General features: G+C 43.3%; 1 protein-coding gene across 1 annotated transcript; it reads right to left on the bottom strand.

The window, feature by feature from the left end:
* Positions 1-6,520: 6,520 nt before the first annotated feature.
* On the bottom strand, positions 6,521-88,969 carry Ppp1r14c (protein phosphatase 1 regulatory inhibitor subunit 14C). The gene is made up of 4 exons (XM_076858136.1): positions 88,554-88,969; positions 28,182-28,265; positions 26,326-26,358; positions 6,521-8,067 (listed from the first exon to the last, which is right to left on the bottom strand). The coding sequence occupies exons 1-4, from the start codon at positions 88,854-88,856 to the stop codon at positions 7,993-7,995; spliced, it is 495 nt and encodes a 164-aa protein (XP_076714251.1). The 5' UTR covers positions 88,857-88,969; the 3' UTR covers positions 6,521-7,992.
* Between the last annotated feature and the right edge of the window lie 39,018 nt (positions 88,970-127,987).

The following is a 127,987-nucleotide window of genomic DNA, read 5'->3' as shown; positions in this document are numbered from 1 at the left end:
CTCATTTGCCTTAATCAGTTTGATAATCGAAACACAATGAGGATAATGGAAGGATCTGGGAGTAGGTTAGGGTGCTGGCTGTGGAGGCAGGCTGGAGGTGAATCTACACCAGGGGCCTGTGAGCACGAGAACCCCAAGGCAGAAGGCATCATGGGAAGCAGAAAAGGCAGGAGATACCTGGAACCCTTCTGAGCGGCCAGTGTGTGCTCCTGAGCCTGGGAGGGACCCAGGTATTTTAGTCAGATTTTTTTCTGCTGTGATTAAAAGACCGAATACGAAAAATTTTAGGGAAGGAAAAGTTAATTTGAGGGCACATGGATTCAGAGATCTCAGTCCATAGAGAGCCAGCTCCATTCCTTGGGATTCAGGGTAAGGCAAAACATCATGGCGGAAGAGTGTGGCAGAAAGAAGCAGCTCCCATGGTGATTGGCAAGCAGAGAAAGAGAGACTCCTCTGACCACATACAAATATACACCCCAAAGGCACGCTGCCAATGACCCACCTCCTCCAGCCACACCCTACCCACCATTTGTTACCACTCAGTTAATCTCATCAGGGGTTGATTCACAATTGGGGGAAGGCTTCCATAACCCAATCATTTCTCCTCTTAACCTTGTTGCATTGTGTCATACCTGAGCTTGTGGGGGATACTTCACCTCCAAACCATAACACCAGGCAAAGCTTCCCTGTAAAACAGGTGGTACTTGTTCCTCAGCCAGCATTAGGGGGAGATGTTGCCATCTTGGGAAGGGACTCAGCAGAGTGACCATCTGGGGAGGAGGCCTGCAGGAGAGTCCAGGAAATGCAATCAGGGTGGGGGCTGAAGTCGGAACAGGAGGTGTAGCTTGACACCAGCTATGCCCGGCACACCCAAGTGGGTGTGGGCTGTGGTTCTTCACCTGTTCTAGGTATGGACATCCTGAGGATCCATTGTCAGTGTGGGCCCTCTCCTCCTACAACATCCATGTCTCTCTGTCACTCTGTCACTCTTTCTGGCTCTCTGTCTTTGGCTCACGGTCTCAGTTGCTCTGTGTGGCTCTACCTCCATCTGTCTCCCCCTCACCCTCTGTGAATTCCATCTGACTACAGTGCTACCCACATGGTAGTAGAGGTTATGAGGACCCCACAGGCCCACATGAACTGTGGCTTTAGGAACTCCTAACATAAAAACACAGGGGGAGGGAGGCCCAGCTCTAAGAGGAACACAAATGTTTAAACAGAAATTAAGATTAAGGAAAAAGAATTTGTGCTAGGTTTTTGTTGTTGTTGTTGTTGTTGTTGTTGTTTTAATCCATTTGAGAGGTTTTCTTTGAATTCTTGCCCATTACCAATTAAGTGAAGAACCGATTTGCTAAGGTTTTGGTGCTGTATGTGGAGCAACAGTACAGGCTGACTGTACATATTATTACCATTTTGAGATTGCAGGCCAAAGGGCAAGGTACTGCCCTAAGTGCTATAAAAAAACACTTTAAAAAGGACAAATAATCTGTCTTGTCACTTCTCCATAAGTTACCAACAGAGAGGTTTAAGTCAGTGATATTCCTTCAAAATACCAAATCAGCACCAAAGGAAAAATTTCCTGCTACTAACAATGGAAAACAAAATAGCAAATCACTTACCTTCAAGCAACTAGTGATCCAGAGGGTGGGTTGGGTTATACTTTATAGACCACTTAGTGACCTCACAGAACCAATCTGGTAGAACCAGGTCTTCCCTAAGCTCAGTTTCTATTTTTGGTTTCAGTAATCACTGGGTGGACCATGACACTGCAAAACTGCTCCTAGAGTTGAGTTTGGGAACTTCAAAAGAGCAAGTGATGACACACTCTTCATATAGTTCAAACACATACCTATTTATTAACCTTTACTAACTGTACATATTAATGGGATTCAGTATGGTATTTGCATCCATGTAAAAGAGTGCCTCATCAAATCTAACCACCATCCGTGCCCTTCCCAATTCCTAGTAGAATCCGATTCTGCTTTTAGGTCAATATGTTTTAACATATGAGAGAGAACATGTGGTGTGTGTTTTTCTGTGTCTAGCCTACTTTATTAACATAATGCCTTCCAGTTCCATATACTTTGCTATAAATTACAAGATTTCATTTTTCTTTATGGTTAGATACTACAATACTCCATTGTGTATGCATATCACATTTTCTTTAACTCTTCATCTGTTGATGAGCATCTAGGCTGATTCCATTTCTTAGCTATGGTGAACAGTGATGCAATAAACATGGGTTTGTATGTGTTTCTTCACGTGGATTGCACCTGAAGAAACAATAGTTGGATCATAGGATAGATCTATTTTTTGTTTTTTATTTTAAAGAGGAAGATTTGAGGCAAGAACTCCTCTTAGCTTGTCTTCTCTACCTCATTGTAAAAGGTCCTTTTACTAAATTCCTCAGACATTGTCTCTTGTCTATTGGTGTCTCTTTCCCTGGTAGTGTTTACTTTGTGTTGCTAACAAGGAGGGAGAAAGAAGGTGCCTTTGTGAAAGTAAATTTTGACCCCAGGCCAACTAGTTCTAGGCATGAAATAACTTTAAAGGAAAACATATGATGCTGTGTAGTTGAAAATGATTAATCAAGCTAAGCAAGGTATCTATTAATTACAAGAATAATACACGTCATATTGAAAGAGACTTAGAAGACGGACCATTGTTAAGACTTGTTTAGGGTCTGAGATTTTACTGTACTATTAGCTCACAAGTTGGCATGCCACAGTTAATAGATGCTGGTAAAAGACCCAAAACCCCTGGATCCAAAGGAAGGACAGTTTATTACTCTCAGAAACAGCAGTAGCCAGAATAACAGCACTTTTGAGTATCAATTTTTATGCTTTTTTTTTTTTTTGTGTGTGTGTGTGTGTGTGTTACCAGGTATTAAACCCAGGGGTGTTTTATACACCCAACCATTTTTATTTTGAGACAGGGTCATTAGGTTGCCAAGGCTGTCCTTGAACTTGCAATCCTCTTGATTCAGTCTCCCAAGTAGCTGGAATTACAGAATGAACTGCCATTCTGAGCTTGGAGTCAATTTTTAATGTTAATTTCTTTGAAGTCCCAATTTCCATAAGTGTTGCAAAGAAGTACAGATGACACCTGCACATGTAGTGGGTTGTTTTCCAGCAGATGATACTCTGAATTTAGGGAACCCAAATCTTTTATAATGGGCAATAAGATACCTGCCCATTACTTTGATCTGGAGGGAAGCATTATTGCTAACTTCCAAGGCTATCTGCTGCACATACAAATATTCTTGAAAAGATGGTCTGATATAAAGCAGTCTGTGCTCAAAAAACATGCACAAGTATGGGGGGCCATATAAAATTGTCTTCTAATAACTGCAATTTGAAATTAAGAACTTTCATTTGAAGATGATCAAGGAATTCCCTTGAAATACAACCCCCCGCCCCGCCGACATTCTTGCTAGGACCACCTACTTCTAGAGTCCTCCAGAACAAGGAGAACCCAAAGAAGGCCACCCAGTCAGTTTCATTTAACACCCACCAAGGAGCTCAAACATGAAGGGAACACATACCAAAGACAAATGTGGCCTTATATGGTTGACCCAGTAGAATTAACAGAAAAGCAAGTGTCTAGGACCTAATTTGCAGATGTTTTAATATCAGTGCCCTTTTGAGAGGTCTGTCTGGTGTGGTGTAGTAGGGAATACAATACACACATATAGTAGGGAATACAATACGTTCTTGAAGAACCTTTGTCAGTCATCCCCAGGCAACTTATACCAGTCAACAAGTGAGGACTATTCAGTGTTCATGAAAGACCGAAACAAAATGCTTTTTTTAAACAAACAAACAAACAAAAAAAAAAAACCACAACTCTTCCAGCATTATTTCTGAGTGGGGGCTGGAGGGAATTCCATGGAGCCTGAACAGCTCTTTCTCACTTGTAGGAGGCTGGGAGAAGGTATTTAATTTTTTTCAAAGACAAGATACACACCATAAATTATTCTCCAAATCCCAAAGGAAACGAAGCTAGTTCTTAGTAATACCTCTCTAGGATCATCTGGGTTAAAATGAATTCAAGAGAAAATGGTGGGGAAAAATACAGCTATATCTGTCTGTGTCCAATTTTAAAACATCTTCCAGAGAGTTCCAGATGTTTTATTTTTTAGATGGACCACAGACAAAGACAGCACTTCCCACTGTGTCCTGTTAGGACATGCAGTACAATTAAAGGGTCCTGAGTCCAGTTCTCTAGGACAGGAATCAAAGGAGGAAGGTGACAGGGAGGTAGGGCACCCCTCCCAATGTGGCTGGATCCCAGGAAGGTTTCCAAGAAGCAGAGGGAATCCCCAGGTTCTTGAAGACTCAAATGTGAAAAAGGGGCTGTGACCCATGGCTGTGTGGCTGGTCCTTCTCTTGTTAAACAGTAGACGTGTTGAAAAGGGCTCATATTCCCAACTGCTGTGCCTTGTTAGAAAGATCCAGATATAGCCACAAGCTCATCTATTGTTGCTAAGCTGATTCTGCACAGCATGCAATACTTTATGGGGACTTTAGGTGACAAATAATAACCCAATATCAGTATGTTCCAGGAATTAAAAAGTACTTTACCCAGAGCTTCTCTTGCCCCCAAAGTTGCCTTCTCAGGAAATAGATGGACGGATACATCATTCTCAGCTACTGAGCCCAAGTCCAGGGCCTTCACATCAGGGAAAAGGCAAAACCTGGACACAGGCCAGCAGCCCAGAGAAGGGGAGGGGCAGGGAGCCCCCTGTTCTCAGGAGTGAGGAAGAGCGCTGCAGGTGTTCGAGGTCCTCCTTCATCCACAAAGCCTTCACCCGCATCCACCAGCTCAGGGCCTGGCTCAATTTAGAGGTAATTCCTGGGTTTCTCCTGTCAGTCAGAGAGTAGCTAGAGACAGAAAAGTCCAATGGTTATGGGGCTTTGGAGTCAAATAGGCTTGGGTTTGAATCTCAGCTCCGGAACTGTGTGACCTCAGGTAAGCCAATAAACCTCTCTTGAGTTTATTTTCTCATATGTAAATGAAAAGCTAATCTACCTCAGAAGACTAAGGTCAGGATTAAATGAGATAAGTCATGTAAGCACTTAGCGTTGTGCTTTTATTATGATTGTTATAATTGGAAGCCACTCCATAAAGCTTGAACAGTTTTCCCAATGCTCAAGTGAGCACTGATATAGAATTAGATACTTTTAGCCCATTTCCCCCAGTATGAGAAAGAACCAGTGTCTGACGTCATCACTGCCACCTACTGTAGTTAGTACAAACATGGAAGGCTGAGCTCAAACCGACACATTAGATGACATAAGCATGCCTCTATGGTCCTAGAGATTCTGATTTCATTGGTCAGAACTGACTGAAGCCTAGGCATCATTTTTTTTTCCTAAAGCTTTCCAGGTGATTCAGATGGAAATTCAGATCTAAGAACCATCACCCCCTAGCTAGGAAGGAAACTTCTTGAAGAACCTTTGTCACATTCACTCAATCAGCAAACATGCGTTGGTCTCTTTGATGGTCCAAGCACAGGACCAGATGCTGGGTTAAGTACCAGTCCCAACCTCCAGGATGTCGGAGGCTGACAGAAGGGGCCTTCAGGTGGGCAGGCAGAGTGGCACTGAGGTGCATGTTACGGGGGTGATGCTGGAGCTGTGAGGAAGGGAATCCAGCTCTGTGAACACTGCTGCTGGGGAGGGTATTCTGGGCCAAGGCAACAGATCTTACAGAGCCTCAGAGGAGGAAAGACATGGAATATTCCAGAAACCTCCAGGAATTCAGTGGGACTGGATATGGGCTATGAAGTGGGAGAGGTAGGAGCCAGCGCCTCTGAAGGCAGACACAGGAGTTGAGGTTTGAGCAGGGAGCAGGATGGTCATTCTGGCCACTGGTGGAGAATAGCAGAGAGAGAGAGAGAGAGAGAGAGAGAGGGAAGGAAGGACGTGGAGAAGCCAGTGAGAGGTATTGGCAGAGGACAAGACAGGTGAGTGGGGTGTGTGGGGAGGGTGGGGAGTGAGGGCAGAGGCTAGCTTCTAGCAGGGGCACTCTGGGGAGCCGTGATGCTGGTGGCCTGAACAAGTGAAGGGAGGAAGGCGGGGTGCATGGGGGCACCAGAGTCCATTCTTGCCTCACTGGAAGAGCATAACCTGTCAAGCTTATAGAAACCCTGCAATTTTTTTTATACCACCCATGGCATTATGACAATATTTGGCTTTTTTTTTTCAATTTGAAATCTTCTTGAGGATTTTTCTGAGATGACAAAGGGAAGTTTTCATAAAATGAACAGGGTCTGGCCTAGGTGAGTGCTGGAGTAGAAGCCTGCCAGACTAAGAGGGTGTCTGGGTCCTTTGTTTCCACCTCTGATCTGAAGAGGCCCCAGGAGGAGGCTAGGATGACCTGCCTGCAAATACCTCTCAAAAATTAAAGCTAGATATATAGACAGTAGGTGCCCTCATCTGCAGAGAGCCTGACAAAGTGAGTCACCCTGTTAATAAATTCTGCAAGACATAGGAGGTTTGTAAGCAGCTCCATTTATTTGAGTAAATAGCTTGTAAATAAATCATTGGTAAACATTACAAAATTAAATACATTTTCAAAAGCTTGCCAGTATACATAGAATTCACAAACATTGTTCTTTTTAAAAAATAAAATATGTTCAGAGCACCCTTGATATAAAATGCCTGGTCCCTGTCCTCAGACAGGGCTACCTGGAGACATCTTACGGCAGGTGGGGTTTCATGGGGAGGCCGCAGGGGCCTTCTGGAGGGAAGAGTTTCTACTGTCACCTTTTACCCCACCCACATCCCATATGAATTATAATTCTACTCCAAAGAGCTGGTAAGCAACTGAAGGGGCAGGGCAGGTGCTCGGGTCTAGCTCCAGGCTTGAGATCCAGGTCATACTTAGGGCCAGGAGTCTTCAGAGTCCTCGTCATGAGCCACCGAGTAAAGCCAAACATGGAACTGTCTTGAGCCAAGGTGAGGCCCTGCTGTCTCCACACTCCCTCAGCACTTCCTTAACCCACCTCTGGTCTGATGTTACAAGGCACAGAGGGACCCAGAGTTCATTTCTAGGGAGTTGGACAGCTCAATCTGCTAACTTCCTTTTGACCTGCTTTCCAGAAGAGGGAACAACACACAGTATTTGGTTGAAAGCAGAGAACTCATGGCTACACAGTGCTTCCTTTTTTCCATTGCAAAACACCACTCAGACAGCGTGGGCATTTCTCTAGGAATCAGGTTAGCTCTTCAAATCAAGGGTTCATAAAACTTTAAACAACCACAAATGAGGCAATAAGCATATGACCTGGCAAAGCGTCCTGACCAATGAAATCATATAAAGTCCACAAATTAAGCCCTTGACCAACTCAACGTCTTTGTAGTGTAGCACATTAGAATAATGGATACACTAGATTCTTCCACTTTGGTGCAGAAAGTGAATGTTGAAGGTCAACAGCACTCACATGAAGAATGCCCAGTGGCCTCTTGGAAATACATGTGCTGTGACCTCCCATGAAAGGATGACCACAAGTTTGCTCCATCCATGTGAAATAAAACTCACATCTACATTTTAACTCAGTCATGTGTAGATATATACAAGTACAGGAAATCTGACATCTGAGTCAAATGTACAACTTAAGAAAAAAACATTACCAAACTGGTTGTAAGAAAGCCACCTTCCCTGCATAGTAAGGTTCTAAACATCTGAGTCCTTGAAGAAAACACTGCCTGTCCTGGCCCACCCTTGGAAGTCCCCCTGCTTTGAGGATCCTCAGTAGGGCTGCTGTCAAGAGTCATGATATCTTTGCTATTAAAATATTACACTAATGAAAACCTTTAAAACAACAAGAACAAAAATGAACACTCTTGAATAAATGTCTAATAGATTCCCTCCCCACACACCAAAAAAGAAGTTGTTCATAAGGACAAATATTGTTTAATAAAAGTCTTCATGAAGTCCAAATCCCAGGACACTTTGTCTCTGAGACAGTTCTACCCTGTTCCAGAATCATATGCTCTTCTTCTGTGGAGGGCTAAGTTTCCTCATGCCTCTTATCCGGGAGAGCAGCTCTTTGATAAATTCCTAAAAGAGATCAAAGAAGTTCACATGAGAGGTCGCACTATTAAAAAGTGTGTTTAAAAATCTGCTGAACGTAATTGATGTTAACCGCAGTTCACTTAGTTGATCAATTTGGTGTTAACTCTAACTGGTAGAACACAGTTATATTTTTAAACAAAGGAAGAGCACTTGAACTTCATGGAAGCATTCTTTCTCCCTCTCTGCTCTCTTCCAGGAGGAAGGCAGGCTGTGTCCACTCACTGATGCTACCTGTGGCCTCGGGTAGCCTGCGCGGTTTTGGTGTTCCTCGACTTCACTGTGTGCGTATGCATCACCTGGGCGTCTTGTAGCTTTTGATTGAATAGGTGCAGGTCAGTGCCTCTGCATTTCTGACAAGCTCTCGAGTGATGCTGGCGCTGCTGGGCCTAGGAACACCCTGAGAGCAACTGGTCTAGATCATAGGAAGAGTCCACTTTTTTGAATGCAAATCATAGGCAAACAAAAAAAAATCACATCTTAGGGCTGGGGTTGTGGCTTAGCAGTAAAGCGTTTGGTGAGAGGCCCTGGATTCGATCCTCAGCACCACCTAGACATAAATAAATAAAATATAGGTATTGTGTCCAAATGAGGAGGAGGAGGAGGAGGAGGAGGAGAAGAAGAAAAAGAGGAGGAGGAGGAGGAGGAGGAGACCACCACTACCACCACCACCATGCAGTAACTACACATACCTGAGATTAAAATTTACGAAACTCATTATATGCAAGGCCTATTTTCTATTCTCTGATTTTTTTTCTATTTTATTCTAATTTTATTTACAAAGGAATGCTGGATGAGACCCACTAAGATGATTCCATAACCTACAAAGGGATCAGAGCCCAAAGACTGAAAAACCATCTAGAATGGTCCCACTTTATGACATCAGGAGTCTGTTACTGTTGCCTCATGTTTTAAATAAGCTATTAAATAAGTCACATGTATTAGGTACTGATTACCTTCTCTTCCTATTTTATATTTGTCAATGACAGAGTGACAGCCGGTCTGACTTTCTGATCAGCAAGTAACAGGTAGTGAACTGAGCACACAGGAGCCACCTGAAAGCAAAACCACTGAGAAACCCTGTGGTCCTTCCAGGCGCTCCAAACCCAGCTCTCAGCAATCTCCCTGCTCCAGTGCAGCCCGGCCATGAGCCCCGAGTCCAAATGAGCCCTGCACTGCTCTCCAGCTCCAAGCCCCCATAAATTTAAGTAGTTAACATTTGTCTGACACAATTTGTTTTTAATAGTGTTTTTGCCAATTATGAAAGTAATATGTGCTTTTTCTAAAAAATTTGGAAAATACAAATCAGCAATGATGTACTCCTTAGAGTTAACCACTAGGAACAAGTTTTCCTCCATGGATATTGTTTTTACTTAATTAAGATCATACTGTGTAACCACATCCTTTCTTCCCATTTAGTGTTATGTCAGAAGCTTTTCCCCACAACATTAAACAGGCTCTCTCAAGGTTAATGTTAGTAGTTATACAGTCTTTATTGTAGGGACGTGGTTCAGTCTGCTTAATTCCCCATCCCTGGAGTTCTGGATGGTTCCTGGCTTTTCATGAACAATGGCACAACTAACTTATGCGTGAGTCTTTGTCTGCAGGTGGACTTTCCTTTTGGAGAGCTATCCTTTAATCCCTACCATCTCCAACCTTGGATAGACCTATATATATATATATTTATATAGGATTATTTCAATTTTCTGAACACTGCTTATCTAATTTAAAGGATTTTCTTGGGTGAAATAATGTTATATTTTCCCATTTTTATTTGTTTATGATATGGAGTTACACTGGTGATGTATTCATATATGAACATAGGAAAGTTATGACATATTCATTCTACTGTCTTTCCTATTCCCATTCCTCTTCCTTCCCTTTCATTCCCATTTGCCTAATCCTACCCTTCCTTGCTATGGGTTTGCATCCACATATCAGAGAGAACATCTGGCCTTTGGTTTTTGGGAACTGTCTTACTTCACTTAGCATAACAGTCTCCAGCAAGTGCCACAATTTCATTTTTCCTTATGGTTGAGTAATATTCCATTGTGTAAATACACCACATTTTCTTTATCCATTCATCTCTTAAAGGGCACCTATGTTGATCCCATAGCTTGACTACTGTGATATTTTCCCATTTTTTAATATTTATTTTTTAGTTTTTTAGGTAGACACAATATCTTTATTTTTTATTTTTATTTTTATGTGGTGTTGAGGATCGAACCCAGCGCTCCGGCACATGCCAGGCGAGCACGCTACCACTTGAGCCACATCCCCAGCCCTATTTTTAATTTTCATTTTGAAAAGTTAAAGTCTTTACTATTGTTTCCTTTACTATGTGATTTAACCAACTGATATACAGTATCCTGAGTACATAATTTCATTTTTTTTGCTTTTAAAATGTGTTCTGCAAATGACTACTGCAAAGAGTTTCAGTAGCTGTTTTTTGTTTTTGTTTTTTTAAAGCCAAGGTCAGAATCACAAACCCTGTTATTTATTTTAGTAGCAACTCTGGTAATTTTTTGCACTTATCATAAAGTAAACACTAAAATCACATAAGGTATAATGTATTCAAACTGTAGACATTCTCTTCAAGACAAAAGTGATTTGGTAATTTAAATCAAATTCAAATTTTCTTAAAAATTTGTCATGATATGCATAAATCTCAGAGGTTAAAAAGTTTAAATAAATGACAAGATCTGTCTTGTGTTTATGATGTACTAATATTAATGGAAAACTTTCATTTTAATTTTATATCAATTAATTATATGTCTATATCTTAATATACTGCATTGTGCATGATGTGCATATTTAAACTGTTCATTAAATTTGCACATCTTGGTATTCAGCTGAATGAGGTAAAACATACAAGACCAATACTTAGTCTTCATATAGAAACGTAATAACACCCCTAGCAGACAAGGTTACAGATGGTTACAGATGATGCTCAAGGAAGATTCAAGGATCTCTAATCAAAAATGGTTCATATCACTTGGTTCATATCACTCAAAAGCACTCTCCATCACTGAAAAGCTGCAGGTGGCTTACAGCACACTGATGGAAATCACGGGCAGGCTCGGTCCATGTTGGAGGTGGAACCAATGTGCCTTGCTGCTGGATGGAATGTGGGGCATAGTGCAGTGGGGAAAGAGGACAGGAAAGAGAGAAATAAAGGTGATTGTTCTTCAGCAATGGGATGGGAAGAGGGTGCAGTTTGCTGAAACTGGAGAGACAAAAGCAACAGGTTTACAGATTTGTGCTGAGATGACAAGAAGACAGGTAAATAGGACTTAGAGTCTCAGCCCAGGGCCAAAACATAAATATGGACATCACCAGCATCCAAGTCAGTGGCTTTCAAGGTAAAAACAAACAAACAAACACACTACTTGTGATGCATGGAGATTCAAGACTGAAACAAGAGTTTCATGAAAAATTATAACTTTTCTTATTTTATTTTGGAAAAAAATACAGGTCAAGACCAGCTAATGAGTTGCCACCTAGAGATTGTGAACACACATTGATCTAGACCTGGACTGTTTGCTACACTAACCTCATGTGGCTTTGAAACTGAAATTAGTTAATTCAGTAAAAATTAAAATTCATTTTATTAGTCACACTAACCACATACCAAGCATGTCATAGCCACACATAGCCATGTTGAACAAGGCAGACATAGAATATTTCCATTATCACAGAAAATTCTATTGGCCAGCCCAGATGATGATGATGGTTTAAATAGCAGAGCTATGAGCAGCCTTGGAGATAAGTGTGAATGGAAAGGAAAAGAAGGCTGAAGACCAAGGCTCCAATGCCACCACCAATTGCCACTCGTCACAGGGCCACAAGAAACAGCAGGCAAAAACAAAAAGAGTACTGTTAAAGCGCAGGGAGAAGAAAGTGTTTCTGGAAGGAAGAGAAGATCAACAGAGTCAAGTGCTGATGAGAGGTCAGGTAAACCAAGGGCAGGGAAAGCCACGGGCTTGGGCCAGAAAGGGGCCACTGTGTCCTGGAGACAGAGGTTTTACTAGAAAGGATGGACACTACTAAAGTGTCTTAGTGACTCTTTCTTATAAACAGCTTTATTAAGGTATAAATGACATGCCATAAAGTTGAACACATTAAAGTATAAAACAAGCAAGCATGCTATAAATATAATATATATATATATATATATATATAATTGTGATATAAAGTATATCACAAGCATGCTACCTGCATGATCAACATAATGGAATATCCCATACTCTAGAAGTTTCTTTATGCTCCTGTGCAGTCTTCCCTCTTTCCATCTCCAGGGCAACTCTGACTCGTTTTCTGTTACCATGCATTAGTTTTGGCAGCACAAAATGGTTTAAGACACGAAGCCACAGAAATTCAAATCAGGAACACACTATTGTGACTACATTAAGAAAACACAGCCCACCTCGCCCCAGCCCCTGGGGGAGTTTGACAATGAAGGCAGATGAGAAGTGTGGTGTGTGACCCTCAGCGAGATCCTGGTGCTCAGGTCAGGGTGTGAACGTCGCGTTGTGAGTAGTATTTTTATTTTTTCCCAGAAGCCATGAGCGGTCCCCGCCAAGCAACTGTTTCTCCCTGTGTGTCTGCCAGTTTCCTGGGCTGCAGGCATGGAGGCCACCATTGCTAGGAAGCCACACCACCTCCTCTTCCTGCCTGGTGGAGGGCCACAGTCCCTCCCGCACCTTCCCCATTGCATTCCTGCCTTGGTCCTCCCCTTCTGCAGCCTGAACAAGAGCCGACTACCAAAACCAGCCACTTCAGAGCCACTTCAAGTGACAGTGTCACTTCCTCTCTTGAGGGGTTACAAATGAGTGTATTTGCTCTTCATATCGTGAAGTGTTAGAAATGGACTTGAAAACATTCCTTTAGAAGCATTTCCCCAGCACCCACCCCCCATACACACACACACACACACACACACACACACACACACACACCCCACACACTCAATCTTACTAGAAGTTAGAAAAAGGTATATTAGAGCAATAGAGCAATAAGATAGCATCAAATTGGCAAAATCTTTAATGTTTGGGAATACCAAGTTAAAAGGATGTTCTAAAATTCTGTGGGTGAGCCAGTATAAATATTAAGAGCAACACCATTTCCTGGTACATACCTTGGAGAAACTTGTACATGAGGCAACAGGTAAGTAATAATTATTTTATTACACCATCCTTTATAATAATATGAAACTGAGCATAGCCCAAGGGAGCATCAACAGAAGAATGGGAAACTCTATGATAGTATATTAAAACAAAGAAATGCTATGCAGTAATGAAAAGTAAATGAACTCTACGACAGCCCCCTGTGTTAACACAGATAAATTTCCAACCTCTAAAGCTGGACAAAAATAAGAAGCTGAAAAAGGACACTTATAAAATGTTATCTTCACTGTGACAAAAGCACACAAAATAATCCACATGCATACTTGTTTCTCCACTTGGTTGCAAGAGTCTTACTCACCTTTGTTTTCCTAGCACACCACTTAATATGTAAGAGGTGCTCAGCAAAGATTTGCCAAATAAAGAATTATATAAACGGACAAATTAATTCACACTGCTGTGGCATGGAAGGAAAGAAAGGGGGAGGGGAGCACTAGAATCGTTAATGTCCACTTAGTGATGGGGGGGGACATACAAATTTGGTCCCCACAAATATGAAGGCTGTAAAGTGATTCTGTGTGTGTGTGTGTGTGTGTGTGTGTGTGTGTACATGGTACTGGGGACCAAACTCAGGACCTGCACACTGAGCTAGATTCTCAGTCTTTTTACTTTTTATTTTGAGATGTGTTTTCACAAAGTTGCCCTCAAACTTGAGATCCTCCTGCCTCAACCCTATGAGTCTCCAGGACTACAGGTGTGTGATGATGCCACATTGACTAAAGGTACTTGTTTTTTGTGGGGAGGAGGTAACAGGGATTCAATTTAGGGGCACTCAACCACTGAGCCATATTCCCAGCCCTATTTTGAATTTTATTTAGAGACAGGGTCTTTCTTGCTGAGTTGCTTAGCACCTTGCTTTTGCTTAGGCTGGCTTTGAACTCATGATTCTCCTGCCTCAGCCTCACCAGTCGCTGGGATTACAGGTATGCACCACTGTGCCCAGCTAAAAGGTACTTCTCTTTAAGTACTGGTAAACTAACAAAGCCAGGGGAGTTAGGGAAGAGCTGAAAGAAGAGTGGAGCCTAGGGTGTTCTTCACAATCTCTCTTTCTCTCTCTCTCTCTCTCTCTCTCTCTCACACACACACACACACACACACACACACACACACACAAACACACACACACACAGGTGTATCAAAGAAGCAATAGAAAGAAGAGTAACATTTCTATGGAGTTTGAAAACGGACTCTTTGCAGCCTGATCTGTGAGTCTTCTAAGAAAGAAGTCCAGACAGATCTGCCAGATCTGAGGGCTCTGGCAGCAGCTGGGAGAACAGAAGGTCCTTTCTCGCTCTGAAGCCTCCGCATTTGTGTCATTCTTTCTGTCACAGGGGCACCGCAGTGGCATACTCTACTCTGAACCTTCCTCCTCCAGATCCCTCCTGGTCTCTGTGGCTTTCAACATCCATGGCCCCCTCCCTGTCACCAGCCTGCTCCAGCCTGTGCCAGAGGAGGCAGATGGACACACGATTTGTAATTATCACCAGAGCCAGGCATCTGGGAGCCCTCCTGGTCATTCAAAGTAATCTGTTACACTCCCTGATAAGAATCGGCTGCTCTAAAGAAGACAGACCATTGGAATAAAGGAAACGAAGGAACCACAATGTCACAAACCGCATTTGTGTCATTCTTTCAAACATTTTGAGCCATTTTAAAAGAAACAAGATAAACAGATATTATGCAACGTCCCTTTAATTACAAGTATTTGCCAACAATATAACTTTTAAAAAGAAATGCTCAGAATCTCTGTCCAGGGAATGGTGTCACCAACCACAATAACTGTGCCAGGCAATAAGGGGAGTCAAGAAGAACTCCAGATGCTCAACCCACTTTTCCAAAAATACCACTTACTCTTTACTTAGGGTTTGGTTACTCCTCAGAGAAACATGTATATGAGGCAACAGGTCAATGATAATTATTTTATTGCACCATCCTTCATAATTATATAGTGAGCGTAGCCCAAGGGAGTATCAACGGAAGACAGAGGGTGGGGGGAGGGAACGAGCAGGGGAGGATTCCAAAGGTGGGGATCACACAGGTCTCAGGACCCACCTGTGTACCATCTCCTCTTTCTCCCCAGACCAGTCACCACCTTAACCTTGCGTATTCCCAGAAGCCTCTGCCCTGCCCCCAGTCTCACTCCAACTTAGTGCAAATCTAGTCAACTTGAGTACAAATTCTAAGTAGCTGCCTTACACTTCTTCCAAAAAGTCTGACATTCAATAGCCGAGGTGGGAGTGTGCTGTTATGCTTTGGATATGAAATGCTCCCCAAAGGCTCATGTGTTGAAGGTGTGGTCCCCAAAGCAGCAACACTCAGAGGTGGGGCCTTTGGAAAGTGAATGGATCATAAGGGTTCTGATCTCAACAGTGGATTAATCCACTGATGGTTCATAATTAAATAGGAAGGTGGTGGAAACTGTAGGACTTGGGGTCTAGTTAGAGGAAGCAGGTCACGCTAGTGTACCCCAGAAGGGGATGTCTGGTCCCCAGCCCCTTCAATACTCTCTCCCTCCTGTCCACCAAGAGGTGAGCAGCTTTGTTCCACCACATTCTCCCCGGGTGATATTCTCCCTCATTTTGTGCCCAGAAGCAACAGAGCCAAGTGATCCTGGATTCTTTTGAAACCATGAGCCAAAATAAGTCGTTAATTCCTCTAATTTGATTTTATCAGGTATTTTGTCAAAAATTCTGACATACTTGGAAAGGTACGAATGGGATGGAAGCAGAGAAAACTTTCCAATCCACCAAAGTTTAGATGAGTGAAGAAAATTCCAGAAGGGTAGGATGTACCTCTTCAAAAAGATGAAGGTAACACCTGAAAACCATTCCAAATGGCAAAAGCTGTCACCCAGCGAACCAGGGAGGCACTGAAAATTCATGCTGTAAATTTTAGTCACCTTGACCACGCAGGTTGCCCACGGGGCCACACAGTGAATCAGAACAGACGAACCCTGCTTTGGGCGTGTAAGGACTGTGCCATAGCAAGCTCCACCCATGTCACTCACCCCTGAGACATTCAGTTTCCTCTCTTCTTGCGGGAGGAGAGGACTCTTTGTTTTTAGAGAGGCTCATTTGCTGACAGGGCACACCAGAACTGATTCTATTTTTTATTATCTGAAAAGAGGCTTATGATCCTGTTAGGATCATAATGTAATGGCCTTTGCCATCACCACTTCCTGAAGGCCTTGGCTTCATGCTGGCTTTTCCTTCCCTCCTTTAACTTAACGCCACTGATACTATATTATCCATTTATTTTCCTGACTATCTGCCTGTAAAGATGAATTTGTTCTGCTGTGAGAGCAGACACGTTACTCTATCTTAGACATGCAGCCCACCACTCTTAATTTATTTTTTACCTGAATTCCAACCTTTACTGGTGTGCCAGGGGTGGGGGGAGTCACCTGCAATCACCATTTTCAACCTTATGCTCTTAATTCTTTCCTTCCTTACTAACAGGTTTCTCAGAGTCTTTACATCTGCAATTCAGGCAACACAAAATAAAATTCCCCTAAGTAATCTTACCACAGAGAATAATCCATGGAGTAAATTCAGCAAAATTATAATCTCTCACTGAATCATTATAAGGAAACTAAAGTCATTTCACCTAGATTCCTATTATCTGTGAAGGAGAATATTATTTCCCATCACATCCAAGGAGCAAAAAAGCATTTATTTGAGGTCCTACAATTCCAACTTTGGAAGCACAGATTCCTGCAGAAACCAGAATGCACCCCATTAAGGAGGGATTCAGAGGGTGCTCTGAAAGAAAGAGAGGAAGTGGGTCACTCAGATGTTTATCACACAGGATTGGGGGGTCAATTAACTTCCAGCTCATTGACTGCATTTTTCTAGGAAAGAGTTTGATTTATACAATCCTCAGGAAGTTCCTTCTCAGCAAATAACTTTTCCTGTGGCATGTCAGCAAGTCCACAGAGGTCACCACAGCACAGGATAGGGTCTGGGTCACAAAATGGTGTCCCTGTTGTTAACGTTTTCTCACAACTTCAAATACCTGAATCTTGTCTAAAGAAAGACTTTTGGATTTGGTTTGATCCTGTCTTTGTCAAAAATATAGAAAACCAAATATTATGTGTTAAATAATCTTTAATTCATGTTTTCTTTTCTGTCCAGATAAGTCTAAATATAGGGAGGGGAGGTAGATCTGTTTTTAATATAGGTATGACCTCTCTGAATTTAGTGTCAAAGAAAAGATCCTAAAATCATAATTGATCATTGGAAAATGTCATCCAGGTTCAGCTCCATATAAAATCTGTGCTTTGTCCACCACGTCTTTTAAAAATCGACATCATTAATTATTGGGGGCAGGGCCACCAAAAGCAAGACACATGTGGCTTTCCCATAACAGTATGTTATCTTTCCTATGTCACTGTTATTATCACCATCGCCATAAGCAGGGTCATCCTGTATCTAAAAAGCACATGGTAAAGATCTTAGCCTTGTCAAAAAAGATAATCCGGTCTCTGCCCTCAGCTCCTGAGAAGTGAGCTTCAAACCCTTAGAACTCCTGCACTCTCCCCACCCCCAAAAAGTTTTTGTTTCCCTGGGGGGATTGAGTCACACCAGAGTGTCTAACAAGGTGATTCAGATTGGGTGCTTTGGGTCATGCCGTATCAGCTACAGACTGCGGCACACGTGGGCAGTCAACCATGTTAATGTGATCAAACTCCAGACACCCAGGCTCAGAGCTTCCTGGTAGTTACTCTGCATGTACATAACTGATGAGAAAATTAACTCTGTCACTCCATGGGGAGGAGACACCTGGGAGCTCCATTTGGGGGAATTTCCCTGACTTAAGCCTATGAGTCTCTTCCCTTGGCTGATTCTAATTTGTAACTTTTTACTGTAATCAACTGGGAATGTGATAATAACCAATCTCAATGAGTTCTGTGCGCTCCTCTAGTGAATTATCAAATCTGAGGTTGATCTTGGGAACCCTCAAACTTGCAATTGGTGTCAGACGTGAGGACAGTCTTGTGGACTATTCCCTAACTTTGCAAAAAGTGTTGAATAAAGATCAGGAAATAAGTGAAGAGTGTTTTTCAGGACTGCACGCCTAGGGTGAGCTTACTTAACAATTCCAGGTTGGCTTCCCTGATGGAGACAATCCTATTAGGTTTTATAAATATTCCTGAGTGAAGCTTGCGTTCCTCCATGTGAACTCAGAGAAAGGCAATGGGAAGTAGACAGAGCAGAGGATTCAGGCTAAAAGTGGATCCAAATCCCAGCTCCAGCATGCACTTGGCTTTTGATCTGAGCAGAAGAGACATGGGAAATGAAGAGTCCAAAAGAAAGTGTGTGAGCAACTGGCAGACGAGGCCCAAGATGCTTTTGGCTACCAGGAAAAACTGTATGTTTCTGGCTAATAAGTCCCACTGCTTTAACACCTAGCTGCCCAATTACACTAAGACATTGCAGGGCCTTCTCAGACAAGGGCCACACTGCTAGAGAGCAGTTTTCATCTGACTTTTGTCTTTTTGTTGGAAGCACTCAATTCTCTCTCTATTCAGAAACACTGTTCTGAAGGTCACAACTGCCCCTTCAAAAAAATATTCATATGTTTACTGTGACACTTTTTACCAGTTTTTTTTTTTAACCAGGGATATGCAAAAAATTATATGAGGTTTTTTGGAAGGGTGCCACCTTTTAAAAGGTGACATCTTTTTCACTCATTAATCTCTCACTCAAGCTCTTGTTCATCACCCCAGCCCAAGAGTGTAGTCTTTTTGGCAGGAGCTCCAGAAGGGGCCAGATGGAATGGGTCTGCCTTGAGGGAGGGGTACCCCTGCCTATGGACACTCAGACCCATTAAACTGAGTAACGTGGCTGCTCCTCCAGCAACAGCAGGTCCCTACAACCACATTCTGGCAAGCAATTTGGTTCTTGACTTAGAGGACCACTGAATGAGCTGAAAACCTGGCATTTTGGTCCTTTTATGCCTATCTTAATAGTCTTTGAGTGTTTAAATTCTCATTGAAGTTATGTGGCTTTCTAAGCCGTGGTTTTATATATGGATGCAGATAGTCACTTCCACGTCCTGGTCCTTAGATCAATCAGAGACCCATAGATATTCCATGAACATTTGCTGAGTAAATGAATGAAGGGAATGTAGTGAACTTGCTGGTTTATGTGTTGCAAATAACACATTTAGATATTCTCACTCTCATTAGCTCAGTGAAGGACTTCTTCCATATATACAAAAAAACAAACAATAATTTTAAGAGATAGATTAGGATGCTAAATGAATAGCCAACTGATGTAAACAAGATGAGTTGACCATGGCCCCTGGCAAAGTCCATCAGGGTAAAAGGCGGGTTTGCCTTCCTACTACCAACACAGGCAGAACAGAGCAGGCCTGTCTTTCGGAATACACTGGTCAATTTCTATTTATAAACCAGGATCACCCATGCCATAGCACAGCCATGACATTTCCATGACCTACCAGATCACTGGAACTTGAAATGCCTCTTGCCACCTACTCCCAGACTGAGTCATACTAGTGAACTCTGGGTGCATAGTTCAAAAAATGAAATAAATGCACACAAAGAAAAACCTTCAACTATAAACAGAGACTGTGTTTAAAAGTCCATTAATTGGCCTGACAACTCCACCAACAGATGACAAGACAGATGCCCTCCAGCCAAGAGCAAGAGTGCTTTCTGTTTGTCATCTTAGTACAAAGGAAGTACTCCTGTATGATCCCAAGAGTTGGAAACTATGCAAGTAAAGAGTGAGAAACAGGCAAAGAAGTTTCTCCCTGGCTTGGCAGTAGGTGCCCACCCCGACCCCTAATTTATACAATTAGGACATCACTACATATTATTCAAATCCATGTAATATCCTCAATACAATAACTTTTTTTCTTCCACATCATATAGAAACATCCAAAATTGCATTTACTTAAGGGGAAAGTAATAAAACAAATGTCCTTATTAATCAATCACTAACCCTTTACTATGGTGACCACAATTATATTGCTGGGTTTTAATGTATCCAACTCAGAAAAAATATTATATGTTAAGAGTCCACAGTTTGAACATGAATCAAATGGAAAAATAGATGACCTTCCCCTATTAGCCAGTGACCTACACAGGAGAAAACCATAGACCCAAACTATATGACAGAGTGACAAACCAAAAACAATATCACATCTAAGAAATTAGCAGATTCCTTAAAGTACAATCACCAAATTTAATAATTCAAGGATACCTTTTGGTGAATTGGGGCATTTTGTATCTTGAACATGTGGTAGAGAAGCATTACTTTAAACAGAATCAGGTTCAACTAACATGTTAAGGGCATACATGTTAGTTATGTTAGATATTTTCATATGTACCCTGACTTCTCCACTTACCAACTGTGTGACCTTGTGCAATTCTTCCATGCCCCAAATTATTTAACTGATAACAACACTGTCCATCTTATAGCTTTGACTTGAAGATTAAGTAAGACTTCCTCTTTCCACTCAGGCACGAAAGAAGCTTGGATAAAACCACTCCATCCTACCAAGCCGAACAAACTCAAAAATCAGCATTGTGGAGCTGGGGTTGTAGCTCAGCAGTGGACTGCTCACCTAGCACATGCGAGGCCCTGGGTTCGATCCTCAGCACCACATAAAAATAAGTAAATAGAATAAAGGCATTGAAAAAATAAATATTAAAAAAAATCAACAATGTTTTTTTAGATTCATAAGAGCAGTGAAGTCAGAGGGCACATAATGCTGTAGAGAGGCTGACAGGTGGATAGAGAATCCCAACTCACTGGAGCAGAAACCACAGGCAGCAACTTCTGTGGGAACCAGAGCCACGGCAGGAAATGTCAACTGCAATTGAGAAACTGCTAGAATCAGTGTGGACAAATCTGAGGGATTAAAACTCCAAGGAGACTCATTTACAAAGGCTCCCCATATTTTGTGATTTTTACCTCTAAGATCTTCACATTGAATATCAGAGAAAAATTCCTGTATGCTTCCAGCAGGAGGAAGGGGAAAAAACAATATGAATTACACTGGAGCATTTTATTCTTAACAAATACTGTACTTGGGGAAAACCAACCTGAGCCTACCAGAGCCTGACTTAGAAAAAGGGAAATACCAACTCCTGCTGGTTCTAGCCATCTGTCCCAACTAAAGGGAGTAGGGTGTACGGTGTAGGGAGAGATGAGAAGCACTTGTGAAGTTCACAGTCCAGGGACGCAGATTCAGTGAAGATTAGGTCCTAAGCACAGGACTACAGAATGCTTCCTTCCCCAAACCTTAACTCCACATTACTAAAGGACTATTTTCAGCAGTTCATTTTACCCGATTCATCCTGTCCAGATAGCAAGAAAAATTACAAAAGGAAAAGGCAACAATAATTGTTCAAAGAGAAAGAGCAATCATTACAACCAGACTCAGATACAGTGGGGATGTTGGAATTATCAACTTGGGAATCTAAAACAACTATGATTAATACTAAGGACTCCAATGAATAAAGGAGAGAGCTTGCAAAAACAGACAGCAATGCAAGCAAAGAAATGGATGTTCTAGAACCAAAATGCAATTACAAAGAACAAAAACAGTGTAATAGAAATGAAAAATGCCCTTGATGGACTCAATAGTAGATTGGATGAAGCTGGAGAACAAATCTAAGTTTGAGGCTATCTCAATAGAAATGGGTGGAGAGAAATTCCATGTTTGTGGACAGGAAGACTTAATATTATCAAGATGTGAGCACTTCTTAGCTTGACCTATAGATTAATGCAATCTCAGTCAAAATATTCTAATTCCAAAGTGCATATGGAGAGGTAAAAGATTCAAAATAACCAATACAATATTGGAGAAGAAGAATAAGTTCAGAGAACTGACACTAGCTAACTTCAAGACTTGCTATAAAGCTACAGTAATCAAAACAGTATGGAACTGATGAAAGAAAAAACAAATTGATCTATGGAACATAATAGGCCCACATGAATAAAATCAATTGATTTTTTTAAGAAGGATCAAGAATATATACAAGAAAGCCACCATCAACAAATGGTGCCGAGACAAGCAAATATCCACATGCATCATACATAGATCTAAAATGTAAAAGTAAGTCTATAAAACTCTTCAAAGATGTCAGTGGAAAAAATCCAGATGGTCTACTCTTTGGCAATTGGTTTTAGATATATCAAAGACAAGATTGATAAGAAATGATAAGCTGGATTGAATCAAAATAAATTTTTTCTGCTCTATGAAATACATTGTCAAGAGTATAAAAAGAGAAGCTACAGACTGGGAGAAAATATTTGCACGAGATAAATGAGATAAAGAGCTGTTAGCCAAATATACAAAGGAAGTTCTTGATGTGTGGTGCTGGAGATTAAATTCAGGGCCTTATACATGTTAGACTAGAGCCATACCACTGAGCTACACCCCCAGATTTTAATAATTCAATAATAAAAAATAACCTGGTTAAAAAATGAACCAGAGATATTAACAGACACCCCCCCACACCTAAAAAGACATACAGGTGAAAAACATGTAAATAGATACTCCAAATTATAGATCAGGGAAATGCAATTTAAAGCAATGATATTTCATTCTTATTGCTGATGAGGATAGGAAAATGGTACAACAATATCATTAGAGTCTGATGGTTTCTTACAAAACTAAACATACTCTTCCTATACAATACAGCAACCACAATTCCTTGAGATTTACACAAAGGACATTAAAACACTGCTACAAAAACCTACATAAGAATGCTCATAGCAACTTTATTTATAATTGCCAATACTTGGAAGCAACCAAGATGTGCTTCAGTAGATGAATAAATAAACTATGATACATTCAGACAATGAAATATTTTTCAGCACTAAAAAAGAAAAATGTGCTAACAAGCAATGAAAATACATGGAGCAAATTTAAATGCATATTATAAGGAAAATACACCAGTTTGGAAAGACTACATGCTATATGATTCGAATATGGCACTTTGAAAAATGTAAAACTATGGAGATAGTAAAAAGATCTGTGGTTATCCGAGGTGAGAGGAAAGAAAGGATGAACAGGCAGAGCACAGAATTTTTAGGGTAATGAGAATTGCTCTGATGGATACTGCAGTGGTGGATATGTGTGTCATTATATATTTGTTAAAACCCCATGGAATGCAAAACACCAAGAATGAGCCCTGATGTGAGCTATGCATTTTGGGTGATTATGATATGTCAGTGTGGGTTCATCAATAGTAACAAATTCACCACTCTGGTGGGAGATCTTGACAGTGTGGGTATGGCAGGGGTTGTACAGGTTGTATATAGAAAATCTCTACCTTCTGATCAAGTTCACCATGTACCTACAACTGCTCTAGAATCAAATCTACTAAAACATTTTTAAAGTTATGGATGATTGAGTAAATGTTTGAAACTTTCATGAAAAAAAAAGATTAAATGAGTTAATATAAGATTAGATCAGTGCCTGGCACATTAAATGCTTAATAATTATAGTTCTTACTAAATAGTTCTTACTAAATAGCATATAGTTCTTACTAAATACAATTGGTTTTAGATACATCAAAGACAAGATTGATGAAATCTCTGTTATGACTACCTCCATTTTACACATGAGGAAACTAGCTCAGAGAAGTTTAAAAAAAAATTGATTATAGTCACACAGCTAGTACTGGCTCTGCTGTGAATCTCTTGACTCGAAGTTTGGTGTTTTTTCTACCACCTACCCTACTTCCACAATGAGACTATAAATAAATATATCTGAGTCAGCAAAGACATCTTGCTTACCTTCCTAACTTGAAAGTGGTATACTAATTGTATGTAAATTAATTTTGATCAAATATCACACCTCCAGAGACAGCGATTTTTAAGGATATCATCAATTGTTAGGCATTTAGTTCAGATAGGACAAGGTCCTTTAAGGTCCTAAATCTCTTGCTGAGTTAAGTAGTTTAGGAAGACTGCACACAGACAAAGCACAGGATCAGGTGTCAGAAACTCGGTGGCGTCCTGGTTTGCTTGCTGGCTGCTCTGGCAGCCTGGGTAAGTTACTCAAACCCTCTTCACGTTAAGTGATCATTGTGAGTCCAAAATAAGATAAAGGACGTTGGTGCAAAGTGAACTACAGAACTCTGGAAAAGTAGAAGGTATCACTCTTATCTCACAATCCAGGTGCCAGAAAAACCTATTTCTTATGAACATTGTCTCAAAGGCAAAACTGCCCCCCGCCTTTCTGAAATGATCCTTTCACAAATACACAAAATTAAATGAAATTTCTCAGCATTTCCATTCCTAGAAACCATGAGCTAAAAAAAGAACACAGAGATATTCACTTGGAAGCTCCAGCTTATTTTCCTCCTTTCTTCTTTCAGAACTCTGAAGAATATTCAGATATTATATCCTTTCATCCTTAAGCCTCCACATCAAAACTAGTTGAGGGGCAAACCCACCATCTTCCTTTAATTGCATGACTGTTAACCACTGTAAATTTGTTGTTCCCTGGACACTGCAAAGACTGGGAGGTGGGGGAGGGAGAACAGGGCTCATTGAGAAACAGTGAGAAAATGGGGTGTCCACTGACGGGCACCTGTGGAGCCAATCAGAAGAAAAATCTGCAAGTCCAAACCTTCTCACCTAAATAAACAAAAAGGAACTTCTCACCTGGGTGAGTACTGAAGCAAAAGGGAACAAGCAAATGAGTAAACGCCATTTCTGTATCCAGTCCAGATGCCCTGAGCAGCAACGTCTCCACCCCCACATCACCTGGTTACTCTGCATAATCCATCACTGTCTTGTCTACAGTCCTACCTGTCTCGTCTAACTCACCACAAGAGTTTAAAACCACTCTCCAAATAACCAATTGTTTTAGCTCATATTAACTCCCCAAATAACTGTAAGTAAAGTTTTATTCCAGATTGTACAGATGCTCCAGAAAAAAAGTCTGGAGGTAGGAAGATGGCAATGAAGTGTTTAAGCACAGAGGAAATATATTACATGTTTGACAAAAACACTGGAGCAATAAAATAGCAATAGGTACTAGACAAAATAAAAGGCAAGGCGGTTATCAACTCCAGGAAAACAAAGAGCTATATAAGAGAGGAGTCAGGGTCGTATGATATTGTGGGCTCAGTAATGAAAAATATTTTTTAAATCATAATATTATTACTCTCAACTACTAATTTAACAAAATACTGTTATATAATTTTATTGTGGGATGGATGGAAAGAAATTGTGTGAAGGGTAAAAGTGCTATCATCTTTCCCCTTAAGTCAATAAACAAAGAAGAAATAGTAAATGCATGTTTAGGATAAAAGAGCAAATAACAGGGAAGCAAAGGTGTTATTATATTTATATATATATATATCAGACATATAAATATAATAACACCTTTATATATATATATATATGTATATATATATATATATAAAACACACATATATATATATACACATACACATAAATGTGTGGATAAATATATATATATTTGTAAATATATATGTGTGTGTGTGTGTGTGTTACTAACCTAAAGTACTTCTTTTGCTAATATTTTCAAATTAATCTCTACCATGTTCTTGCTTTCAGTCATCAGAATCTACATTAAATACCTCAATTTATTCCAATTAATACCAATTGTTTTTATACTAATATTTACATATACTATAAATACCTAAACAAAGCATAACATTTTTCTCTCAATAAAGATAATTCTTTTGAAAAAACAGAAAAACAGAATCAGCTTTAAGTTTTTAAAAAATATATGCCTATAAACTGAAAGGATATATTCTCCAGTAATAAATCTAAAATTTTACAATGATTACACACTGTTTCACAATTTTCTTTGAAGTCTGGCTTTTATCTAAAGCAAGCAACACACCCCATTCCATTAGTTTTAAGTCTTCCTGAACTAGACATTTTAAGCTTAGAAATAATGAAGTTGTACTGTGAAACATACGCATTCATAGATAATAACAGTCGATTAGCATTCATCTATTGTGATTTAGCATTAAAAACAGACAAATTGTTTTAATAAAAACCAATTCAAACATCACATTTAGGAAAAGTGATTTGTTTACCTCTGTTGGTTTGTAGCAGTCTACAAGAGCTTCCTAGAATTAAACACATGGAAAATCAGTTTTATTATTTTAAAATTCAATGCCACTTTTAAAATGCAATTAAAATCATTTTGTCTCTATACTATTGTTTTTACAATGATAAATCAAGACCTCAAATTGGTTATCCACAATCAAACTTTATTTCAACACCAGCTGGTCATTTGAACATATTAAAATATGCAAGGATGCACATACATGCATGCACACCTTTACTTTAGAAAGTTTTAGAATAGAAAAAGACAGGGTTTTTATGCTCTTATAGCATTGAAAACAAACCCAACCATTGACTAGACTATGAGCACCACTGAGGAGAAGGACTTACTTTAAAAAATCAGGGGGAAATGAAAGTGACCATCAGGTTCTAGTCTGCAGAGAGATGCATACTGACTCTGAAGCTCAACCCAGGATGGCCCTTAACAGGAAGTGAATGCCCCACTGCATTGTTCTTGCATTAACTGAACCAGAGGGATCCTCTAACCCACCTACCTGGTGCATGTCCACCTTTCCTTTGGGCTGTATACTTTGTTAATATTAAATTGTATAAACTTGAAGTTGAGATCACCTGTGCAAGAGGATGGTGATCACAGTGGACCTGGAGAGGGAGCTTGGTCATAGTTCAGCCACAGGTCAGCTTAGGACCCAATCTCCTCAGGTTCCATGTCTCAGCTGGGAATCAAGGTGGGGGAATGACAGCTAAGAAAGCCCCTTTCAAGTTCTTGGTTTTAAAACAACCTTTTAATGTCACTCTACTTCCTACATAACTGGTATCTACCTTATCTTTTTTTTTTTTTAACTTTTATAACTAGGATGCTATTGTCTTCCAACTCAATCTATCCACAAGAAATAATCATTACAACTGAGGCTGTCCACCATTTGAGGGACACTAGTAATTACTAATATATTAAACATATCAATGCATTAAAATGTGCCCTTTGATTTGCTTTATGACCATTCATCATTGGTGATAACCATTAACAGTAATTATCCGTGGACATTAAGAACAATGGCAGGTTAAAGGTTAATTAGTTTTAGAAACTTCCAAATGCAATTTTTAAATGATAGATTTGGCCTCCTGTGGGAAAGACTGCACCTATTTTATTGCTTTCCATTAGGAAAACAGACGTTGGCACCCCGATCAATTTGCTAGAATGCTGTCAGGTGAGATCTGTTAAAAGGTATCTTACTAAATAGAGTTATGCCATAAGCAAACTAATCCAGAAATTAATGTCAAGCATGATACAGTCCACCTCTGGGCTTGGACAGTCCCAGTCCCACTCAGCTCATCTCCCTCTTTTATGCTTGTGGGCACCACTATCCTCCCTGAAAAATGATCTTTGGAGGTGAAACCAGCCCTCTTCCAATAAAATGAAACTGGAGAAGGTCACACCCAAAAGTTGTTAGAGAGCAGACTACAGTCAAGAGTTGATTTATCATCAGAGATGCAGCTTATGAGGGTGAAGACCCAGCAGTGAAGACCCTGGGCTTCCCTCTCTGCAAAATGGCCCCACCCAAGCCCTGGTACCAATGCCCCCACGGGGCAGATTCAGCTCTGGCAAAGCCTTGGAGACCAAATGGATTCAAACATCTGAGGCTAGAAATATCTTGAATATCTTGAGAGCGGCTTACCTGTAGTTTTTTTTTTTTTTTTTTTTTTTTAAGAGAGAGAGAGGTAGAGAGAGAGAATTTTAATATTTATTTTTTTTTTAGTTATCGGTGGGCACAACATCTTTGTTTGTATGTGGTGCTGAGGATCGAACCCGGGCTGCACGCATGCCAGGCGAGCGCGCCATCGCTGAGCCACATCCCCAGCCCCTTACCTGTAGTTTTAATGCTCTCTCTTCCTCACTGTCTGCATCAAGAAGGTCGTCGATGTCGATTTCCACGTCTGGCATTTCTTCTTCCTGTGGGCAAAAAGGAAGGCATTTTATTTATGGGAAAATGTATATTGTGCCAAATCAATTTAGTTAAGTTAAATAAATGACTATGTTATCTATGGAAAGGGGATGAGGGGTAAGAAAGGGAAGGAGATACTTCAGGGAAGAGGAGGGGAATGGGAGAGGATAAAAAAAGGGAAGAGGGGATGGGGGAGGAGGGGAAAGAGAAAAGGGGGAAAGGAGGGAAGGGAGAAAACCACAGAGGGACGGAGGAAGGGAGGGAGTCAAGAGCTTTAAGAGTCACAAAACAAAAAAGTGCTATTCAGAAATGACAGTTTTCTACTTGCTAACAGATCACACCTGTGTGTACAATGGCTGGGCAGGCAGACCACAGACCGGGTGGGAAGAGCTGCAGTTTCCCACCCAGCATCTACCCCTCTCTGCCTACTCAGTCTTTATGAACTGACCCACATGTCCTTCAAAGCTCGGGGTCTGGGAATACCCCGAGACCCTGTGATACCAGCACAGGTTCTGGGGCATTAGCAATGCCCCAGCCATTTCTGATTTGAAGAGGATGGTGATCCAACTGAGACCCAGGGAGACTCTGGGAAAGATGCTCTTCCTCCAAGAGCACACCCCCCCACACACAAACACACACCCTCCCTGTGAACTGAGCATGGGTTGAGGAGCACATAGCCCTGGAAACCACGAAGAGAGGCTGGTTCAGGATGAGGCGGATTCCAGGCTGGAAAAAGAAGGGAGCAACAACACACAAAAAAGCAGGTTCTGGATAAAATTACCAAGACATCAGGTCAAACGATGTCTGAGTAGGTGAACAAACCCTGCATGTGGCTCTAGCCATATGGGTTGAGCAACCAAAGACATCCAGTCCAGAAAACAGGGCTTTAGAAAGGTGAAAGACTTGGCTAACTTGGAATCTGAACTTATTTTTTTTTCTCTTTTTAAATTGTTCTAATTAGTTATACATGATGTAAAATTCATTTTGACACATCATACATAAATGGAGTATAACTTCTCATTCTCTGTTGTGCACGATGTACGATCACACTGGTTGTGTAGTCAGACATGCACCTAGGGTAATAATGTTTGATTCATTCTACTGTCCTTCTGTTAATGGTTTGGATGTGAGGTGTCCCCTCAAAAGTTTACATGTGGAACAATTCAAGAAAGTTTGGAGGAGAATGATTGGATCATGGCCTTAACCTAATCAGTGAATTGATCCCTAATGAGATTAACTGAGTGGTAACCTGGAGGCAGGTGGGGTGTGGCTGGAGGAATTGGTTCATTGGGGGTGTGGCTGGAGGAATTGGTTCATTGGGGGTGTGGCTATGAGGTATATATTTTGTATTCGGAGAATAGAGTCAGTCAGTCTCAGTCCCCCACCCCCCTCTCCCCGCTAATCTCTATATTAGCTGCTTCCATTTGCCACACTCTTCCACCATGTTGTTCAGCCTCACTTCAAGCCCCAAGGAATTGATGATCCAGCCTTCTCTGAAACCTTGAGCCCTCAAACTTTTCCTCCTCTACAGTTATGCTGGTCGGGTCATTTAGTCACAGTGGTGAAAAAACTAACTAAAACACGTTCCTACCCCCTTACCCCCTTCCGTCCTTTCACTCCACTCTGCTAATCCAAAATACCTCTATTAGAATCTGAACTTCTAACACAAATAGACCTGGGCTCCTTCCCATCTCTTCTGTTACCTAAACCACTTCTATACCTCCCAGATCTTAAAATGTCAAAATAAAGTAGCATGTAAGAGAGACCTGTAATTTTGCATTTCATTTTCTATGTGCAGTCACCTGCAGCCCAACTCCTCCCAGCCACTGGGATGGCGGAGCACTATCCTCAGGAGCAGGAGAGAAAGCTGCACACTAGGACACCTGGGAGGCCCCCCACCTGGCTTAGCTACTCTGTGTAAGCTATCTCATCTTGACTTCTGGGGCAAGGCTGACTTTCTGAACACTTCTTTTCTAGGAAAATGAACTTAGTACTCGACCTGTTATGTGTTTGGTTCCAGTACAAAACAAGGACCCAAGTACATTGGAGAAACAGGAATATGACCCCCTACCTCTAGTAACACTAGATTCCAAGGGCAGACCCTTAATGGGCAGGAAAATTCCAGAAACAATCCTTCATTTGAGCCACTAGTGACTTATCCCTGGTCCCATGGAGAATTTCTTTTGAGAGACTTTGTTCGGATATTAAGAATTAACCCACTTGGACACAGTATTTATTATGGATGTGAACATTTCAGGTCTCATCTGCAAGGCTTTACCTGGTGGAAGAAAGATTTTGTATTTTCATATCTGCACTTAATGATAATTTACCTATTAGTGGAAACTGGTGATCTAGCAGTAGGAAATTTCAATGTTTTGACAAGAGTCAGCCTGCAAGGTGACCTTTCTCTTGCTAGGACATGGATTCTGGGAATCTGGCAGCTGGGTCAAGGCCAGTTGTGACTCCAGGGCAAGTTATTCTGTATATAAATGATAATTAGTGATATATAAATGATATATTAAATGCCAACTAACTTTGATGCATGGATTAAATTAGTTAATTGATATCAAGCCATCAGAATAGTACCTGACACACAGATAAGACAACCAGAGCACTGGTGATTATTTCTAAGTTTATTATAAAATAAACTTAAAACATAATCACCTGGTTTCCCAGGATACCAAGGTGAGGGGTATGAATATGACTTTGAGAACAGCTGAGGGTACCTTCCTTGTCCTGGGAACTTCATCTGTATGAGCCAATGTACACAGGCATCCCTGGCCTCTGAATGGATGCTGCTGGGCTGCTGTGACTTTTCCGTCCTTCCCTGGATCCAGCCATCTCATACTTACATCCAGCCAGTCAGCCTCTCAGACGAATACAAAGCAGCTGTTTCTAATGAGACATCATTTTTTAACCGCTCCTCAGGGGCGGGTCAGGAAAGTGGGTGCTAGTGTGCCTCCATTAGGGAAGAGGATGCTGGAAGGATCTCAAAGCTACACTTTGTTGCCAGAACACTGGAAACCCCACCCAGGACTTTGGTATTGCTTTGCTATACAGGTGCAAGCCTCCCTGGCCACCACCATTGACCCTCCACCATGTTGTTGTTCTCTTGTCCAGGTGTTCTTGTGTCCAGCCATCTAATTTTGTGTATATTTGGAATCATGTTTGAAAGGAACACTGGTAGGAGAAGAAGAGGAACTATTAGGAGGACCCCAAAAAGAGAGCAGTCCATATAACTTGAAAGTACAGCTTGATAAAAGCAGCAGAGCTTTCAAAGGTTGGCCAGAATTTCCAGGGAAAGGACCACTGGGGACACAAACACCAACAAAGAAACTCACTAGATTACAGAAGAACTGACAACCCAGAAACAGGAACACAGATCGCTGGTGGCAGGCCCCAGCACAGATGAATCACCCTCAGAACGGCCCAGTCCAGTGGAGGGCAAAGGCCATCATGAATCAGACCCTGAAGAAGAGCTGAGCAAATGCTGCATTGGTGTTTTGGAAAGTGCAGCTCAAGATGAGTTCACTTACGTCCACGATGCCAGGTAGCTTTAGTAACTACCATACAAGGCCAGAACAGCCCAGCCGGTCTCAGCCAGCTCCATTCAGGAAAAGCCAAACAAAAGAGATGGATCGGCAAGTCCCAATCTGTGTGACAGTCTAAGAGCCTCCTCCTACCTTCTCCTGCTCTTCCCCTCAGCCAGTCCCTTGGTTCCTATTTATATTCTGTAGACACAAAGCATACCTTATGTCATGGCTTAATGAAATCAAGCAAAGGAAGCTGGATGTAAAACCTGTTGAAGGGACTGCAGCCAAGAGGAGCTTGGTGTCTACTATTCTTAAAGGGAGTGAAAGAATAGTACGTTCCCAATGCTCTCCTCAGAACAGCACAGCCACACGGTTCCTGCAAACTTTACTGAAACACTTTTGATGACACTTGGTCAAATGGCTTTCACTGTGAGTCAGCCAGGTGTCCCTTCATTAGGACTGCACAGGGCTCTCTGTTAGGTACTGTGTTTGACCTATCTCCCCAGCCCTGGAGATCTGGGCTGTCCCTATGGCAACCACATGTGGTACTCAAACTTAAATTCATAACAATGATGACTTCCATTCTCACTCACACCAGCTACATGCACCAAACAGCGACTGCACTAAAAAGCACAGATTTAGAACACTTTTTGTCATCATAGAAGGTTCCATTGGACAGTCCTGACCTACAGTCCACTAGCTCTCTGGCCTAGAATTAGGAAGCAAAGCCCCTTTCCCCTCTCTAAAGGACCTGGCAGAAGGCAAGGAACCTGGTATCTCAAGGTCACTCCTACCACCCCAGGGCGTGTGTGTGGCTGGGAAACCCTGGGCAAGCTGAAGCAAGCTGAGTGCACATGGAGTAATCATGGCCCTCATTAGGCATCAACACTTTCCACCCATCTGTGAGTCTCTCCTTTCCCAATCAGATTCTTCAGGCCTGGGAGGAGAAAGAGCTCAGCGTGCTTGCCAGGAGCACAGGGCAGGGTGTTCCCGATGCTGGAGAGTCTGCATTCAGGGAGCGTCTCCTCAGCCCTGTGTTCCACATATTAATGCTAGAGCAGAGGACTGAGAGACCTTAGTGACAGGCCAAACCCTTACAAGGGAGTGAAGACACCCACAGCCACCCACCACAGCGCACCAGGGTTTGGTTGCATGTGGATATTTGCCTCACATTGAAGATGTCTCCCCAGACAATGGCTGTGCTGACAAGAAGCGAAACAATGGTCTTCAGAGTCACTACGGAAGGTTACCAGCTAACACAGTTCCTCGTTAGTCAGGGGCCCTCCTGGTGATACTGATGAATCCCCATTGAGAAGCAGCGGCAGAGTGGCGGCCTGCGCAAGCTGGAGCGTGGGCTGTAGGCACCAGCGTCGGGCGTGGGCCTGAAGCCTGGTAAGCCAGAGCCGAGGTGAACCAGCGGGGCCCCCACCCTGACTGGTGAGTGGTGAGGAGACGGAAGTGAGGGCAGATCCTGACAGAGATTGAAGGGAAGTTCAGACTGGGCTGACCAAAACCACTGGCACTTTCTGAGTCCTGGTGAGCATAAATTTGAACCCACAGCATGCTGGTACTTCTCCAGAACCTGATTAGAAAATATGAACAATAGCATTGACCCAAGAGCAATATAAATCCCTAAACTTACACATTCAAGTGGCAACCCTTATAAGGTCCTTTATGTGAGAACTCTCTTTTCTTCTCACTTGAATAAATTCTACTCTTTTACACTCACTCTTCCTGGTCTGTGAATTTCATTCTCCAAATTCAGGAGATAAGAACCTGGAAAGAAGAAGTGGGCAGTTCTGAGCTGCTGGGGTCTGCTGTGACCCTGGAGGACACGGCCTGCCATTGAGAGCTGTGAGGACCCTCAGAGCTGAGGCTGGCAGGCTGTGATCAGCTGCTATCACTAGAACGGGTTTTCTCTGCGGCAAAAGCCTGTAACTTATGCAGACCCCATTTGGCAGCAGAAGTGGAGAGCCAAGTTTCATGTCAGCTCCAGTCTCACTGCAACACGAGGCCTGTGATCATCTCCATCATCTATCTGGTCCTGCTCCCTTGAGAACCGGCTCTGCCCCAGGCATCAGGTGTGAGACACTGTGAGGCCCTGGGTCTGGGGTACAGGCAGTAGAAGCACAAACTCCAATAAACAAAATAACAAACAATGGCACCAAAAGCCACTGAGCTTTAGTGATTCAGGGAGAGAGAAGACTTCCACCTGGGGCAGGCAGGGAGGTTTCATGGGGGAAGCGGGGAGGGGGGTCAGCTTGAGGAATGACAGAGGGGGAGGGAGCATATACACAAGAGGCAAATGGTGCTCAGGCAGCCAAAATACAAGGTTTATTCTGAGTATTGAGTGTAGAAAGGTCCACAAGCTAATATTAATGTATGGAGTCCAGACAGATGACACAAATGGGCCACATGGGGGTGATATAAGGAGTGGTGGAGAGTGTGGCATGCTGGAGGAACATGGCCCAAGGAAAGGCAGTGGGGAACACTTCACTCCCACCTTCTGTTGCCTTTTGGGAGTGTGTGCTCAGTACTGCCAGATTTTCCAAGCTCTCAGGGAAGGCCTGAAATAGATATTTTTAGTATTAAAAAAAAAATCTCCATTTTTAAAAACTGGCTAACAATTCCTTAAAAGATTGTGTAGGACAAACAAAATGCATCAGCTTACAGGCTGCCAGTTTCCCCATCCTGTAGGGATTGTAGTCATTGAGCTCCGGAAGGAAAGAACAGAGCAAAGAGCTGGCCTTGATGCAGGCCCAAGGTGAGAGGCAGAGGGGGCCGAGACGCAGCCACCAGGCCACAGCACGAGCCATGAAAAGAATGAGCAGAAGATTATAAAACAGCAATAAACAGGGAGGGAAAAACAGGTGCAAAGTGGGTATAACCTGGATGTTGGATGAAGAGAAGGAAAAAGTAAAGAGAAGATGCAGGTTCTGAGCCTGAGAGGTGTTGGAGAAAATGGCAATGACAAGGACACGGGACCTGGTGGACACTCACAAGCCAACCAACAGTTCAGAAGTCAGCCACTTCCAGCCCTACCCCAACTCCTAGGCAGAAGCAGGGTGTCCACACTGCCCTGCACAGGGACACACTACAGCGTTGAGTGCCAGGTGCACAGCCTGGGCAGGCAGAGCAGATCAGGCCCCGGAACTGAGGCTGAGTTCCCAACACAGCTGGCCTGCAGTGGAGACGCACATCTGCACACACACCACCATACATGACTCCCACCACACCATGCACACGCTCACACACACACACACTCTCTTCTCTCTCTCTCTCTCTCACACACACACACACACTTCCAACTAACCAGAAGATCAACGTTGAGCCCTGGCAGGTGTCATGTGAGCTTTTACAAAATGAGACACTGAGCCTGGTCTCACGGTGAGCGGTGGGCAGGACTACTCAGGCTGAAACTCAGCTCGAAAATGGATCATGTCTTTCAAGCCCCATCAACACAGCTTAACAGCAGTTCTCAACAGTGGTTTCAAACTAGGGATGGTAGAGCACCGTGGGATTCCACCGCTGTGCAAGGTGGCAGCTGGCAAACGGGCAGCAGGAGGAGGAGACGATAGGGAGTGGCATGCACCGGCTCCTATGGCCTGTCCAAACATTCTCCAAGAATAGCCAAAGCCTCTGCTGGCTCACCTTTCTCTAAGCCTTCCAGGAGAAAGCAGGCAGAGGAAGCCTGAAATAAGAACTGAACCCTTATATGAGCTCACTATGATAATATTGACACTTTGTGTTTTCATTTTAATGACAATTCCAAAAAATTCCTGTACACAAACATATTCTCAGAATGCTCTGTGTGGGCATCCTATGACCAACTCTGGCTGGGCCCACTCTGTGTCTGCACATTCACATGAAGTAGGATTATGTCAGTTGTCATGAGCTATTGAGAAAAAGGCCACAGGGCAGATTTAATATATAAATTTAATATATAAGTGACTCATTCATACCATCGAAGCCAGAAGTTGTCCTTCAAAAGACACTGAGCTGCAAGCAATCTGTACCTAATCCCTGTTACAAAAGGAATAAAGTCAGCTATCACAGTAAATTAATGGTGTGCATTTCAGTCTCATGGATTGTATTTTGCATTTAATTTGCAATCCTGATGTGATTTTATAGTTGGAAGAACCATAAACAAAAGGTTTATACCTGGCTTTAAGTGATACATATTCAAATAATATTATAATATTAAACATAGAAATCAGCCCTGGAATCTGCAATAAATTATCTCCACTTAAAAAGAGGCCGAACCTACTTATGGCACACCATGGCAGAATATCAGAACATCAGGGGTGGAGGCAAGATCATGGAAGCTCTCAGGAGAAAAGCAGGTCACACACAGAATGATAGAATTCAGGACAGAATTGAGCCCCAAGGCTTCCCAACAGCAACATTAAGTGCTCAAAGCCAGGAACAATGTCTTAGTCTGTTTTCTGTTGCTATGACAAACTGTATGAGGCTAAATGGTTTGAAAAGAAAAGAGGTGTATTTAGCTCACAGTTCTGAAGGTATAAGAGCATGGCACCAGCAGGCCCTGGTAAGGATCCTATTGAGGCCTCATTGTGATGGCATCCCATGGTGAGATGTGTGTGAGAGGTCTCATTGCAAGATAGAAAGCAAGAGGCCAGGGAGGGATCAGGCTCCCTCTTTTGTAGCAAGTTGTTCTCTCAGGAACTGATCCACTCCTGTGAGACTCGACCCACTTTGCAAGCCTGATATTAATCTGTTCATGAGGGTGGAACCCCAGTGACATAATTATATTCCACCCATTAAAGGTTCTACCACCTCAACAGTGACACGCTGGGGACCCAGCTGCCAGCTCATAAACCTTGAGGGATAAGTGACATCCAATCCATACCAAGCAATGATTCCAGAATCCTAAAGAGAAATGGTTTCCAGCCCTGATATCTACTTCCTCCTGAACTGTCAATCAAAAGAATGAAAATGGCCAAATTTTGTGTTGTGTATGTGTGCATAAATCATAATGAATCCCACTATTATGTAGAACTAAATGCAACAATTTACAAAAGTAAGAAGAAAAAACATAGACATTTTGGCACACTGGGTCTTCTGTCTTCATAATTTATCTCCAATTTTGGGAAGAAGCACTCCAGCAAAACAAAGAAACTAAGGCACTCACCTGGACTGTGGCTCATGAGGAACAGAGGGTGCTTAATGAAATCAAGACTGAGGCTTGGAGAGCCAGCAGCTAAACAGGAGGGGTGTGGAGGAGCCTGATGTGGGCACAGAGGCCAGCGCCTGGCGGGCACACATCTGCACAGGCAGCCCAGCCACCTAGGGCCCAGGGCAGGAAGGCCTAACAGAACTAACCTGGGTGAACAAGTGTACACTGTCTCAGTTTGAAGCCACGTGACCAGTATTTCCCTTATACATGCTTGTTTTAAAATTAAATAACCCACAATGGCTGAAACTTGCTCTGAGCCAAAGAGCAAAATCCTCCAACTCCTCCTTTGAAAATATCAAAACAGCCCAACTGAACTTGACTCTGTAGTAAAGCAAAAGGATGTTTTCAATAATATTCCAGGAATTGCAGTTCTTGCTACTCAGGAGACAGGTCTTGGCCCACCTTCATCCCCTGCACCCCACAGCTCAGGGTCACTGCCAGAGCATTCGAGGCATACACAAGTGACCACTGCAGCAGAAAGGAGAAGCAGCATGGGCACATGCCATCCAGCACCTGGTGTAGAACGCCTCCCTTCCCTCCTGCCCGAGACACAGTAGGACACAGTGAGCAAGAGCAGGCTTATTGTTCAAATGCACTGAAACGTGTTCTAAGTTTCTGATGGTTCACAGGCTTTATTTAGCACTTCCAGTATTATGAACCAATGACTTGTGACACACCCGCATGTCACCCATGGTCTCAAATGGCTCATGAGGCCACTTCATTGTGGGGTAGAAGGACCCCAGAGAGTCCACCTGAACAAAGCACAGCATGAGTGCCAACTGACCAAACCTCAGTCTTCCCTCCTCTGCACAGGCTGCCCTGCTTCCAGCAGAAGTGAGACCCCTCCGGTCAGGGCCAGGTAGGATGTGCCCCGAGCATGGGGTATGGAGAGAGCCAGGCCCAGGTATCTGCCACCTCCAACCTGTGTGAGCTGGGGTGAGCTCTCCTGTTCATCCCATGCTCAGGGCTGGAAGAGGAGCTGGCATGATCCTGCCCACACACAGTGCAAATGTAACACATGCCAATATGACCTTAGCAGGTACCAAGTTGAATGGACACCTCTGATTAGCTGATTCTTCTTATAAAAAAATAAATAAAGGGGATTTGGTTTGTGGCTCAGTGGCAGAGCATTTGTCTCACACATGTGAGACAATGGTTTCCATCCTCAGTGCCACATTAAAATAAATAAACAAAATAAAGATATTGTGTCCATGTATAATTAATTTTTTTAAATTTTTTTAAATAAAATAAAGGAAGATAATTAATGTCAACACAAGTGTCTCTTCCAGAGAATCTTTCACTGCTGATGTCTGGAAATTGCAAGTAAAGACCTACGACATTTCCAACTTATTCAAAACCACAGGATTAAAAGGAAAAAATGTAAGCAAAAATCCCCAGGTGCAGAGCTTTCTGGAAACAATAACACTTGTCTTTGCCTAGGAACACTAAATGTGCACAGCTGGTCGTCATTAACAGTGCCAAAGTGACAAGAACCTCAGGAAGTTGTTCCATATAAGGTCTTTAGCTAAGACTAAAGAATAAGTTTTAGCTAAGACAGTTTGGCAAGGACAATGAGAGCATCCAATGGCTCTGGATACAGGGGACAGAAGGCCATCATCCTCATGCCCACTGTGCCTGCCCTCAGGACCCCAGCTCTCCACGGCAGCACTTCATGGGAATACCCAAGGGACATAGGCAGCTCAGGGACACAGATATCAAGACACACATCCTGAAAAGACAGCACCCTCCCCCTCACTCAGGAGGTGCTGGGCAGCTCACAAAAATGGACAAAGACAAGCCACCAGTAGCTTAAACTGGTGTAGGGCCACAGTCAATGGCAAAGGACATGGGGGAAATAAAGACATTTTCCAAACCAAGGGCTGGTGTCAGCCAAGGAGAGAATGGGGCAGCGACAGCCTTTCCTGTCCCTAGGAAGGCACATCTCCTGCACTGGAAGCTCTGTCCCACTTCCCAGTGATTTAGGGACGGGGCCTGAACTGAAAGAAGATGACCCCTAACCACTTCTTAGTGATACTGCATAAGGGCAGGCCAGGATTCTCTTAGGCTAGGAACCCTCAAATGACCCCACTGTGACACAAAGACAAGGGGAAGAAGCCTGTTACAGCCCACTCCTTAGAGAGAGAAGATGGCTTCTTATACTACCAAACCTAGGCCACAAGGGTGCCAGGGCCAATATATACTCTGATCCTGGTGGTCCCGGCACCAAGCATGATCCCCTCTTTCTCCTCTCTCTCATGTGGTATGAGGGAGCTAAAGAAAGGAACTTTCCAGCAATTCCTCATGCTCATGCAGAACATCCCAAGGCTGTGGAACAGAGAGAACTAAGCCATCCAACGGCGCTTCGGCAGTGTTGGGTTTCCTAACACCAAACACTAAATCCAGTGATTGGCAGGTGCGCAGAGGAGTTAAGGCTGAGAAGATTATGGGGGGAAGCCATTTGGAGGAGACTGAAAGGAAACTGAACCCCATCCAGAGGCCTGTGTCCCTTGGGTATTCCCATGAAAGTGCAAGGAGACACCCTGCACTTTCCAGTTTTAAATGACTATTGTCAAAATGAACTTTCAAGCTGCAAAAAACCACAGAGGAACCTCGAATGCAAATCCGGAAAGGCTCCTCTGTCTGGTGGCAACTACAAGTCCTTCTGGAAAGGGAAAGGCTGTGGAAGTCATCAAAAGACCATCACAGTGGTTGCCAGGGGCTGGTGGGCAGGAGAGCATGGGATGTATGCTGGGTGATCTTGTAGGGAGACGCTAGTCATCATACACCTGTCAAACCCAACCAGAGGGTCTCACACGCACTCAGAGAATGTATAAGACCAATGGTGGACCCAAGGGAAACCTTACACTTCAGCTGATAATATGGATCAAGATTGGCTCCTCCATGCAACAAGTGCCCCTAATGCAAGGTATTCAGAAACAGGGTCACTGGAGGGGCGTGGAGTGGGAATAGATGAGAATTCTCTGTACTTCCTGCTCGATGTTTCTGTAAACTTAAAACACCTAAAAAAATCAAGTTTGTTAATTGGAAAAAAAAACAAACCCATGACTTCAGGGATGGTGACAGCACATGGGAACAGGGGATGCCAATTCTGCTGGGCAGCTTGTTATAAGATCTGAATGTATAAAAGGTCTCAGGTGATTCGGACAATGACATTCAGCCAAGAAGCCAACCTAGCCCGCCTCACCATGTTCAGCTGTACCTCCAAACCAGAGCAAGTTGTGGGAGGTGCCATGGGGCACTGCACTAGTGAGGAAGGATCGCTGAGCCACCCAGAGTCTGCTCTGCCGAAAGGGGGACCCCACTCCATGCTGAGAGGAGTCAGGGTCACAGCCAGCAAGACAAGAGCCTGGCCAAACCTCAGAACAGAGGGGGTTTTGAATGAGACAGCCAAGGCCAAGTCAGGAGAGCATGGAGCAGGGAGCTGGGCTCCAACTGAGAAGAGTTACCAGGGTCAGGCTCTGCTCTTCTGTGCCTGTGTGGCAGTCGGGCCTAGGGAGGGACAGAGGGAGGAACGCAGACTTCAGGCTGGCAAGCCTTAGGCTGTTCTGCATGAGCATGCAGAACTGATGGAAAGTTCCTCTCTTTACCGCCCTCACACCACATGGCAGGGAGGGAAAAAGGACTCATGCTTGGTGCCAGAACCACCAGGAACAGAGTACAGGTCCCTGGCCCTTTAGCCCACTGCTTTGGGTCAAATTCCATTGTTAAAGTGAGAGGGTGACACCTAGATGTGAATGAGCAGATGGAGGGGCGCACTCATTGTAAATAACTGGCATGGCCATTTCAAGGTCACAAGCGTGCCCTACACAGGCAGTGTGACTCTTCATACTGCCCCGACCCCTTCCACCATCTGACCAAGACCATCAGTTCTGAATCTCAGTGTCCCCAAGTCTGTGCTTTTTACCACCTCCCCTGTCCCCTGGCTGAAGACAAATCACCCCCTGCCTAAGCTACTGCAGGGACCTCCTGACCAGCTCCTGTGCGTCCACTCCCATTCCTCCTCCAACCCCATTTTCACTCTGTAACCAAAGTAGCACCTTCAAGAACACAAATCTGTCATTCTGCTGAGAACATTTGGATGGCCTCCCAGTGCTCCTAAGACCAAAATTCTAACCATCCTGTGCAAGGCCTAGGGTGTTGGGTTTCCGGGCTCCTTTCCATTCAGTGCCACTCCTTCCTATCCCATGACACAGCCCCCACCTAGGCCTCCACATACCACTTGGCAGGCAGGGGAAAGAGGGGCTCATGCTTGGCACAAGGGTGGAATGCTGTTCTCATCATCCACATCAGCTATCACGTCCTACGGCAAAACGTCCCTGGTCATCCTGGTGACAAGGTCAACCTCCCACCCCTTGACGCTTGCTCCATAGCACTGTGTCCCTCGTTGCACTTACTGCGCGGTTACAATTTGACATTGTCCTGTCCCCTCTCTGTACTGTTAGCCCACAGAGCAGCGCTCTGCACGGTGCCAGGCACACAGCCAGCCCTTGGTAGCCATTTTTTGAATGAAAGGACAAGCAGCTCCCTGAGGTGGACACTGCCATCATCTCTATTCAAGACAGAAGTTCTAAATGTGTTGTCCCCTGGGGCTGACAGCTTGGTTTCACACCTAGACAACCTGACCCCAAAATGGATAGCCCCGACGGCTCGTGCCATGACCATTCAGGGCGCAGCGCAGCTGAGGAAAAGCATTCTCCTGTGTGATTTCAGGGACCTTCGAAGCAGCAAGAGAAAACAGCAGAGCCTTCCCGCAGTGCAGCCGGCAGCCCGAGAGGCCTCCCAGGCCACGCTGCGGCTCCAGCCCCTGTGTGTGGGAAGTGGGGAGACACCCTCAGACACCTAGAACCTGGGGCCTCCATGGAGACCTGGAGGATGACAACCCTTTTGAGACATTCAAGGTTCCACAGCCCCTTGTAAGACAGACATGAACACACGCAGGGTCAGGGGAGACCTGGGGGAAGCGCGAGTGAGGAAGGGCTAACCATCTCTGGAACACGTGAACCCGCAGCTGAAGGCCCAGGCTTAGCCTGTTACAAATACAGTAGAGGTGGTGGCTCTGGATGTTGCTGTGCTCTGGGCCTGTCACAGGGGAGGCCACATCTGCACCTGAGAGGAGTGTTCAAAGGGAAGGGCAGCCAGAGGCTGGGCTGAGAGACGAGTCAGAGGGTGACCCCACTATCTCGGCTCAGCAGAGGAAAGGGAGCACTCCCAGAGTGCCAACGGGGCCTGGGGAGGTTGACTGAGTGAAAAGAGTGACCCTCAGTCTGCAGACTTGGTGACAGCGTTCAGTTAAGATTATCGGGAAGGAAGAGGCAATGGCCCCATAGAGGCAAGTAACTAAGGCCCTGGCACCACAGGGGTAGCTATGACAGCTGCCAGCCTCTGGGAGACAAGATAGTTAATTTAAGATCACAGGATCTTAAATTAAATACTTAATGTTAAATACTTAAATACTTTAGAAACTTAATTGGTTTTTAATTGTTTATCTGTAGTAATATTTATTTATTTATTTATTTATTTATTTATTTATTTTTAAAGAGAGAGAGAGAGAGAAAGAATTTTAATATTTATTTTTTAGTTTTCGGCGGACACAACATCTTTGTTTGTATGTGGTGCTGAGGATCGAACCCGGGCCACACACAGGCCAGGGGAGCGCGCTACCACTTGAGCCACATCCCCAGCCCGTAATATTTATTTATATGTTTGTTTCTTTGTTTGTTTTGGTTCTCCTGCAAAAGTACTCAACTGGTATTTACCATGCTGCTGAAAGTTTGAAATTGACCTCAAGATAATTGTACAGTGTACCTGGCGGACTAAATAAAGCAGCACAAAAGAAATCAAAGTGTGGAAAATCTCAAGTCAAAGATAAAAGAGGTGAAAATGAGCCACTTGAAAAATATCTTCCCGGAGCACATCTGTCTTTGTCCATTTGTGCCGTTATAATGCAATACCACAGACTAATTGATAAAGAATTTGTTCTCACGGTTCTGGAGGCTGACAAGTCCAAGGCACTAAGGTGCTAGCAGGTTCAGCATCTGGTGAGGGCACCATCACACTGCCAAGGTGGACCCTGTGACAGTGCCCACCCCAGGGGAGGAATGATGCATGTTCACATGGCAGAAGGCAGAAGGGAAAGCAGGCCAAACACTGCTCACTGCATGAAGCCCCTTTTATAAGAGCCTTGATCCCTTTCATGATGGAGGAGCCCCCGAGGCCCAAGCTCCTCTTAAAAATCTGCCTCTTAATCATATCTCATTGGCCATCCAGTCTCAACACCTGAATTTTAGAGAAACACATGAGAACCATACCAACACCTCAGCCGAGAGCCTGCAGTACTCTTTTTCAAGTCATGGCTTATGGAAAACCTGTCTCAGAATCCCCCTATGAATGTTTAGAAATGCAGATTTCTGGGAACCCATCTCAAAGTCAATGAAACCTAAGATCTGAGGCAACCAGGAGAAGCCACCATGAAGATTGGTGTTTGAGAACAAGACGCTTTCAGTTCCTTTTAAATAAGAGAAACCATTCCATTGCAGATGATAACAAGGAAAAAAAGGAGGGAAAGCCACCACTCCTGAATGGTCACTGATCTCCATACCCCTTTTAGAGGAAATACTCATTTGTGCTATGCCAGTCTGCTCACTTCAGGCTGGGCACCGCGTAGGAGCTGGGGATTCAAAGATCAGCAAGGTGCAAGACCCATGCCTACAGTTTGTGCAGGGTGGGGGCAAAAACACACTGAAAGCAAAGAGAGAGGCAGATGGCGGCTGCCTGAGGAAACCCTGCCCCTTGGCCAGGAAGCGAAGCTCAGTAGTGTGAGGGGCAGCAGGGCTGCCTGGTCTCCATGAGGGACATGCCACTCTGCCACTGCTAGTCTTGGCTTCTCCCGAGACCCTCTGTGAACAGATGGCATTGCTGAGGCTCCCTTAGTGTTTCTCAGCCCCCGTTGGCACCTCCATTTGGAAAATGAGTCAAGAAGAGTATCTTCCACAATTTTTTCAACCACGTAGGCCTTCACCCCAGCACGAGGCAGGCTGGGTGAAATGTTGGCAAGAGGCTGTTCCAGCAGGGGGCCCACCCGTTCACACCCACATCCAGCAGGGTGCTCTCCTCTCCTCTCCTCTCCTCTCCGTGGGCAGGGATCACCTGATAACCATGCAGCCAGGGCAGGGGCATACAGGGTCAGGCCTCCTGGTCCTCCTCCTCCCTGACTGTGGCAGGTGGGGACAGATGTCACACCAGATTGCCTCCACACTGGAAACATAAGCATCTTCTTTCACCTGCTTCAGCCACCTGCGTGCCCACCACCAGGCATCCTCTGACGGTATGGAAATCAGCAATTTTCCAGCCTCAAACTCAGCCCATTAGCTTGTAGGCCTAATTCACGGACCCCAGGCAGGCAGTGAACATTCAGTTCAAATCATGTAAGACAAGGCCCCCTGGAGACAGCAGTTTGGGGCTATCTTCTGGGAGTGACTGTTGGAGGTTAGAGCCCCATGGTTTAACTTCTAGACACACAACAGAAGCTAGAAAGTCAGGCTGCTCCTGTGCCCTGGGTCTGTGTCAGGTAGTCTAGACTCATCAGGCTGAGGCTGAGCCTCTCACACAGGGCTCCTCACCAGCTCTTTCCTCCCCCACAAGACTCCTTTACCTTCCACCTCTCGAAGCCAGAGGAAGACAAGGGCAGCTGACAATCCTGGGACCCTTCCACAGCCCTCCAGTCATCCCCTGAGGTAGCTGAAGGGATGAAGCAAGCGGCAGAAGGTCAAGCCTAAGCAGGTGAAGGGCAGAAGGTGACGTCTATGGGGGAAAGTGGGAGCGTGAGGCCCTTCTTCAACCTTGGGACACTCTCGTCTTTCTTCCACAGGTGCTGCAGGAGCTGATGAGACAGTTTCACCTTTGCAGCTTAGACTACAGGCAACCAACCAACAATCACACTCCAGTAATTTCAGGAACCACATTGTGTCCTTTGGATTCAGTCACCAAGTAAGTTTCGACTACAGAGGCAGCGAGTTTTCATCTCCCCCACATCTGCTCCTTTTGCTACCAAAACAGACACCCCAAACAGACACGAGTAAAGGCAGATGGAAAGGGAGAAAGGGATGCCGTGCTTTAATTTTAATAAACCAATGGACTCTGTGTTTATTTTACAAAGGAAAAAATGGTGGTAAAACTTAGGGGACAAAGTCTATGCTGATCTATATTTTGATTCAGAGAAAGAGGGAGTGACATGGTGAAATCTTTCCCTGGAGCTTTGTTTATTTTTCTCCTGGGCAGGGAACACTTTGGATTAAAGATGACAAGTTCAAAACAACCTTGATGATTAAAAAAAAAAAAAAAAAAAAAGGCTTGGAACAAAAATTAGATTCAAAAATCTGATGCTTTGCTGCTCCCACTCCTGCCAAATATTGACACAAATGAAAGGAGAAAACAAATGTCCCACGCCTGGTGGGTGCTCCATAATGATCTGTGGAGTGACTGACTGATTTACTTTGAGTCCCGTGGCTCTTCACGCTAGCAAGCTTGCTCCATTGTCTCAAAGCAAGCGGTGCTCAAGACTTATGGCTGCCCAGTTGCCCCCAGTGACCATAAATCCTGGCTTGCTTCTAGGCTGTTCCAGGCGGCCCAGCTAGTAAAGGAACAGGCGTACCCAGGGTCTACTGTCATGAGTCCTTCTAAGGAGAGTGTGCGTTCCTGCTTAGAAAGGGGAGGGGTCAATGAGGACCACAGTTCTCCCTGTCACAGGAAAGGAGTACCCTAGTTCTGTACTCTCTGAGACACGCTCGTCAGCCTATATATAGAGGGGCCAGGCTGAAGAGCCTTGGATCTTTGATCCTTGGGTCCTTCCTGAGGACTACCAGAGGCTATTCACCATCGGGAGATGCAGTGAAGGCCATTCAGGATGGTCACTGCCCATGACCATGACCTGACACTATGTCAACACCAGGAATTTCTGTTCCTATAGTCTCCACAGCTCTGGGGTCATTTGCATGTTCAAACGCATCTTAAATGGGGGGGATGAGAAAGTTCTGGGGATAGATGATGGGGATGGTTGCACTAAAACGTGAATGTGCTGAGCACATATTTTAAATGATATGAATACTTAAAAATGGCTAACATGGTGGCTATGGTGTGCACACTTGTGATCCCTGTGACTCCGGAGCGTTGCAAGATGGAGGCCAGCCTCTACAACTTAGCAAGATCCTCCTATCTCAAAATAAAAAAATAAAAGAGGTGGTAGAATTGTAGCTCAGTGGCAAAGCAACCCTGGGTTCAATCCCCACTATACAAGCATACACACAAAAAGACTAAAACAGTACATTTTATGTTGTGTGTATTTTAGAACAATAAAAATAAAAACAAAACTACAAGATATATGAAAATTGTCTCAATCAGCAATAAGAACAGTCTTCAAGGGCAGGGAGTGTTTTATCTATTTTTGAAACTCTCACACCTAGCACAGTAGCCAGGCCCCTCCCTAGCATAATTTTTGTTCTGATTAAAAAAAAATAAAGCTCTCTCTCAAGTAAGATGCTTAGGCCTGAAAATTCCATTGAACATCTTTTCTGGAATGTTCAAGTTAAGAAAGAGAGTGACCCATAGAATTACATGGGTACTTCACTTCTTCTAGAAATTGGCCCAGAATTGGAGACAAGCTGATCATACAGTTGATAAAAGGGGCGGGGAGAAGGTAATAACTAGTAACCAATCTAAATATGTAAGTAAAGAAAGTATAATAGGAAAGTGGACATACCTTGTTTTTATCACTCCTGGCTTTTTAATGGATTCACCCAGACAGAGAGACTTCAGGATTAACTGTCATATTTATGAGCTGGCTCCATCTGACCTTTAAAATGTGTCAATAACTATATCTAACATGTGTATATTAAAGAAGCAGTCTTCCTCTGCACTCTCTGAGATGCCAGACAAATAGCAAACATCCACCACCAGGCAATTCAAATAAACAAGACAGAAGCTTTAACTATGTAACAAATTTTAAGAGCCTCTTACTTTTACAGCAGGCCAAGGAGGCATTTTATCAGGTTCATGAAGGACAGAGTTGCTTGTGCCAAAGACAAGAGGAAGGTAGCAGGAGGCCAAGGTGGTGCGGAAAATTGTAAAATATTTTAAATGAAATACTATTTCATCATTGTAAAGGGACATTTTGAAAACATCCTAGGATCATAAATGTTTGGTTAGTAAACAATCAAAGAGTTCTTCCTTTAATTAATGGAAAAGAACAACTTATAATTGACCCACAAATCATAGCAGAACATAATTTGGTTCTCTCCACTAAATTACACACACCACTTGAAGCCCATCTTGCTTACAGTGTCATTTTGAATGCACTCTCCAGAGAGAAACAGGAGTTTGCTCTACGAAGAGAATTCTTGGCTCAAACTGTTTCCAAGTCCTCAAAATGGTCTTGAATTAGTTGAATAGTCATTTCTAAGGGGGATGTAATAGAAAAGGGAGATGGATTTTGAGATTAAAAAAAGATTAATTTAAAAAAAAAAAAAAAAAAAAAAAAAAGCCCTCATCAGGCATTCGGTAATGTCTTCTGAAGAAACAGATGAGAGCCAGGGGCAGGAGGCTGCTCTGGAGCCTCATCCCATGAACGGCAGTGAAAGGAAATGGGGAAGGAGGTGTTGCCAGGAACAGCTGTTCAAAATCCAGAGGGAGGGCCTGGCAAGGACATCCCAGATGCTGTGAGCACCCCTGCAAAGGCGGTGGAGCGCCGCTGCCCCAGATGCACATCGCTCTCATCCTCCCTCCCGAGCCCTCCTGACAGCACGTGAGTCCTTCTGACCTTTTCACCTCCTACCTCTCGACCTTGATTCTCTGCATTCTTCATCTTCCTAACCTCCCACCTGTACCTGAAAATCCTTTTGAAAATGTAGACTTTGTTAAGACAGCTTCCCCAATTCTAGCAAAACAAGGGTACTTTTTTCTTTCTTTTTTGTTTTCATACTTTTCTGAACAGCTCGGCATTTGGAGACCCCTGACATAGCCAGCCTTCTGCCCGGAACAGTCATCTCTGAGATTTCCCTACGTTCTGAGACACTTTTCCTTTGTAAACACGGATGCTTGGGTCCACTCTCTGGAGATGAGGATAAAAGCCTGGAGAACCTCTAAAGATTCCTGGACCATTCCCATCAGCAGCAGCTTTGGGGACACTAGACCTGGTACCCCTGAGTTGCTTCTTTCTGTGAATCACAGCCTGGCCCATATCTGCCAGGGGAACACTATAGAAATGGTTTTTGCTTTGTAACCAAACAAGAGATTAAGATGAAAACTGAAAAGAAAAAAGAAAAAAAAAAAAGAGGGCTGATCACTCAGAATATTCTAGGGTCAATCTCCCTTCAAGCAGCTGATGACCAGTGTATAAACTGTGCTCTGGTTATTCATCCTCAAGTACAGTAGAGTCATCTGGCCAGGACTAGGAGATGAGGAATATCTGCTTGAACTACCAGCAGCAGGTCAAGTCCACAAATCTGCAGCAGCCAAACCTCTACTATGGAATTTCTATGCTTTGTGAAGACCCCCAGAGGCTATCCAATAGCACACTTCTAGGGAGATTCTGTACTTCAAGGACAGAAGACTTGGAAACAAACAAAACCAAGGTGTTCATTCCCCACACTGAGTCTGAAGGCTCCAGTCTCCGGGTACCTGATCATCTCTGCATGTGGTCTTCCCCAACCCTCTGCACCTCAAAGCTCAGCTCAGAGACCTCCCTGGTGCCTAAGTCCATTTCTTTCCTGAATAGTCAACAGGGCAATGTTTCTTTTAGTGTCTCACCTTTCTGTGTCAATAACTACACACAATGTGCATGAGCACTCAAACAGACTCCCCTCTATATCAGTGAGATGCTAAAAAGGGCAAACAAGTATCAACAAGTAGTTCAAATAAATGAAACAGGGTCTATGACACTGAAATAATGATTCTGAAGTAGGGATCATGCACTCATCTTTGCTCTCCACTGTGAACTCTCAGAGCATTATATGTGGCTGGTTTACTTTTGTGTCTCTCCCAATTCTGAGCACTGTTCTTTATACACAGTGAATAAATAAGCATTTGGGGGATACACTCATTCCTCAGACATTTACCATGCGTCCATAATGTGCCATGAATTGCTCTAGGGCTAGGAATAAAGACCAAAATAGACATGATCCTTGCCCACCTGATATTCAGATATGCAAACTCTCCTATGAGGATAAGTGCCACAGGGAAAAGGAAAGCAGGAAAGGGACACAGGCAGTGTAGAGGGGGGACAATTTCAAAATCAACTGATCCTAGAAGGGTCACAGGAAGTTGACCTATGAGAAAAGCCCTAGGGAGAGAGCCACACAGAAATCCAGCAAGCTGCAAAGCCCTTAGAAGGAACACTTGTGGCATGTTCCAGAAAAGAGGGGGACAATGTGGTGGGGGCGGGGAGTAGGGGTGGTCAGAGAGAGCAAAAGGTAAAGAGTAGAATATCAAAGAGGTAACAGGCAGCAGGGGTGGGGACTTGGACTGCACAGGCTGCACAGATCAGCATGAAGACAGGTATGTAAGGGGACTGACATCAATAGGGTGGCTATAGTATCTGTGTTGAGACTAGAGTCAAGGGTAAGGAGAAGAGAGGAAGCAGTGGCAGCAGGTAGAAGGTACAAGATTACTCAAGCAAGAGAAGTTGCAAAGGGCCCGGGTTGGAGGAGGTCAGATTTGGTGTGTATTTTAAAGGCAGAGTGAATGGGATTGCCTACCATGGGATAGATAAGGGGAAAGTGAGGGTGGTCTGCCTTGAGCAACTGCTAGACAGAGTCACCATTCTCACAATGGGCAGGAAAAGTGGCTAAGAGCTGCTAAGGGAGGGACAGGGATCCAGGCTCAGGAGCTCGACTTAGAACATAAGCAGGTTGAGCTTCCCACTAAACTGAAGACTTCAACGATATAGCAGATGTAACAGAATGAAGTTTGGTGGAGGGGTCCAGGCTAGAGAGATAAATGTCGGATTCACCTGTATACAGATGTCACTGTAGGACGCCTGACTAAGTAACTAAGTAAGAACTCCAGAAGACAATACAGAAAGATCAGAGAAGAGGGCTCAGGCCTCCTGTGTGTGACATTGGAAAGCTGTAGGAGAACCAGCAAAAGGATTGGGAAGAGTCTGGAAGAGTCTGGTGCCTGGGAAGCCAGATGAAACAGCACATGTCTTAGGAAGAAGCCTGATCAGCCACCAAACCCTGCAATGAGATGCAGACTGAGGATGACGGGAAATTAGGTTGAGCAACCTGGAAGTGACCAATTCCCTAACAAGAAGAGCTTTGGTATCATGTTGAGGTAAAACTCAGAGCCAGTTCAAGACACAAAGGATCACAGAAAACTTTCTCAAGAAGTTTTGTTTTGAAGAAGAGGAAAGAAAGTGCTAACTAGGGAGAAGGGTCAAGAAAATATTTTTCTTGATTCATCAGTCATCATGAATTTAAAGTGAACCATGGCTAAATAGTAAAAATGAATGAGTACAGGGACATATCTTTTGGAAGAGATGAACAAACCAAAACCTGCAAACAAAAGGAAATTTGGCTCAGTCTCTTTTCCCCTCCAAACAAGTAACAGCAGCGTTGGGGATGTTAGGCAACGGAACATGTTGAAATGGAATCTTGTTTTTAGTAGACCACACATGATCTTGTGCACTCCTGACACTCAATTAAATATCTGCTCCCAGAGGAACATTTTTTCAAAAGCAACGCCAAGCAGTAATGATAATTAAAGTAGGACTAATGATTTAAGAGCACAGAATTTAGAGTCGCAAGATCAGGACTAGCTGTGTGTTTAACTTCTCTGCATCTCAGCTTCCTCATCCAGAAAATGGGAATATCTAACAACAGTAACAACAGTACCTGCCCACTGTGCTGATTCAAAGATTAAACAATATGTTCTTTGCTTGACACTGTGCTTGTCTTATAACCAGTGTGACCTTTTTTTTCTTTTCTTTTTTTTTTTTTTTTTTTGTTACTGGGGATTGAATCTCAGACGTGGTGGGGCTTAATCACTAAGCTACATCCCAGTCCTTCTAATTTTTTATTTTGAGACAAGAACTTGCTAAGTTGCTTAGGGCCTCATAAAATACTAAGGCTGGCCCCAAACTTGCAATCTCCCTGCCTTGGCCTCCAAGTCACTGGGATTATAGGTATGTCTCATGATGCCTAGATGCTCATTGGGTAGTTTCTGAGAGTTTCTGGCCTCTGTCCAGAACACTCCTTAACAATGATTTGTACCTTCTAAGGAGCAGTAAAGTCTTCAAGACTATCATGTTCATTGATTAACAATAAAAGGCAAATTCTTAAACCATAAGTCTGTGGCTTAGAGTCTACATGTTTATTTTCTTTGGAAACGTGTATGAGATGTAAACTATCACAAAACAATGTCCTGGGTCTTGTCACAAGGTGCAAAACTGAATAAGGCAGACCCTTGTTTTCAGAACAAAAATAGCCAAGCACTGTGTAATAACTTTTACAAATGAGTTTGATTACTTCTCACATGAACTCTGGTAGTGGCTACTATTGCTACACATAAAGAAGACTTACAGACCTGATGTGATTTGCCCTGGGTCAGCAGCTTGAAGGGGTGTGACCAAAACCATTATTTTCTTCCTGCAAATGGGAGTCAAGTCTCAGCTAAGAGTCTGGAAAGCTTTGCCAATAATTAATTGATAACTAAAGTAGGACTAATGATTTCAGAGCACAGAATTTAGAGTCCAGGACACAGGGTGTCCTGGACTTCACCTTCCTGTAGATTCCTGGGTGTTCTGTGTTTGTAGAGGGTGGGGCAGGGGTTGTTACAACCCAGGTCAGATCTGTGCTATTCCATTCAAAAGAACAGGAAGAAGGAGCAGAAGATGCTGATTTCTTGCTAGAACTAGCCACGGTCGGTCAGGATTCCCAAGCATGGCAGTTGGCCTCAAGGTATCTACAGCTTGCAAACTTCATCCAGAGGCATGCTGGACAACAAGGCATTTTGTATCAGTCTGAGGAGAGGTTTGAAGAGCTCCAAATGGGGGTGGCCCTAAAATACAAGGTCAAAAAATGTTCCTGCTGAAAGAAAAGCTAAAATAATCACTACTGAAATGATGAGATTCACCATCACCAGAAATTCCTCCAACAGGAAAGATGGTTTGATTATGCATTGCACATGAGAGAAGAATATATTCCCAACCATCCACCAGGAGATCAGAATGTTTCCAAACCCAGCCAAGGATGCCCAACTGTTTCCTCATCCAATCAAGAGACCAGAGTGACCTGAAATCCCTTAACAGTCACCATGAGGAATGGGACCAGCATGTAAACTCAGTCACCAAAGACCACTGAAGTCTGCTCTACTGCAAGTGACTTCTCTCTGAAGTAGCACTGTGTCAACAGAAAGAAATAATAAAGAAATGCATGAAGTGGGGTGGGGTAGTACCAAAGGCTCAATGTGTATCACTGTCACTTGGCACTTCTAGAAAAGGGGTTGCACTGATCCTCAAGGATTGACCTCGGGGATGTACAGGAAAAAAAGAACTTATAAGACGTAAATGAGTGAACATGGGTTAATTAAAATGTCCCATAAGAAGGTAGCCCTTTGTTCTGTCCCCCACCAGACAACCTTCTGAGTTTCCATCTCAATTTCCAAGTGGACCTGCCCCCCAGGCCAGTGTGCTCTGAGCAAACAGCCACTGCCTGCAGAGCACCTGCATCTACCTGTCACTCCCTGTCCCTGTGGCCAATGTGACCACCTTTCACTCTCCCGTGAGGCCACCCAGCTCTGTCCTGACCTGCAGAACTGCCCGTTTCAGGCTATTCTCCACCGGGCAGCAGGGTCTTTTTAGAATTCTAATCTGCCTGTGATCACTTAAGAACAAAATTTATGGTTTTAGAATGTGTGGCAAAAACGTGTCTGGCCATTTAATTAAGCTATTAGCAAAAGAAGAAAGATTCAAATACATAGATTATCCCACCGAAAACCAATAAACCCAGAAGTAGATTAATCTACTTAAATTAGGAACTCTCAAGGCCTTCAGTACATAAACACAAAGTTCAATTTTGAAAAAAAACAACTGACAACAAACAATAGCAATCACCTAATGAAATAAGAAACCATCATAAGAAGCAGATCTTTCTCATAAGTGATGAAAACTGATAGAACATAATATTTCACTCCTTTTTTATATTGTTGAACTTTCTGTATGAGTGAAAAATATTGAAAAGAATCACCTTTAAATGTGTTGTTGTTACTTAGTGTAAAATATACCTTTAGGGTTAACATCAATACTGCAGAAAGGAATTAGCTGTGGGAATATAAATCATTCGAAAAAGTAAAGCACAGAAAAGTAAAAATCAAATAAATATGATTTAAAATATTCAAACCTGACCACCTCACTCCCTGTGTTGATGGTTCTCATTTGGACTTCCTCCCGTGGCCCACAAGGTTTTTATGGTCTGACCCCATCAACTTCCCCAGCTTCATCTCATGCAGTGAAGCTCAGCCAATGTCCATAAAATAATTAACTGAAAGGTTTTTCCCGTAAAATGCTCCCCCTTTGAGGCCTAGCTCTGGATTATGCAGGACATTTGCTGTTTGGGTAGTAGAATTGTACCCTCCAAATAGATGGGAAATGGCTCCTGAAGGCTTTAAAGACCTTCTCAAAAAAGCAAAGCCTTTGTTAAGCTTCCTGTGATATCTTCTCTCCTTGACTCCATAAAGTAACTAGTTAAGATGAGGGTGGAGTGTGGCAAGAACAATCCCCGGCGGGAGTGCTACCAATAATGAGGGAGCCCTCTGCCTATCAGCAGAGTCTCCCTCTGGTCACAGCAGCCACTAGGGCTACACCCAAATATTCTGGTGGCCTCCTTCCTGGCACAGGGTAGGTCGGTGCTCTGAAGTTAGGCTCCAAGGGTTGTGTGATTTGCTTTGGCTGATGAACTCCAAGGCAGAAGCAATGTGTGCACTTCCTGCTGGGAACCGTAGGAGCAGCTGGGTGCTTTGCATGACCACTGTGAAACTGGTCAGAATAAAAATGAGGTTACTTATGTCAAACCCCAGTAAAACAGAGTCAGGAGGCCTTGAGGGGAAGTTCCTCATGCACACTTTGCCCAATATCAGGAACTTGTGCAAGAGATCCCATCAAACATCCGCATACAGGAAGCCAGACCCTTGCACAAAGGTCACCTCTACAAGGATATCTGCTCAGGAATTGCCTGTTAAACCCCGGACTGGTACCACCCTTGTTACTAATCCTTGTAGCCCAGCACAATTGTTTCAAAACAATTTATATAATCCTCCTCATTTTACCTTTGTAAACCCATCTTCCCTTCGTACCCCAGATCTGCCTATAACCAATCCATCACAGCGACATATCCTGCATATGCAAATTCCCAGCTCGTTCCTGAATAAATTCAGTTTCCTTCACCTTGCTCTCTCTTCAAGTCTAGATGGAGCGCCACCAGCTTGGGTCGCTGAGTGGCAGTGGCGGCAGATCCCACACCAGCCAGCATGAGCTGCTCAGCATGAGTGAGAAAAGCAACTTGGTTGTTAAGCCACTAAAACTTGGGGTGGCTCTGGACTGTGACACAATCTAGCCTATGCTAACTGACACACTGAGTGGACTTGTCACTGACTGGATTATCAGTGATCACTGGGTTCTCACTGCAGACGAGGAGGCTGCAGAACTATTGTGCAGTTATAGCCGTCACAATGCAAAGCCCTGAGCCCCATGCCCAGCAGCAGAGTTGGGCAGGCAACCCCAAAACCTTCCAATCAATAATTACTTATTGATGCACTGTTTGCCAGATGTTAGACTAGAAGCCAGGGGCATCAGGGGACTATGCTGGACATTCTGTGGTTAGAGTATGGAGGGTCCTTGGCAAGATGAGCAAAGTTGGCCAGGGTAAAGAGGTGGCAGGGTCTCAGGAGGAGCCGCTGTGTGTGTGTGGAGACCCCACATACGGTCGGAGCTGACAGCATCACCCCCTCATCCCCCCAGCCATCCTGTAAGACAGGCAGCCTCAGTGAGATAAGGAAAGGGAAATCAAAAGAAGTTGAACACTTGCCCAAAGCAACCCAGCCAAGCTGAAATGCATGGACTCAGGAACACTACAGCAGAAATTGGGTATGACTAAGGTTAAAATGGAATCAAAAAAGACCCTGCTGTGCTTTGGACAGACCCCAGCTTGGCCCTCAGTGAGGTCTTGTAGGAAGTGATTGATCCTTTTAAGCCGTGGAGCTGGGTGCAGGTAATTAGGTCACTGGGACCGCGGCCCTCAGAAGGGGTTGACGGTTTTCCTGAGATCCCAGCTAGTTCCCACGGAGTGAGTCAGTCCCCTGAATCTCTGGCTTCCTATCGTTCCATGCCATCTCTACTCTCTTCACCTCGTGTTCCTGCCACCGTGATCTCATCCACTACCATGTGGCCCTCACCAGAGGCTGAGCACATGCAGCCACCCAATCTTGGCCTTTCATCCTCTGAAACTAAGTTAAATAAACCTATTTTCCCTGTCACACATTATGATAGCCAAGAGTCCACAACAGATGCTATTTTGGGCTAAGAAGAGATCCTGGCTGCAACCACTGGCACGAAGGGTATGGAAGGGGAATTAGTTGATCCCACCCTCAATGGATGTAGAAAGACTAGGCCCAATGGTCAAGAATATCTCAGCCAGGCTGTGTGGCTACCCATGTGTGCCCAGTTTGCTCCAAGACATAAAACCAATCACCTGTTAACTCATTCACAGATTGGGGGAGGGGGACACCTGCTATGTGCAAGGTACTGTCTTACACTCTGGGATGCAACCGAAAACAACCTGGTGGAGTGGCTGCTCCTGAGGGGCCTTTACTTAGCGCAGAAAAAAGACATAAACTGGGGGTGAGGGCCCAGAGGGGGCAAAACACAGTTCACTTATCCTCACCTCTGGCAGAAAGAAGTTCAAAATATGCTCAAAGTACACTCTTTCCCAAACGTGATTAATGGCAAAACCCATCTGTGGCCATAAAAAGATGGGGTAGGGGAGAAGGCAAAGGGATTGGCAGACATGTTTCCCAGAATGGCTGGATGTGTCAGCTCAGGGACATCAGGCTTGCCTGGAAGCAGGGCAGGAGACAGCCCTCTACTGCATTTGAGAACCACCTCAGGGGCTGGGCTGTGGCTCAGCGGTAAAAGCATTCACCCAGCATTTGCCAGGCCCTGGGTTTGATCCTCAGCACCACATAAGAGTGAATAAAATAAAGGTATTGTGTTCAACTACCACTAAAAAATAAAAGGACCACCTCGGCCCAAAGACATGATCAGCCACAGCTGAGTCCTCCAGGTTCACATTATGTACTACCCAGAATGCCTGCCCAGCAGGTACATGAGGACAAATGGCCATTCCCACCAATGAGTTACTAAGCTGTCCACATATTAACTTCGAGGTGACATCTGACCTGCTCCAGTTAGCTCACCAGGTGTCCATATCTAACTAATCCTTCTTCAAAAGCCAAAAGAGCCACTTAAATGTCTTCAAAAGGGACAACTCAAAGCTTGGGAAACGTACGAACTATCAAAAGTAGGCATCACACCCTAGCAAGTCACTGCTGTTTTTCTTAGATGCTGAAAATAAATATGCTTATAAATGTGCCACCACAAGATTATGCATATATCACTGAAACTTTTCTGGGGCACTTACTTACTTTAAGAGATATCACAGTTTGGTGACTCAGATAGAACCCACATTCAGAGATAAGCAGTAGATCCATCATAACTCTCCATGAACCACGACATTTGAAAGACTTTTTCTCAACACTAAATTTCCCTGAATTTCTAAGAGAACATATATCTATTTTTTATTATACTTCTTTTCCATAGTGGTAGAGAGATAGAGTTTAATTTATAAATACATCTTAAACAACTCATTTTCTTTTAATCCAGTGCTAACTGTACTACAGAAAGTTCAAGTAAAGTTCAAGGCTAACATCAGCCAGAATTGCTTGCTAATAGTCCAAGATAACTCATTAAAATAATAAAAAAAATCACTCCCTTTCAAGTGCAAAAAATCTAATGCACCATGGTAATCATGAAATGATAATCTGCAACCTTGTGGAACATTTGTATTTTAAATGAGTGCTTATGGATTTCTATCATACGTGGTGCTTACTTAGTGACAGGCACCTTACATATATTATCTCATGGAGCCCTCAGAATGACACTCTAAAATGGGTTTATGCCTTTATTATCCTCATTTTATAGTTGAGCAAAAAGGATGCTATGAACTAAATGCCTTCATCCTCCAAAACTCATGCTGAAGCCCTAATGGCCAACATAACATGATGCTATCTGGAGGAAGGGTTTTGGGGAGGTAATTAGGTCATGAGGGTGGAGCCCATGTAAACGGGGTTAGTGCCTAATAAGAGAAGGAAAGAGACGATCTCACTCCATCATGTGAGGACACAATGAGAAGACAGCCATCTGCAAACTAGGAAACAGGTCCTCACAAGACACCAAAACCTACTGGCACCTTGGTATGGACTTTTGGGCTCCCAGAACCATAAGAAATAAATGAATGCTACTTAAGCTATCCAGTCTGTAGTATCTTGTTATTCATTGCCTGGGCAGATAAAAACAGAGAGGTTGAATAATTTACCCCAAAATATACAACTTGGAACACAGCAGGTCCATATGTACAGTATGCCCTTAGACATTATGCTAACCAAAACTGTTACATTGCTGACCATAAACTGAAGATCTACATATACACACAACAATTTGATGAAGATGCCTGAATTTAGTCAAATGATAAGACTGGGTTTTAAGTTTCTTTAATATCTTTGACACCCAAGCTAGTTAACTATGTAGCCAATTTGACACCCAGCATTTCCAGAAAAAACTCATTCTTATTCCACCCCTGAATCCTATTTCCCACTTCAACTGGCAACTGCTATGGAAGAAGAAGGAGAAAATAAACATACTGCAAACCATTTACTGCAGAAAGCAATTCTATTTCAAGTCAAATTAGAGAAGCAATGAAAAGGAAAGTCTGTCACAGCCCCAAATCACAAATAAATCAAGCCACAGTTAATGAAAGATTTTAACAAAGATACATGAAAGGTATGCTCTGTTTGTCAGAAAGATGGCTCACACAGACCCAAAATGAATCTGGCTCAGCTCTCCAGCAAGGGACAAGCAGCAAAGGGACAAATCATCTTTCTGTACTTGGAAATAAGGCTAGACTCACAAGTGACATGTTTCCTAATTAAGACATAAGATGCACACATGCATGCACGCGCGCGCGCGCGCACACACACACACACACACACACACACACACACACTCCCCTCATAAAAATGGGCAAGGAGCCATGTTTTGATTGAGGAAGTGGATCACCTGGGGGACAAGAAATACAGTAAAAGGCCAGGCACTGGAGCACATGCCTGTACTTCCAGCAGCTCGGGAGGCTGAGGCAGGAGCTCAAGTTCAAAGCCAGCCTCAGCAACTTAGCGAGGCCCTAGGCAACTCAGTGAGACCCTGTCTCTAAATAAAATATAAAAAGGGGCTGGGGATGTGGCTCAGTAGTTAAGCACCCCTGGGGTTCAATCCCCAGTACCAAAAAAAAAAAAAAGAAATATAGTAAAAGTGGAGAGATAAGAGAACTGAAAAGAACATCAGGAACTAACAGTTAAATATGTTTTACTACATTACTAAAATGTCTTCTCTAAAGCCAATCTGAATTCAAAAGTAGGAAGGGGGAAATACCCACCAGGGCCCCACTTCCTGAAAAGCATTTATGAGTAATAATAACTTCCAGGGTGGAGCCAGAGCAGGCAATCCCATCAATTTCACATCTTCACACACCTCAAGTGGTCAGCTACTGCCCTTCCAAACAAAGAGCTGCTGAATTTCACTCCTCAAAAAATATATCAACCAGCTATTAAATGTAAATGTGAACTTTAGTCCCAAGAGAGGAACTAGTGTCTCTTGCTCTCCCCTAGCAAACCTCAACTTTGACATTCTGTCCCTATTTTGGATGCACCGGTCAAGCAAACAAGGATGCATTTTTCTAGTGATGCAGACTCACATCCAGAGTCCTTCTTAGAACCCCTGATCTAGTCCTTGTTGGGCATTAAAAATACAGCACTCCAAACAGCTCAGCAGACTGCTTCCTTCATTTTGTAGGCACAGCTGCGGCTCAGACAAGGAGGTTTAGGTATTTGCTCACTGTTACACAGCTAGAGGCCAAGACTTGTGCCAATCTGTGCTATTCTGTCTCAATTGCAACAATCACTGGTACTCAGTGACCACTTCTATCTACTAGATACTGTGCTAAAGTCTTCATGACGTGAATCATATGTCAGCTAAGCCTCACAGCTTCCCTTTTATTACCACCTCCCAAACACACACACCAAGTTGACAGATGAGGGAACCAAAGAACAAGGAGGCTGAGAGACTTCAGCAAGGTCACGCTGTCATATGGTGTGACTTAAGTTGGGACTGACGCCCTGGTCTTTCTTACATATTATGTTTGTATTTTATTCTTCAGCTTTGCCACAGCCACACTTTGATGAAAAAGTTGCTTCATCTCACAATGGATATCACCAATGATTTTAATAGCCCACGAAACCAATGGCAGAGATTCAGCATGAGCTAGAATGTTGGGCATGGAGATCCTGATGAAGGGCAAATCTGCAATTAGTTTCCTTTTCAGAAGACCCTGTGGCCAAGTCAAGGGATGAGACGCCATCTGGCTCTCTGACGTGGGCCATCCTCTGTGGCCCTCCCTGTGAGGACACAGGCTCCGCAGGCAGGCCCCTCCCTCCCCACAGGTTCTCATGCAGGACCAGTGGACGCCACAGGCCTCCCTTCCTTCCAGGAGAAAGTAGGTTGTGGGGCATCTGGTCAAGTAGAACCGAGCTTTGAAAAGTACTTCTCTGCTGCAGGTGACAGCTTTAACCCCGACCGCACAGCTGCCTGGCTCCGCCTCCTCAGCGCACTCACCTTGATGCCTGCTCACTCAGGGGCTCACCCAAGGGGTGCACGCATGCACCTCCTTCCCTTTCCTATGGATGAAGAAATTTGCACCTGGGAGATTTGAAAATTTGAATGTTGGAGAGTCACCTAGATGCTTCCTGGTCAGGTACCATTCCAGGAAAGCCCAATCAATCAATCAATCAATCAATCAATCAACCTCTCCCCCTCTGTCTTTCTCTCCCCTACATCATCACAGCTATTCACAGTAATGACTAAACAGTGGCCTACAGACCCTGTTAGTGTTCTGAGACAGTGTTTTGTATCCTTTGACAACTCTGAAAGCTAAGACTGATTTTATTCCTAATGATCCCACAAAATCTCAGCAAAACAGCTGGAAGATAGCAGACATCCCCCACTGAGACTCTCACAGTAGGTCTGCAAGCCAGCTGTGTCGACTTTGCCCAGGTGAAAGAACTGAGCTCTGGGTTCAGCAGAGCAGCACAACCAATCCTTCCCTGCACCACCGTCTCCCCTCCAGTCTATCCCCAGAGACTCTCCTCAGTCGTCCCACACAGGCAGCTTCCACTGTCCCCGCTGTCCTTTGAGGTGCCCCTCTGCCTGCACTTGTCCAGCCTCCAACACAAGCCAGACCAGCTGGACCTGCATCTAGAACTCCCTCCACAGCTCTCAAGTGGGCCCAGGAAATGTGGCAGTGGGCTCACTGTGACCACAGGATGCAGATTTACCAGGAGGATGCAAATGGCACGAGTGAGCCTCTGTACAACAACCCACTGTGTCTGGTGGGGTACAGGGGCCAGAGGCTGCATCTGGAACCAGGGGACACTCACACAAGCCCCCTAAGAAACTGCAGTCCCATACATCTGAGAAAAGGACATCTGAGAAAAGCCCTTTCACAGGTAAGAAAGGACACTAGCCAATGGGCAGTATACCATGAACAGGGCAACGGCACCTTAACGAGGAAAAACAGATGAAACAAACCAAGTTTATTTAAACAACCCAGAGTTGTTTAAGAATATGGCACCTTGGTGATGAGTCTGTCCCTAGCCTACTGGTTGAGAGAGTCATTGTGCAGATTTGGTCCCTGGGGTTCGGTTACCGGTCCAATTAATCCAGTTAAAATAACTCCCCCACCCACTTTCTACCTCTCCATCACAGGGTGCCAGGACAAACTGGAATCCAAGAAGCACACATAATTGGGAATCTGGGGGCGGCAAGGAGGGACAGGTGCTCATGTATGTGCACCCCACACATTGTGTAGGCCCAACCCTGCTGGGCAGAGAAAGATGGGGAAGGGCAGGCAAGGCATGGCTAATAGTGACATCAACATGTTCTCACAGAAGCTCCAGGGCCCCCAAGGCCAGTCCTAGGACTGCACACACACCCCTGCTTATTCCCTGTGTGTTGACAGACAGGTTCCAGGCCTCGGGCACACTCCGAAGAATTTCCACTTGTCTACCAAAATAGTTCTCTTCCCAATATAGACCTGGCCCTGATGCTCACTCCATGAAGCAAGACCCATATATGGGCCCAAACTATCACTTCATTTTCCCTCTTTTCCCCAGACCCTTTCCCACAAGCAGCCACTGCAGGTAGAGAAGCAGTGTGTCTCAGTTCCTGTGGAATCCAGAGTGCATCTCTCCTGTCACACGGATGTGCAGTTAGGAGGACCCGGGCCCTTTCTGCTGACTGTGAAGATGGCTCAGCCGTGCTTGGAGGGCTGCTCAGAGTCAAGATCTTCTGCACAGCTGCCCAGCAGGACATCCTTGAGAGTGAGGGTCAGGTTTGCAGGCTGGGAAACATGGACATGAGGATTTCTGATAAAAGGGAGGCAGCAAACAGGACATGGGTCAGGAGCACAGGAAACAGGAGGAGAGAGAGTGAAGGCCAAGTCAGAACATAGGGGAAGGTGGGATCACTCGTCCGTACAGAACTGGCTTTTCCTAGTGGCCTCTCATCCTACTTTCCTGAGTGGCCTCTCTGAAGCAAACCCACCTCCCTGTCTCAGCCTCCTCACACAACAAACAGGATTCTCCTATTGAAGACACTCCTTCAAGTCCTCTGCCAAACTCAGGCCCATGTAGCAAAGCAGGGCTCTGCCCCTACTCAGACCTCACTCCTGAGAGCTTAAAGAAAATCCCTGCCTCTGTGAGTTGCCAGGGATTTGCTGGAATGTGGACTGTTTGAAGATGATGAGAAAACTCCACTGACCCAGAAACACCAAGTACTTATCTTCCCAAATATCAGTAGAAAGATGCAGAACATTAATTAGGCTAAACAATTCCTTCAGATAAACTGAGGACAGTCTCGCATTTCTTGAGCCCTGAACTTAGGTGGTATCTTGGATGAGACACCATAGATGGAAACAGGATGCTGTTCTTGTGGTGCTAAGACAGTCAATCAAGGGGAAAGTTCAGCATAATCGGAAGGATAGTAAAGCCAAGAAGCAGGAAACGAGGCGAGGGGCGGCTTCCAAGGAAGCCAGACACTCTGCACCATGGCATCCTGTCCAGAGTTTTGTTTTTAGAAGCCATTCCAAGCCAGAGAGCGCAAAGAGGCCATGGGCACCCTTGTGGAAAGGGAGGAGCCTGGCCAGTAGGGTGTGTCAAGGGGGCCAACCCACATCCCTCACCTCGGGGTGCCAACAAGGTCCCTCCCTTTCACCCCAATCCTAAGAACCCAGAACCCCTAAGAAACAGGTAACTAAGGAATCACCCCACAGGACAGGGAGTCTTAAGAACACAAGACCATGTCAGGCCAGGGTTCTCAATAGCCCCTGTGGAGTTTTGAACCCTTCCTGGGTAGAGTAGCTTCTAACTAAGGAATGGCAGGTGTAGAGAGCCTACCACCAGAGAATCTCAGAAATCCTGGGCCTGCTGTAACAAATAGGGCTGCCCAGCCACGCAGGACTTTGAAACACCACAGGTCTGCTGCGTTGGCAGTTTAAACCACATGTTCCAAAACAGACCAGGAAATGCATCCTGGTTTTATTTTAACTGATTCTGCTGAGGAAAACATCAGCCCTAAATCCAGCACAGTCAAAAGCCATGGGTTAGCCGAGAGCATGGTGGTCCACGCCTGTAATCCCAGCAGCTCAAGAGGCAAAGGCAGGAGGATCACAAGTTCAAAGCCAGCCTCAGCAAAAGCAAGGGACTAAGCAACTCAGTGAGACCCTGTCTCTAAATCAAATACAAAATAGGGCTGGGGATGTGGCTCAGTGGTCAAGTGCCCTGAGTTTGATCCCCAGTCCCCCCCCCACCTCCCCAAAAAAAAGCTATGTGTTATGTACCCAATACCACCCAGGTAGGTGCTGTGAAACAATTACTCATTGGCTCAGGAAAAACAGACAAAGCAAGACCTTCTGGAGGTTACCAACCTCCCACACATGGGCTGACCAGGCCACTGCTAGGGAAATGTCGAAGGAACTTTTTTGCATTTAGAAAGGAGTCCTCAGGAGCTTGCTAGTACTTTTTATTGATGAAAGAATATTTTGCAAAGGAAATTACTAGCCAGTCATAAGTAGCAAAGTTCAATATGTATAAAGGCTCACAATATTAAAAAGACTCACTTTCCCAAAAATGTATTTGACATATCAAAGCTTTGTATCCTCAGTACACGACCACTGTGACTTTCCAAAAACAAACAAACAAAAAGGCACATTCTAGGTCCTTCTGAAACCTCTGTGGGCAAAGACTCCACCAAGGAAGATCAGAAGACAAAGCCCATAGTGGAAACTTCGGCTCTACCACCAACTCGGCAGCTCTCAGAAAGTTACTGAACATCCATCTTCAAAATGAGGCTAGTAACACAGAAGACAGAGGACAAGTTCTGAGACTCAGTGGATTCCTGAAATGGCCGATAGTCCCAAACCCTACATATTTTGTGTTTTTCCCTTTGTGCCTCTTCATCTTTGCCACAGGGCACCAGAGTTAATCTTTCCATGTCTTCTGCCTGGTGCCTCCTTTGCATCACCACTCTTCTGCTTTGGAGTCATTCAGTAAAACAAGGGTTCCCTGAAAATAGTACTGTACTACTGTGACAATCAACCCGATAACCATGACAGCTACAAAGTGACTAACAATATGGCTCAATGGGTAACAGGTAGCAAATACAGTATGGATATGCTGGACAAGGGACAATTCACCTCCCAGGTGGGACAGAGCAAGATTTCATGACACTACTCAGAAAGACACACACTTTAAACTGTCTGAGTTATTTCTGGGATTTTCCATTTACTATTTTTGGACCACAACTGACCGCAGGTAACTCAAACTGTGGGAGGTGAAACCAAGGGTAGGGAAGATTTCTGTAGCCTCCGCTTCACAGGTTGATGACATAAGTGGACACAGAAAGACCTTGCAGAACAGAGCCCCACACATCACAAATGCTGAGCTATTAGTGTTATTGTTGTTTTAGGTTTTATTATTTGCTCAACAACTTAATCCATGCTGAAACCAATGTTTCAAAAAGAATAAAACCAAAAAAGAAACATTCTTGTCACCATGAATTGTCAAATGGTCTTCCAGGGAATCATACCTATTTAAAACATATATACTGAACACTGAATATTTGCCAGGCTTTGGGAGGACATACTATATTATTAAACAAAGTTCCTACTCTGTAAGAACTTACAGTCAGATTGAGAAGATCAGCGACACAGATGTAAGAAGCTGCACCACAGGCTGCAGACGGCAAGTGCCAGCCCAATGGACCTGTGGCATTTCTTTATAAATATCACCATTTCTTTATAAATATTAAGATAGTAAGTGTTCTCACCACAAAACAGTAAGTCTGTAAGGTGATGGATGTTGCTAGTTACCTTGATTGCATCATTTTACACCATATGTAGATGGATGAAAGCATCCCATTGTGCACTGTGAATACATATAATTTCTATTTGTCCATTATGCATTAAGGAAGCTGTGGTGGGAAGAGAAATTCTAAATAAGCAAACTAATTCCAGTCTATTATGAAAGAACCGTGGCAATGGAGTGTGAATTCAGAGAACAGGCAGGATTCTGAGAGAAAGGAAGGTTTGAGGAAGGGGGATTCTGGAAATGGTGTGAGTGGATATTATGAGACTATTTCAAATTTGCAATGAGATACTGGGGTGCTGAGAGCTTGAGGTCTGAGGTCAGAAATACTCCAATCCTTAACCTCCTGCTAGCTGGCGACTGTGAGCCAGTTACTAACCCTCCCTCAGGTCCCCAGCTGCTGTCCCTCATGGGTACTAAAGACTAAAGGAGACAAAATACGTGAGGAGCTCATGCTAAGAACAGGGCATGTTAGGAACTGAGCAGTGTCAAGGAGATCCACCTTCCGCAGAAGAGGGCTGGAGTCCGGAGTGGTGCAGGATGTGGTTGGAAGTTTGTTCAGGGATAGTTTGAGCCACCTAAGAAGAGCTCTTCTGTGCAGGTTCACCTAGCGCTCTGGGAAGCTCACAGTGGGAGAATCTGGAGACAGGAGCCCAGAGACAATGTGCAGGAGTGTACGTGTGGGTGGTAAGGGGGTGGGCCCAGGCACTAGACAAGAAGGGTGGGAACAAGGGACCAGACCAGGAGGTTCAAAGGTGAGTAGAACATGGGAGGAAGACACACAAAACCCACGAAATGCAATGTGCTGCCTGGAAGAGAAATGGGACGGTAGAGGAAAAACCCAGGGAGTCTGAATAAAGACTACAGCTTAGCTGCACTGGACCACTGCTGATTTCTCAGTTTGGACAAATGTACAAAGTTATAGAAAATGTTAACATTGGAGGAAGCTGGGCGAAGTGCACCTAGGGAAATTATGCACCACCTTTGCAAATTTTCTTTAAATCTGAAATTATTTCAAAGCACAAAACCCTGCAATCTTTTTGTGTGATCCATGAAGCCAGCCCCACCAGCTTGGAATCCAGGTGATGAGTTGACTGATGGGCATACAAAGCAACACGGCAGATGGGAAGGCCCAGGAGACACCAGAGCTTGACTGTGAGCCTGACCTTGTAACCTGCATGCAGCCGGCCATGGGACTAATCCCTCCAGTTAAATCTGGCCTCAGGGATGTGGAGCGGCTGACTGTCCTCTCAGGTTACTGGGCTTACATTCTGTTCTTTGTCACAAGCTATCTCCCCACCCATTAAGACACCCCCACACTATGCTTCCTGGTACAGCAACTGCCCACCAGGAGCGGGGTCAGATAGCATTTTTAAAGAACTTTGTCTTCAGGAGAAGAAGCTTCTATTTTAGGGCCCATAATAAACCAAATCTTCATTAAAGTGTGTGTGTGTGTGTGTTTGTGTGTTTGTGTGTGTGTGTGTGTGTGTGTGTGTGTGTGTATATATGCATGACATCAGTTCTCAAGAGTCTAAATGAAGAATAATCGCCCACCTAGTGAGCAGCAGACCTGCAGTCTGGACTTGGCCCTGCTTTCTGGGTGTGCTTCCAGGGTACCCCAGAACCTCACACAGCAGGCTATGAAGGGTGTAGGGCAGAAACACATGTATACAAAAATGCAGCTCTATAGAGGAACTTCATCTTGTCACAAAAGTACCAAAACCTAAGGGTAAAGAGATCTAATATAAAGCTGCCTGGTCCCATCAGCCCCAGGGAATCAAATATTTCCTATGTATAATAACTTGAATCCTTAGTCCTTTAATAAATAAATAAATAAATGTGTCACATATATTATATATACTTTATATATATATACAATATAATCATATATGCATAAATATAGATTTAGTTAGCATAGATATGTTATAATATATAATATGTTAGACAACATATATAATGAATTCCTTTATAGATGGTTGTTGAATGAACAAAATAAATTCTTCACTGGAGAAGAAGAGAGAAATCCTGACCACCTACCACCTAAGAAGCATGAATATTACTTAATTGATATTACTTAATATTACTTAATTGATATTACTTAATTAAATTCATCCCTACGTAAATATATCTTGTTCTACATAATGAAATTGGGAATATGGTTGTTTTCATGAGAATAAAATTAGAGAGGAACAAGAGGAAGGAATTAAATTCCAGCCTTGGTTCATGGCCTGAAGAAGGTCCCCTAACTTTCAAATGCGTATGTCAATCATGAATTCTGCGTGCGGATATGTGAAATCTGAGCAGCGGTAGCCTGGGAGATCCTTTTACCAGACTGTGGATGGAATCTATGTGTCAGCCAGAAAGGTCAGAAGTGACCATTGCAAGGGTCTCTTATAACTCTGAGCTCCTGGGATTCTCTTATAGAGTTTCGATTGTTGAGCTCAAATAAAATCACAAAGCCTCCCTCAGCTATTGGATATTACACATGTGCCGTGGTGTGCAGGGGCCGAGAAATGGTGTGTGGTGGAGGCAAATGTTAAATTTTTAGAAAGTTTATAATTTGACAGATAAATGCGGTAATCAGAGAATCTATCGGGCAGTGAAGCTATCCTGTACAATATAGCATAATGGTGGATACATGTCATTTTACATTTGTCCAAAGCCACATTTATACAATGCCAAGAGTAAACCCTAATGTAAAATATGAATGTGGGTGATAACAGTTTATCAATATAGGTTCATTGATTATATCAAATGTACTGTTCTGTCAGGGATTGGGGTGTTGCTAGTGGGGGAGCATGGGGGGTAGAAGGCGAATGGGAAATTTACCTTCCCTTCAACTTTCTTGTGTATCTAAAACTGCTCGAAAAAGAAAATTTCAAAAATATTTAAATGTACTTTGAAAAAAATATACTAAATAAAAGTGAACTATATAGCAATAAAAAATAATAAGTTCATAACACTTCCTTGCAGAAAAAGACATCATACTTACACACCAAATTCAAATTCCCTAGCATGAAAAAAAAAATCCTTTCCATGACCTCAAGGCTCTGTCTTTCTAACCTCATTCTTCCCACTCATTTCACTAGAAAGTAAAACCCATAGGAAGGAAACTGACTGTTTCTTGTCTCATTTTGCTCACTTTGGTGTCACAGGAGCTTCAAAAGGTATCCAGCACATGGCAAAAGTGCAAAGAATATTTGTTGAATTCAGTTCTCATCACCCATATTTTATTTCTTCTCAGTGGCAGATTATATTTCCCAGATTGGCTTCAACACTATTTCCCATTCCACTTCCCTTTCCCACTGCCAGGGACTCCACCTTCCTCCCATCAGAAGGTGAGCTGCAAAGTCTCTTTTCCTTGAACTGTGGACAGAGCTGGATAGAACCTAAGGGACACCACATGACCTCCAAGGCCAAGTTATTGTAAATGATACAACAAATTCTCCCTGATTTTCTTAAGTGTTCACTTAGAACCCAGTCACTTACTGCAATGAAACTGAAGTTGCACATGGAAAAGCCTGTACGTCGAAGAACTGGCACGGTGGCCACTGCCCCAAGTTCCCTGAGCATGTGAGTGAGGCATCTGGACAGTGGACACCCAGCCTCAGTTGGCCACCTGGCTGATTCCTCATGAGTCACCCCCGACTAAATGCAACCCAAAGTGCGCACTTGTACACTAGGATTTGAGAATGTCTGATATGTAGAATTAGCAATTTATAACTTACAAGGAATTCTACTTTCAATTTCTTCCCAAACAAGTTTCTGCACTTTTGCTTTTGTCTACCTAGAATTTTCTCCACTCAGAACACATTTGTCCTGTGCCCTCACCATATGCAGGAGTCTGGTCACAGGACATCTTCTCTGTCAGGGATGGGTTTACTGTGGCTAACAGTAACACTTTCTCCATTTCACCACACGATCTCTGACCCCAGGTTAACTGTATTCAAAAGTATTCCACGTATCCTAACCTTGCACCAAGGACACTTTAGTAGTAAATGGTTGTTAGTAATACTGGCACAATTTTTTAAAAAATCTTCACATAATGGTCACACCCCACTTTTTTGTTAAAAAAAAAAATGGCATAAAATCTGGTGGAATATAGTTTTTTTTTTTTTTTAGAGAGACAGAGAGAGAAAAAAATTTTTTTAATATTTATTTTTTAGTTTTCGGTGGATACAACATCTTTATTTTATTTGTATGTGGTACTGAGGATTGAACCCAGCACTCTGCGCATGCCAGGCGAGCACGCTACCGCTTGAGCCATATCCCCAGCCCGGAATATATTTCTTAACAGCTGTTACAGAACCAAATATGGCTTTTTGCTTCCATATGTGGAGAAGTCCAAGGGAGATGGATATTGGCATTTGTTCAACAGTTCAAAGATGCCACAGATGAATCTTTTTAGTTGTTTTTGTTTTTAACTGTCCTGTCCCCTTCTACTTACATATCAGGAAGTCAGGGCAAGGACTAAAGTTCCCATGTCAAAAAGAATCAGCTACCATTAAATTTTTATGCAGAAGCTCCATAAAATGAATTCCATTTTCATCTCATTGGTCCAGATGTGTCACAATATCACCCCTAACTACCATGGAAGATTGTGTTGCTTGAAAAGAGCATAAAGTCTTGTTAACGATTTTATGTTGATTGCATATTAAAATGGTAATGCTTGGATATATTGAGTTAAATAAGGTGTAATATTAAAAATGTGAACATTAAACCACATAAACATACAAGGCAATTAATTATATTTAAAAACAAAGTTGTTAAGTACTCAAAAACCCATCACTTTCTAATTATTTTGTTCCATTTGACCACAATCTGGGATATTGAGGTTACTCTGATCCATCGTGTCTGTGGAGGAAATATCTGCTCCCCAGCCACATTCAGCAGCTTCACAGCGGGAGCCTGAAATCAACCCTGGAGAGAGCTCTTACATGAGGAGATCTGTACAAGCTGTGAATCGGGGGCCTTTTCTTCCTGAGAGCCAGTGGTTAAACATTCACCCGCAACCCACTGACGGCATGTGAACTTCAAAGACAAGGAAAAATGGGAAACCGTATTGTGTTGGGGAAGGGCAGGAGCCAGGTGGAGGGGCAGAGAGAAAGTGAAAGGGAGAAGAAAAGCTGTAGGGGAGACAGCTATGCGGGGAGAGGATGAAGGAGAGAGAAGAGAGCCATCAGGGACAGAAGAAGGAGGGAAAGGAAGGGAGACAAAGGAAACAGGAAGAATGATTTTATTTATTTAGTACCTGAGGCAAAGAGTGGTCCCACAAAAGAAAAGTATCTCATATACCCAACAAGGAAACTCTATCTCTGAGAATCTCTACAAATGGTTAGAAGAGACCCACGAGGTTGGGGTGTCCTTAATGACTTGACCCCATGATCAGGCACCCACTGTGCCGCATGGCAGGGAGACCCTGCCACACAGGGAACTCTTTATATAAAATGGCTCCAGTCTCGGTGAGCTTTTTATAGATTCTGTTTCCTCCCTTGCTGACAGGCTGTCAGCTGTCACTTCTAGATGTTCTCCCAGGGCTTACATCTAGGAGCCTCGTGTTTCCAAACCCCAGCAAATGGAGAAACCAGAAAACCACACTTGTTAGGATCTGTCTAAAGAAAGCGCAAACAAGTGACAGCCCACAGCTCCGTCCAATAAATAAGGAGCCCAGCTCTAGGATCCCACTGCGTCCCCAAAGTTCCTCCTGCTTCCTTTCAGGTTCTCCATCTGTGCCAGATAACTGAGGATACAGAATTAGTGGCTTTGGGATAGGTGAGGTTTCCCTAACTACATAAAATATTCAATGGAAAGAAACTAAAAATTAAAGAAAACTGAGATGTCATTAACTGAATAAGAAAGAGAATCCAAGTCCTATCAAGCAGGACATAGTCCATAGCATCTGACACCCTGTTCCCTTAGTAATCTATCTCCTTTTCCAGGGGCAGACCCAGCTCCATGGCATCCTTTCCCGTGTCCACAAAAGGCTCTGGAGCTGCCGACACTGGCAACCAGCAACAGGCAGAGGGAGGTGAGAAGTGCTGGTGGAGGCGACCCCCGCTTCCAACAATTGAGGCCTGGGGATGGCACCAGCCAGGGCCTCTGCCCACTCCCTGCCACTCCTAGTTCACAGTCCTCTAAGGAGCAAGGAGCAGAGAGACCCTATGACACGAACCAGGCCCTGGAAGAACCCAGCAAGATGGCAGCCACAGGAGCAGCCTCCTTGCCCTTTGCCCCAGACAGTTCACCAGGAGCAAGAGCAACACTTTCCATCCAATCTGAAATAAGGACACGCTGGCATATCCCAAGTCCATGCTAACGGTGCCTACAAATGCTCCTCCCTCCGCCCCCCTCTCAACTTTGTCAAGGGTCTGGCATTAAGTTCTGAAAGGGAGAAGAGTATTAAGCTGCTTAATGAATTTGCTATATGAAATACCATACTTTTAAAAACAAATCTCTTTTCTTTTGCAGGGTGTTTGTTTTAAAATAGTTTGATAGCAACATAAAAGCTCTAATTACTAGGCTCGTTGCCTATTTACCCAGACTATCATACACACAAAAAAATTTTTAAATAACTATAATAGAACAAAGCTATCCCAGAAATAAAACTCCCAAAATTCTCCCTGTGCTGAGTGTTTAATTTATAAAGGAAGAAATAACAAATATTCTAAAATTAAAAATAGAAACTCAAGAAAGAATTTCACTATTTCAGTTCTACCTTTGGCTTGGCACATAGGAGACCCATAATACATATTTATCAGGTGACTAGACAGTTAAATAAACACAGTACAACCAACTGGATATTCTGGTCTTCCCTAGGACTTTGGCCAACAGGACAGGTCCAAAACCATATTTGGACCTGTTGAAGAAATAAAATTAACTAACCAAGTAAATTATTCTCAAAATGAAATCTGAGTATCTTTTCTGAGCCTAGTCCTCTGGCAAAGGGCTCACATGCTACAGGCAATTTCAAACCTATCAACCAGCTGATTCTATGGACCATCTATAGAACCCGGGCCAGGGCGCCACAGGGAAGGAGTCTACTGAGCGAGACAGGAAGGCCCCACTCAGCATTGAAACCCACTCACTGGAATCCAACTGGACACACACATGAAAGGTCTCATACCTCAGTTCAGACTGCTCTAACAAGTACCATTGACCAGGGGGCTTAAACAATAGAACGTATAACTGACCAGCAGCAGAGTGCAAGATCAAGGTGCCAGCAGATCCCATGTTGGTGAGGCCAGCTTCCTGGTTCTTAGGGTGCCCACTTGTATCCTCACATGGCAGAGAACCGAGAGGGAAAAGACTTTCTGTGTCTTTTATAAAGACACTGATGCCACTCATGAGTGCTCCACCCTCATGACCTAATCGTCTTCCCAAGGTCCCATCCTAGCACCATCACACTGGGAGTGTCATTCAAACACATGAATTTGGGGGAGACACAAACATTTGGTATCCCCCAAATTCATACATTGAATAGCATCCATAGCACGATGTGACTACAGTGAATGGGAGAGGGTGGTCTTTTCAATGGAAGGTGCTGGATCAACTGGATAGGCAAGTGGGAAAAATGAACTTTAATCCATAGCATGCCTCTAATCCTAGCCACCTGGGAGACTAAGGCAAGGGGATCCCAAGTTCAAGGCCAGCCTGGGCAACTTAGGGAGACCCTGCTTCAAAATAAAAAGAGTTGGGGATGTAGCTGAGTGGTAGAGCACCCCTTGGTTCAATCCCTAGTATGGGGGTGGAGGGAACATAGGAGAAAATTGTCATGACCTTGGAGAAGACAAGGGTTTTTTAAACAAGATACAAAATGAGTCAACCAACTATGCAGGAAAAATGGACAATATTCAGATTAAGAACTTCTGATCACCAAAAGACACCATTAAGAGAGTGAAAGAGGCAACTCACAAAGCAGAAGAAAATACCTACAGCACATGTTTCTGACAAAGGATTTGTACCCAGGTGTACAGGATCAGTCCAGGATATAGGTCAGACAACCAAACTGAAAATTGCTTTGCTCTCCCTTTCTTTCCCTTTCCTTTCTTTCTTTTTTTTTTTTTTTTTTTTTCCTTTTTGTGGGCATTTCACAAAGAGGATACTCAAAGGGCCAAAACACACACAAAGGGGCTGAGCTCTAAGGCAGAAAAAAGCCCCTGTGAGCAGGTGGAAGGGGCCAGGCCCCTAGTGAAGGGCAGGGGTGACCTGACCTCCTAACTTTCCTTCTGTCCAGGGATGGGGACACCAACCCTTACCAAAAATAGTCTTTTTACCCCCCTCCCCAAAATGAAAAGGTCTTAACTTCCCAAATTGGCACAATTGCTTATTCTGAAAATGTAAAGAAGTGAATGTGAACAAATGCTGGCTTCTTTTTTTCCATTGCTTCTTTCAATTTTTAAAAGTGTGAATGCCAGCCTTCCTCAGAAGGAGAAAACGGCGAGACTCCATAGGAGCTGCTGTCAACACTGGAAAGCCCAGTGCAGGACAGGACCTACACCCCGCAATCACCCCAGGGCCCCTCCACAACTCATGAAATTTCTCTGCCACAGTAAGCACGCAGCAGGCCTTGAAGAGGTGCAGAAGTCGGGCAGAGCCCTTGTGGACAGATGGAGGCCATCACAGAGGAGTGGGTCAGTGACAGGGAGTGGGCTTCTCTCGACAAGGACTAACTAGGTCTGACTGCTTAACTTCGGAGATAAGACTGAGCTGTTTGGGGGGCTATGGCTGCAGAAGTTGGGAGTTTGGCCCAATTCTTTGCCTCCATCCTGGGCAGGCTCATTTGCTCTTCCACCAAGTCAGGACACAGCACATAGGCTCTTTCAAGGTGCCAGCACCTGGTCTTGGATGTCCCAGTCCAGAACTGTGAGCCAAATAAACTTCTATTGCTTAGAAAGTACCCAGTTCACACGGTATCTGTCACAGTAGCACAAAAAAATGTCCTACTCTTACCCATGACTGTAAGAAGAGTGGGATATTCATGCCCACCTCTTTGTAAAAATAACTTCAGGGTTCTTCTCTTATAAAAGAGATGCATATTTATTGCATGCAACATAAATAAAATAAAAATATCCATAATGACACTAAAAAAACACTGTTAATATTTATTATGAATTGTCCCTTATCTTTTCTGGCGCACATAAAAGATACCCTAGGAAAAAGAAGATTTTACCCAGAATGTATGTTTTCCATTGTTATTTACTTAACTCAAATATGATATATAGATGGTGTTGCAAGAAGGTAATTCTCTTGAAGCAAACCAAAAGATTTTTTTTTTCATTCTGAGACTCTCATTAGATTATCTTATATTCCTAAAACGTGGTATGTAACCAACACTTGAAATGAAGGCAGAAACTTTACCCAAAAATTTAGAAACAAAAACAAAAACATAGGCTTCCCCCCCCCTTTCTGGTTGTAGAACACACCTTTAATTTGAATATATGTATTAACAAGGTAGAATTAATTTTGATAAAAGGATACCAGTTATGACTAATGTTGCTTTCAGAAATATCCTGGGCTCATCTTGGAGTGATTTTCAAGACTATTAATTCTTAGACCATCTCTGAGAGGCCTAGATCATTTAAAGGGGGAAATTAAAGCTAGCTAAGGACAGCATATGACAACTATTCTAGGAAGAGAAGTGGATGGGGGTAGGTGGCCACTCCATCCTTCTGGGCAGACCCAATTCCCCCAAGGAATCTTACAAGGTAATGACCTCTCACTGGGTGTAAAGAACTGTTGTGGTAACCAAGAGGAACCTCTGAAACCAGACCAGTGGTTCATACCGCCCATGAGAAACCACACGTAGGAACTTTCCAGTTGTGATTTTGTAAAGTAGGCCAGAGGGTGGAGGATACAGCCCTGTTTCTGAAGAGGAAGCTGATTCCTGCCTTCTACCCCTGGACTCCAGGTGGGGGCATTAGCCTTATTCAGAATGACCAGCATGACAATTTCAATTCCACTATATCAAATGTTTTATCTGGTATCTCTGTCTTGAGCTTTTCCCTCCTTTGCAGCTTATAGTAAGGTGTCAGGGATAAACTAGCTCCTCATTTTCTTCTTCTTTAGAGTTGCTAGGTAATTCAACTTCGGGATGGTTCACTCGTTGGATACAGCCCACCATCCATTCTCCCAAACAGGGGGACCCCTCAGACCTTTGAGGCATGGCAAGCAGCTAAATGCGTTCTGAGTCTCAGGGTAGAGTAGATGATGGCTTATTTATCTACATGCAGACAGGTGTTAATTAGTTAAGCATATATCCATCTAATCTGGTATAAGATTACTAAATGCTGAACCTTCCGGGGTTTGATGAAGAAATGGAAAATTTTAGCTTAACAAAAGGCACTTGTCTTCCAGAGACAGTCCGTGTTGTTGTTTTTTTTTTTTTTAGTTTTAATATTTGGAGGGTGTTTTCATTATAGCAAGCATAATCATGTTTTAGCACCAAATCAATGAGTCATTTGCTTTCGACTTGTTGGGCAGCTGCCACACCCCACTGCACACATGAGAAAAGCCAGTTGACTAATGTATTGGGAGAGTCTGAGCTCCCAAGAACGAGGCAGAGAAGCAGCCATCTTTGCCAATCTGAAAACTCAACACCTTCCCTCCTGAGCCTGAAACAGATTTGAGTCTATTAGAATTAGTAAAAAGGACTGAAGTAGTTCTGGCAGCTGCACTACCAACACGTAAAATAAAAGAGAGAGAGATTAACAGATCATCAACCACTGTGCTGAGGGCTAGAGCAAAAGCCTCTGTTAGCATAACCCAAACAAGTTGTTCAGGGGTTTTCACAACATATTTACTTGTTTCATGTCAAAAGTAATATCTGCTCTTTTTAAATACACACACTGTATCCCGTGATTTTTTTTTTTTTAAGTGACCTTCTAAGGTCTGGGGGGTAGCTCAGTGGTAGAGAGTGAGCTTAGCATCCACAAGACACTGGGTTCCACCTGCCACATCACAGAAAAATAAACAAACAGAGCATCTAACTTTTAACCTCAAAAGAGATTGAGCATGGAGCCAATTCCACCTAAATGGATAGCCAGAGAACATAAGGACCCCTTACTAACCGCTTGTGCAACTTGGCAATCAAAGAAATAAACAACACACTCATAGAGATGTATACTTGAAAGCTAATGGATTTGAATTTTTTCTAAAGAAATGGTTGCAATGGTTTGTCTAAGAAAGAACAAAATCCTGTAAATGGTTCAGCTAAGATGAAGCCTATTGGAAAATGTATCAAATCAATTATAAAAGACTTGCCCAGAGGATGGGGTCAAACATGCTCGAATACATGGAACTGATCAGGGCCTAAGGTGAAACTGGTGCTCACAGTTTGGGGGGACGGCTTCCCGTCTCCTGCTCTTGTCTCTGGCAGTTTAAACCCAGGCATGTTAGGCAAAGTTCCTCTGAGCTTCCGTTTTCTCATTTGAAAATGGGATAACTAGTTAGTTACATCACCAAGCTTTTGTGGGGGTTGAATGGGATTATCTGATGGTGCTTCACGATTCTATCATTCTACAAAATAAACAAATATTATAAAGAGTAATAAATTTTGCTTTCCATTTCCTTCCAGGACTGCCCACGAGAAATCTCAATTTCTTTTTGTTATCCTGTCGTTTGGGTTCTAAAACTAACTAGAACATGACATTCCGGTGAAAATTAATTTGCTTAATATGGATTTATTCAGACTCTTAGTCAGACTGATTTGTAATTTCACCTTTTTAAATTTTATCCCTTAAAACTGCTGTGGTTTTCCCTCTCTGGTACTCATTTTATATCTCAACTCAAACCTCCCCAAGTTAAAATAAACACCACCATTAGCTCATTAGGAGCTGCCAAGACAAAGAACAAATAATGAGAACAGAGAACCAATGTTATTAGTTATACGCCTAAAACTGTTATGTCAAATATGCCAGCTCCTCCTAAAGGTTAACCCAATTAAAGGCAAAAGAAATAAAAAGCAGACAAGGTGACTCTAAGCAACTATACTCTTAGATTTCAAATTTAACCCAAAAGCTGATAGTTAGGGGGAAGGGAAAAAGTAAGTTCTGAAAATGAATCTGATCCTTGCCTTCCTGGTCCCTACTCGAGTCCCATCACAAGAGAGTCACATCCAGTGAAGCATGACGTCACCCCCACCCCAGCCAGGAGTCAGCCATGCCAGTTAGACTGTCCTGCGGAGAACTAGTCTAACTCTGGCCTCAGGTTTGCCTGGAAGGGGAAAGACATTTCCATTTCTTCTGCTCTCAGTATCACCCTCCCTTTAATAAAATTCCCTTTCTGCAATACACAGCCAGTTGTATCACAGAATCTCTGAAGGTTAGAGCTGTAAAGCCCCAAGCGCCCCCCCCCCCATTTTTTTTTTTCACACGAGGAGAGAAAACCTGAAAATAAAGCACTATGGGGATGCTGACTTGCCAAGGCCACCCAGCGGGGAAACAGCAGCCAGGAGAGAGCAGAGCTGAGCAGGCCAGGGCCCCTCCCGAAGGATCTGATTTCACAGATGCCAATAGGGCTCTCGAAGCCCACAAATAATAATCCTGCCTTGGCTTACTCGCTGCTGAACTTCAGCAGGGGAGATCGCTTTCTCTTCTTAAGCCCTCACTCTTCCTGTTAAAATGAAAGATAATTAAATCGGTTTTAGTCCCTTCCTTTAAAATGTCAACTCATTTGTCACATCCTCTCCTGGAAGCAGGCTTTGAGTTAAGGAAGTGCATGCACGGCCATCACACTCAAATGTACATGTAAAGATACACAAGTGGCAACAGGACACAGTTCCCCTCAAAGTCTTTCAGAAAAGAAAGGCTCTATTTGGATCATTTTTTTCCTCAATCATAAAATGATGCTTTAGAAACTCATCCACACTCCGGTCTCTTCCTTTTTCCAAGCTTTTACTCAGTGGAACAGATTTCCAAAATGCCAGTGCTGACTAAGAAAAACTTGGTGAGGATTTATTGGCCTGAACTTTCTACAGAGGCAGGAACCTGGGCTTTTTCATTCCTTGTTCTATGGAGACTTGTGCGAACCTGTCACTCTGAATCTTATCTGCGGATGGAGAAGCACTCAGCTCTTCTTAGTACAAGCAGCACTTCCACTCCCAGAGAAATGAACGATTCCTTGCAATAAAACAGTGTTCTTGTGCATGCTGAAATCTGAAAATTACAGAGAAGAAAGGCAGTAGCCTGTGATTGCTTCCTTTGAAGACTCGTATCACCCCTGCATCTGGGCTTTATATCATGACAACTTCCTTTTAACTCCCAGGTTCAAAGGACTGTATCGTTATAATTCATAACCACGACAAAGGACTGTTAACTTCAAGTTGACAATGAAAGAGCGGGTTTCGAGGCAGGCAGAGCCAAATTACATTAGTGCACTTAATGTGGGGTGTGTATTTCTGGAATGCACAGTAAACTGCCCTAAAGGACCAGTTTCTGTCTTACTCACTCGACAGTCAGATACGGGACAGTCTTGGTCTGCCTGGGCTGCTATGACAGAATTCCTCAGACCAAGCGGAAACAGCATTTGTTTCTCACAGTACCAGAGGCTAAACCCAAGATTAGGGTGTGGGTGTGGCTGGGTTCTGGGTGAGGGCCCTCTTCTGGGCTGGATGGGGCTGCCTTCTTGCCATGTCCTCCCGTGGGACGGAGAGTGCTCTAGTCCCTTCAGCTCCTTATAAGGGCACTAAGCCCCTGTTGATGACAGGGTCTCTACTCTTAGCACCTCATCTGGCACTAATCACCTCCCCAAAGCCTCACCTCCAAATACCATCACAGTGGGGGTTATTTCAACCTATGAATTTTGAGGCAACATAGTCCACAGCAGTGACACCCAAGAGTAGTCAGAAGCATAAGAGTCACCGGGGCTACAAGGAGGTGAGATTCCGCCTCCAGGAAAGTGCAGTGAGGTGGGAGATGGGATTGCAGAAAGGGGTCCTAGAAAGGCCTGTCAGCCAGCCTGCAGTGGGGCAGAGCGGAGGGGCTTCCCGGAGGAGACACCAGCCAGTGGCAGCCTGAAACCCAGGCAGGAGGCAGGTGCTGAGGTGGAGGGTGGGGGCAGATGATTCTGGCCGAGGAGTGCCTGCTGACACATGCTGGTGTCTGAATTGAGAGCTGAAGAGGCAGGCGGGGGATTGAGCAGCGGCACAGGTGACTCTAGAGAAGACCCCTGATCCCTGGTAGTAAGCCAAGGGGCTCATGCTCTGCCTAAAGGCTGGGAGAACAGATCCTACCTGGATCTTAGGAAGTTCTCGGGCAGCAGCGTGCGGTGGTGGCTACTCTGAACACCGCAGCAAGGCTAAGCGGAGGCTGGGCCCAGGAGGCCCACCCAGCCTCCCACCAGGGCCTGCAGCTCAAGCCCTCTGTGCCTCTGCTCCTTCACCTGGTCTGCAGAGTTGCCATGAGGAAGGATGAGAGCTCTTGAAGGGCAGAGCACGCTCTAAGAACTGAACGCTGTAGCTGTCTGAAGCCAGAGCGGCATCGTGGCCAAGTGACTTTGGCGTCACTGTGACCTTAGACAAGGACAAGCAACAACCTCTCTGATCTCAGTCTCTTTAAGCTAGAAAATAAGAGAATACCACTCACTTCACAGAATTATCTCCAGGATTGATGGCAAGAGAGGAAATGCACGGCCCTCACCTGGGAGCTGAATTAGCAGCAGAAGTCGTAGCAGTCGCGGTGACAGCAGTAGAGGGTTACTAGTAGTACTCGTAACCTGAAGGAAACTAGACTCAAGTGGCCATTCCTATGATACCAGTGAGAAACTACAAGGTGCTAGACTAAAGCAGTGATCGGGAGAAGTCAAGAAATTAGTTTCCAAGAATAGAAGTTCACTGGACTAGACAAAAGGAATGATGGGAGAGGAGGAGATGGGAAATAGGAAAGACAGTAGAATGATCAGACAGAACCTTCCTGTGTTCATGTATGAATACACGACCAGGGTAACTCCACATCATGTACAACCACAACAACGGGAAGGTATACTCCGTGCATGTGTGATATGTCAAAATATACTCTTCTGCCATGTATATCCAAAAAGAACAAATAAATGTTTTTTAAAGAAATTAGTTTCTAGAGCTCTAAGGACAAGCATCAACAGGACTTCGTGAGTTGGATGTGACCAGCAGGGAGGGCAAGGGATAAGGATGCCACATGATATTTTACTGGGACAGCAGCACTACCCTGCATGGAGGGAATAAGGAAGAGAAGCAGGTGTGCAGAGGAAGATATCAAACTCCTCTCACAGGTTCCCCTGGGGCACCCAGGGAGTTGTCCATTTCAAAGAACTCTGCATATGCCTGGCACTCGGAAAACAGATCAAGGACAAAAACACAGATTTGGAAGTTGTCAGCAGATGGACAGCAACTGATCGGGAATTCACTTGCACCACCCAGGGAGAGCGTGAGGGAGCGAAGGAAGCAGAGAAGACAGTGAACTTGGGGCCCAGAGACCAGCCCAGGAAAGAAAACCCCCAGAAAGGGGGCCGGGGCTGGGAGAGTAAGAATGAGACCTGGGAGACAGGCTTAGGAAGGAATGTGAGCAGCTCACCAGGTGGAAGGTCAAGTCAGAGAAGGACCCAACGAAACTCACTGGGTTGAGAAACAAGAAGGTTCTAGGGTGGCCATGGTGGGAGCTGACATCAGATCATGGTAGACAGAGGAGGTGCATGTCTTGGGTGGGGACAGAGCTTCTAGAAAACTGAACAGTCAGGGAAGGAGCAGGGCAAGGCAGCAGCAGGGCTGTGAGACAGAGGAAGGGAAGCCGTTCCTGTGTACGGCGGGTGGTGAGTCCAAGGGGCTGGTGGAAATGGAAGATGACCAGAGGGCTGAGAAGAGCATGGTCATGGAAGGAAGTGCCTGAAGGACAGCAGGGCGAGCCTGGACAAGAAGAGGTTGCCAGGACACCAGCTGAGAGAAGGGGCCATAACCAAAGTTACCTTGAAAAGACAGGTGAAGATTGAAAGAGTAGAGTGCAGGACCCAACCTAGGTGCCCTTCAACAGATAAATGGATAAAGAACAGGTGGCATCTATACACAATGGACTATTACTCGGCCATAAAGAAGAATAAAACCATGACATTTGCCAGTAAATGGATGGAACTGGAGACTATCATGCTTAGTGAAATAAGCCAGTCCCAAAACTCCAAAGGCTGAATGTTCTCTCTGATACGTGGATGCTAACCCACAAAAACAGGGAAGAATAGAAGTTCACTGTATTAGACAACGGGAAATGAAGGGAAGAGAGGGGAAATGGGCATAGAAAAGACAGTAGAATGAATCAGATATAACTTTCCTATGTTCACATATGAACACACAACCAGTACAACTCCACATCATGTACAACCACAAAAATGGAATCCTAATTAGAATAATTTCTGCTCCATATAGGTATAATATGTTAAAGTACCCTCTACTGCATATATATATATATACACTGTGTTTTTTATATATGTACATATATATATACTCTATATCTATATATATATATATATTAAATAAATTTTTAAAAATACAGAAGAAACTACAAAATAAAATCACACGAACAAAGCACAGCTAGAAGCACAATTCAGACCACATTCCTCCCACCAGGTAGGAAGAGAAGACTTCATGGAGCAGAGCTAGAGGGCGGGCAAGGTTGTGTCCAGGCTGGGAGGAAAACAGAACACACTAGACGTGCACATGCAGCTGAGATGGTGGGCAGAACATGTGTGTGCCTGCTGGAGCCTCAGAGCAAGGAAAAGAGCAGTCAGAGACTCAGGAAAGAAACAGTGAAATTTCCAAAGGCATTTTCTCAGTCTAAATTTAAAAGCAAATGGCTACCATCACCACCTTTAAGTTCATGTTTAGGGCAAGTAAAACACTGAAAATGGGTATATTTTCCAGCAATGCTGAAATAAAACAGTAATGATGCAAGAGTATGGTGTGGGTTCTAGTAACAAAAGAATACATTGATTTTTTTCACCTCTCTGATTAAAAAATACCAACTGGAATGATGGGAAGGGAGCAGGAATGGGAAGAGGAAAGACAGTGGAATGAATCAGACAGAACTTTCCTATGTTCATAATATGATTACACGACTAGTGAAACCCCACATCATATACAGCCAAAAGAATGGGAAGTTAAACTCCATGTATGTATAATATGTCAAAATAATTCTACTGTCATCTATATGTAAAAAAAATTTAAAAATTTAAAGAAACACCACCAACTAATTTCAATAAAAAACATCAATGACTTTGAAAACATCTTGTGAAAATTCCTCTTTCATTCATTCAAACAAATGCTGCAAGATTGAAGAACTACACACTACGAGGGATATATATAATGACAGTTAAAATGGCTCCTGCCTTCAAATTCTTAAATCCACCAAAACATTTAGGATGAGAAAGGCTTAAGAAAAGGAGGGAATAATTTCAAGTATATTTGCCAAGTTCAAGTTCAAGCACACGGTGACACCTCTGACTACAAAGTACCCACACATCATTTTCCCCAAAAGTCTAGCACCCAATCTATGTGAATACCTTTCCCTGCCCCTGCTCCCACTCTCCCTTCCCCACATCACAGAGAATATCCAACAGCTAGTGGCCAATTATGGCCCCAATAACAACCCCAAGCCCACACCCACTGTGTTCCAGGTACTGTACTTGGTGTTTTTCTATCCAGTCCTCACCACAAGATGATCCCCTTAAACACATGAGAAAGGGGGCTCCAAAGGGTTGAGAAAACTGCCTGACCTCATACACTCAGGTTGGTCTAGCATACAGCATGAACTCCTACCCCACTGCCCGACACTAAAATCCCCTGCCCATTGCTTCAAAGGGAATTAAAAGTGCAGTTTTCTTCCTTTGCAATTTAGACTTCTTTTATCAACTGATTCTTTACATTTAAGATACTCCTTAGTACTTCATAGGTTGAGGTTATGAAGATCTTTTCTTCAAGCAGTTTTATTGAAAAGTCTGTTCCCAAATACTAAATCAGTGGGGATGCACCAAATAATCTACAAGCTGAGTTCTAAGCACCAGTTTTACCTCCCAGCAGACATGCTAACAAAGCAGCAAAGCAGGCTGATCTGATGCTGTAGAGTGGGAAACTACAAAGGAGGGACTTGAACTTAAAATGAGAGGCCTCATCCAGGCAGAAGAACAACCCAGTGACACTGGTGTCCCTGAGGGCACCACCCAGCATATCAGAAATTACCATAGCAGCAATGGGAGGACAGGCAATTAGGGGTGCACAGAGGGGCCAGCTCTCATTTCCTGGCCACCTCCCTGCTCTGCCACGACCCATCTGATGGCCCTGGGATAACTTCACTGCCCTGTTCCTTAGTTTCCACATCCATAAAAGGGAGGCGTAAGAGGTTGTTAGCAGGATAACATGAGCCTTGCATACACAGAGAAAGTATCCATCGATGTCAGCCAATTCTATCACTTGTGAATATGCCTTTCCATTTCTCAAGTAACATTTTTTTAAATTTTTCTTTGCTCTTTTTCTTATTTATTTATTTATTTTAATTAGGTATATATGACAGCAAAATGGATTTTAATTCATTGGACACAATTGCAGCACAACTTTTCATTTCTCTGGTTGTACATGATGTAGCGTCACACCCTACGTACAGTCTTACATGTACTTAGGATAACGATGTCCATCTCATTCCACCATCTTTCCTGCCCCCAGGCCCCCTGACCACCTTGTCCCCCCTTTGCCCAAAGTTCCTCCATTTTTCCCATGCCTCCCCCTTCCCCATTATGGATCAGCATCCACTTCTCAGAGAAAAATTCTGCCTTTGGTTTTTTTGGGATTGGCTAATTTAGCATGAATTCTCCAACTCCATCCATTTACCTGCAAATGCCATGATTTTATTCTCTTTTATCACTGAGTAATATTCCATCGTTTCTTTATCCATTCATCTATTGAAGGGTACCTAGGTCAGTACCACAGTTTAGCCATTGTGAATTGGGCTGCTATGAACATTGATGTGGCTGCATTACTACAGTATGCTGATTTTAAGTCCTTTGGGTATAGACCAAGGAGTGGGTCAAATGGTGGTTCCATTTTAAGTTTTCTAAGGAATCTCCATACTGCTTTCCAGATTGGTTGCACCAATTTACAGTCCCACCAGCAATGTATGAGTGTGCCTTTCCCCCCATATCCTCACCAACATTTATTGTTGTCTGTATTCTTGATAACTACCATTCTGACTGGCTTGAGATGAAATCTTAGAGTAGTTTTGATTTGCATTTCTCTAATTACTCGAGATGTTGAACTTTTTTCATATACTTGTTGATCAATTGTATGTTTTCTTCTGAGAAGTGTCTGTTCAGCTCCTTAGTCCATTTACTGATTGGGTTATTTGGTTTTTTGGTGTTAATGTTTTTGAGTTCTTTATATATATCCTGGAGATTAGTGTTTTGATGTGTGTGTGTGTGTGTGTGGCAAAAATTTGTTCCCAAAATGTAGGCTCTCTGTTCACCTCATTGATTGTTTTCAAGTAAGATTTTTTTAAATTGCAGGTCACAACTCACAACTGTGTTAGGAAATCAATTGGGGGTCTCAACCAGCACTTGCAGAAAATAAAACAGAATAGAAAGTTGCATTTTTTTTTGTAAATATAGGGGGTTTTGTAGAATGATGTATTTAAACATTAACAAAATCATGGTTTAAATGACTCATAATTTTTTCTTTAGTACATGGAGTAAGATTAACTGGTGCCTAGTGAAACTCTTTTTCTATATATCCATGCGTCTGTGTATGTATCTGGCAGCAAGCTACAGGGTATTTCTTTCTGTGTCACCATTGAAAACTCAAAAAACACTCTTTTATAGGATGAGGATTTTAGAGTCAGGGAAGATGAAAAAATGTAATAAGCCAGAGGCCCCTTTTAAAAAGGCAGATGCCTGAAGCAAAAGGAAGACCCCAAATGGACAGTCAGAATAGCACAGCAATTACCCCAGCACACAAATTGTTCATGGCTAGGCAGCTACTAGCATTTCAATAATTTGAGCTTAGCAACTTACTCTCTTTTCCAAAGCAGACCAAACTGCAAAACTGGAAGTACAGATGTTATCTTGACTGAAAAAAAAAAAATCGATGACTTATCCAGTAATTCATCTTGCAACACTTGTCAGAGTAGACAGTATGCCAGATTTCAAATGCTCTTAAAAACAGTCAGGGTTTGGAAGAGATATGAAAATGTCTTAAAATAGACAACCTTACATATGGGTGTAGATTTAACCTAGCAGTTCCATTACAACCAAATTTCTAACTAAAAAAATTTAACTCTCTGTATAAGCTTTCCCACAAGAAGATGAAATGAAAAGGAACTATAAACACATAGCTAATCATTTTAGAATTTAATAAAAACATCCATCTATGTATGCAAACTGTATGATTCCTTTCCATGAATGCTGTCGGACAATGTAGCCCTCAGACTGGGTAGGAGGGGCCACAGCCCTGGGCTCTACTCCTGCCACACCCCACCTTCCTGGAGATATCCAAGGACCAAGCAGACCCACCTATCTGAAACCTGATTTTAAGCTGAACTTCGGGTCCCCAGAATTCTCTCATGTAATACCAAACAGCTTCCAGGGTATGCAGGGTGTCCTACCAGATCTGGGGTAGGACAAGGTCAAGGGTGGCCAAAAATGCATACAAAGATTGGTCATGCAAGTGGACACAAAGGCCTCACCAGGGCGGACTGTACCAGAGTGGGAACCAAAAGGGAACACACCCAGGCCAGGGGTTGATTGCCCCAACTGCATTCCTGCTCAGAGCTCGGAGAAGCGCAAGAAATCAAAATTCAAACCTAGCCGTCTAGGACATTCTGAAGATTACAAGTGTCAAGGTAGGGGAATAGAACAGATTTATATAAACATCTATGAGCTTTTTTCATTAAGGTTTAAGTACTGGGAAACATGCTATGTGGATTTCCTTGTGCTCATGCAAAGAACCTTGTAAAGTTATAGGCTGGCCTGACAGGTGTGGGTGGCTCAGAGTCACAATGCCTGGCTTCCTGCTCCTCATCCCCATTCCATTTCCCAGCTATGTGAGCTTTGGAAAGCTTCTCAGCCTCACTCAAATCTCAGTTTCCTCATTTGTAAAACACTGTTAGTAAAAGCACCCTCATCAAAGGGGTTGCTGTGAAGACCAAATAAATTGGTTCATATGAAGGGCCTAGAACAGTACCCGATACTTCAGTACACAATAAATACTGTTTGTTTCATTTTTCTCCAAATAAAACTGATTGGCCACTATAAACTTCTAGGTAAAACCACAGTCAGGTCTGTGTACTTCTTTCCCATTTCTTTCTAATTTTAAATATCTGGCTTTATGCCACTCTAAAAGAAAATGATTTTCTATCCTGAAAAGGACAAGGACAAGTCATCTAACTGCTATCCTGTCTGATACCAAAGTTCTGAACTTAAACATCTATTTACCCTCTACCCCAACTCAGCAGTTAACTCAGACCTTGGCTATAGTGAAGTTTGAAATCAGGCAATTTGGCCTTCTGTGTCAATTTCATGCAATAAACATTTGAAAATATTATCAGTTTTAAATGTAAGAAGGCTACTTCCTAATCTTCATAGTCAAGAGGATTCAGAGCTATAAGTTAGGGTAGGTGCTTCTAGATCCAAAAACCAGAGGCTGAAATGCTTGCAATCAGCACAGAAAGGCAATCAGAGAAGAGAACCTAGAGCTAAAAATAGAGTCCCACCAGTGGAGAAATAGATGGGAAGTCATAATCCTTGATTTGGCTACTTTTTAGTCCACAGTGTTTCTTTATTATCAAATGAAGGTCTGCCACCATCATAGTAATGACAAATGACCAACTAGCCTTCTCAATGATATTTATCCCTTTGTCCTTTAATGACTGCACAAACAATTTGCAAAGAAATACTTGCCACATTTTAATGACATATACAGCATCTTGTATTGTAGTACTATAAAAGCCTCTCTTTCAAATATTAAGCTGTTTGCTACAAATTGAAGCTCTAAAACCTGAGAAGAAAAGTATAAGGAAGAGATTCAAGGTCATATTTACTCTTTAAAATGCATACCTCACCAATATGGTCAATACAAAGTACATTTAGCCCCCATACCCCCCAATAATAAATAATAAAATATATAGTTTGTCAACCTACATAGAAAGTAGAACTCTTTCTAGTTTCCCAAACTACATCTATTGAAACATTGTTAATTTTAACAATAGTTTTATTATTATTATTATTAACTCAAGCCTCCTTAAATCTACTCCAAACCCAAAATGGAGTATAAAGATAGTAGGGAGTAAATGAAAATTAGATTCTACAGAGGCAAGACTGAGCACATCTATTCGTCCAATTGGAATTCCACCTAAATCAAACATAGTTTCTTTAAAGAGTTCCACCAACTTCCAATAAAAAAAAAAAAAATCCCATGAACACTTCTTAATTTGGCCAGTTTTTATTTAGGCAATTAAATTGGCTTTTTTAAGAGCTGGGATGGAGAAACAATATATTTTTACGAGCTCATTATACAGTCAAGCTTCATTATATCATAATCATTCATCAGTAGTCAGCAATGAGAATGCTGTTTCTTTGTGCAATAAGAATGTGAAAGAAAATATGTATTTGCAATAGGCCATAAAACATGTGAAATACAGAATGCCCCCAAAACAATGGTAAAGCCAGTGAGTTCATCTGGCTTTCATTTTTGCTGAAGAGTGTAACAGTTTTATGGACACAAATCTAGCTTTAACTTAGAAGCCATATCCTTAATTATTAATCCCCTTCATGCTTCCACCTTTCAATACTCCACTCCTGTGAGAGAGGTAAAATGCTTCATCTCTGTTATTAAAGGACTCTCTTGGGAGATCATTTAGGCTTCTGTCATTTTTCTAGCATATGTTTGTTGGCATTTATTTTAAATATTTCTCCCCATATCAAATGTGTCCGTCAGACCCGTAGATAACCTTAGCTCCTGAACTGTGGGCAGCCACAATGTGATGTGGAGGGAAGCTGAGCGCCCCAACTGGCAGATTCTGGGCATCCCGCACATCACCCGTTTAGGTGGGCCCAAGGGTCTCCTTCTGCCCCCATCTGTGGGAATGAATAACTGAGCTTGAATAGCCCCCCAAAAGCTTCTTCAACAAAGGCCAACGTCTGCAGCTTTGGAAATGCAAGAACGAATGATGGGGAAAAGCACGGGGTCTGGCTGGAAAAGGGAAAGCATTCATCTCATGGTTTTGATATCGAATCTCTGAGACCCCCAGAATCTTTCCTCTCGGTTACCCAGCTTAAGATTTCTTCCCTGTTCCCTCTCCATCAAAATCTGGGCTGCCCAGCTCCGGGGTAGTGGGTGCTGTTCTCTCCTGCTGCGGTTTCCCCAACCGCTGCTTAGGCACAGCTGGGATGAGTCTCGAGCCCCACTTCGGGTAGCTACTGTTGTAGCCCAGAAGCATCCGGATCTCGGAGAAAGACAAAAAAAAAAAAAAAAAAAAAAGCGCGCTTCCCAAGACCCAGCACATAGACCTCCTCTACCGCCCCGCGCCATCAAGGGAGCCCGCTGGCTCTCCAGGCACCCAGCAGCTAAACTCGGCAGCGGCGTCCCAGCCGCAGCGTCCCGGCGCCAGAGGGCACCCGGGGGAGAGAGATCGCGCAGCTCCTGGGTCCCAGAGCTCAGTGCCGGGAGCCAGGACTGTGCGCACCTGGGAGCTGGAGCCGAAGGGAATTCCTGCGCAAGCACAGACCGAGGTCCCAACCCTCCCGTCCCCTTGCCCAGGTACCTCGCAACCGTACAGCTGACCCAGCTGCTCCACGATCCACTCCTCCAGCACCAGCCGCTTCCGAAGCTCCTTTCTGTCGTATTTCACTGTCACTTTTCCTTGCTGGTGGCGCCGCTGCTGCTGTTGCTGCTGCTGCTGCTGAACCTGCCCGGCAGTGGCCGCCGTGGCCACCGGAGCTGAGTCCTCCCGGGAGGAGCCCGAGCTGCCGCTGGCACCGCCGCGGGGGCTCTGGAAGAAAACCCGCGCCCCACCGCCAGCGGCCCCGCCGGCGGCCGCCTCGCTGCTGCCCGTCACCACCGACATTTCCTCGCGCGCCGGAGTCCGAGTGCGGCCCCGAGGAGGGGCGGGCGGAGCCCCCGGCGCGGCTACCACTGTCAGTCGGGCAACCTCATGCGAGGGGCTCGCCCGCACCTGCTCCGCGCGCTGCGCAGCGCACGCCCGGCTCCTCGGGGAGGGCGGGAGGAGCCGCGGCGCGAGCCAGGAGGCGGGCGGGAGGGCGGGGACCGGAGGGCAGGGACCGCAGCCTTAAAGACACGGCCGCAGACCCTCTGGGTCCAGTCGCTGGAGGTGGGGTCTGTCGCCCGCGGAGGAGAGGGCCCCAGGCGTGGGAGTCGCCCGCGGGGGCGGGGATTTGTGAGCGTTGACACCGCGATTAGCGGTGTGTGGGCAGCGGAGGGCCCTGGCGCGGGTCTGGGTGGCAGCGGTGCAGAGCTCTCTCGAATTGGAGGCGGAAATTGCCCTTCTCCCGCTGTCCCGAAGCTCACCAGACCCGTCACCTACGGCGGCCTTTGGCCCAGGCTGGCCGGACAGGGCCCCCCCACTGAAGGGACAGGGAAGGGAAGACGCAGAAGGGTCCTCGTGGGAGGTTCTACTCGCCGCTGTGATTCCTCCGAGGGCGGAGTGTGTCCCCCCCTCTCGGCCCCACCCAGAGACTCCAAACACGCATTCCTATTCAGGCCACGACGGATGCCGCTTCCTCTCTGGGATTGTGAGAAAAATTGATGAGGCGATGTTTGTGCAATCAGACAATTACCGCGCCTGAGCAATTATTTCCAGACCAGTTCTTCTTTCCTTACCCAGCATCTGCTTAACCATAGGCAGGGCACTAGGATAACTTTATATCTAAAGGGCCAGAAGGCTTGATCAGCGCTGGGGCGGAGGGGCTAGGGGCATCCAGACACTAAGAATTTCTCTAAGAGAGTCGTCCGTTGGGGCTTGCTGGGCTCACAGATTTTTAGTATTGCAATCCCTACTCAGCCAGCTTTCCTCTCTCTCAATGCCTTTCCAAACAACCTCTTTTTACCCAGGAAAACAGATGCATTGACTAACTCTATTTGAAAAACATCATGCAACTGAATAGAATTACGAATGAATGAGCTTATTATAAGGTTTAGTGCAAGGATGTGGGGAGGGAAGTTACAAACCAAAGACTGCACGCGCATGTGAGTAAAATTACAGGGAGACACACTAACATATTTCTGCTGTACATAACAATCCATTTCTGTTTCAGCAACTGAAAGAAACCACAGATATTCCAATACAAGTGAATAGAGTGAGTAGCTTTTATGAATCAAGAAAAGTTGGTAAGGGTTACTTGTAGCTGTTCAAAGAAGCTTCCCTGAGGTAAAAGAGGCCACCGCATTGCATGGAACACTGGTCTATGGTGGAAACCATTCGGTGTGGGATTCTAGATTGACAGCGGGAAACTGACACCAGAAATAAAAATAACTAGCTGGTGGGACTCTGATGTACAGAGTTGCTCTACTCAGATTCATGATCACCTTTGTTCCCTCAGTTTGGAACAAACAACAGTTTGAGCAAGAGACCAAATAGGGATTTTCCCAGTGTTCCATGACTGCAGTACATCATAAGGACACATCAGGCCTTGAAGAGTGATAGGGAAGGATCTAAGCTTGAAGTATTAGAGGGTCAAAGCTAAAAGATCAGATCTCCTCCCCCCAAAGAGACCAGCTGTCCTGTAGAAGATGAGGTTTTGTGCCAATCTATCAGAGACAGGGACAGGAATTACCATAATTGGCCCATAGAGACTGATGACCCTTCTCCATGTCACCCACCCCCATCTGCCTCGTAGGGTAAGTCATCCTCAGTGCTGAACCCATAGGCAAGAGGGGGAGCAGTACCATAAAATGGAATTCTGTCCACAAGGAGGAAAAAGAGGGAGAGCAGCAATCCACAAGGGTGTCTCCCACATAGAGGAAGCTTGTCTCTCTCCAGACATCGGGCACCTTGCCAAGTTGACTAGCACCAGCTTTAACCAACCCACTAACCCAGAGAATTTAAATCAAAACAAAAACAGCTACATTTTTAAATAATAAGAAGAAACTACGTGAAATCTCTGCCCTGTTCCGGAGCTGAGATTTCTGGTAACGCCAATTATTTTAAAAATTGTAACTGTGATCCTGCAGTATGGCAAAGAGTGGGAAATTCCAACTCCTTAGTCTGAGTCTTTGGACAATGAAGTCAGTCATTTAAGAATAACTTCAAAGAATTTATGGAAATTCACGAAGTTCTTTCTGAGGAAAATTCTTGTGCCCATTTTTTTTTTCCCTCACAGCATAGGATGCTTTTCCCTCTGTGCTTAAAACTCAGCTTTTGTTTGTTTACAACTTCAAAAATGACAGTATTAAAAGACATAGTTGTAGGTATCTGAACTTGTAGAAGAATTGTGAGTAGTCAGTTTCTTTCCATGGGCATATTGGCCTTCAAAGGCCCGAATAAGTCACCTTGACTAACAACTTGAGGTTGAGCTAACATGGAGAGCTCCTTTTTCTATAATTCTTCTTGCTCCACCCAGGACACAACTTATACTGGAAGTGAACTGGATGTCCCTGTCCCCCAAACACACATGCTTTATTTCATGTTTGAAAAAGTAAAACTCAGTTTTCAGATCTTGACAGAGAGTAGAAATAAATAATGCTTTTGCAGATTTCTAAAATGGAAGACAAAATATTTGGGAATAAAAAAGAAATTATGCCCAGGCTTTTACCTGGATGACTTTTTGAGGTGTAGCTCACTGGTAAAGCATTTGCCCAGCAAGCCCAAGGCTCCTGTTTCTTTTTCCAGCACCATAAGAAAATAAAAATTATTAAGAATATAATAAGTCGAGCACAACCAACCACATTGCACATCTACCACACTCACACACACACAACACACACACACACACACACACAACAACAACAACACACACACACACACAAAATGCAAGTTTTGTTTTAAATCTGGCTAATGAAAACAATGAATAGTTTTTAGTGAATGGAAAGGTCTGGAGATTTTTAAGAATGAAAGGGAAGTACTTTTACCTTAAGGCAGTCACTCCCTCCTGTGAAATGCCTACCTAAGGAAGCATCACCTGTCCATCATAACTTTGCATTTTCCTAACTTGGCCATTTGTTTTCCTCATTCCTTAATTTTGAGAAAGTTTTTTTGGGGGGGTGGGGATTATATAGAGACTTTTATCTCTGAATAAGATCTTTGTGTCCAAAAGGTATTAGATAAGATGACTTATACAGGGATTCCAGAGCTTTCCTCAGGTCCCCCCCCAAAAAACCCCAGGGAAATAATTAAGTACTGTACAAATGTTTATACTCAGATGCAAATTTTCTTACTCCTTAAAGACTAGATGTCACAATAATTATGCAACACCTGGTAATCTACCTTGAATATGGTATAATTACCACCTAAGGCTCCAAACCTGAACATAATATTCCAGTCTTGAGTAATGATGCCTATATCCAGATTCTCTCAGAAGTTTGGTAAAACAAAAAGACCAAAAGAAAGCTAATTTTAAGTTTGATCATCACCATAAACATGGAAGAAATTAAATCTGTCCTTTGGGATTTTATCAGTTACCCAGAGAATTTTGTTTTCAGAATATCTCATTGTTCTTTATGGAACAATGTTGTTTACAGGGTATGGATGCGATTTTTGGAAGAGCTACTGTTTCATCCTTTTTTGTCCCTTCTCATTTCTGCCTCCTCCTGGACCTTGGTTCTATGATTTGGAATCATAATTTAAAAATAGATTTCTCTATTTACTCGCATAAATAAGAACAGCCATTGTCACGAGGCTAAATTCTGTCTCAGCAATTAACAAAAATTCTTCTCTGGTGTTCAGACGTGATGAAAAGTAGAGAAAGAATTCACAGCTTCATCTCATCCCCTTTAACCAAGACGGAATACCCCTGCCCATTCCAGGAACCTAGCTTGTAGAATATTTTGTCTCTTCCTGTAAAACTAGGTTCAAGTTTGTTCCTAGTGGACCAATTATCCCCCTTCAAGCCAAGGGCCTCTTGCTGTCCTCACTTTCCCTGCAAAACATTTGGGAAGGGTTGTCCCTACCCCTACATCTCTGTCTTCCACTTTGGGCCCTTCACAGTCCAGCTGCCATCTCTAGACCCGAGGTACCTCCCCAAGGTCACCAGCCCACTCTGTGTTGCTCAAGTCCATGAGCATGCTCACGTTTCAGCTCACAATCACAGTTGACAATCTTGAACTTCTTTCCCTTCAAAACGCTCTCCTCTCTTGGCTTCTGATGCCAGGCCCTTCCTGGATCTCATCTGCCGCTTGTCTGCATGATAGTGGTTTCTGTGAGCAGCTTCTCCCACATCCCTGTCTTAGAGTGACAGTAAATGTAAGTTTTGTTTTGTTTTGTTTTTTTAATCTGACTAATGAAAACAATGAATAGTTTTTAGTGAATGGAAGGGTCTGGAGATTTTCAAGAGATTGGTGGTTCCCAGCTCTGCTCATGACCCCATTCCTTGCTCTTTGGCAGGCATCTGCTATTTATGTCAACCTGTGCAACAAACAGAGAATCTCCAAAGATAACGAGTGCATTCTGGAGTAGCAGCGCAGTGTCCCAAGAACACATGTGGGAATATCAAAGAGATTTGAGATAAGGGGCAATTTTAAAGGTGAGACCAGGAGAATTGCACAAGATGTTTTGCAATCACCCTCTTGGCTACAGGAATCAATAACAAGAGTGGCGTCATCTTCCACAACTGAACATGTTTCACTCCTGTATTCCTTTGGCCAGAAATGTTTAATACCATTTATTTTCTTGCCCGGTCTGGAAAACTGAGAATCATCCACCTCTCTTACCAGTAAGCACATTCTAATGATTCCATGTTTTCTGGATTCTATGTCTTTCCCCTCTCTCCTGGATTTCTCCTTTGGCCTCCCAATCTGTCTGCAGGTCCTTCAGTACTGATTGCCTCCTTCCATTATCTCTATTGCTCCTTCAGAGAGATTGCTAAATGCAAATGTGATCATGCCATGCTGGCTGAAATGAGGCTTAAAACACCTCCATTTTCCCCTTTCCCCCAGGCTGCAGTCCAAAACCTCTTGGCCTGGCACACAGGCTCATCTTCAGCTAAGCCTCACTTTCTGCTCTGTTCACAAGCTCCCCACCCCACCCCACCCCCTCACTCTGCCTATCCAATACCCTACCCAACCTGAGGCTCCCAAACGGAAACTCCTTCTGTCTACTTCTGCCTGTGCCTACAACCACTCCTCCTCCACGTTCCCCTGGCTCCAGGGTAGTCTCTCTCTCCCCTGCAGGACCAGCTTGGGTGTCACCTCCCCGGCGAAGCTCTTCCTGACTTCCCTAATCTTAGCAAAATGTCACTTTTGCACTAGCTCATGGCCACCATCCCTGTCTCTATCACACCATCCATGAAACCTTTGCATGAAGTCTCTGATCCATGTCACCTCCCCAGAGGGACCTTCTCTCTGCACACTCTCTCACTTGTCCTTTATATTTCTCTTTCATTGTGACTGCTTGAAAATTACATATGTATTGGTTCATTGCCTTACTCTTCCACCAAAATGCACATTCACAACAATAGGGACATTGGTGTTCACCTCCATGTCTCCACTTCTTAGAACCAGTGAGACAAACAGTAGCACTGTCCACCTCATTGATGACAGAAAGGGTTTGTTGGGTCATCTGTCCCTCCCAGTACATTGCAAGCTCCTGAAGACAAGGACATGGCTAAATGTGTGTGTACTGTCAGGACCAAGAATGGTGCTTAGCGCATGGTTGGTGTCCCAGACAAGTGAATGAGAAGGCTACTCCACTTTCAGCTGTGCAGATTATTTTTCTTGATTCCTTGATGCAAATATCTTAAAGTGTAGGTTTTAGGTATTTGTATCTTTCATCCCTCGTCAGCATAGGCCCAGTTGGGTACTGTTAGTTTTACATCCTAGGAAGTCACAATTGTCCCTCTAGAGAGACATTCCTGTGGGTTTACTGTGTTTCCATAATGAACAAAGGAACAACTGTCATCCACTTCTTCCAAGGTTCTACCCATGAGTGGAATCCCTGGTCACCTTTTCCTCCACCTCTACCTCAGCTTTTCATGCCTTGTTAGTTGAAGCCACCATTGTGAGACTGTGGCTGAGGAAGCAGGGGTAACATCAAGTTGTAATTCCAGTTCTAATCCTACCTGGCTGTGCCAGCAGCGCATCACACTCCCCGACCCTAGTGGTTGTTTTCCCATCTACAAAGTAGGATGATTCTGAGGGTCATCCTCTGAGGCCATCTATTGGGAGGACCAATTTCATTTCAATGTGTGTTTCTACCATGTGCAACTAATATGGAGCTTGTGCCACATGACTCATTATGTGAGTCTGACACTCCGAGGGTCGGAACCCTGTTCTATGAGACCCATTCATACCACTGGTCTTGTGACATGGTCAAATTACCTGAAAACTTTCTAGACATCTATTCTCCTTTTCCTCTCTCCATTTCTGTGCTCATCTCACCATGGACCAACAGCAAACAGCTCACCAGCGGGCACTGGTTCAGAGACTATACCCCAAAAAGCACTGTGCCTTATAAAGGTCTCATTTTGTAATTATGAATGGCTTGTAAACGTTAATAACTATAATAATAGAAAAAATAATTGGGCATTCTTGATAGAATGAGAGACTGATTTTAATTTCCTCTTCTGGAAATTTTTCATTAAAATGCAGATGATCCTAGTGACCTGGAAAGATGTGACCCTTCTATCTGAAGCCACACAGTCTTTGCCTTGTTCTCTTACCACATTGTACCATGGAGGATGGTGCAAGAATCCTTGTTTGAGAAATCAATTTCCTGGTTCTATATGGGTCTCTATGGCTGTTGGAATCCTTGCATGCTTCTGAATGCCACAGCAGGCCCCACCCCAGCAGGCAAGTGGCTGAGTATCTGTGAAGGGCCTCTTATTCCCCAGTGTCAATCATCTGGTCAACTGAGAGCTCCTTCTAGTAGCCAGAATTCCAAAAGACCTGCTGATGGGGTGGGTGAAGCCATTTTACTGTGACCTTGCGGTTAGAGTCAGAGGAGATTTCTAGATCTCACTACACTTGTGGGTTTCCACCATCAGCAAAGGACCAATATGCAAGGTAGACAGGTCCTAAGCTAATCCTATCTACAAACAGATGACCCTGGCTTATAATAGTTTAGGTCTAATAATACCCAAAGCTAACCATCACTGACACCCATTAAATTTCAGGCACTTTATTATAAAATGCTATCTCATAAAATTTTCCCACAACCTTGCAAAGTTCCCACAACCATGCCCTTCCCATAACCTCTTAGTCCATTTCCTGTTACTGTAACAAAACACCTAAGACTGGGTAATTTATAAAGAATAGAAAGTTATTTGGCTCACAGTTCTGGAGGTTGGGAAGTACAAGAACATGGCTCCAATATCTGCTCAGCATCTAATGGGGGCCTTCCTGCTGAATTTCAACGTGGCAGGAGGCATCACATGGCTAGACAGGTCAAGCTACCAGAGAGAGGTTGCTTTTATATGCTTTTATAACAAAGCTATTTCTGTAGTAACCCATTAATATGTGAATCCATGAGTGGATTAATCCAATTATGAGAGTAGAGAGAGACCTCATGACCAATCTCTTCTCAAAGGTTCCACTTCTCAACACTTCTGTATTGGGGACCAGGTTTCTAACACATAAAATTGGATACACATTCAAATGATAGCAATAATCTTCTTGCAAGGTTGATGATTATGTTCTTCAGAAAGATAAAGAAACCAAGTTACTAGGTCTGTAAGGCGAGGCTGTGTGTTTGAGGTCTCAAGGTTATGGGTGTGCAGCACCCCTTCTTCCCACCCTAGCTTGCCTTGGTGGAGCCTGGGACCCATGGGAGAGCATCAGTTCAGCCACACCTCAGAAAGACTACTGAAGTAGCCAAGTTCTGTTTTGATAAATGAAGGCATTTTTTTCTGTCTCTTTCTCTGCTTTTGAGAATTGAGATCTTCTAGAATTAATTGGTAATTATATTATGGTATCTGCTAGATCCCAGCTCCACATTCCCTGACACATGGGATGCTGGGCCCACCCCAGACCCTCCAAGACAAAATCTGTTGGAGTCAAGCCTGGCACTCATGTTGCTAAAAAGTTTCCACATGATTCCATTATGCAACCAGGGCTGAAGAACAGTGTCCCAGATCATTTAGAGACAGTGTTGTGCATGAAAATTGTATTATTATTCTTCAAACATTGCTCTTTCTCTTCTTGGTCTGCCTTTATGCTTTTGTACTCTTTTTAAAAAAAAAAGATTTTTTTAAGAGAGAGAGAATTTTTTAATATTTATTTTTTAGTTTTCAGCAGACACAACATTTTTGTTTGTATGTGGTGCTGAGGATCGAACCTGGGCCGAACGCATGCCAGGCAAGCGCGCTACCGCTTGAGCCACATCCCCAGCCCAATCCTTTTGCATTCTTAAATGCTCTCTCCTCTTTGTTTTTTGCTCAGAGTTAACACTATCATCATCATAATTATCATCATCTCCCCCATAATTTTTCATCAAATATGCCCTTGTCTATAGAAATGCGCTATTCAGTTGCCATGTGAATCCCATTGTACAGTTTGAAATTGGTAAAGCAATTTTTCCAACATTTTTGAAATATGGAGAGCAGATCTTTATGAACACACAAAAACACTTAGACTAAGTAGTATTATAAAGGGGGTCAGACATGTACAATTGTACAAATAAAAAAACAATCATGCCATCCAGAAAGCTACTTCTTTATTTAAAAAGAAAAGAGTATGGTCTATCAGAACCTTGTGTAGAGAAGTTGTGTTGATCCTAGGAATCATAATATATTGAAAAAGTGGAGAGTGGCATTTCTTTCTAGTTTTCATGTCTAAGATAACAGGAAAATCTGTTACAGTACGTCACATGCAGACAATTTGAAAAACAGACCAAATTATTACATGGTAGAATGTTGCTGTCTAAAAAATGGACTGAACAGTAAGTGTGCTAGTATATTCAGTGTAGACAGCAAAGCAATAAGTTGTAGAATAAGTAATAAATGATATTAACCTCCTCTGACCTCACTGCCTAACCCATGGAAAGAGAAAATTATAAAATATTCCACAGATGCCCTTTGGCTCTCTAATCTCCTGTGAACTTAGAAAGAGGTTTTACACTAAAATCCCAGAAATGCAGCAGAGCTTAACGAATGACGATGAGCCTCAAGGTACTTCCCAAACTGTCACTGTATATATCATAGAACTACAATAGTGGCCATAGCCATCATTTCAGAAAATAAAAGTTCTAGTAAATTCATGATTCCAGTGAGCCAAGAAATGGGCAGTCTTTCTGGAAAACAGTTGGAATTTAATTTACACATGGCATTGCATCCTCAGTGTTGTCCTTTAAAATCAGTCCGGCAGGACCAGGACCTAGCCAGACCCCACACATGGGGAGGTTAAGCCAGGCCATCTGTGGTTGCTGATTCTGGAATGCAGCTGTGGGTGGGTTCTGGGCCCAGAGCCCCGCTGTGAATGGGTGGACTGTGTCCCTCCTTCTAACTTCCAGGCCACCGCCTCCCTAGGTCTGTGTTCCAGGTACCCTGTCCTCCACCACTGTCCTTCCAGCAGTTCCCCAGGACCCCTGCCACATCTCCCCCACTGCTTCCTCCTCCCACTGCCTACGCTCTTTCTGATCTTCCAGGACAAAAGTGGCAGCTGCCAATTGGGATAAACCCCTGTGTGGCGATGACAAAAGCAAAGAGCCCGTGCTGGGTTGAGAAGTGCCCCCCACCCCACCTGCCCTTCCTGGAACATCAGAACGTGACTTCATTAGGAACTGGGACCACTGCAGGTAGACTCAGGACGGGTCTACCTTATAAGGACACCTGACTGGTGTCCTTAAAGATGAGGAGGAAGACATCGAGAAGGGATACACAGAATGTCCTGTGATGGTAAAGAGACTGGGGTGATGTGTCTTCCAGTAAGGGACGTCTCAGATTGCCGAGGATTGCCAGGAACCACCAGACACTGGAAAAGACAAGACCAGAGTCTTCACAGAGCCATGGCCCTGCCAATGTCTTGATTTTGAATGTCTGGGCTCCTAAACAGAATGGACTTCTGCTCTTTTAGGCCACCACATGCGAGGGACATTATTACCCCAACCCTGAGAACTAGCACAGAGCCTTCCAAGCCAAACGTGTCCCTGGCTGCTATAACTTCCTATAGAATTGGAGCAGAAAATAAGCCTCATCTCCAGTGACAACTCACATTGCTGCACAGAGTCACTTGGTTCTCTGAATGGGGAAGGGCTCAAGGAATCTCGCCCTTGGGCATTAGTGTTGTCTGCCATGGACCCAGGAAAGAGAATGTCAGCCTTGTGTCCATTCTGCCTCCCACAGCCCAAGCCTCAGCACCCACGGAAGCTGGGTGGTTTCCATAGTCACCTGCCCACCTGTCATGTCAATTTTTCTCATTTTTTACTTTATGGGAGAAAAAAAAAAAGGAAATGGACACAAAATAGCACACTTAGAATCAGGAATAATCTTTTTCAAATGCTAGTGGTCTAAAAGTCTAATCCTTTTTACTTTTCCATCTTTATTGGTGCATTATAATTATACATATCAGTGGGATTCATTGTTCTGCATTCATATAAGCACACAACACATCTGGTTAATTTCACCCCCCCTCCAGTACCTCCCCTAGTACCCCTCCTTACCCTCCAATCCCCCCTCCTCCTGATTAAAAGTCTAGTCTTTTTTTTTTTTTTTTGAAAGTAGAATAATTAATTCTTTTACAAACACAGCGAATGTCAGTTGATTTCTTAACTAATGGAAACTGGCCCCAGGACCTAATATGTGGTAGGCCAAAGAACATTAGAGAAGAGTCAAGAAAGGAAGGACCAGGCTATAAAACTTGGAAGATTTAAAATATAACGTCAAAGTGGTTTTAGAAAATTTGTGGGGCTGCTGGATAAAAGGTTTTTCACCAACAGGGCTGATTATGAATTCTCAGAAGAAAAACAGAATGGATTTGGCTTATTGTATTAGCTTAGTATTCCCAGTACTTAGCATAGTATTTGGCAAGCAGTTAGATCTAATGAATAAATTGAAGACTACATATGTTAATTTTTTAAAATAACAGATATTTAAATACCAAAAGCTATTTGAACCAAAATATATATATATATATACATCATCTCTATAAGCTGTAACTATTCCATACTATTTCTATTCAGTTTATTTAAGAACACTGACAGTTACTTCAATGTTCTTAAAATCAGTATCCAAGGAGAATATTAATACTGCTACTGTAAAAATAATAGCAACAGTCACATAACTGTCACTAAATGCCGACCACTGTCATGGAGCTTTATTTACATCTCCTGTTTAATCCTCACCACTCATCACCTTGGAGAGAGGAATGGCTGAGAGGGCAAGTCACTTGCCCACGTCAATGGGCTCAAAGGGCAGGACTAGCCAGGGAGCCCCATCCCATGCAGCAAAGGTTTACTAAGTGCAAGCACTGTGACTGGCCATCACATTGAGGAAGGCAACAGGGAGTCTCTGCAGAGGGGCTTCCTCCTGGTTGCAACCTACTGATACTCCTCCAGACCTTCAATGCTGAACTTCCACAGATTTATCTTCATTAATCTGATTTTTAGACTCAGCAAGCTCTCCCTTACCTAGTTCTCTCTCCCTGAGTCAGGCAGGTACATAGCAAGCCTTAGAGTCACACCATGAACAGGGTGTGAATTGTGGTGTGATGGGAAGAACCCAGGGTCCAGGATCATCTTCCTCAGGGGGGAAGGGAGTGTTTGCAGTAAATTAATTGAGCTTGTTTTAAAAGCTGAACTGTTTGTCTGCTCCAATAGCTTCTTTTCAGCAGTTGCATTTCCCCTGGGCATGGTTAGAATGGCCAGAATTGCCATGAATGTTAAAACAGACAAACAAAAGGACAGCCATGATGCTTCCGTTTGCAGAATCCAGACCTATGACTTTCTTTTGTAAAACTTCCTGGAGGTTTTAGTAAAATTTATGAGTGTACATGAGAAATTAGAATGGAATCTGGGGAGTTTTGCTAATAGGGACCCTTTACTTAATGTGGTCAAGATAAAGTGTGGCTCGTGTTTATTTATGGACTCTTTAACCTGCCCCAGGACACCTTCCAGGCTGCAGCTACAGAGACAACCCTTATTGGCACTAAATAATACTGTAACACTACTAAGAAAAACTTGAATCGATACATTTATTTTTCTGGGAAGTAAGTAGCAGTATCAGCAGACAGTGCCTGGGTCTTCCGGAGCACTTAGCTCCATCTGGCCTCTTCATAAGCTTCGTCCTCTGCTTAGGCACCTGCTGCTGCACCGATAACGCAGTGCATGTTCCTTAGAGTAAGCTAATTGCTGTGGCAGACACCCAAAATATACAATGGCTCCACCACTGTGGATACTCATTCTGCACTCATTTATAACTCTGGACAGATGAACAGCCCTTCAATATGTGGTCATTTCATGAGGCCAGGGCTCATGAAAGTGCAACCACCTTTGATTTTTTTTAATCTCCATCTCTTCATATGTTGAAAGTCAAGTAATTTCAAGGTGGTCCTCAGTGTTGAAATCAAATCTGCAGGAAGGGGGAAGCCTGGAAGACAGCATGGGGTGGGATTTCCTGGGCCAGGCAGGAAACGGAAAGCATCCCTTCCACTCACATTTTCTTGGGTTTGACTCAGTCACATGAGCCACTCCTTAGGGCAGAGGGACCTGGGAAATACAGCTCAGGTTCAGCTATGTGCCCAGGGAGAATAGGCAAACCAAAGTTTTGGTGCATCCTTATCAGTGTGTGTCCCATAATGATCTATGAGTTTACGAATAAACCCTGAATCTTATTCCCCACTTTCAATAGAGTAATGTTTCATTCTGAACAACACAGGCTGCAAAAGACCTTTTACCTAACAATTTAAAGTTCTGTTTTTAGGGCTTTTCTCAACAAATGAAAAACTGATAGGTAAACATCTACTGCAGGTAAGCTTTATTAAGCCTGGAGGCAGATCTGAATCTGGGTTCTGCCACTTTGTAGCTGGTTGATCTGGGTGAGATGCTGATTGTTTTACCTCCATCTCTTTATATGTGAAATAGGTGCAAGAACAGTGTGTATCTCACAGAGATGTCATAGGACCAAATAAGATCATGCCATAGACTGTATTGCAGAGTGATCAATGTGGGCCTGGTGCAGAGTAAGCCCTGGAAACAGGAATCAAAGCACATTTCACCGTGACCCCAAATGACCACAGAGATCATGTTCCACAGCAAAGCATAGGACCCACAAAGAGTAGAAGGTAGAAGTCAGGCCACTCAAGAGGAGGAGTTGGGAGTGGGGCACTGTGGCTGAGAGTGCAGTTCATCCAGCCCCAGGACACACAGGCTGCAGCGCCTGACTTTAAATCCATGAGGGTGGTTCCAACCAGGGAACTTGGTAGGCTAGCGTCTGACTCAGAAACCAGACAGAACCTGGCTGGCTGGCTGCAGTGCTGGAAGAGAAAAAAGAGGCAACTGCAGGGGACAGGCCACCCTCCTAGAGTTTGTCAAAAAAACCTGAGTGTTCCCTGGAACCCACTGTGGAGCCCCAGTGAGAACCAGGGGAGACCAGGGGAATTGGGGACAAAAGGGGGTCATGGATCCTGATCAAAGGGACCTTGCAGAGGGGTCAAGATAAAACAGCAAATGAGTCCTTCCAGAAGACACAGGGGTGTGGAGTGGTGACTCACAAGATGCAGTACTGACATTGCACCCATGTTAAGTTGCTGCAAGTGAGAGATCGAGGGATATGTGCTTTGACTGGGCAAGGGGGTCCTTCCACCAACCCACAACCTGCCAAGCCCAGAAAGGTGCATTTCTTTTTTTTTAATTCACTCATTTGTTCATCAAAGGCTTACTCACTGAGCACCTGTTCCTGCCAAGTATGCGTCCAAGAACTTGGAAACCATTAGAAAACAAAACAGATTTCTCTTTTTACAGATTATGTATTAATGGATGAACAGTGAGCAGAACAAATAGGTAAACTATATAAAGTAGGTTAGAAGGTGATCAGTTCTAGGGAGACTAGACACCCTGTTAACATGAACAGGGGTAGGGCTGTCATTTTAATTATGAAAGTCAACTTTCCTGCCTCTCTGATCTGCTTTTCCTGCCCTAAGCTCCAAACCCTGGAGGACTCAATGCCTGAGGTAGTTGATTTAGAGGAGCCTCTTTTAGGTTTTTATCACTATAACAAAATACCTGAGGCAGGTATTTTAACTTTAGAAAGAGATCAAGTTTATTTATTTACATTTTAGAAGTTCAAAAATCAATCCAATATTACGTGATACCATTGGTTTAGCCTATGGGGAGAATGGTAAATGGTGGCAATCATGGCAGAAGCATGCTTGTTTGGAAGACCTTAAATCACCAAAAAGGAAACCAATGAGAGAAATCGGAGACTCATATTTCCCTCTAAGACACACCCCAAAAGTCCTAAGTACCTCTTTCTAGACCTCACCTCGCAAAGCACCTTTCAACAGTGTCACCCTGTTCAACCACAATGGACCCATGGGGTACTCTCAGACCACACCCAAACCATAGCTTGGCTCAGGAGGCCCTGGGTAAAGGGAGGGGTAAAATCCATCCCACAATTTCTGATATACCAATTTCCTGGAAAAGCCCTGGTAACTCCTAGACTGTTCAATCAGAGTTGCCAGAGGGAAGGAGCTTTAGAAAAGATTCAAGTTTTCATATTACACTGACTTGAGCATATTAAATGGGGAGACTGTTCAACTAAAATTGATCAGAAAACTTCTAAAAGTGATCATAAAACCTCCTAGTTCTGGTCCCTAGAGCAGGGGACAGGCCTAGTACCACAGAGTAATTTAAGGAACCACAAAAGGCAAAAATCACACTGCTAATTATTACATAGTAGGCCAGGATTTGTGCATGTTGCAATGCACACACCCTCACTAATGACAGGTAAGTGGAATACTCAGAACCCTATAGAATCACCCCTTAGTACTTTGCATTATATAATGCAGTATACCTTTTAAAATATATCTATGAAGCAAAAATTTTGGAAGCTTAAAATGAAAGCTGGATGTCTAAAAAATAGGCTTCCTCTATCATTTGAAAATATCTAAATGAACACATGTAAAAATAACTATATTTACACAAAAATAAAATAATGCTTTTAGGAATACCTCCATATCGGTTTCCTAGGACTGTTGTAACAAACAACCACAACTGCATGGCTTAAAACAGAGAAATGTTCCCTTTCACAGTGCTGAAGCCTGGAAGTCCTAATCAAGGAATCTACAAAGCCCAACACCCTCTGAAACTTTGGGAAGGATCCATTTCAGTGTTAGTCACCTTTTTGTTTCTGTGACCAAAATACCCAACAACCACAACATAGTGGAGGAAAGATTTACTTTGGCTCACGGTTTCCGCTATTAAGTCTGTGGCCAGCTGGTTCCATGGCAGAAGCATCATGGCTGAAGAGCATGAAAAGCATGGCAGAGGAAAGCTGCTGAGCTGTGGCGGCCAGGAAGCAGAGAAAAAGAGAGAGGAGAGGGGGAAGAGGGAGAGAAGCCAGCCAGGGACATGATATAGTCTCCAAGGATATGCCCTCAGTGACCTACTTACTCCAGTCATATCCTACTGCCCAAATTTACCACCCAGTAGTTCATTCAAATGATTAACCCATCCAATGGATTAATCCACTGATGAGATTGCAGCCCTCATTATGCCACCCTTTCCTGAAAGCCCACCTCTGAACTTTGCTGAGCCAGGGACCATGCTTTCAGCAGAATAGTTCGGGGGAACATTCCAAATCCAAACCATTACACTTCCTTAGCTCTGCTTCATTTCTGGTGGTAGTCGTCAATTCTTGACATGCCTTCACTGCTAGTTATAGCACTTCAATTTCTGACTCTCTTGTCATATATCAGTCTCCCCATGTCGATAAGTGTGTCCTCTCCTCTTCTTATAAGGACATCTATTACTCTGGATTAAGGATCTACCTTACTCTAATAAGATCTCATATCTTAACTAATTACATCTGCAATGACTATTTAAAATCATATTTTGAGGCACCAGGTATTAGGACCTCAAGTATCTTTTGGGGAACCCAATTTAATCCAAAATAACCTAGTAATCACCCATAACAATCAACAACAAACTACTAACCTTTCTAAAATTTTTATGGTAGTTTACCATATAATCATCACAACTGTATTAACATATATTCATAAGAGTTCTGTGCATTCTGATCTCACACCAAAGACAGTTTAGAAATAAATTATTTTAAAGCAATTGGCATGATTTGCTTAAATATTCATATAATGGTCACACCCAACTTTTTGGCAGAAAAAAAATTGGCATAAAATCTGTGACAATTATGCAGCGAAATGTAATTTTATTCTAGGATACTATAAGAAAAGAAAAATCTAGGCCAATATCCTTGATGAACATAGATGCAGAAAATCCTCAAAAAATATTATTGAACCATATTCAACACCATATTAAAAGGATCATTCACCATGATCAAGTGGGATTATCCCAGGGATGCAAAAATATTTCTATTCATTCTTGTGATATACCACTACATATCTATTAATGAGATACACCACACATCTTAGTTGGTTTTTCTCATCAGGGGCTGGGGTTGTGGCTCAGCAGTAGAGTGCTTGCCTAGCACGTGTGAGGCGCTGGTTTGAGCCTCAGCACCACATCAAAATAAATAAATAAATAAAGGTAATGTGCCCAAGTATGACTAAAAAAAATTTAAAAAGAGAAGTATGTCATCAGGACACTATTGAAATACAGACAATATTTAGAAACTATTTTGAAAATCTATACTCAAATGAAATAGAAAATCTTGAAGACAATGACATCTTTCTAGAGACATATGACCTATCCAATTGAATTAGGAGGACATAAAAAATTTGAACAGATCAATTTCAAGCAATGAAATTGAAGATTCCATCAGAAAAGCCCAGGACCAGATGGATTCTCAGCCAAGTTGTAACCAGACCTTAAAGGAAGAAGGTGTTAGCACCACTACTCCTCAAATTATTCCATGAAATAGAAAATGAGGGAACCCTTCCAAACTCATTCTATGAAGCTAATATCACGCTGATACCAAAACCAAACAAAAGCACACCAAGGAAAGAAAACTTTGGACCAATGTCCCTGATGAACATAGATGCAAAAATTCTTAGTAAAATACTGGCAAATTGCATACAAAAACATATTTAAAAAATAGTGCCCCATGATCTCATCCCAGGGATGCAAGGTTGATTTAACATACAGAAATCAATAAACATAATTCATCACATCAATAGACTTTCAGAAAGAATCACATGATTACCTCAATAGATGCAGAAAAGGCATTTGACAAAATAAAGTACCCCTTCATGTTCAAAACACTAGAAAAACTAGGGATGGTAAGAACATACCTCAACATTGTAAAAGCTATCTATGCTAAGTCCAAAGCCGACATCATTCTAAATGCAGAAAAATTGAAAGCATTCCCCCTAAAAACTGGAACAAGACAGGGATGCCCTCTTTTATCACTTCTATTCAACATAGTCCTTGAAACTCTAGCCAAAGCAATTAGACATAAAAAGAGAAATTAAAGGGATACAAATAGAAAAAGAAGAACTCAAACTATCCCTATTGGCTGATGACATGATTCTATATTTAGGCAATCCAAAAAACTCCACCAGAAAATTTCTAAACTCATAAATGAATTCAGCAAAGTAGCAGAAAATAACATTAACACCCATAAATCAATTGCATTCCTATTCATCAGTGATGAATCAACTAAAAGAGAAGTAAGAAAAACTATCCCATTTGCAATAGCCTCAGGGAAAAAAAAGAGAAATATTTGTGAATTAATCTACAAAAGAGGTAAAAGTCCTGTGCAATGAAAGCTACAGAACATTGAAAAAAAATGAAGAAGACCTTATAAGATGGAAAGATCTCCCATGCTCTTCAATAGAGAGAATTAATGTTATCAAAATGATCATACTAACAAAAAGCACTATATAGATTTAATGCAATTCCTATTAAAATTCTAATGATGTTTTTCATAGAAAAAGCAGTCATGAAATTCACTTGTAAAAATAAGAGGTCCAGAATAGCCAAAGCGATCCTTATTGAGAAAAGTGAAATAGGAGGCATTACAATACCATACCTTAAGTTATACCATGGAGCTATAGTCATGAAAACAGGATGGTATTGGCACAAAAACAGACATGAATACCAATGGTACAGAATAGAAGACACAGAGACAAACTCACATATATACAGATATCTCATAGTAGACAAAGGCACCATAAACATACATCAGGGAAAATATAGCCTCTTCAACAAATGGTGCTGGGAGTACTGGAAATCCGTATGTCGTAGAACAAAATTGAATCCTTATCTCTCACTCTGCACAAAACTCAACACAAAGTGGCTTGAGAACCTAGGCATTAGAACAGAGACCCTATGCCTCCTAGGAACGAAAGTAGACTCAAGTTCCATCATGTTGGCTTAGGAACTGAATTCCTCAACAAGACTCCTAAAGCGCAAGAAGTAAAATCAAGAATCAATAAATGGAATGGATTCAAACTTAAAAAGCTTCTTCACAGCAAAGGAAACAATCAAGAATGTGAAGAGAATGGGAGAAAATCTTTGCCACCTGCACCTCAGATAGAGCATTAATCTCCAGGATATACAAAGAGCTCAAAAAACCTTAATACGGAAAAAAACAAATAACCAATCAATAAATGGGCAAAGGAACTGAACAGGCACTTCAAAGAAAAAGAGCTATTAGTGATTAACAAATATATGAAAAAAATGTTCAACAACTCTAGCAGTTGGAGAAATGCAAATTAAAATTAGTGAGATTTCACCTCTCTTCAGTTGAAATGGCAATTATCAAGAATACAAGTAACAATAAATGTTGGCAGGGATGTGGGGGAAAATATTCACTCACACATTGCTGGTGCAACCACTATGGAAAGCAGTGTGGAGATTCCTCAGAACACTTGGAATGGAATCATCATTTGGCCCAGTTATTCCACTATTCAGTTTATACCCAAAGGACTGAAAATCAGCATATGACAGTGACCCAGTCACAGCAATGTTTGTAGCATGTAAATTCACAGTAGTTAAGATGTATAACCAAACTAGATGTCCTTCAACAGATGAATGGATAAAGAAAATGTGGTATATATAATAAAATATCACTCAGTCATAAAGAAGAATGAAATGATGGCATTTTCCAGGAAATGGATGGAACTGGAGACTCTCATGCTAAGTGAAATAAGCCAATCCCCCCAAACCAGACTGAATGTTCTCTCTGATATGTGGATATTAACACACAACAGAGAGGGGGTTGGGTGGGAAAATAGAAGTTCATTGGATTAGACAAAGGGGAATGAAGAGAAGGAAGAGGGCATGGGAATAGGAAAGTCAGTGGAATGAATCTAACATAACTTTCCTGAATTCATGTATGAATACACAACCAGCAAAACTCCATATCATATACAGCCACAAGAATGAGATCATAATTGTAATAAGTTATAATCCATGTATGTATGATATGTCAAAATACTCTCCATTGTCATATATATTTAAAAAGAAGGAAAAATTATGTGAGATCACCAACTTATAAAGAAAAATGATTTATTTTGTTTCATAGATTAGAGGTTTCAGTCCATGTATGGCTGACACCATGGCTCTGGGTTTGTTGTATGGCAATACAACATGGTGAAAACATGTGGCAGAACAAAACCACTCAAATAAGAGACTGGGAGCCTACAGTCTCAAAATAGAGACTGGGAGCCTACAGTCTCCTTGAGGGCTGTCCCCAGTGACCCAAAGACCTCCCAGTAGGGCCCAATTCAAAATTTCCACCAAATCCCCTAGCACCAAGTTGGGGACTGATCCTTTAACACATGGGCCTCTGGGGGGACATTCAAAGTCTAAACTATAGCCCTACATTAACAGAATGAAGAACAAAACCCACATGATTATCTCAACAGATGCATGAAAAACATTTGACAAAATTCAATATCATTTCCTGATTAAAACCCTCAACAAATCAGTTACAAAGGCAATGTACCTCACTACAATAAAGGCCACATTTTATGAGCCCACACTTAACATTATGTGTTATGGTTTGGATGTTAGGTGTCCCCCAATGGCTCACATATGTGATAATAAAATAAAGCTGATTGATTGGGTTGTAAAAGAGTCTTAACTCAATCAGTGCATTAATCACTTCACAGGATTAACTGAGTGGTAACTGAAGTGTAAGTGTGGCTGGAGGAAGTAGGAATTGAGGCATAGCTTGGGAGTGTATATTTGTATCTGGCAAGTAGAGACTTCTCTCTCTGCTGCCTGATTGTCATGTGATCTGTTTCCCTCTGCCACACTCGTCTGCCGTGATGTCCTGCCTCACCTCACATCCCAAGGAGTGGAGTCTGCTATCTGTGGATTAAGGCCTCTGAAACCATGAGCCCCTAAATAAACCTTTCCTCCTTTATTGTTGTTCTGGTCAGGTCTTTTAGTCACAGCAGTGAAAAATCTGACTAAAACATTATGGCAAATAGCAAAGAGATGAAAGCTTTTCCTCTAAGTTCAACAAGACAAGATGACCTCTCTCATTACTTCTACTCAACATAGTGTTTGATGTATAAGTCAGAGTAAACAGACAAAAGAGAAAAATATAAATTAAAATTGTTCCTTTCCGTAGATGACATGATCTTATGTATGGTTATCCCCCAAACACTCCATCAAAAAAACTATTAGAAATAATACATTAGTTCAGTAAAGTTGCAGGTTATGAAGTCAACATATAAAACATAGGTAGCATTTCTATGTACTAAGAGAAAGCTTTGGAAAACAAAAAAATCAAGAAAACAATCCCATTTACAACAGAATTTTAAAAAGCATCTGCTGGGAGCCATCAGCCAAGTAGGTATGACAAATTCCTTGCCTGCTTACTCCCATGCTGTCTAGTGGAAGGACTTCTGAAAGGTGACCTTGCTCAAGGACCAGGGCAGGATCCGTGTTTAGGGTGTTCCCCCTTTAGAATAGGGCAGTTTAGCATAATAGGAGATTAGGGTGTTCCTCCTTTAGAATAGGGCGGTTTAGTAATAGGAGATTAGGGTGTTCCCGCTTTAGAATAGGGCGTATCCTGCTGCTGAGTTCCTCTTGAGTTCTTAGGGTCAGACAGTATATTTTGGGAGACAGAAGCCCATGCGGAGTGGATTTGGGAGAGAGTGGATTTGAGCAGAGAACGTGGATTCCCCCAGAACGTGTTTGTAGACAGCTGGTGTGAGATCGGGAATAAAGAATTGCTGTTTGAATCTACAAGCTGTGTGGAGACTCGTGATTTGTGCCCAGCCAGAGACTGCGGCAAGCATCTAGGAGTCAACTTAAGAAAGAAGGTAAAAGACTAATATGCTGAAAACTATAAAGTATTAACTAAAGAAAATGAAGAAAATTCAAATAAATGGAAAGATATCCCATATTCATGGACTAGAAAAATTTAAATTATTAAAATCTCTATATTACACAAGATAGTCTACAGATTCAATATAATACCTATCAAAATTTCAATGACATTTTTCACAAGAATGGAAGAAAACAATCCCCAAATTCTTATGGAGCCACAAAATGGATTAAAGGCTTAAACCTAAGACCCAAAACTCTAAAACTACAAGCAGAAAACACAGGAGGAAATCTTGACAGTGATCTTGACAATAAAGTTTTAGATATGACTCCAAAGCACAGGTTACAAATGCAAAAGTGGACAAATGGGATTGCATCAGATGAAAGAGGTTCTGTGCAGTGAAGGAAAGGATCTACAGAGTGAGAGACCAGCTGCAAAAATGGGAGAAAATATTTGCAAACTCTACATCTAAAAAGGGACTAATAAATAAAATATATCAGGAAATCAACTCAATAATAAGAAGATCATTTAAAAGGGGGCAAAGCACCTTAAATAGACATTTCTCAAAAGAGGGCACACAAATGGCCCACAGACATGTGAAAAAAAAATGCTGAACTTCAGGGAAATGTAAATTCAAGCCACAACAGGATATCACCTTACACCTGTCAGGTGGTCATTAGCAAGCAGACAAAAGGTTAGTTTGGCAAGGATATGGAAAAAAGGGAACCACTTGTTGGTAGAAATGTAAATTAGTACAGCCATTATGGAAAACAGTAGTGAGGTTCCTCAAAAACATTAAAACTAGAACTACTATCTGAGCCAGCAACCGCACTTCTGGGTATAGATCCAAAGGAAACAAAGTCAAAGAGATAGCAACACGTCCATGTCCACTGCAGCACTGTTGACTATAGCCAAGATAAGGAACCAATCTAAGTGTCCATCAACAGATGAATAGATAAGAAAAGGTGATAGGGAATGTATACATGATGCAATACTATTCAGCCTTAAAATGAAGGAAATTCTGTCCTGCATTTGTGACAACATTGACGAGGCTAGAGAATATTATGTTCAGTGAAATAAATCAAGAACAGAAAGACAAACACTGCCTGATCTCCCTTTCAGGTGGAATAGAAAAAAGTCAAACTCAGAACCAGAGAGTGGAACGTGGTTACCAAGGCCCTCAATGTGGGGGAGTTTGGAGAGATGTTGGTCAAATAACTCAAACTTTCAGTACTAGAGAAGAAATAAGTTCAAGATATCTATGTGACTATAGTTAATAACAGTATACTATATACTTAAAAATCATCAAGAGTAGATTTTAAGGGATCTCACCACAAAAAAATAAAGAGATATGAGAGATAATACATGTTAATTAGTTTGATTTAGACATTCCACAATGTATACCTATCTCAAATAATTGTTGGGTAAGCCATAAACATAGAGAATTTTTTTATCAATTAAAAAGTATTTTTTAAATCACTTTAATCACTACAAAAACCACATGATTTGGAAATTTTTGACAAAGAGGCCAATATAGTATAGTTGCAAAAATATTATTATCTTTTTAGTCCCCAAAGCATTTGGTTGAGTGCCCAGTGTGGTTGCCAGATATTTCTATTGTATTTCTCTGGAAGGAAACTAGTAACTCTGAGCTGGCTCTCCTGAGGTATCCACAGCATCTGTTGGGACAAAGAAGCCAAGAGGAGCTGCAGCTTCCTAGCACTGCTGTTCTACCCGCAATCTGCAAAAAAGTTTCCGAGAGCAGAGGAAGCATTCACTTCCCTCTGGGTGTGACAGCAGTCAGCAGTGAGCGTGCAGACTCCTTCCCTAGCAGCGCCAGCATGCATTGACTGGATTCTCTACTTTCACTGATTACACGGTACCACGTGGGATTACTCTCTGCACAGGGTTTCAGAGGTACAGGGTTCCATCAACGCTTTAAGTGTCTTTAAAGCACCCAGATCTCAAAACTACCTCCTTGGGACCTTGGGACGGTAGGGTCCTGCTTTGCTTAAGCTCTGCCAGGACTGGTGTCATCACATGGGGAGGGCACTTGTTGGAAAATGATCAGTCATTTCAAGAGAGCATCAGCAGAGCCTGGGACCAAGTGCGAGGCCTTCCGAGCCTGAGTCTGCCGTTACTGCATGGGCCGGCTGCTGGTGAGACAAGCCCTGAGTTCCTCTCTCCTGCTCAGCTCTCAGTTGTGCTTGACCTCCAAGGAACTTCCTGAGCCCTGCAGCTCTGAGTGGTCAGGAGTGTTGACATGGCTTCATTGTGAAACCATGTTTGTGCAGGTGTACGTTTGTCACTTTCTTTTGATTCCAGGCTCGAGGGCATGAGCAAAGAATCTTGGCTCTGGCTTCCTTCAAGTTTGTGCCAAGGACCAGTTAGCCATGAGCCCGGTGGCTCCTCACATCCACCAACAATGCCTTCTCCAATCTGGAGACGTCAGAGACCCCCCATGTTAAGTACATGGGCATCTTCACTCCCACCAAGACCTCTTCAGGTCCCAGGTTCTCAGGTTTCCAGGATAAATCCAGATTTTTATGTAAAACCTCCTAATTTTAAAATGCTGACAAGTAAATTTTAAAATGTTAAAGAAAACTGCAAGCGAAACAGAAGATGTTTTTGAGTCCTGTTTAGTTCTGAGCTGCCGTTTGACAACTTTGTCTCATCTGAGGATTCCTCTGTGGTCTGGATATGATTTGATTGTATCCACTAAGCCTTCAAGTGTGGAAATTTAGTCCCTATTGTGAAATATTAAGGGGGTAGATACATAATCTGACTATGATGTTTACCGGCGAGGCCTTTGGGAGGTGATAATTAGATAAGGTCCTCAGAGTGGAGCCGCCATGATTGACTCCCTGTCCCTTGCCACGTGATCCCCTTTGCTACCTTGAGACTGCCAGCAAGAAGGCCATCCCTGTAAGGGTCCGGCGAAGCGTAGGAGGAAGAGACCACCAAGAGACTGACTTTATGCAATAAGCAAGAGGGAGTTTATTGAGGATCCGGTTCAGCGCGCTGAGGCTCCAGGCAGGCTCGCTCAAGAAGGGAAAGCAGCCCAGAGCCCCGAGCAGAGGTCAGGTAGAGCTTAAGTACACTTTTTGGGGAGGGTGGGGGCTTTGCATACATCAGAACAAATCATCATGAGGCACGGGAAAATTGAACAACAACTCTGAGACCTGATTAGTACATTCATTGGCGGGAACAGATTGGACGGGGGTGATTGGTCACTCCTAAGCGGGGTGCACATTCAAACTGATTGGTTTTAGGTCCTGCAATGCCTACGTACCAGGCTTCACAGAGTCCCAAGTTATTAGACAACCCAGGAGTCAATAGAAATATTTACTGGGCAGTTGGGTTATTGTCCTAACAGCTACAGGAATTACAGGTTTTGGGGGTAGCAGAGGAATTTAACAATACCTGGTCTTTTACTTTTTAACCCAAGCCTTGTAGCTTAAAAAACTTTACAATGCCCGGTCTTTTACACTTTAACTCAGGCTTTGCGGCTTAGAAGCAGCCTAGAAATTTTACCTTTACAATCACCAGATGTGGGCCTTTTCCCTTTGACTTGAAATGTGAGCCAAAATAAACCTCTTTTCTTTTAGGTACCTAGCCTCAGGCATTTTATTACAGTAACAGAAAGCAGATTAATACTGTTCCCTCTATAATACCTACATGTCTTCAAGTATCATTCCCATCAGCTTGCCCATGATAATATGTCCACAAGGGTGGGGAAATTTTTCCTCTACCTTCTCAGGGTTTCTAGCTGGTTTAAAAATATATAGATATTTACAGGAGAAAACTTACAAATTTTATTTACAAGTACATGGGAGTCCCCACAAGAAAAATGAAGCCCCAAAATGAGGAAGCCTAAGTTCTTAATACTAGCTTGAGCACAGAGCAGCAATCGTAGGAAAGTAGCTAAATATGTGGGGGAGACTAAAGGAAGATATGAGGTATTTTAACAAGGTCTGTTTGTGTGGATTTCTCTATCTCAATTTCTCTGGCAAGAAGAATATTTCTTCTTCCTGAAAAAGATCGCTTTTTAACAGGAACTTTGTTGCCTGCTTTTGAAAAGAAGAAGGAAGGTCAAAGAGCCCTTCTTTTTCCAGTGTCTTCAAATAGGGGCGGATATTTGAGTGGCCCATTGAGAACTCCCCCCCTCCCCCAGGGCTGTACTTCCTCCCGCTCTAGGCTCCAGAAAGGTGTGAGCACTACCGACCTCCCTCCGTGGAGCCGTCTTAGGATGTATGTGTGCCCCTCAAAAGCAGAGGAGGCCTGGGGGACATGGTCTCTGTTTACCAGGCCAGGGTCAGAGGTGACAGGGGAAGCATGGGGAGTCTTCACAAGGTGGACGGCATGCAGGCCTTGAATAAAGACAAGGGAGCAGGGGCCAGTGGTGAGGAAGGATGGCCAGTGGGACCATGATATTGAGAAGAGGGGATGAGAGATCCAGGAAAGAATGTGCCAGAAGCAAACCCTTAAAGGAGAGAGACTCTTAGTCCATTTTCTGTTGCTATAACAAAATACTTGAGGGGGATACCATAAAGAAAAGATGTGTATTTAGTTTACCCTTAAAGAGGTCGGAAGTCCAACATTGGGCTACCCACCTTGGTTCAGCCTCCAGTGCCCTCTAGCTATACCACAGCATGGTACCTGGTTTTATGGTGGGAGCATGCCCAGGAGTAAGAGAGCAGCCACATGGTGAGACAAGAAGCCGGAGGCCCTCCAGGGCCAGGATTGCTCTTTTTAAAACCATATACTCTCAAGGAACTAACTCACTCCATTAGACCAACATTAACCCTTCCAGTGACCTTACTCTAGGCCCCTCCTCTTTTAGGTCCCAGCACCTCTCAACAGCACCATATTGGGGACAGGTTTTCAGCACATGAACCTTTTGGGGGGAAAACTATATCCAAACCCACAGCAGAGACCAATAAGGACAAGTCCACACCTCACAGTTTTCCCCAAGGCTGACCCTTGGTGTCCAGGGTCAGAGAAATGGTCAGAATACTGGCCTTCGGGCCCCTCCTGCAGAACACTGTTCCCTTCAAGACATGCCCAGGGGAGCAGAGGGTCCCTCATGGTCATGATTTATAGTCCGTGGGCTGAGCAGCCCTGCCGTTTCTCTAGACCTTGAACCACCAAGTTCCCCACTCTGGAAGCCCCATCAGCTTTCCGCCTGCAGGACTGGCCTCCTGTGAACCCCTGAGAGGAGCAAACACCTGGAGAGTTTGTTCATACCTCTCATTGTGGGTTTCTGTTTAATGAATTCCAGGTTCCCAGGAAGTGCCCTCTGTAGTTTCAACACTACAATAGCTCTTGTTGAATTGGGGGTGTGGGGGGCAGCTTTGTAAAGCACCTGATTGACACCATGAATAGGAACAGGCAGTCAGACATTCCTTCCCAGACCACACTGTTACCTGGAGCCAGTCTGGGTGGGTCAGTCCTGGGCGTGGGGGGCAGGGCAGAGCCAGAGAAGAGAACAGGTGACCTTGCCCCCAGACCCAAGGGGGCATTCTTTCTTCCCTAGACCTTAAGACTAGGACACTAAGTCAGAGAAGCCAACACCAGGCCGTGTTGACTATGATCTTCAGAGGATCCGAGCATCCAAGAAAACACAAAAGGGCCAGAGCCCTCCTGCTGTTCCTTAGATCCTGGGCTCAGATATGCTCTCAGGATTTCTCCAGATCACCTAAGGCCATTTTCAAAGGTCACTTTGCCACATTTATCTGTTCAAACAAAGTGAGCACCAGTGAAACTCTCAATGATTTGTATTTACAGTGATAGATATTGTATGTATCTTTATTACTGGAATTACAAAAAAAAATCTTTTTCAAAAATCTATCTGTGCAACATGCAGCCAAGTGAAAACTCGGCAACTATGGTATCTGTGGATTTAATCAAAGTAGATTAGATAGATTTTCTTGCCCAAATAATACAGTTTGGTTTTGAGGACTGAATGCATTAACCATGTAGATTTTAACTCATTTTCTCTAAATTGTATAGATTTATGGCAAACATTTTCCTTAGAGATGACTTATGTTCTTAAACGTTTTCTAAGAAAGAAGTGTGACATGTATATATTTTAATCTACAGTAAAAGAATTGATCCTTACATGTTTTTTATGCATGATTTCTAGACTCCCTGCCTACAAAACAATGCCTATAAAACAAATTAACTAAGGTAGCTCTAAATGCACTATTTGGAATTGAAAAAGAGCAATTTTACTAAATTTGTACGATTATGCCAGTATATAACATTGTAAAGAGGGGAGGGAGAGGGAGAGGGGAGGAGAGGGGAGGAGAAATTTAATGTTATGGCTTGAATCTAGAAATGTCTCCCAGGAATCTCATGTTTTAGAATCATGGTCCCCAATACAGCAAGGTTCAGAGGTAGAGAGCTTTTAGGCAAAATGGGAGCTGTAATCTCATCAGTGGGTTAATGCATCTGATGGATTAATAATTTGAATGGTAGCTAGAGACAGGTGGGCATGGTTGGAGAAAGTCTGTCACTGAGGACTTGCCTTGCCTTGGGGTTTATGTTTTGTCCTTGACTCTTTGCATGTCTGTCTGTCTCTTCTCCCTTCCTCCCTCCCTCCCTCCCTCTCTCCCGCTCTCCCCTCCCTTCCATGAGCTGAGCAGCTTTCCTCTGCCACGAGGTTCCATCATCACCTCAGGCCCAGAGCAATGGCACCAGACGACCATGGACTGAACCTCTGAAATAAATTCTTCCTCCTCTAAGTTGTTCTTATCAGGTATTTTGGGCACAGTGATGAAAAGCTAATAACACAGTTGGCATCTCAGGTAAAACAGAGGCACCTTTTGAAACAGACAGGAGTGAACACAACCACCTTATTCAAGATCAGAGGGCAGTGGCCCACAACTTCACTGTAGTTGTGACCATCACCAGGTGTATGTGTCGAAGAGACGCTCAGCTAGGTCACATCTGAGCCTCCCCCTCTTCCCACCAGTTAGCTCTGCCACAGAGGCCCGTGTCATGGGGTTGCCAGTGTCTGGGGCCAGTCTGTGTTATTGCAGAAGTGACTGGCACACACTCTCCCACCGTGCAATGCAGATGTCACTGATTCAACTCTTTGTTTCAGTCACCAGGTTCTGATACTTCAGGGTTCCTAAAAGATTTGGTCTCCTCTGTGATTTTCTCAGCACATCATCTCTCCTCCAGAGATTGATGAAGAAAATACATCATGGAGTTCTTCAAGGTCACATCATCCAGGTATGATGGCAGATGTAAGAAGCTGGAGGTTGGTGGGTGCCTCTGAGTCCTGGTGGAGTTCTGGTATACCTATGCTGTTGTCCTGGAGAGTAACTGAGAAGAGGGAGCAAAAGGAATCTTGAGATGAAGCAGGTGAGAGGACCAGGTCCATTCTAGGGACCCAGGTACAACTAAAGCAAGAAATCGGAACAACTACCTATGCTCAGCATGTGACTGAATCATGCTGCAGTCTGGCTGGGCACAAAATCACGAGCCACTCACAGCTTTGTAGATTCAAACAGCAATTCTTTATTCCCGAACTCACACTGACACTCTACAAAACGTTCTGGGGAAATCCACATTCTCTGCCCAAATACTCTGTGAATCCCGTGAGAACTCAATGGGAACTACAGGAGCGGGCACGCCTGAGGCAGCAGGATACATCCTATTCCCAGCAGGGTACACCTTAAACCTGGAACTGCCCTAAACCCAAGGAGAGCCCTAAACCCTGATCCGCCCTAAACCCGGATCCGCCCTGGTCCTTGAGCAAGGTCACTTTACATGCAATGTCACTGCAGATGACCTGGGCAAGTCCATTTCCATGAGTCCTTCCTCTAAGCAACATGGGGTACGCTGGCAAGGAAATTGTCATACCTACTTGGCTAATGGCTCTCAGCAGTTGTCAATGTCTGGGACCAGTCTGTGTTATTACAGAAGTGACTGGCACACACTCTCCCACCGTGCAATGCAGATGTCACTGATTCAACTCTCTGTTTCAGTCACCAGGTTCTGATACTTCAGGGTTCCTAAAAGATTTGGTCTCCTCTGTGATTTTCTCAGCACATCATCTCTCCTCCAGAGATTGATGAAGAAAATACATCATGGAGTTCTTCAAGGTCACATCATCCAGGTATGATGGCAGATGTAAGAAGCTGGAGGTTGGTGGGTGCCTCTGAGTCCTGGTGGAGTTCTGGTATACCTATGCTGTTGTCCTGGAGAGTAACTGAGAAGAGGGAGCAAAAGGAATCTTGAGATGAAGCAGTGAGAGGACCAGGTCCATTCTAGGGACCCAGGAACAACTAAAGCAAGAAATCGGAGCAACTACCTATGCTCAGCATGTGACTGAATCATGGAGATTTTTACTTCTACCATAGAGTCCTACTCTCTATATTGCCTAACACTGGTGGAACCAAACTACAAAACTATGAATAAGAACTAATAAAAACAAACTGTATGTGCCAAATATATTCTTCTTGCTGCACAGAAAATAGCTCCAAAATTTATTGATTTAAAACAAATATAAACAATTATCATCTCACACAGATTCTGTAGGTCAGGAATTTAGGAGCAGCTTGGTTAGGTTAATTCATCTCTAGGTTTCTGTGAATTATAGTCAGGACCATGGAACCTGGACAAGTCAGATGGGGCCATGATCATCTGAGGGCTTGATCAGGGCTGGAGGATCGACCTCCAGGATGGTTCACTCACAGGACTGCCAAGTTGGTGCTGGCTGTTGGCTGCCACGTGGACCTCTCCAGGTCCTTACAACCCAAGGCTGACTTTCCCCAGAACATGGTCCAACAGAGCCAACTGGAAGCCACAGTGATCCTATAATCTGACCCTAGAATAAGTCACACTCCATCATCTCTTTGACATGCGATGTCTCTCCAGAGTTCCTGCATCAGGGCAGGAATATTCAAAGGCAAAACGAGAGGACTGTCAGAGCCGTAACTTAATCGGCCTATCCTAGGTTGAATGGACTAATTGGGTGGCAATGCAGGCGGGTGGGGTGTGGCTGGAGGAGGTGGGTCACTGGGGGCGTGTCCTGGAAGGGTTTGTCTTCCCTGTGGCCCCTTCCCCCTCTCTCCCTGCTTCCTGGCTGCCATGATGGAGCAGCACTCCTCGGCCACATCTTTCCGTCACGATGTTCTGCCTCACCCCAGACCCAGCTGGAGTTGGCCAACAATGGACTGGATCTCTGAAACTGGGAGCCAAATAAACTTTGCCTCCTCCAAGCTGCTCTTGTCGTATATTATGGTCAGTGACAAAAAGCTGCTAACATGCTTCTGCAATGTCCTCTCATTTACATGGGATCGGTCCTGCTATTTAGTGTGGGAGAGGACAGCTCAAAAGCAGGATACCAGGAGGCAAGGCTCTTGAAGGATGGACAACACACTCCTATATGAGGACACTATCAGCACAATATACATTCTTAGGAGAAATGACCAACTGAAATCCTTAGAAAGCCCAATCTCGTTCCCATTTCAAATCCTTCTTTGAAGCAGAAATACTTGTGGCAGAAGTAACTGCATCCCAGTTTCCTCTCACTGTCTCCCTTCCCTACCACTAAAGCTCATGATATGCTCAAAAGTGAGACTTTCAGGGAAAAGAGAAGCAGGGACACTATCTTGCTCTTTTCTTTTGACTCACTGGACATATATTACCACACATTTGAAAGGATCACCAAGATAAAAGACTGCTCTTAATCAATAAATCAAAGCTAAGAGATAATTGGAATTCAGTGAAACTCAGTTCTAATATGAAGACCAAAGGGGCAATTTGCTAACATGACACAGGTGAGGAATGATGACATCAAACTCAGAAAAGTGAAAGCAGATAGAGGGATGAAGAAAAACAATATAACCAAGTCACATGTGACTGGGAACTGTAAGCCATGGGGACCGAAGTGAGAAGGGCTAACATTCTAATCTGTCAAGAAGCGAGCTTTCAAGGAAACTTTTCTTTTAATTAATTGCAGCAAACTTATAACACAGAGATTGTGTGAAATGCACTGTGTTTTGTTAGCTGCAGAGGAAACCTTCAGACCAAGTAGCAGGGTCCCAGTGCTCAGGGAGCTTGTACTTAAAGAGCAAGAAATATACACATCCACAGGTAAGTGAAACAAGAGTGCCCACCCGGAAGGACAGCAAGAGGTTGTGGGCATGCTGGATGAGGATGACCCCAGGGAAGCCTTCCTCTCAGAGGTGAAAATTGAGGGGGGCATTGCAGGACATACAGAATGTTAATAGAAAGGGCCAAGGTGGGGGGAAGCACAGAAATATAACAACCATAAAGGACGAACTTCAGCAGTGAGACTGGTTGGCAAATGCAGGGCTTTTTTTTAATTTTTTTAATTTTTTTTTGAAAATGGACACCATCTAGACTCTAACTAGACTGAGGGTTAGAAGTGAGCAGAGGTAGAAGGTTGTTGTAGATGGAAGAAGAGGCTGAGAGGGTGCCTTGGATTAGAAACCATGTTGCCAGTGTTGCAATTCCAGCTGCCATGGTCCAGCTGTGTGAACTTGAGCATGTTATTTAACTCTCTGAGCTTCAATGCCTTCATCTGAAAAAGGAGATGACAAAAGTACTTCATCAGACTCTGATAGTAAATGATTTCATATGTCAATGCTCCTGGTCTCACATCAGGGTTATGTCCCAATAAATCCATGTACGTTGAAAATACCATTAAGTTGAAAGTGCACTGAACACACCTGGCCTACAGAACATCTGGCTTAGCAATGCAGCACACTGTAGGTGCTGGTGGTCCATCATTGTGATTGTGTGGCCGACTGGGAGCTCAGCAGCCCAGTATCACAAAGGAGCATCATACCACATATTTATAGCCTAGGAAAAGATCAAAATTCAGAATGTGAAGTGTGATTTCTACCTAGAAGCTGCATCGGCTTCACACCACTGTAAGATTGAAAAATTGTAACACTAGATCAATACCTGGAACACTGCTCCATTATAACGCCATCATCATCATTATCATCACCATTTGTTCAGGGAAATAACAATGGCAGGTCTGCAAATGGAAAGTAAAGATTGATCTGTAGAATGCTGCAAAATTACAACAGAAAGGACCAGTGGTCAGTCAGTGGGAAGAGTCCAGATACATGGCTAAGTTTATTCCCAGGAAAACTAAGAGGATAGAAATTGTATGATGAAAATTGCATCATATAAACAAAGTTAATTAAAGGAAGAAATTGCACCCCAATCCCAGGCTTCATACAATGTTGGAGCATTTCTCACTATGAGGCACAGCCAACACTGAATGGTGGCAGTCTTTGGGTCACTCAGTCTCTCAGGGACAAGGCTGATGGGACCTCTCTGGCCCAGATGTTAGGACTACATCTCTGGAACAACAGCCTATGGTGGGGAATACCATCACTGGAGGGCCTCAGATAAGATTTCAAATGTATTAGCCCATAAGCATTTCTTGTCACTTCTATGTACAGACCACTGGGGCATCTCCCCTCCTAACTGCAGGTGGGCAGGGCTTTCAGAGGGAGTCACAGTGCAATCCAGTAGGCAGTAAACACCTCTGCTACGGAATAAACCAGTGAGACAGGGAAGTCAGTCACATTTGATTACAGATGTTGTATTAGTATACTAGGGATGCTGTAACAAACACCACAGACAGGACAACTTAAACAACTTATTTTCTCCTAGTTCTGGAAGCAGGAAGTCCTAGATCAATATATTTGCAGGTTTGATTTCTCCTGAGGCCTCTCTTTGGTTTCTTGCTAAGCCCTTACATGGTCTCCCCTGTGCAGGCATGCATCCCTAATATCTCCCTTTGTGTCCAAATTTCTCTTCTTATGAGGACCCCCAGTCAGATTGATCTCATTCTAGTTTAATCCACCTATATCCTGACATATACAATCTTCTGAGGTACTGAATGTTAGGCCTTCAACATATGAATTTGGAAGCAGGGACTCAATTCAGCCTATAAGGATGTGTTGCATTTGACCTAGCTAAAGGAGTCATCTAACATTTGTAAGTCATCATGTCTCTTAAATGCTGCAATGTTTTACCAAAAGTCTAATTAGTCCAGCCAGCCTGAGCAATAGTGATCACAAATCTTATTTCTGTTCAGTTTTTGCAGAACCAACAAATTAAATTTTCAAAACATGATATATAAGGAAAAATTTCTCTTACAGAAACAAGTCTGATGTGTGTAAGATGCAAATGTTAACAAGAATCCAACTCATTCTGAGCTGTGATATAAGAAATGGATTAAACCTGACATTCATTAAGGAAATTGAGGCTATAGTGCTGGTCCTAATTAAAATAAAATTAATCTCAGTGTCATACAGTAAACACTGACAGGAGGCAGCACGCTCATGACTATTCTCATGCAGTTTTCATTAACCCACAATTAGAATCACTATCACAGCTCAGTCTATATGCTGTCAACATTTGGAAGAACAATTTAAAATTCAATCATGCAAAATACGCAAAAGAAAACAGGTAGATATAATCAAATTCCCTCTTTGTTCATGTGCTTTAGCATCCCCCCAGCCAAAAAAATAGCTAGTAACTAAAATTACAAGAAAGGATGCCTCATGAACTTTCAGCAAAACTCCCTCCAATTAGGTAAAATATTTTCTCACAGTAATGCTTTAAGAAAAGCAGACAAACAAATATGTAAGACACATTATGAGTTACAGTTCTAAAAAATGAAGTCAGGCCCTGTCTTAGTTTTTTCCCCCACAATGGATCTCAAGACTATGGTCAAACTTCCAATATCCTCTCCTCTAGAGGACCCAGTGAAGGTCCTTTAGCCTCATATTTGTGGTCTATGGACATAAGTGGCCTCCCCATGTTGAAAGGAATGTAGTTGACATGCTTCACATCTCTCTCAGAGATTGTCACAAGGTGGCATGTAGCTAGCCCATTAGAACTCCTATTACTACATTAGGGAATAGTGTGCTTGTTACAAAAATCAGGGATATTCTGGGTCAGTAGCTTTCAAAACTTCAAACACTATAGCAGTCTCCCTTACCCGTGGCTTTGTTTTCTTTTCTTTTTTCTTTTTTTTTTTTTTTTTAGAGAGAGAGAGAGAGAATTTTTAATATTTATTTATTTATTTATTTATTTTTAATATTTATTTTTCAGTCATCGGCGGACACAACATCTTTGTTTGTACGTGGTGCTGAGAATCGAACCCGGGCCGCATGCATGCCAGGCGATCGTGCTACCGCTTGAGCCACATCCCCAGCCCCCATGGCTTTGTTTTCTATGGTTTCATTTATCTACTGTGATCCAAAATATTAAGAAATTTTAGAAGTAAATGATACATAAGTTTTAAATTGGGTGCTCTTCTGAGCTGCAGGAGAAAAGTGTTGTCCCTCTCCATCCAGCCCTCGAGATGAGAATCATACCTTTGTCCAGTGTATCCACTCTATGTATATTACCCTCCTGTATTCATCTAATAGTTATCTCAATTATCAAGTTGATTATTGCAGTATCTCAGTGCAAATGTTCAAGTAACCCCTTATATTACATAATAGTGGCCCCAAAAGTATAAGCATAGTGATACAAAAAGGCTCAAGGGCATAAACCTAGGAATGACAAATTTGCTGTTGCAGCACTATAGGGCATATAGGAAAAAAACATCCTACATATAGAGTTCAATACTATCCACTGTTTCTGAAAGTCTTGAAACACATTCATGGCAGATAAGGGGGTCTACTACACTTTCCACTAATCACTCAATTCAATTGTTCCTCCTATTCCTTTCCCCAAAGAGTTTGACCACAATCATCTCGTTCCCCACCCCACACACTTTTTTTTTTTTTCTTAGTACAGGGGATTGAACTGAGGGGTGCTTAACCACTGGGCCACATCCTCAGCCTTTTAAAATATTTTCTTTAGAAACAGGGTCTCTCTGAGTTGCTTAGGGCCTTACTATGTTGCTGAGGCTGGCTTTGAACTTGCGATCCTCCTGCCTCAGCCTCCCAAGTCCCTGGGATTACAGGCATGTGCCACAATGTCTGGCTGTCTTGCTTTCTCTTAACCAGCAAGTAAGACATAAAATTAGGGCCAGGCTAAGAGCCAGGAAGTCCGTGCTGAACGTGTCTGTCTTCTTGGCGGGCACCACACTCTGCTCCCCAACCACCTCCAAACGCATGAATACAGTCATAGCTGCTGCATGTCATAAACAGTTGACTATGGAGAATCAAGAACAGTACGGAGGGTCCAAGAACCCACTTTCTGGAAGGTGAAGGTGGGTAAATCACCATAGGAAGAAGGAACAGGCTGGAGTTGTGGCTCAGTGGTAGAGCACTCACCTAGCATGCATGAGGCGCTGGGTTTGATCCTCAGTACCACATAAAAATAAAAAATATTTTTTGAGTTCTTTGTATACTCTGGATATTAGGACTCTATCTGAAGTGTGAGGAGTAAAGATTTGTTCCCAGGATGTAGGCTCCCTATTTACCTCTCTTATTGTTTCTCTTGCTGAGAAAAAAACTTTTTAGTTTGAGTAAGTCCCATTTGTTGATTCTTGTTATTAACTCTTGTGCTATGGGTGTCCTATTAAGGAATTTGGAGCCCGACCCCACAATATGTAGATCGGAGCCAACTTTTTCTTCTATCAGACGCAGAGTCTCTGATTTGATATCAAGCTCCTTAATCCATTTTGAGTTAACTTTTGTGCATGGTGAGAGAAAGGGATTCAGTTTCATTTTGTTGCATATGGATTTCCAGTTTTCCCAGCACCATTTGTTGAAGATGCTATCCTTCCTCCATTGCATGCTTTTAGCCCCTTTATCGAATATAAGATAGTTGTAATTTTGTGGATTGGTTTCTGTGTCCTCTATTCTGTACCATTGGTCCACCCGCCTGTTTTGGTACCAGTACCATGCTGTTTTTGTTACTATTGCTCTGTAGTACAGTTTGAAATCTGGTATCGCTATACCTCCTAATTCACAAAAAAATTAAGCAATAAGAAAACAAATAACCCAATCAACAAATGGGCCAAGGACCTGAACAGACACTTCTCAGAGGAGGATATACAATCAATCAACAAGTACATGAAAAAATGCTCACCATCTCTAGCAGTCAGAGAAATGCAAATCAAAACCACCCTAAGATACCATCTCACTCCAGTAAGATTGGCAGCCATTATGAAGTCAAACAACAACAAGTGCTGGCGAGGATGTGGGGAAAAGGGTACACTTGTACATTGCTGGTGGGACTGCAAATTGGTGTGGCCAATTTGGAAAGCAGTATGGAGATTCCTGGGAAAGCTGGGAATGGAACCACCATTTGACCCAGCTATTGCCCTTCTCGGACTATTCCCTGAAGACCTTAAAAGAGCCTACTATAGGGATACTGCTACATCGATGTTCATAGCAGCACAATTCACAATAGCTAGACTGTGGAACCAACTTAAATGCCCTTCAATAGATGAATGGATTAAAAAATGTGGCATTTATACACAATGGAGTATTACTCCGCACTAAAAAATGACAAAATCATGGAATTTGCAGGGAAATGGATGGCATTAGAGCAGATTATGCTAAGTGAAGCTAGCCAATCCCTAAAAAACAAATGCCAGATGTCTTCTTTGATATAAGAAGAGCAACTAAAAACAGAGCAGGGAGGAAGAGCATGAGAAAAAGATTAACATTAAATAGGGATGAGAGGTAGGAGGGAAAGGGAGAGGGAAGGGAAATTGCATGGAAATGGAAGGAGACCCTCATTGTTATACAAAATTACATATAAGAGGATGTGAGGGGAAAGGGAAAAAAATCAAGGGAGAGAAATGAATTACAGTAGATGGGGTAGAAAGAGAAGATGGGAGGGGAGGGGAGGGGAGGGGGATAGTAGAGGATAGGAAAGGCAGCAGAATACAACAGTCACTAGTATGGCAGTATGTAAAAACGTGGATGTGTAACCGATGTGATTCTGCAATCTGTATACGGGGTAAAAATGGGAGTTCATAACCCACTTGAATCAAATGTATGAAATATGATATGTTAAGAGCTTTGTAATGTTTTGAACAACCAAATAAAAAAATGAATAAAAAATAAAGATATTGTGTCCACCTAAAATGAAAAAAATAAAGATTAAAAAAAAAGGGAACAGAATGATATCACACTTACTTTTGACAACTCTTATAAAAACCTCCAGTCCCACCTAGATGATGTCTTCAGCTCGTTAATTGAGAATCACCAGACCAAGTGACTTCTCAATTGTGCCCTCCTCTCTGGACAGTCAGGGAAGCCTTCCCAGAGGCTTCGCAGAAGACGAGACTGAAGGCAGAAGAGGTTAGGATCCACCCAGTTTCCTGGCCCTGTGGGGTCCATACAAAAGACAGAGGGGCATAAAGGGAAGACTTGATTTCTTCCTTTCTTTGACCAGTCATACCAAAAGCCAGCCGTTTCCACAACATTCCTGGAAATAGGACCCAGAGGGCAGATATTTGGAGGCGGTGGTCAAAGTCCACCTGCCAGACCCCTACCTCTGTTCCCTTGAGAAAGAAGGAGGTAATGAAGAAACCCCAGGAACAAGGGACACAAGTCACTGACCTGCTGTGGGTTGGACCTGACCAGTCTGAGGAAGCACAGAGAGGACTTTGGGGCAGAGGGACACACAGCAGCACCCTTTGGTGGACAGAAGGAGGCTTCACTCATTCAACATTATTGCACACCTACCCTGTGTTAGGGAAGGCACCACTGAGCAAGCCAGGCCCTTCCTGCCCTTCGTGGATCTTTCCACCTTGTGAGATCCCACGTTCTGCTGGCCATGGCAGGAGCTCCAAGAAGACACAGGCCCATGGGCAAACCTATAGATTATTTCTGCTTCTCCCTTGGCCTTTAGCCTTGGCCTTCCGACTACTGGCCACAATCCAGTAACCCTCAGCTGAGGCCACTCATCCTGCCCATGTTGTGGTTGACTCGGTCCACAGGGAAATCCTGGTTTGGAGCCTGATGATCTCACCTGTGGGAGCAACTCAGCTACCTAGGTGAGCCCTCACCTGTCTCCACTCTTAAAGGTATCACCTGGGCCAGAGAGGACCCTGTCATCCTGCTTCTGACTTCAGTAGAAAGCTAAGGATAATCTACCACTATCTTAACCCTTAAATCAGTCACCTTCAGACTTTTTAATCCTGACCTACGAAGAAATATATTTTACTTCTGTTAAAGAAACTTCTTATGAAAGTAATTATGAACACATTTCAAAATTATTTTTTATTGTTTTGTTGTTGTTGTTTTGGTACCAGGGATTGAACCCAGGAGTGCTTAACCACTGAGCCAGATCCTTATACCTTTTTTATATTTTATTTAGAGACAGGGTCCTGATGAGTGGCTTAAGGCCTTGCGAAGTTGCTAAGACTGGCTTTGAACATGCAATCCTCCTGCCTCAGCCTCCCAAGTCACTGGGATTACAGACATGCATCACGCCCAGTTCAAAGTTATTTTCATAAACTTACTTCAAAGAAAAAAAATATTTCTTCTATCCATTTCAAGGGTTTATTTGTGGAAAGCACATTCATAGAAAAATAAGATGCTTATTATTAGATGAACTACTAGGTAAAAAGTAAAGGCTTGGGTAAAGGTCACCAGATTCTTGACAGATACTGAGCTGACAGTCAACTGGGTGGGTTACCTACCAGTTTCCTTGAGCAATCCTAATACCTTTAAAGTGTATCAGAAAATTGCTTAAA

The sequence above is a fragment of the Callospermophilus lateralis genome, chromosome 6 (genome assembly GCF_048772815.1).
Source record: "Callospermophilus lateralis isolate mCalLat2 chromosome 6, mCalLat2.hap1, whole genome shotgun sequence".
Classification (NCBI taxonomy): Eukaryota; Metazoa; Chordata; class Mammalia; order Rodentia; family Sciuridae; genus Callospermophilus; species Callospermophilus lateralis.
This window is presented reverse-complemented; position numbering and strand designations above follow the sequence as displayed.

Excerpts from the sequence above, each read along its gene's own strand:
- Ppp1r14c (XM_076858136.1), bottom strand. The coding sequence starts at position 88,856 with ATGTCGGTGGTGACGGGCAGCAGCGAGGCGGCCGCCGGCGGGGCCGCT. Across the intron at positions 28,266-88,553 it reads GTCAGCTGTACGGTTGCGAG|GAAGAAGAAATGCCAGACGT; the intron begins GTACCTGGGCAA and ends TTTTGCCCACAG. Across the intron at positions 26,359-28,181 it reads AGAGAGCATTAAAACTACAG|GAAGCTCTTGTAGACTGCTA; the intron begins GTAAGGGGCTGG and ends GTTTAATTCTAG.